This window comes from Vulpes vulpes, chromosome 10 (assembly GCF_048418805.1).
Source record: "Vulpes vulpes isolate BD-2025 chromosome 10, VulVul3, whole genome shotgun sequence".
NCBI lineage: Eukaryota > Metazoa > Chordata > Mammalia > Carnivora > Canidae > Vulpes > Vulpes vulpes.
In genome coordinates this window covers 40764380-40871769 of record NC_132789.1, presented here as the reverse complement: position 1 = coordinate 40871769, position 107390 = coordinate 40764380, and the positions used below count along the sequence as shown (strand labels likewise).

Below are 107390 nucleotides of genomic sequence, written 5' to 3'. Positions count from 1 at the left end.
GGAAGTCCTGGGACAGGATTGACTTCCAGGCCACCATTACTAGCTGTGTGACTTCAGGCAAGTTATATAACCTCCCTGAGCCTCTGTGTATTCATTTCAGAAAAATCAGAAAATGCAAACAATTGTTAACTAGAAAAAGAAAACCACACTCTTTGTCCCTTCTTTCTTTCACCAGACTCCTTTTTATGTAATGGGCACAAGCACAGACTGGAGAAGTCTAAGGGTTTAGTTTCAAAGCTTTGGCAGGGCCTTTGTGTTTTTGTGTAGAAAAGGGAGAAGCTATTAAGAGGTACCTGACTCTTCAATAGGCCTGCTCATTATTCCCAGCAGGCTTAAGAGAACACAGTTTGGAAGGCAAGGATCAAAGAAAGAAACAAAACTGTTCTGCATTGCAAATAGAAGTCCTCACTTCATTGTGAGAGAGGCAGTTTCACAAATTATGGGAGTAGAGGGAGTGAGGTAGTCAAGGCAGGAACGATTAGTGAAACCCAAGAGTGGAGAATTGTATAAACCCTCCAGGGGAAGGTAGGTGAGGAAATGTTATATAGGGCAGGTACAAGAAGGGTGGATTTCTCCTTCCTGTTCTGACACAGCTAGTGGCAGCAGGGTTGTCTCTATCCCACAGGGCCTCTTAGGGGAAGTTAAGAAATGGTGTGCCTCTCTGAGCTGATGTAGCCCTGCGCCAGTGTGCAGCGTTAGGTGGGTGGGTCATGGGCTGGGTCCCTTATGTCCTAAATGATCTCTAAGTCTACGTACGCTCAGTGGCCCTGAGTGCCAGCCCTCATTGTAGACCTGGCTGTGAGGAATAGCTACTGAGAGCAACAGACCCAAACAGAGACAGAACAAAGGTGAGTCACACCTGGTATAGGATGAGAGGAGGAAAGGCCAAGCACACAGGTTTTATATATAGCCCAGATCCCTACCTTCTGAAATTACTTAGAATTGCCTCTAACCTCCAATTCCAAACCCTCTGGACGAAATCCACAGACCCCTTGATTTACTCCTGTGAATTCCCAGGGATTATGTTCTCATGTTATCCCTCTGTGTTCCAAGCTTCACCAAAACTACTCATACCAAGCATTTGTTTGAGTAGTAGGTGTTACAGAAGATTAGGGTGCTGGGGAGCGAGGAGAAGATGAAGGAAGTGTTTACACTGAAGTGACGTACACTTAACTTTGCATAAGGAAAATTCCAATGTTGATTTTCTTTTCAGTCATTTCTTAGTGTTAAAAAGAAATCAATTTAATGACTAAAGAGGTTTCTTTCATTTACAGATTTATTTATTTATTTATTTATTTATTTATTTATTTATTTATGAAAGAGAGAGAGAGAGCAGGGGAGGGGCAGAGGGAGAAGGAGAGAGAATCTGAAGCTGACTCCTCTTTGAGTGAAGAGCCAGACTCAAGGCTCCATCTCAGGACCTTGAGTCTGAGATGAGATCATGAACTGAGCCAAAACCAAGAGACCTATGCTCACTAACTGAGCCACTCAGGCACCCCCAGCTTCCAAGTTTTTCATTGTTTCTGTTTAAGATATTATCTCACACAACGCTGGAATCTCTGAGACCCAATCCAGATTCCTGAGGGAGGGACCGTGTCCCAGTTCAGGTCAGATCTCCATCATTGGCTGCGGCCAGAAAAGTGAGACCACACGGTACCAACCATACCAGCCCTTCTGTAATCAGAAGGGGGGCCAAGGAAGGGTGCAGTTCTCAGACAAGGGAGAGTTAATTGAGCCACTCAGGTGCCCAGGACTAAGGAGTTTTAATTGTTTGTTTGTTTGCTTTGCTTTTAATCTTTGACCAAATATATGTTTGCAGCTACATTAAGAAATTAAAAATTAATTGGTCGATTAGTTAATTATACTACTGGATAAATATAAAGATTGCAAAGTGGAAAAAAATAAACTCATGAAAAAAATTCTTTTCAGTTAATCTGCCATTCTCACTGACATCTGTTTTTTTTTTTTTTAAGATTTTATTTATTTATTCATGAGAGACACAAGCACAGGGAGAAGCAGGCTCCATGCAGGGAGCCCAACGTGGGACTTGATCCTAGGTCTCCAGGGTCACAGCCTGGGCTGAAGGTAGTGCTAAACCGCTGAGCCACCCGGGCTGTCCGGAAGCATAGAATTTTAAGTAAACTTAGAAGGAAAGTGATTTTTTAGTCAGACTGAAAACTTGAGTTGTTACCTTGACAACCACATTGCTGGGAAGTGTGGAATATTCTCATATCTAATAGTCAGGAATATATTGATCTTAAATTAACTTGATCTTTATTTTTCTTAAGTTTTTTTTTTTTTTAATTTATTCATGAGAGACACAGAGACACAAAGAGACAGAGACACAAAGACACAAAGACACAGGCAGAGGGAGAAGCCAGCTCCTTGCAGGGAGCCCGATGTGGAACTCGATCCCTGGACTCCAGGATCACATCCTGGGCCAACAGAGGTGCTAAACCACTGAGCATCCCTAACTTGATCTTTAAATAGAAAGTAATGAGGGACGCCTGGAGGGCTCAGTCAGTTAAGTGTCTGCCTTCAGCTCAGGTCGTGATCCCAGGGCTCTGAGATCAAGCCCGGAGTGAAGGAGTTCCCTGCTCAGCAGGAGTCTGCCCCTCCCTCCCCCTTCATGCTCTCTCTCTCTCTCTCTCTCTCTCACACACACACACACACATTCTCTCTCTCTCAAATAAATAAATAAAATCTTTAGAAATAAATAAATAAATAGAAAGTAATGAAATTTTTTATTTGCCATTCCCTGAAGTATGGAAGAGAGACAGTTGGGATTTGTAGGGTCTGAGGATCATATAGTTCTATGGGGTGCTTTTTTATGGGGTGCTTTTTAAATGGTGGTTCTTAAACACTTAAAAATTATTATTATTAAAGATGTAACTCAGTAAGACTTCACTGTCCTGCTTTGGAGATGATGAAGCAGAAAAGTGCAACACATGAGAAGTACTAACACTCTTTTAGTTACTTTCTGCAATTTTGTCTCAAGATACAGCTACCTAAGTCAATGCACATCCAGAGTGTTTTGATCATCCATGACTTGCAGGCAGAGAGCAAAGCAAAGGGTCTCACTTTTAGTTCAGTTTATTTAGTAAGAGAGAGAGTCTCTCTCTTACTAGAGTCAGAGAGTGAGTCTCTCTCTGACTAGAGTCAGAGAGTGTACTATGTTCCAAGAAGTTCAAATACATCCTGCCAGTACTTTTGTGAATCTCAGTTCTTATGTTCTTACATTAGATGGTAAAGAGGCTGGCCAAGTAGAGCTAACTTCTACAAACTGGTCTGTTGCTGTTCTGTGGAGAAGAGATGATTAGGCTGATATATAATAGTTTCATAGTTAAGATATTTTAGGATTACCTTTTTGGGTGGGATCTCATGGAGGTCCACACAGATGGCAATTTCCAGGATTCTTCAGTAGGGCAAAAAGCAGTTAAAGCTAAGTTAAAGGTGTGGCTGTTGAGTGACTTAGAATGAGTAGGAGAAGGTTTCTCAGGGGGTAAGCAAAAGAGGTCCTAAGGACACAGCATTTATTGCTCTTTTCTCCCAGCTCCTCATGTTACATCTCCTACATCTCCTTTTTTGGGAGCTGTCACAAAGCTTGGGGAAAGGGGTCATAACCTTGTTTGCAAAAGGTGTGGTTCCTTTTAAGAAAAAGAGTATGTAAGTATGAATACAAAATTAGACCCTTGGAAGGGTCTCATGAAAGGAAGGGGGTCCTAAATCTTAAGCTTTATTAGCTTCATGGTAAGTGTGCCTCTCTACCTGAGATTTAGAAAATCTTTTTCTGCCCACTATTTCTAGCCATTGGTCTGTCTGAAAGGCATCATGGAAAAGGATCAAAATCCACCATATTCATTCCTGCTTCATGATGGTGTAGCATCAGGGCAGCAACCCTGGGTCATCACAGGTACCAGCCTTTCACTTGTAGCTCATCAAAGGTCAGGTTTGTAATGAGAGAAGCAAGTAGAACAGCAGGAATCTATCTGGAAAACATCAGGTTATTATGACTATTTTTCCAATATTATCATGCTGATTGTTCAGAGGTTGTTTTTACTGGCTGCTCAATGAAGTATGAGCAAGAGCCAAGATGATTAGGCCAAACTTTGCTATTTATAACTTCCTGTAGCAGCAACACCTCCCTCCTTTTTTTTTAATTTGTTAGGAATGGAACATCACATCATTTTTATGAAACGGGCCCTGGCTTTCTACAGTGTGGCCAGGGATGACACAAGAGGCTAAGTTTTCCAGATATCTTTTACATTAGCCCATAACTATATATCTAATGGGATCCAATCTATATTTTGGAAAATTTCCCTCTGGCTATTGAGTGGAGAACTGATAATGGGGGCAAGAGTGAAAACAGGCAGATGAGTTAGGGGGATATTACAGTAGGCTAGGTAACAGATGATGGGAAGTTTAGACTTGGTAGGTAGGGCTTCAGTGAAGAGGTTGGATTCTTGAAAAAAAAATTTTTTTTAAGTAGGCTCCACAGGCATGTGGCTCAACGAGGGGCTTGAACTCACAACCCTGAGATGAAGACCTGCAGTGAGATCAAGAGTTGGATACTTAACCGACTAAGCTACCAGGGCTCCCCTTGAAATGTTTTGAAAGTAGAGTCAACAAGACTGCTAATGAATTGGAGTGGGATGAGGGCTGGGGGAAGGGAAGAAAAAGAGGATTTACAGTTGTTTCTTAAGGTTTTGGCCTGAATACTAGATAAAATTTCAGAAAAGGGAAAGATGGGGTAAGTGCAGGTTTTGAAAAAAAAAAAAGAATCAAGAATTCTCTTTTGATCATGAAATTGACCAAATCAAACTCCATAGACCAGGGGATACATATTCTAAACAATGCAAATTTTCAATCACTGAAATATTCATCCATTAAAACACAACTCTACAAATACCAATGCAAAATTTATATTTATATAAATAATTGTTGTTTCTTTTAGCCTGACATGGAGAAGTCAGTATTATCGCCAGGTCAGCATAACCAAATTCCACTTCCTCTAGGGACTTTCAAGATTTAAAAAAAATAAATATAAGAAGTAAAACTCAAATGACAACCATGTTTGCAGGGCAAACACTGGTAATCTAAAAGGCAAGTCTCAAGGTCTAATTATCAGCAACAAATACTTCTGAAAGAGAATCTTGTTAAAGGAGGAAAGTCTTCTATGTGCCTTCTCATTAATTAATTAACTAGTTAATGAATGTAATAATCTCACGTGCAAATAAAAAATGCACACAACTTCTTCCAAAAGGAGAAACCCATGTCCAGTTATGGCATTCATTCCTTCCCTGCTTGCATTCATGCATTTAACAAACATATAATAAATGTCTATTATATACCAGGTACAGTGCTAGGTTGTGGGAACATAATTATGAACAAAAACATCCTCCTTGTCCCTATGGAGTTTGCAGTCTAGTGAAGAGATGGAAAAGTAAACACACAGGGACTCCCAACTTCAGCAATCTGAAACATTACAAAAACTGAAAGCATTCGTGTAATGAACACCTAGAAACCTGACTAAAATTTAAGGAAACTCATAACTGAATTGGTAAGATGAAAGAGAAATCTCCAGGGTCCAAAGTAGAAAGAGAGCTGAAAACCAGAGTGGTAAGCAGAAGAGCAGATGATGTAGCTACCCTAGGGGAGGAGTTAATCCCAGTAATCAAAAGTAGTCTAGGATTTATTCAGTGTGGCAGGGCACTATACAAGGGCATGAACACCTGGAGTTGAGAATCGCTGGGTGATACCTTGAAGGCTGCCTACCACAACACACCTAGCAAAGCACTAGATCAACTGACTGCTGTCCAATGACAAAAGAATGTGGACAGGTAGGGGAGGAGAGAAGTCATAAATGTCATAATCGGCTCCATAAGTGAGGACTGTTGTCTCTATTTGTATTTCCTTCCTTGCTGTGTCATGTATATTTTTTCTCTTTATTGAGGTATAACTTTGTGAGATAACAGAATATATGTATATATATTTATTCATATTTATATATATTCATATAACCCTGGTTCCTGGCACAGAGCTCTTAAAACCCTCCTAATTTCCTCAGTGATAAGAACACTAGGAACATCTTTTGTTCTAGCACTTTGTCTTTAACCCAAGTCCTGACACAAAGTTCCCAAATCCCCTGGAATTTCCTGGGTAATAGCAGTGTATTTTGTTCCAGTGAGGTAACTCTGATGGGCTCCTGGCTGGCAGCTGGTCATCAGAAAAACCAAGTCATGATTAGAAGCTTGGAATTTTCACCAGTAAGGAGAGAGGGACTAGGAATGGAGTTTCTAATTGATCATGCCTATGCCAGAAAGCCTCCATAAAAATCCCAATAGTTTAGGGTTCAGAGAGCTTCCAGGTTGGTGAACTTGTGGAGGTGTGGGAAGAATGGTGTGCCCAGAGAGGGCATGGAAGCTCCATACTCCTTCCCATATAACTTACCCCACACATCTCTTCCGTCTGGATGTTCATCTGTGTCCTTTACCATGCATTTTATAATAAACTATTGCACACTAAGAAATACTTTTCCCTGAGGCCTGTGAGCCGCTCTAGGAAAAAATTTTAAAGATTTTATTTGTATATTCTGAGAGACACAGAGAGAGAAAGAAGCAGAGACATAGAGGGAGAAGCAAGCTCCCTACAGGGAGCCTGATGGAGGACTCCATCCCAGGATCCCGGGATCATGACTCCAGCCAAAGGCAGACCCTCAACAGCTGAGCTCCACAGGTTCCTGAACTGCTCTAAAAAATTAATCGGACCTGAGGATAGGGTCATGGGAACCTTTGATTTACAGTGAGTTGATTAGAAGCACAAGTGACAGCCTGGGTTTTGCAACTGGCATCTGAAATAAGGGTGTGAGAGGTCGTGCTATAGGACTGAGCCCTTTATCTGTGGGACCTGACACTATTTTCAGGTAGAGAGCATCAAAATGGAGTTAAATTGTAGGATGCTCAGCTAGTGTTGCAAACAACAACAACAACAACAAAAACCAACAACAAAAACCCATCTGGTGTCAGAAGTGCTATGAGTGTGCTAATCATGTGAGAGTAAAGGGGAAACACAGGAGGAAGATGGGGTTTTTCCTTCTTTAACTTACATACAGTAATATACAGAACGTCGGATATATTTAAAAGTAGTTATCCTTCTCTTCCCTATTCCCTTCCTCCAGAATTATGTATGGTGTTGGTTGGCAATGTTTAAATCTGTCATTTTGTCCACAAGTTTCAAAGTACAGAGGGGGATCTTGATGGAACCAGGGAAGGAATGGATGCCATAACTGGACATGGGTTGTATCCTTTTGGAAGGAGTTGAGTGTGTTTTTTTTGCTTACATGTGAGATAATTATATTATGTTAGGCAGAAGCATTTAAAAAATTGTGTACGGTATGAAAAAAAGTGGGAGGACGTTGCTTGGCAACCCACGGTTGGAATGCAAGGACATCTGTTGTTTTTCTCTATCAGCATTCTAGCTCCTTCTTTTGGAGAGTGTCTCCTCCCCCACTACTTGCTGGCTTGGTGGGCTGTCAGTCATGGTTCTTTACCCTTCCCTAGTCAGAGGATGGCATCAAATCCCAACTAGGCCACTGGGAAGTCTTTCTCTGGAAGAATATTTTAGTGAGAGGCAGGAGGACAGAAAACTCTTAGAGCTGATTCCTTCTGGGGCAGCACCTTCAATAGGCTATTACCTACATATCCAGAACTGACCTGATTCCTGAATATCTTGATACTTGGTTCCCCAGATTGTCTTTTGATTTTGTGAATTTTCATATCTTCTTTCAATAAGTTCCTTTATGTTCCCCCTTAAGTTAACCAGAGTTAGTCTCTGTTGTTTGTAGACAAATAACTTTAATTAGAAGTTGATCCCTTAGCATTAAGTTCAATTAGGAGGGACCCATAGCAAAAGGACACTAAACTCTAAAAGAATCGTATAGATTGCAAAGAGAACCCCCAACTGAGATATTTAGTGATCTTTTTCAACACACACAAAGAGCAATTTTCTCCTCAGACTACCTCCATAATATCTGGATAGGAATGGCTCCAGGGAGGGTACCAGTAGTTACTGATACATTGTATTCAGAACCACTACCTAGGGAACAGCCTGATAGGTTTTGCACTACAAAAATCTGCAGGGAGTGCCATTCACATAGACTATGAAATGAATGGTGCCCTTGGTGCAGTGACCTGGTACTCCCCTCTCATGGTCCTTGTTGTTGGACTTGGCTTTTGTGCCAGCCTCATGCTGGCCCCTTCTCGAATTTTCCCTCAAGTGCACAACTGAGCTTCCTTGCAATCAGTCGGGCCCTACCAATCCATCGGATGGCATTCAGATGTGTCTGAATCAAATAGTGGACAGAAATCAACACTTTGTTTCTCAGAAGGTTCCTAAGAAATCAATGGATATACTGAATATTCGAGTCCCCTCCCCCTTACTCATATATTGAAGCCCTAACCCTCCTCACTCCACCCCGCCCCGCCCCCCCCATGGCTGTATTTGGACATAGAGCCTTTAAGAAAGTAATTAAGGTTAAATGAGGTCAGGAGGATGGGTTTCTGACCTGTTAGGATTAGTGTCCTTATCAGAAGAGACCCCGGAGTACTAGCATTCTCTCTCTCTCTTCCTCTCTAAGAGCGTGCACTGAGGAAAGGCCATGTGAGGACGTAGCAAAAAGGTGGCTGTCTGCAAGCCAAGAAGAGAGTCTCAACGGAAACCGAATCAGTTGGCACCTTCAACTTAGACATTTCAGCCTCCAGAACTGTGAGAAAATTAATTTGTTTTTCAAGCCACCCGATCTATGGTATTTTGTTAAGGCAGCCTGAGTTGACTAAGCTTTAAATAGATATGTGGAGGAGCACCTGGGTGGCTCAGTGGTTGAGTGTCTGCCTTAGGCACTGGTCATGGACCCAGAGTCCTGGGATCAAGTCCCACATCAGGCTCCCTGTGGGGAGCCTGCTTCTCCCTCTGCCTGTGTCTCTGCCTCTGTGTGTGTGTGTTGTCTCTCACGAATAAATAAATAAAATCTTTAAAAAAATAAATAAGTAGATATGTGGAGGTGGAGAGAAGAGCATTAATGAACTTCACTCATGAGAAGCACTGACTCACAAACTGTATCCCACCTAGCCACCTTGCTATATAAAGAAGTTAAAATAAATTGTCTTTTTTGTTGTTATGGGGGAGAACAGATGAATGAAAACCATGGGAGAGAATAAATAGAACTAACTCTTTCTACATTTTATGTTTTCTTCAACATATCCATAAATGCCTTATCACTTATAGAAAAGTAATTTCTCATCACCATCATCAACATACACACACGCACGTGTGCATTAAAATAGAAATAAATTAATGATTAGGGAAATACAAATTGAAACCACAATGAAATACCACTTCATACCTACTAGGATTGCCATAATAAAAAAAGACAGACAGTAACAAGCATTAGAGAGAATGTTGGAAATTGGAACCCTGATACATTGTTGGTAGGACTACAAAATGATACAGCTTCTGCTGAAAATAGTTTAGCAGTTGCTCAAAAAGTTAAATATAGAGTTGCCATATGACCCAGAAATTTTACTCACAGGTATATACCCAGAAAATTGAAAACGTACATTCATGCAAAAACTTGTACACAAATGTTCTTAGTAGCACTATTCATAGTAGTCAGAAAGTGGAAACAACTCAAATTTCCATCACCTGATGAATACATAAAACACGGTATATCCATAAATGAAATGGTATTCATGCATAAAATGAGTGAAGTAATGATATATGATGCAACATGGATAAATCTTAAAAACATTGTGCTTAGTGAAAGAAGCCAGACACAAAAGGCCATGTACTGTAGATTGTAGATTCCATTTATACGAAATGCACAGAACAGAAAAATCTATAGAGACAGAGAATAGATCAATGGCTGTCAGCTGCTGAGTGGGGGCCATGGGGAATAATAAATGCTAAAGGGTATGGAGCTTCTTTTTGAGGTGATGGAAATGTTCTGGAATTAATGGTGAAGGTTGCAAGACCTGATAAATATATTTAAAACTACTGAATTGTGTATATTTAGAAGAGTGAATTTTATAGCATGTGAATTATATCTTAATTAAGAAAATGAAAAAGAGGGGCACATGGGTGATACAGTCAGTTGAGCATCCAACTATTGGTTTCGGCTTGGGTTGTGATTTCAGGGATGTGGGATCCAGCCCTGACTGGAGCTGGGCTCCAGGCTCAGCATGGAGTCTGCTTGGGATTCTCTCTCCCTCGCTCTCTGCCCCTCCCCCTATGTGCTCACTTGCTCTCTCTCAAATAAATAAATAAGTCATTAAAAAAAAAGAATGAAAGAAAACCAAAAGGGATAGCAAGTTGACTTCTATGGTATACCTTAGACAATCAGCCATCTGGTAACACCATTCAACTTTGCATTTCCTACAAAAATGTTAAGAAGGAATTACTCAGGGAACAAGGAAAAAGAGTTGATTATAAATTATGAAACATTAATTTAAAAAATCTATATTGGATAGAAGGCTAATTGTAAATGCAATATATGAAGCTGCCTATGATTTTTACTGTAGCTTTCTTGTCCTGGATTGCAATTCTCTTCTATTCCCAAATAAATCCTCATTGATACTGGTTAAAAAAAAGAAAGAGAAAGAAAGAAAGAAAGAAAAGAAAAGAAAAGAAAAGAAAAGAAAAGAAAAAAAGAGAAAGCTTTACAAAATGCAAACCATACCTAAATGTATAATACAGAAAGTTAAAGATTCCTAAATCCTGCTGTATGAGTTAATGTATGCTAGCCTTTTTTTTTAGCCTTTTTAAAAAAATATTTTATTTATTTATTCATAGAGACAGAGAGAGGGGCAGAGACACAGGCAGAGGGAGAAGCAGGCATCATACAGAGAGCCCAACATAGGACCCGATGCCGGGTCTCCAGGATCATGCCCTGGGCTGTAGGCGGCGCTAAACCGCTGCACCACCGGGGCTGCCCTATGCTAGCCTTTTGACAAACCCTGACATCTCAGATGCCTAATAAAATAAGTTATTTTTTCCTTCTGATCACTAAACTGCTCTCTTCTAAACAATGATTCAGGGCCCCAAACTCTTATCATCTTGAGTCTCCATGTTGAACACAGACCTTTCAAAGTTGCCATAGAAGGAGAAAGAGCATGGAGAATTGCCAATTCTATTGGCCAGATCTTAGGCATATGGCCATTCCTTTCTGCAAGGGTGGCTGAATGATGTAAGCTAATGAATGCCCACGAGGAAGAGGAAAGATATTTGTTGAATTATGGACCAATCTCTGACACATGCCCCCATGGATACCTCTGTCAACAGTTTAGAGCAAAGTCCTCCAATTTCTTTTGTATGTATGTATATAGGTATTAAGATACAATAGTAGTTTTTTTAAAAAGATTTTATTCTTTTAAATAATCTCTACCCCCAATGCGGGGCTTGACTTGTAACCCTGAGATAAAGAGTCTCATGCTCTACTGACTGAGCCAACCAGATGCCCCTATAATGGTACTTCTAAATGAAAATGGAATCATACTATGCATATTGGATATTATGTATGGGTAGGTGCATTCAGATATAACTTACACTTACTTCACTGCCATCCATATACATTCAGAATTTGAATACACAGATTCAAATGTTGGTAACCTCAAGCAGACATCACACACTATTATTCAGATGTTTTTCAAGTTGGCTCAGATGCTACCTGGCATACTCTTTCAACATGCTAGCCTGTGTGGATGGCTAATCCCAAGTAAGACTTGAATGAGGGGTTCACAGTTTTTATTGAGGTTCATTTCCTATGCAATTGCCTTATTTACTGCTTTATAAGAAAACTAGCATGCTGGTTTTTTATATTATCTGTTATTTTTATTTTAACCTCAGATGCAGTTTATCATTTTCCTCATTTCATGACACATTATCATCATTGGTCCATGCAATGTTCCTCATATATATTAATATCCCCTTTCATTCCACAATCCACACTTCCTTTCCTACTCCATAGACAACCACTATAATATAATATGTTTGATACATATCTTCGTGTTTGTGTTCTCACAAAAAAGATACTGTTTTGTGCCCATATATTTTACATTTGAATAAGTGGTTTGTATTTATAACTTATTCTGACTTGCTAAAACCAAAACTGTATATCTGATCCATTGCTCCCAACTGCTATATAGTACTCTTTGGTGTACATTCACTACATTTTATGTATTTACTTTTCAGATGACAGAAATTCAGATTGTCTCCACTCCTCTGCACCACAAATAATGCTTCAATGAATATTCTAGTTCATGATCCCTTATGGACCTGTGTGGGAATCTCATTGAGATACAGACTTGGGAGCAGATTTGCTGGGTCAACATACACTATTGAACTATGTGCCACTATATTACACTCTAGAATAGTTGCATTTTTCTTTATTTTCATCATAAAGAGTCCCTATTTCGTCAACAAACCTCACCATTATGTCCCTAATTTTTGCTATCTGATTAAATGTAAAGCAATATCTCATTATTAATTTATATTTCTCTGATTATAATTTAGTGGGTTTTTTTTTAAAAGATTTTATCTATTTATTCACGAGAGAGAGAGAGAGAGAGAGAGAGAGAGAGAGGCAGAGACACAGGCAGAGGGAGAAGCAGGCTCCACGCAGGGACCTTGACGTGGGACCCGATCCCAGGTCTCCAGGAGCACGCCCTGAGCCGAAGGCAGGCACCAAACTATTGAGCCACCCAGGGATCCCCTATAATTTAGTTTAAATGTCTCTTCACATGCTTATTACCCTTTTTAATTTCTTCTTCTGTGTATTGCCTACTTACATATCCCTTTCTATTTTTAAAAGAAAAAGAAATAGATAAAAATATCTTATTGGCATTAGACGTTGATAGTACCTTTTCTCATTCTGTCGTCTGTCTTTTCACTTGCCCACATAGTCCTTCAGTAAACCAAAGGTTTTAATTTTAATATAATGTAATGCATTCAAGTTATACTTTTTGGAGTAAAATTTTTTCTCCCTGCCCTTAGGTTACAAAAATATCTTCCCACTTCTTTCCTATTAAATTCATAATTTTACCTTTTATGTTTAGGTCTTTTTAAAAAAGATTTTATTTATTTATTCATGAGAGACACAGAGAGAGAGAGGCAGAGACATAGACAGAGGGAGAAGTTGGCTCCCTATAGGGAGCCCAATGTGGGACTTGATCCTGGGACTCCAGGATCACACCCTAGGCCAAAGGCTGAGCTAAACCACTGAGCCACCCAGGTGTCCCTTACATTTAGGTCTTTAACCCATTGGGAGCTCACTGTTTTATGTAGTAGTATTTTCTCTGCATAAGGAGCCGATTTATCAAACACTATCTACTAAACAATCCAATTAGTCTTTGAGCCAATTTTGATGTATTGCCTCACGGTTCCAAGTATATCCTTTATTGCCTGCTCAACTAAAATTAAGATGATCCCTTTAAATATTTCTCCCTTGCCACCTGGCATGATGTTAAGCTTTGTCATTAGAGGATGCTGGAGGGACTTTGGAGGAAATGGAGGTTTTTCTTCTTTCTGATTCATCCTCTTGACAGGGTCCTGCAGTATGCAGTCTCTGTGGTGCTGGGCTTGCAGGACATGGTTCCTACAGTGTGCAGTGGTCTGCAGTATCCAATATCTAGCAGCTTCCCCTGGCAACCTCTTGGGTACATTTCTAGCAAATTTCACTTGTGTGGCACCTTAGCATCCAGTAAAGAGGCCACTCCCTCTTCAACCTATTCTGGGTCTCAGGCTGGAGGGTAAGGAAGACTTCTTTGGTCATCCTCTCTTGCCCTAGAGGTAATAGCTGCTCCTTGCATCTGAGATTCTTGTATTCTTTAGAGCTCTCTTTATTTCTTATTATTCAATGTCCTGTTACTTTCGTCCCCTGTTATAGTTAATAGTTCTTTACACTAAATTTTTCCTGTTTGTGCTCATTTCAGCAGCACATATACTAAACTTTTCCAGTTCAAATTATTATGTGGTTTCTGTCCCTTGGTTGGACTGATACAGTCATCTCATTGATTTGTGCTATATTTTTGTCATATATTCAATTTCTATATTTATACATGGGTCTATCTCTGAGATCTCTCTTTTTTTATTTTTTCTTCTCTTTTTCTTTTCTCTCTTTTGTTATATTGGCTTATTGGTCTAACTTAATCTTAAATGAGATAATAGTTGCAAAGTACCTGGCCATTACCTAGCACATAGTAGGTATTCATTAAATAGTAGCTTTATTGATCATGGTAGAGACTGTCCATCTTTGCTCTCAGAGAGTACCTGCTTAAGATCAATAATCTGCTGTTAGTTTAATTGTATGGGCTGGATAAGGGAGGCAATCCTAGTAGGGGAGAAGAGCCTGTTTCTTAGTTCAATCAATTTATGAATGAATAAAAATCCAGAAACCACTGAATTTTTCTAACTTTAAGCCACTGCTTTAGTCACCATCCATAGCTTACATTCACGCAAGCATGCATTCTTGGTTAGGTTTACCCTATAATTTAAAAAAAAATTTGGACATAATTGGGGCACCTGGCTGGCTCAGTCTGCAGAGCACATGACTCTTGATGTTTGGGTTATAAGTTCAAGTCCCATGTTGGGTGTAGAAATTAATTAAAAATAAAATCTTAGGGGCACCTGATGGTTCAGTCAGTTAAATATCTGCCTTTGGTTCAGGTCCTGGGATTGAGCCCTGAGTTGGACTCCTTGCTCAGTAGGGTATCTGCTTCTTCCTCTGCCTCTCCTGCTCATGCTCACTCACTCGCTCTCTCTCAAATAAATAAATAAAACTTTTAAAAAATTGTACATATATTAATATTACATATAAACTTATTTTTGAAAAAAAACCTTATTTTTGAAAAATAAAATCTTTGAATTTTTATGGACATAATTAATAAGCATAAATCTGTACAATGCAGCCTTATATAGGAATTCTAGTAAACGTTCCAAGTATACACATCACTTTTTTTTATTTTATTTTTTATTTTTAAATTAATTTTATTTATTTATGATAGGCACACAGTGAGAGAGAGAGAAAGGCAGAGACATAGGCAGAGGGAGAAGCAGGCTCCATGCACTGGGAGCCTGACGTGGGATTCGATCCCGACTCTCCAGGATCGCGCCCTGGGCCAAAGGCAGGCGCCAAACCGCTGCGCCACCCAGGGATCCCTCACTTTTTTTTTAAAACAGGCTCCGTGCCCAGTTGCAGCCCAGTGTGGGGCTTGAACTCAAAACCCTGATATTAAGACCTGAGCTGAGATCAAGAGTCAGATGTTTAACCAACTGAGCCGCTCAGGCACCCCAGTACTTTGTTTCTTTTATATTTTTGTTTCAAAAGGGATGGTTCTCTCACCAATTAAATATAACTGAGTTATAAAAAAATCTAGACAACAGAAAAACATCTCCTATTCTTGGAAGGGAATACTTAAAATGTCCAGTCTCCCAAAACAAATACATTTTTTTAAAGATTTTATTTATTTATTCGTGAGAGACACAGAGAGAGGCAGACATAGGCAAAGGGGGAAGCAGGCTCCCCACAAGAAGCCTGATATGGGACTTGATCCCAGACCCCGAGATCATACCCTGAGCCAAAGGCAGATGCTCAACGCTATGCCACCCAGGCATCCCAAGATAAATGCATTTAGTACAATTTTAATTATAAGCTTAATAACTTTTTAAAAAGATTTTATTCTTAAATAATCTTTACACTCAACATGGGGCTCAAACTTACAACCCTGAGATCAAGAGTCACCCACTCCACCAATTGAGCCAATCAGGAGCCCCAGTAACTTTTTTTAAATGCACAAATAATCTTTAAGTTGATTTTGTAGATAGTCTCTAGGGATGAACATGATTAATTCCTTCTCTCTCTAGTGTTATCCTTCCCCTTGAATCTAGAATGGATTTAATGACTCACTTAATCAACATAAAGCTGACTTGATTAATCAGTAGAATGCAGAGGAAATATTGTTCTGGGACTTCCTCCTATCATAAGAAACATTGTAGCTTTCATTTGGGATCTTAGAATGTTTTTTCCTAAGATAGTCCCTCTCAGAACCCCAGACATCATAGTGTGAGAATCCCAAGCCCTGTGTATGGGCTAACTGTAGGCACTCTGATTGACATTCTCAACTAAGCTCCCAGCAGAGAGCCAGCAATCATTTCCAGTTAAGGTGAATTAATCAGGTTGGATATTCAGCCCAGTCAAGACTTCATATGGCTCCGGTCTCAGCTACCATCTGATAGTAATCATATGAGACACCTCAAGTGAGGACTGCACAGCTAAGCCCAGTTAGCCCACCAAAGTATAAAAGATAATAAATTACTGTCTTAATTAATAAGTTTTGGTGTGGTTTCCTATTAATTAATAGATAACTAGAACAGAAACTGATACCAGAAGTATTAAGCTACTGTGACAAAAACCTAAGCCACGTGGCAGTGGTTTGGGACTAGAAGTGGAAGGACTTCAAGGAGGCTGTTAGTGACAATTGGAAGGAAAGAAAGGAAACTGTCACTGAAGGCTGGAGAAAGGCAACTCCCCTTATGCAGTAGTAAAGTATTCAGAAGAATGTCACTTGGGGGCTCCTGGGTGGCTCAGTAGGTTAAGCACCTGACTCAGTTTCAGCTCTAATTATATCAGGGTTGTGAGATCAAGGTCTACATACAGTTCTGCACTGAGCGTGGAGCCTGCCTGAGATTCTCTCTCTCCCTCTCCCCCTCTGCTCATCCCCCACCCTGCTCTCAGACGTGCTCACTCTCTCACTCTCAAAATAAATAAGTAGATAAATAAATAAGAATGTCACCTGTGATAAAACACAAAATAGAAAACACATTTAATGTGTGGGTGAATTTGGCTAAGGAGATCTCTAGGTAGAATGTTCTAAGTGCTAACTGCTTTCTTTTAGCTGTTTATGATAAGGTACAGGAAGAGAGAAGCTAAAAAGGGAACTGTTTATAGCTTTGAAGAATTCAGAGGGTATGTGAAAAGCTCAGGATAGCCTTTCTAGTCATCAAAAGTTTCTCAAAGGAAGAATATTTTTAAGATAAAGATGGAGTTGGGACGCCTGGGTGGCTCAGTGGTTGAGCACCTGCCTTTGGCCCAGGGTGTGATCCTGGAGTCCCAGGATCGAGTCCCACATTGGGCTCCCTGTGTGGAGCCTGCTTCTCTCTCTGCTTCTCTCTCTGTGTCTCTCATTAATAAATAAAGAAAATCTTTAAAAAAAAAGATAGAGTTGAGAGTGTAGTTTTAAGACTTTTTGTTAAGACTTTAGAAAGTTTTAAGATTCTCTCAAGAATCTCATAGATTCTCTCAAGTAAATGAAGTGGCTTCTAAGAATGGTAAAATACCTCTTACTGGGGCACGTGGCTGGCTCAGTCAGGAGCACACAATTCTTGGTCTTGAAGTTGTGAGTTTGAGTCTCACATTGGGCATAGAGATAACTTAAATAAATATTAAATTAAAAAAATCAATCAATCAATCAATGCCCCTTACTCTTTTTCTTACCAGACAAGAGAACTTTTAAGAATCTCAAGGTTGTTGAGGCACCTGGGTGGTTCAATTGGTTGAAAGTCTGACTCTTGATTTCAGCTCAGGTCATGATCTCCAGGTCATGGGATCTGGCCCCCAATGGTCTCTGAGCTCATTGCAGTCTGCTTGAGATCCTCTCCCTCTACCCCACCTACAGAGTGCACACGCACTCTCTCTAAAATAAATAAAATAAATCCTAAAAAAAAAATCTCAAGGGTGTTTTTCTTCTAGTATACTGAATCTCAGACCAAGGCAGAAAAGGGCCTTTCTTTCTTTCTTTCTTTTAAAAATTCTATTTATTTATTTGACAGAGAGAAAGAGAAAGAGAGAGAGAGCACAAGCAAGGGGAGCAGGAGAGGGAGACACAGGCTCCCCCCTGAGCAGGGAGCCCAATGCAGGTCTCCATCCCAGGCTACAGGATCATGACCGGAGCCAAAGGCAGACACCTAACTGACTGAGCCACCCAGAAGCCCCAGAAAGGGGCCTTTCTTGAAGAAATCTTAAGTGTGGCTTTTGAGAACCCAAATAAAATTCACAGAAAACATAAAAAATTAAGACAACTACACTGTAGAAGCACCATCAGCTTCAAGAGAAAAAGACAATTCAACTGAAAAGAGCCCGGGAAACTCCCAACTTTCTATGGGCAACAAGCAGTCTGTGAAGGCTACACAGCAGCAAATATGAGTCACTTCCTTTTTAAAATTTTGATTCCAGTATAGTTAGCATACAGTGTTATATTAATGTCAGGTATACAATATAGTGATTCAACAATTCCATATATCACCCAGTAGAATATGAGCCACTGCTTATGAGAAAGTAAGATGAGAGGTGCCTGGGTGGCTCAGTCAGTTAAGTATCTACCTTTGGTTCAGTTCATGATCCTAGGATCCTGGGATTGAGCCTTGAGTCAGCTCCCTGTTTAGCTGGGAGTCTGTTTCTCCCTCTTCCTCTGCCCTTTCCCACTGCTCACACTCCCTCTCTCTTTCAAATAGAAGAAGAAGAAGAAGAAGAAGAAGAAGAAGAAGAAGAAGAAGAAGAAGAAGAAGAAGGAGGAGGAGGAGGAGGAGGAGGAGGAGGAGGAGGAAGAGGAGGAGGAGGAGGAGGAGGAGGAGAAGGAGGAGGAGGGAGGAGGAGGAGGAGGAGGAGGAGGAGGAGGAGGAGGAGAAAAATAAGGAGGAGAAGGAGAAGAAAGAAGAAGGAGAAGAAAGAAGGAGAAGGAGAAGAAAGAAGAAGGAGAAGAAAGAAGAAGAGGAGAAGAGGAGGAGAAGGAGGAGGAGAAGGAGGAGGAGAAGGAGGAGGAGAAGGAGAAGAAAGAAGAAGAAAGAAGAAGAAGAAAGAAGAAAGAAGAAAGAAGAAAGAAGAAGAAGAAGAAGAAGAATAAGAAGAAGAAGAAGAAGAAGAAGAAGAAGAAGAAAGGAAGGATGACTCAAAGTAAAGAATCACGAGTCCACAAAGCAGAGCTCAGAGCCACAAAGAATCATTCCAGGGAGCAAGACTGGGTCACAATCAAGGACATAGAAACATGCTCATGGCTGGGGTTTTAGAATTGCTATGAAACACTGACTGTATACTATCCACCCCCCACCTCTTTTAACCAGGAATGTTTATTGCAATTATCCTAACCCCATAACACTAATGTATACTGTTTGTATTGCAGGCAACCAGATTATTCATTTCACAGGTCTCCAGATCAAAAGGAACCACATCCAAGGAGCCACATCTAAAGAGTCTCATCTATAACTAGACCTCATTTAGATGATGAAGTCCTGTACTTTAAACTGACACTCATAATGTGATGAGACTGTGGGAGTCCTGGCAAGAGGTTGGATATATTTTGCATACTCGATGGATGTGAATTATGTTGCTAGAGGAGGAGCTGTGGTAAATAGTCTTTACATATGTTATATCATCAGTCTCTGTTGTATCTGTAGTATGTCTTCTTTTTTCTTCAATATCATTTGTGCCTTTTCTTCATCATTTGACCAGAGTTTTTTCTATTTTATTACTTTTCTCAAAGAATCAACTTTTGGCTATGCCAATCTTTTTTTAATCACATGTATTTTTTTTCTGCTTTACATTTAGTTTCTCCTCTTATTTTTATATTCCATTATTTCTACTTCTTTGGATCAGTTCTGTCGTTCTTTGTCTAACTTCTTGAATTTAACACTTAGCTTTTTATTTATTTATTTAAAAAATTAGGGGGACACTTGGGTGGCTCAGCGGTTGAATGCGTCTGCCTTTGGCTCAGGTCATGATCCCGGGGCCCAGAGATCAAGTCCCGCATCGGGCTCCCCATAGGGAACCTGCTTCTTCCTCAGCCTGTCTCTGCTTTTCTCTGTCTCTCACGAATAAATAAATAAAACCTTAGAGCTCAGAGCTCAAACCTTAGAGTTTTATTTATTTATTCGTGAGAGACACAGAGAGGCAGAGACATAGGCAGAGGGAGAAGCAGGCTCCATGCAGGGAGCCTGACGTGGGACTTGATCCCGGGACTCCAGGGTCACGCCCTGAGCCAAAGGCAGATGCTCAATCGCTGAGCCACCCAGGTGTCCCTAAAAAAACTTTTTAAAGATATTTTATTTTTAAGCAATCTCTACACCCCGTATGGGGCTTGAGCTCACGACCCCAAGATCAAGAGTCAGTTGTGTGTTCTACAGACTGAGCCAGCCAAGCACCCCAACACTCTGTTTTTTAAATAATTGATTTATCTTCTAATATGAGCACTCAAGGTTATGCATTAAGCACATCTCACAAGTTTTAATATATCATATTTTTAAGTCAGTTCTAAGTATTTTCTGATTTCCTACATGCTGCCTTCTTTGACCAGTTTAGTAGTATGTTTTATATTTCCAAACATACAGAATATTTTAAGGTGTTGCTATTATCGTCCTCCAATTATGAGGTAGACACACAATATGGTAAGTAAAATACTGATTCTTTGGTATTTGAGATTTGTCTTCAACAAAGGTAGAGAGCATGGTCTAGGGTATGGACAATATTTATAAAAGCTCCATGGAAATGCTTGATGAGGGAACCCTGGGTGGCGCAGCGGTTTGGCGCCTGCCTTTGGCCCAGGGCACGATCCTGGAGACCCGGGATCGAATCCCACATCGGGCTCCTGGTGCATGGAGCCTGCTTCTCCCTCTGCCTATGTCTCTGCCTTTCTCCCTCTCTCTCTCTCTGTGACTATCATAAATAAATTAAAAAATTAAAAAAAAAAGAAATGCTTGATGAAAACATATACTCTCTAATATTGTGTAAATATTCCTAAATAAAAATGTACTAAATAAAACCTTAAAAAAACCCAAACTACTGTTTCTTAGTCTGGGATCCCTGTCATAATTATATGCCATTTGTGATGTCTCTTGCACAGTGTAATCTAGTTTTTTTTATTCTTTGTTAATAGGATTTGAAGTATTTGCAAATTTTATGGAATAGACAGTATGCTTGATTTTTAACTGTAAATCTACGGAGTTTTACACCTAATAGTTCATCAGTATTTTAAGATGCTGGCATTTGATATCCTCTTTTTTTTTTATATCCTCTTTATATGCACAAATTGGTTACAATTTTTTAAGCTAGAAAGTCATTGCAAAGTTGTTCAGAAAATTATTACAGCCATAAAATTATTATAGCCATGTAACTTTTAGAGATTTTCAAAACTTAGAATTATATACAAATTGTTCATAGTGTCTATGTTCTGATTATCAAAAAATAATAAAATTCTAATTATGAAAAAGTAAATGTTAGCATAAAAACAGACTGAGTTCAGACATGTGTACATGAAGATTTTGGGAATGACAAATTGGTATTTTATTTTATTTTTTAAAAGGTTTTATTTATTTATTCATGAGACACACACACACACACACACACACACACAGAGGCAGAGACACAGGCAGAGGGAGAAGCAGGCTCCATGCAGGGAGCCCAATGTGGGACTCGATCCCGGGTCTCCAGGATCAGGCCCTGGGCTGAAGGCAGCGCTAAACTGCTAAGCCACCTGGGCTGCCCACAAATTGGTATTTTAATTCAGTGGGGAAGGTGTGGTTTATTTAATAAATTTAATAAATGGGCAGAAGACATGAACAGACATTTCTCCAAAGAAGACATACACATGGCCAACAATCACATGAAAAAAATGCTCCACATCACTTGGCATTGGGGAAATACAAATCAAAACCACAATGAGATACCACCTCACACCAGTGAGAATGGCTAAAATGAACAAGACAGGAAACAACAAAATGTTAGAGAGGATGTAGAGAAAGGGGAACCCTCTTGCACTGTTGATAGGAATGCAAGCTGGTACAGCCACTCTGGAAAACAGTGTGGAAGTTCTTCAAGAAGTTAAAAATAGAGATACCCTATGACCCAGCAATTGCACTACTGGATATTTACCCCAAAGATACTCATGTACTGGGCAGCCCGGGTGGCTCAGCAGTTTAGTGCTGCCTTCAGCGCAGGGCGTGACCTGGAGACCCGGGATCGAGTCCCACGTCAGGCTCCCTGCATGGAGCCTGCTTCTCCCTCTGCCTGTGTCTCTGCCTCTGTCTCTCATGAATAAATAATAAAATTTAAAAAAAAGATACTGATGTACTGAAATGCTGGGACACCTGCACCCCTATGTTCATAGCAGCAATGTCCACAATAGCCCAACTATGGAAGAAGCTACAATGTCCTTTGACAGATGAATGAATAAAGATGTGGTGTGGGCAGCCCGGGTGGCTCAGTGGTTTAGCGCCGCCTTCAGCCTAGGGTCTGATCCTGGAGACCTGGATCAAGTCCCATGTCAGGTTCCCTGCATGGAGCCTGCTTCTGCCTGTGTCTCTGCCTCTCTGTGTCTCTCATGAATAAATAAATAAAATCTTAAAAAAAGAAAGATGTGATGTATATACACAATGAAATGTTACTCAGCCATCAGAAAAGATGAATACCCACCATTTGCTTTAATGTGGATGGACTGGAGGGTATTATGCTGAGTGAAATAAGTCAGTTGGAGAAGGACAATTGTCATATGGCTTAATGCATATGTGGAACATAAATAGTTTAAGGGATTATAAGGGAAAGGAGAGAAACTGAGTGGGAAAAATTAGAGATGGAGACAAACCATGAGATACTCCTAACTCTGGGAAACAAAGGGTTGCGGAAGGGGAGGTAGGTGAGGGGATGCAGTAATGGGTGATGGGCACTGAGGAGGGCACATGATGGGATGAGCACTGGGTGTTACACTATATGTCGGCAAATTGAATTTAAATTAAAAAAAAAGAGAAATTGACCTAGCTACCTCAAATACTTTGGAAAAAAATAAAAGGCAAATAAAAACCTTCACATTAAAAAAAGGAAAAAAATAAATTTAATAAATGGCACTAACACAATTAACTATCCACCAGAAAGTAAATAAGATGGGACTCCCAAACTCACTACCGTCAGAAATAAATTCTGGGTGCATTAAAGTTTAAAGGTTAAAAAGTTAAAATTTTAAAATAATATTTTGGAGTCTAAATATATAATTTAAGATTTAGAAAGACCTTTTAAATAAGAAAAAAGCTCAGAAGATCAAGGAAAAGTTAGGTTTATTTGACCTCATAAAAATCCATTTTTTATAAGGAAAAAGACAATGAACTCAAAGAATGAATTGGAAAAATGTTTGCAATGCATGGAATTGAAAAGGGATTAATACCTGTAATATACAACAAGAGTCTCTAACTTTTAAAAAAGACAATTCAACCATCTGCAGCAATGGGGGCTATAGTTCATCCCATTCACCTTTCTCTTCTAAGTTTTCCTTTAATAAGAGAGGCCTGGAAGAACCATAGAAGAGGAGCTGCTTTCCAAGATGTGTGGAAGATTGGGTCCTGAGCAGTCCAAGGGATGGACTGTGTGCATGATCTCTTAGATTTACCTTCAGAAAAGAATTGCTGTGAAGAGTATAGGTGCTGACATCTGCCAACTGTCATACCGTTGGGATTTGCTACAGCATTCATGCCAAGGCACACTCTCCCTGGATCAGTCCAGGCTGATGACTAAGCCCAGAGAGCATACTGAAGCTGGTCTATTTCTCCCTCATGTGGGGCTGTAATGGGAAATTAGCCTGACAAGTCTTTGTCAGAGCTGCCCTGCACTCTGAAGCATTTTCTTCCCAATTTTTCTGTTATACTTCTCAGTCCTCCATCATGGTCTGAAGATTCTCCCTATCTATTCCTGCTTCCTCTCATCTTTATCTTTCACAGGAATTGCCTCCTTGAACTTCTGATTCCATCCTTGGCTTGTGAGAGGACTCAAATTTATACTGCTCCTAAATTTGGGGGTGATTCACTATGTAGCAATAGATAATGAAACAGCTTGGTATGGGTGTTGCCATAACAAAAGCTTAAAACATTGGCATTAGCTTTGGAACTGCATGGCAGAGGGCTAGAAGGGCCTTGAGGCTACCCGGTTGCTAACTAAATTTTCTTATGAGAAAAGAAGGATGATTCAGAGGGTGGAACCAAGAGCCCAGATACTGGAGCCAAAAACCACAGTGAACAAGAATGTGTCTCAGGCAATTGGACTACTAAGCTTTAATCAACATATATCAACATATGCTTATTGGATGAAATCCATTTTCCCTCTTTTTTTTTTTTTTTTTTTTTGAGAGAGTGTGTGTGTGCTCACACATGAGCAAGGATGGGAAGAAGGAGAAGGAAAGAGAGAATCTTAAGCAGTTTCCACCCTCAGTGTGAAGCTGGACATGGAACTGAATCTCACAACCCTGAGATCATGACCAGAGCCAAAATTATGAGTTGGCTGCTTAACCAACTGAGCTATCCAGGCGCCCTCTGGCTTCTCTTCCAACTGACTAAGAATGTAGCTCCTCAGGAGCTCTGGCTAACTCTTTTCTTGTCTCATTCTATATTTCTTCAATCCTAACATTCCTAAATCTACACCTTCTGGCCAGAATTGGGTCTTCTAAACTCTAGTTCTGTGTGTCTAGTTGCATATTCAGGAAATCCAAGATCCCTCAAACTAAGCATGTCCAAAACAGAATTCATCACTTTTCCCCATCAAATTTACTCTTCACCAGTGTTCCCAGTCTCTATTGGGAAATACCATCTACTCAACTGCTCAAGCTTGAAAACCAACAGCAGCCTACTTGGCTACTCATTCTCTCTTACAGACACTCCCATAGACAATCAATCAGTAGCTTCTGTAATTTCTACCTTTTAGATCACTTACTTTCAAATATGCTCATTTCTTTCCTTTTTAAAGATTTTATTTGAGAGAGAGAGAGAGGGAGCATGAGCAGGGAGGAGAGGGAGAAGCAGTCTCCCTGCTGAGCAGGGAACCCAACGTGCAGCTCAATCCCAGGACTGTGATCATGACCAGAGCCAAAGGCAGACGCTTAACCGACTGAGCCACCCAGGTGCACCTGTCCGTTTCTTTTCATCTACTGCCGCCATTGTGGTCTAAGTCATCATTATCCCCTTGCCTGGATTTCTGTATCAGTCCCCCACCTCTATCTCACTAGCCTCCTTGCATCCGCTTTGGTTCTCCATGCTATGGCCAGCATGTTCCTGTTCAAAACCAAATAGGACCACACACTTCCGTAGTTTAAAGGCTTTCAATGATCTCCTGTGCTCTTGGAAGATATTACAAAACCCTTAATTTAGCTCGTATGACTTTGCATGATCTGGACCCTGCTATCTCTTTCACCTCAATCTCATATCACTTCCCTTTATTTTCTGTGGTCAGTCACACTGATCTTTTCTCCATTATTTGAACCTGCCAAGATTATCCCACCTTTGGGCCTTCACACTTTCTCTCTGCTCAAACAGGTCTTCTCTATTCTCTTTGTCTGGCTAACTCTTACTCATCCTTCAAGTCTCAGATTAAACATTTCCTCAGGGCAGCCTGCCCTAATACGCCCAGATTAGGTCAGCTCACAGTCTTGTACATTTCCTTAACCTTCTGAACTTCTCTTATGCAGCACTTTGCTTCTGATTCTTGTAATTATTTAGTAGATTGTTTCATGTCGGTCTTCCCTACTAGGCTCCATGATGACAGACTGTACCTGTTTTATTCACCATTGTGTCCACAGTGCTCAGTAGCACCTGGCACGTAGTTAGATGTGCACTAAATATCTCTGGACTGGCTGACAATCAAGGAAGGCCGAAGTAGCCCTGGCCTTTGGGGACAGGCTAATATTGCCTAAGGCTATGCTCCCTACCCCTTTCCTCTCTTAAAGGAAATTGTAAGGGCTAGGAGAAATGAAGTTCTAGGTGGCTTCATGCACTGTCTAGTACAAATATGAAATTGTGATACACATCACAATTTTACTTACTAGAGGGGAAAATTAGGAAAAATTCAACAGCCGTAAACATCCAACAATATGGGGCAGCCCAGGTGGCTCAGCGGTATAGCGCCACCTTCAGCCCACGGTGTGTGTGATCCTGGCTGGAGTCCAGGGATTGAATCCCAAATCAGGCTCCCTGCATGGAGCCTGCTTCTCCCTATACCTGTCTCTGAGCCTCTCTCTCTCTCTCTGTGTCTCTCATGCATAAATAAATAAAATCTTTAAAAAAATATATGGGAATGGCTTCGTACATTACACCAGTGTTTTCAAAGTATTGTCTAATATACCTAATCCTTATTTTTCAAATAGAACCTGACATGGGGGGGTCCCAATATGTAAAATGCATTAAAAAATGAGACTATTCTAGTTGAATGGGGAACAGGGCAGAGTTTAATTACTCTCTTAGGCCACCCTAGCTTTCCCTGTCTCTTCCCCTCCCCCATTTTTGTCCTTCCTCCCCTAAGTCTTGAAGGCTTTCCAATTCCTGGTTCTACTCTCTTTTAAAGCCAGGACATCTTTTCTTTTTAGGCTTCCATGAGGCACTCCCAAATGCTTTATTGTGTTGTTGTTAGGCTGGCTCAAGTTGGTTCTCAGTTACTTGTAATTAAAACAAAAACAAAAATAAAAACCCTTAAATAATACTGTTTCAGCTTGAGATTCACTTATGTAATGGAAAGAATTGGATTTGGAGTCATAAACGTTTCAAATCTAGGTCCTGACCTTGAGCAAGTTAGCCATATTCAATTCAGTTTTATCATCTGCAAAGGGGAGTATACTTAACTTTTGCAAACTGTTTTTAAAACCCAATACTAATATATTAAAAGATCATTCGTTGAGCAGACTTTCAACAAATGTTAAATAAATAAGATTAAAGTCTTTAGAAGTCGCTCCTACTCTGTCCAGCTTGAAGGAGTGGTAACTATTCAATGCAGCCTAAATTAGCAAGGCTGCCATCTTGTGGCGATTTGCTGACACACTGTCCGATGTTATTTAGCACACTTGAAGCAAAATGTTCAAGAACCTAAAGCTAAATAAAAGGATGGCAGACACACCAGAGAGACACTGAAATGAAGATAATAATTAAAGACATGAGACAAGGGTAATTTGTCAGTGGAAAGAGCAAGAAATAAAGAACCTAAGAATGGGGATCCCTGGGTGGCGCAGCGGTTTGGCGCCTGCCTTTGGCCCAGGGCGTGATCCTGGAGACCCGGGATCGAATCCCACATCAGGCTCCTGGTACATGGAGCCTGCTTCTCCCTCTGCCTATGTCTCTGCCTCTCTCTCTCTCTCTCTCTCTCTCTGTATGACTATCATAAATAAATTTAAAAAAAAATAAAGAACCTAAGAATGAACTTTAAGGAACTGTCACACGCAGCAGAGAAGTTACAGAAAGGGACAGAAAGAAATGATTGATGAAGGAAAAGAAGTAAGTTTAGTTCCGTGTAACACTCAAGCTAGGGTTGAAAGACATAGATATATATCTATAGATATGGATATTTATGTTGATATCTAACCTGTTATCTTTTTTCCCCCAAACTTCAAAAGCCATTAACCAAAGCCAGCTGACACCATAATTTTTTTTGACACCGTAATTTTTATAATACCATTACCGCAGGCCATACAAATGTTACCTCTGTCTCTTAAGTCAATGCTTCACATTTCTTATACACCTTATTACAGTATGCTACTAATAAAAGTTTTAAAAAATTTTTAGAAATTATGAGGCTATTGCATTGTTAGGGGTTATCACTACTGCACATATCACCAGGAATGTGGTGCTCTTTGAGCCCTGATCCAATTCCAGAATCCTATGCTGAGAATCTGCTTTCTAGGGTCACTTCTACTACCAAATCTTTTAGATTTAATTTCCCCCCAAAAAGCGAAGTCTGAGACAAGGGCTTGCAAACAGGTAGTTTATTTTCAGGGGTGATCCCAAGGAACAGGAGTCAGAAACTAGGAAGGGTAAAACAGGCAAAAGAGGAAAGCCAAGCCAAGGATGATTGATCCAGAAGGTTGTTGCTTGGTTCTACTAGAGATATTCTGAAGCACTATAGAACGTGTCTCATAATTGTCCAACCAGGGAGGGAAGAGGGAATATTTATTCACTAGCTCCTGTCCTTCATTGATCAAAGGTCTCCCAATTGCTGGTTAACTTCTTTGCACTCTCAAGTTGGCACTTTCAGGTTGATGCATGTATCTAAATAACTGTGCAAGTTCCCACGGACATCCCATGAGGTCAATTCCATGAAAGAAGCCCTGGGGCAGAAAGTGAGATACCTGGAGAAAGCAGTGGAAGCTGTGGATTGTCAGGTCACACCTGCAAGCACTTGGCAGCCACAGTAGTGGCTGGAGTAGAGATACAACATTGGGCACAAAAGGTGCCCAATACATGGCATGGCCATTAGTGAGAGACAATACCTTGTGAGATTGAAGCTCTATAGGAAGCACTGTAAATTGTAAACTGGTAAGCAAGCATGCAATAGCATTTTACTTAGAACCAAAATAGATGGAACCCAAGAAGAAAGGGTAAACATGGAGTGGTAATTCTGTTCTACCTAACTGACTATTAAATGTTGATCTTCATGTCTCTGTAATTTTGAGCATGGCTCTTCACAAGTTCTATTACCCAAGGGAGGAATGCTTCCACCAGAGGACATAAAAATAGTTCCACTGGATTGTAAACTAAGGCTGCCATTTGCCAATTTGGGCTTGGCTAGGTAAGAGATTACCCCCAAAATGTTAATTCAATAGTGTTCTAGAGCCAGTTCATACAGGTTTGCAGGAGTTGACCGTGTAGATGTGTTAGTTTCCTCCTATTGCTATAACAAATTACCACAAGTTTAGTGGCTTAACACAAATTTATCATAGTTCTGAAGATCAAAAATCTGAAGTGGGTCTTATAGGGCTAAAATCAAGGTATTAGCACAGATGTGTTCCTACCAGAAGCTCTGAGAAAAATTGATTGCACACCTTTTCCAGCTTCTAGAGGTTGCCTATATTCCTTGGTTGTATCACTAAGACTGCTTTCATTCATTTCATTCACATCTCTTTTTCTAATGCTGACATCCTACTTCCTTCTTTCCTTATAAGGTTCCATGTTGATTGTATTGGGCCTACCGGGATAATCTCCCTATCTGAATATCCTTAATTTCATCACATCTGCAAATCCCTTTGTCATATAAGATAGTATATTCACAGATTCAGAGATTAGGATGTGGTCATCTTTGGACAGCCATTATTCCATATACCACAGTGCCTTTTCCTCAACTCTACATTCAGTGACATTGTTAGTTTAAAATTGGCTACAGTGGGATTATTTACACTACAGAAATTGGCAAATGCTACAAATCAGGGCTCGGAGAGTCTATTGTTAAACTTTATCTGCAGATCTTGGATTATGATGGTTGGCTGGGGTGAATGAGCCTATTATCAAGGCAAAAGAGAACTGTCACTATGCAATAGGAAGACAGGATTATGGATATAACCCAAGGAGTACTTGGAGGTCCTCCTACTCCTGCCATGTTTAGCACAGAAAGTTATGGTAATATTTTACAAGCAGGGCAGGTAAGATCTCCCATCCCTCAAGGGAAAAGTTTTGGTCACTTACAGAAAACTCATAGTCCTAGTGCACCTGGGTGGCTCAGTTGGTTAAGCATGTGACTCTTGATTGCAGCTCAGGTCTTGATATCAGAGTAATGAATTCAACCCCTGTAGTGGGTTTAACTAAAAAAAAGAAAGAAAGGGACACCTGTGTGGCTCAGCAGTTGACCATCTACCTTTGGCTCAGGGCATGAACCTGGGATCTGGGATCGAGTCCCATATCTGGCTCCCTGCATGGAGCCTGCTTCTCCCTCTGCTTGTGTCTCTGTTTCTGTGTGTGTGTCACAAATAAATAAAATCTTTAAAAAAAAAAAAAAGAAAGAAAAATTCAGCCCCAACTACAAGCTATATAATTATATTCTAGTTCATGCAATGTAGTGGAAGTGATACATATCACTTCTTGATCAGATCCTTTTTTTTTTTTTTTTTATCATCATATCTGCATGTGGGCCGAAGGCAGTCACTCAACCACTGAGCTACCCAGGGATCCCTGATCAGATCCTTTTAAGACAGTAGCATGCTTCCTTCATGCCTTCTTTCTTTTCCAATCACTGTGACCCTGATGAACTGAGGTGCTGGTTGAAGACAGATAATATGTAATGGATATGTAGTCATGAAGTCAAAAGTATCAATTAAGGCCTTGTGATTAGTATAGGAAGATTCCTTGCCATGTCAGTTCAATAGTTACACATTGTTTTTTTGTTTTTTAAAGATTTTATTTATTTATTCATGAGAGACACACACACAGAGAGAGGCAGAGACACAGGCAGAGGGAGAAGCAGGATCCATGCAGGAAGCCCAATGTGGGACTCCATCCCGGGACTCGATCCTGAGACTCCAGCATCATGCCCTGGGCCAAAGGCAGGTGCTAAACCAATAGTTACATATTGTATCTAATTTTCTTCTCCTTCCCCCCGCAACATATACAGGATGTGGTATGTTGTGTTGGTTGGCTTTAAAGATCAGCCCAGGCTGAGGAATACTGAGGAAGCATCATTATGGAACTGGTAGAGACATTATTTGGAAATCTTGGACTTGGATGAAGTAGCTGATGAGAGTTTTGTCGATTCCTTTTTCTGGGTAGGGGGGTGAGTACAGTGATGACAATTTAGGTTATTAGAGGGGTTTTAGTTTTGTTTTAGTGAGGAGTTTTGTTTTGTTTCATTTTTTGAAGTGTAAGCATAGAAAGAAGGGTATAGGGATGCCTGGGTGGCTCTGCGGTTGAGGGCCTGCCTTTGGCTCAGAGCGTGATCCCAGAGTCCCTGGATTGAGTCCTGCATCAGGCTCCCTGCATGGAGCCTGCTTCTCCCTCTACCTGTGTCCCTGCCTCTCTCTGTGTCTCTCATGAATAAATGAAAAGAAAGAAAAGAAAGAAAAGAAAGAAAAGAAAGAAAGAAAGAAAGAAAGAAAGAAAAAAAGGAAGAAAGAAAGAAAGAAAGAAAGAAAGAAAGAAAGAAAGAAAGAAAGAAAGAAAGAAAGGTATATGTTGATATTGAGCCATTCCAGGGATTATTATGGATTATTATCTATCATTCCTATTGGACACTCAGAATCTGCAACCCCTTTACATATTTGGGTAACATCCTAAACAAAGAGAGAGTGCACCATACAGTAGATTACATCAAATCCGACAATGCTATCATTTTCCTAGGGTTGCAGATCCAGCCGATCCCACTCTCTTTAGTTTGGATTCCCTGAGATAGGTGACTTGGGGTAGGGAGAAAAGCCAGTAAAGCGTTCATTAATGAGTGGGTTACTGCTGTGTGCAACTGGGGTTTGGCCCTTCTGGGGACCCTCAGAAATACTGTGAAATGTGCACCTTGAAAATGTCCCTTTGAGGGACAAGGAGGCTGAAATACTTGTTGATCATTAGTTCTGGCTATGAAACAGAAAGCTGGGTATCCTCAGAAAACTAGCTTTCCAATTTCAGATGCAGTACCTCCTCTTCCTCTTTCCTTAAACATGACGTGATGGCTTGGACTACAACAGCCAACTTGCAACTCTAAAGATAAGTCTAATAACTGAATCACAGAGATATCAGCTGATTTTACTGAGCCAGGAAAACTGCCTACCTCCATTCCTCTTGGGAAAAATATGCTCTATCTAGTCTTACTTGCACCGAAGGGCACAGACCCAGACTTTGAATCAAAAGGTAGCAACGTAAAGAAGCAAACACTGCGGGCAGTAGCAGCAGTGGCTTGGTAGAACCATCCAATATGATGACACTTCAGACCTTATTTTGCTTTCTGGTAGCCTTCACCAGTAACAAAGACAATAGACTCTATGTATTGAATAATAATTGTTACTACTCAATTGTATGACCTGTTTTACAAATTCTCTCCTAATCTTCATATGGGATATGCATCTTCAAGATGGGTGTTAATATCCTTCTTTGAGGTTAACTGACTTGACTCCGATCACACAGTAAGTGGCAGAATGGGACTCAAGTTCAGGTCCAAGTGACATCAAAACCAGATGTGAAGCACTATGTTATACTGTCAATATTTCCTTTGCTGACTTGTAATTTTTGGACTGAGACCCTAGATCAGGCTGGAGCCTGCGGCCCTACTGTAGGAGAAGAAGAAATATGGGCTCACAGAGATTGTTGTGTCATCAGCCCCTTCTGGCAGGGGGATACAGGATCTGCTCAAATGCAGACAGGCTTTGAGCCAGGCTGCACAGATACAGGCGATCCTCTGAGCCAGCTGGGAAACGCTCCAGATGAATCGCCAGACTTCTGTGTCTGAAACTCAGAGAGATAAGGAAGAATTTTAGGTGGCACCCTCAGAGACAAAGCGATTCTGCAGGTTTAGAATGTGCTGAAATCCAGGCAAAATACAAAAGTGGCAAAATACAAGAAGGGAATTGTGTGAGAATCAATCAACTCTCTGTTGGTGATTCTGGTTGCAAAATGATTCACTGCACTCCTTTCTCTTCCCAGGCTGGATTCTGAAGTCCAAGGTGCAAAATCCCCAAACCCTGACCCCGTCTTCTTGTCACCTTCCACAGACCCATGCTCCAAGTCTCAGAGCCATCTTGGCCCCTCTTACTCTTTTCATTTAGTCACATTTTCCCATAAATATCTACTGAGGATAAATTTTGTGCCAGAGAGGCAAAGACTCTAACCTCAAGTTACTTACAGGGAAAGAAAACATTAAGACATGTGTACAGATGATTATTTAATTAGGACTGTGATACCTGCCACAAAGGGAAAAGTAGTATTCAGTGGGAGTGTATAATTGGGGAACTAGATCTAATCTGAAAGATCATATTCAGATCATCCCTCTGCCATTTGTCTTTCTCCTTGTCATCTTCCTCTTTATAACAATGGCATCTCTGCTGCATCCTCATGTTATAGACTTGATTCAGACCCTTGCTACCTCTGTACCCGTTTTCTAAGAGAGCCCCCTGCCTCTTTCCCCCCGACCCCACTCAAACCCATGCTCTACCCTGCAGTTAGAGTTATATTTCTAAAATGTAATCTGACCAGCTCCTCCTTGATTTCACATTAAGGTTTTACGTCTCTTGTCTGGCACTGCTTACTCAACCTCTTTCTCTTCAGCCTTATCTCCTATTCTTCTCCTATAGGATCCTCTCACCACAGTTAGTCACAGATTGTACCTCCACTACTGTTTACTCATGTTTGCCTTTCAAAGTTCTCCCTACCCATCACAGCCCAGGAAATGACTATTCTGAATTCAAGGTACTCATTGGGCATGTGTCTGATGAGAGCTCACCACGGATGAGAAACTGGGCAAGATCAGAGGAAAAGGGTGGGAGCCAAGAGTCAGAGTTCCAATGACTGCCCCAGATGGCAACACCTGTTTCCATGACAGATTGTAAGCTCCATGAGGACATTGACAGAGTTTGACTTGTCCACTCATATACTATTTGTACAAAGTAGAATGGGGCCTAGCACAGAGGAAGAACTCAGTATTTTTTTCTCAGTGTATAAATAAATGAATGAAAAATAAAAAGGAATAAGTAAAAGGCTCTTAAACTGCCTCCCACTGGAGTTAGATTCCTTAAGAGATCAGAAGTTCCTTAGGGGTGGGGACTGTGACTTACTCATATGTGCACTCTATAAAGAAGCACTTTAGGGGATCCCTGGGTGGCTCAGTGGTTTAGCGCCTGCCTTTGGCCCAGGGAGTGATCCTGGAGTCCCGGGATCGAGTCCCACGTCGGGCTCCTGGCATGGAGCCTGCTTCTCCCTCCTCCTGTGTCTCTGCCTCTCTTTCTATGTCTATCATAAATTAATTAATTAATTAATTAAAAAAAAAAGAAGCACTTTACAATGTGGCTTCATATAGGTTACTGCTTCTGTTTCTCAGTCCAACCCCACAAGTTTTTTTTTTTTTAAAGATTTTATTTATTTATTCATGAAAGACACAGAAAGAGACAGGCAGAGACACAGGCAGAGGGAGAAGCTCCCTGCAGGGAGCCTGATGTGGGACTCAATCCCAGGTCTCCAGGATCACGCCCTGGGCCAAAGGCAGGCATTAAACTGCTGAGCCACCCAGGGATCCCCTAGCCCCACAAGTCTTATCCCTATTTTCTTCCTTTCTTTCTTCTCTTTCCTATTTCCTCCTCTCTTTCCCCTTTCTCTGGGATACATGTCTAGGCACTTCCTGTCTCTAAATTCTTTTTTTTTAAAGATTTTATTTATATATTCATGAGACACACAGAGAGAGAGAGAAGCAGAGACACAGGCAGAAGAAGAAGCAGGCTCCATGCAGGGAGTCTGACGTGGGACTCGATCCCAGAACGCCAGGATCACACCCTGGGCTGAAGGCAGGTGCTCAACCGCTGAGCCACCCAGAGATTCCCCCTTGTCTCTAAATTCAAAAAGATACTTAGGACTAAATGTACAACTGATTACAGTGAGGGTCAAGAAGGACACCTTGCCATAGGCTTCACATACATGAAGCACTCAAATATAACCATTTGATGTTATGTGTGAACGAAGTTAAAGTTTTTGTGCTGCACATGTGTGTGAGAGACACAGAGTTTTTGTTAAATGTAAATATTTAAAATATACATTTTTTGTACCATATTTTATTGCGGTCATTTTTCTTTTAACACGAAAGCCATAACATTAAAAAGTGGCCCAGGTTCAGCCAAGTTAGGTAACCTGGCCAGTCTAACCCCCAGTAAAGTGCCCAAGGCAGGAATGGAACCCAGGATGTCTCCCCATCCAGAGGCATCACTGTGCACAAAGTGTAGCAAACGTTATTTTGGTATGGCCTACGGCAGGGGTTAAATTCATGGGGTTTCATCAGGCAGGTGTGTTCCCTTCAAAGTCCCAAGTTGCTCTGTAACTTTGGCAAGTAATTCAGCTTCCTCGTTTGAAAACTGGAGGCCCCACTGGTACCTACCACAGAGAGTTCCTATTAAGGATCACATGAACATGTTCTTGAAGCGTAAGCACAGGCCTGGCACGTTGTCAACACGCAGTAAATGGTAGCTGTCATTATAAGAACCGTATTTGTTGAACCAGTGACTTTGGCACATAACGCCTGCATTCAACGCGAAGCTTGGAGCTGTCACAGAAGCTCAGCTGAAGGAGTGGGAACACTGGCACCGCCAATTTTTTTCTGGAAATAAATCTTTGTGGGAGGATAATCGCCGGTTGGAAAGTGTGAGCCTTGAGGGAACAAAGCTCTGATCCGAGGCCCGGGCGGCACGGAAGCGAAGTCTCTCTCCCCCGCGGGCCGGACTGAGTGCCAGGCGGCAGGGCACCCCCCCTTCCCGCGCCCCCCCAGCCCTCCGCCTCCGCGAGGAGGCCCCACAAACTGGGTTTTAGCGGAGTGGAGGTGGAGCGGGATCTTCTCTAATTCCGCTCATCTTATTCTCGGGGACCACACCCAGGGCGCGGGGAGGAAGGGCTCCGAAACCGCGGGGCGGAGGCTTCCGAGCCGCCCCAGACCTGACCATCTATGGTCACAGCGCGCACGGAACAAACAGGAAGTGGGGCGAGCCTCCACCTTCCCGACCCGGGGGGCCCGGCGCGCGGCGCAAAGGCGGCCACGCCCGGAAACCCAGGGCTGGGCCCCCACGCCAGCCTCGGCAGGTACCGCCAGAACACGGTCCGGAACAATGGCCGCCCCAGGTCCCAACCGGGAAACCGAGGCACGCACGCCCAAAGAGGCGGAGCTGCGCCCCGATCTCCTCCCCGAGTAGACGACTGCCCGGGATCCCCGCCCCCCGGGAATCGGCCTCCTCGTCCCTCCAATACCCCTTCCAGTCGGCTGGGCGAAGGCACCCGCCCCGGCCACGGCCACCGCGACCACACCGATAGGAGCGCTAATTAGCCACTCACCTGTCCTCCCTCTGCGGAGGTGGAGCCTCGCCGGCGACTCCGGCCCTTCATTGGCCCGAGCGACTGGGCCCCCAGGCGGCGGAGAGGCGTGGCCTATCCTGGAGCGCGCTCCCCGGCCGCTCGCGCCCTGGGGGCGGGGCTCTCCGCCAAGGGCCCCCGAGCGGGCGAGGATTCTCCCTTCCGGGCGTGGAGAATAGGGGGCGGAGCCGCGAGCGGGGCGGCCAGACTTCCTCCCGGGTCTCTCCTCCACCTCAGCGACTCGGCGGCCGTCCGTTTCCGGTGGGGGCGCCGCGCCCAGTGAGGGCCCGGAAGTGGGTCGCGCGAAGATTGCTGGGCGGTTCTTGCCGGAAGTGGAGAGCGGCTCCTCGCAGTCGGGAGGTGAGGCGGAACTCTGAGGTGAGGGGACGCGGCCGGGTGGGGACTGGGGTCCGCTCCGCGGCCCATCGGCCCGTGGCTTTGTTGACGGCCCGTCCGGCCTGTGCGCGTGTGGTGGGCCCTACTGAAGGGGCCGGAGAGGAGGCCCTCGGGCCGACCCGGGATCCTGGGCGCGGTCTCTTGAGGTGGGGCCGGGGTGACCAACTGAGCCGGGCTCTTCTGGGGAGGCTCCTCTGCTGTGAAATCCTGTCAGCCTCGGCGGGGCCTGATTCCTAACGTGCCCAGACGTAGGCATTCCTGAGGAACCGGCGATACCTTAGAGTCTTCCCTGTACCCCCCCCCCCATCTCGTCCCCATTGCACGGAGGGGTAAATTGATCCCCCGGAGCGTAGAAGCTGGTCTGGGATCTTAACAGCGAGTGAGGGACACAGTTGGAATCCAGACCTCAATTCCTTAGATCATTAGTTCCAGATCCTCCCCACGACTATTTCCCAGGAACCTCTCTCCACCTCTGAGTGGTCTTCCGGTCGGTGTCGTCTCGCCGGCAGCTGCAGGTTAAAGACCTCCCTCTGCGTGGTTTGAGGGGGCTGGTGGTGGTGTTTGTTTTGTTTTTTGTTTACTGCAACCTGTTTGGGATCCCTGGGGAGTTTTTCAAAAGAGAGTGGGACAGGTCTTTGTATTTGCAGCCAGGTAGCCTCTCCTTCCTCCAGGTCTGTCGCTCCAGTTCGGAAAGGCTTAGTTAACTTTTTGGAAGGTGTTGCTGCGTGCTTCTGGACCTGAAATCCGCTGGCTCAGGTTTGGGCTGGCCCCACTGCTAAGTACCTGTAGCCCTAGATGCATTATTTAGCTTCCTTGAGCCTCATTTTTTTCCTCCTCTTTTAGGCGGAGATCTCTGCTTACCCCCCGCAGGATTAAATTCAGTGTAACAAATTCTGTTTATTCCGTCAGGCGCCGCCATACCCAGGGAATGCAGTTTTGAAACCAAAAAGGCCAGCCCCTGCCCCCATGGAGCTAACAGTTGTTGCAGGGCCGTTTAAGAAGTAATGATAAATGTGATGAGTGTTCGGAAGAACAGGGTACTATGGAAATATATGACGGGGGGCGGGGGTGGGGTGGGGCGGAAACCTCAGGAAAATCCCTTCTGCGGAGCAGAATTTAAGATGGATTTTGAAGGATAAATAACAATAAGCTTGATGAGAGGAGGAGAAGCTTTTAAGGCAGAGGTTAGTATCAGAACTTAGTAGGGAAGCTCTTTGTAGGGTTCCTTGTTCAAGTGAAAAACGGGACAGCTAAGCACATTCTTTCCTCATTCACCCACTCGTTCCCAGAGCCCTTCATATGTTTGAGGCACATATTGAATGAGGCACTTGGCCCTGGTGGCAAGGAATACAGTTGTTACCGTGGCAGGGGATGGGGGGTAGACAAGTGAATCAGGGACAGCTAACCCTGTCACAATGCCCTGTATGAGCCCCGGGCTGCGTGAGAAGAGAGGATAAGCACCTGAGACAGGTGTCTAAGCTTTGAGGAGGAAATGGAGGATAAGTCTTGCAGGACTGACTTAACCATACGGTGAATCTGGAAAAGGTATTTACAGGCAAAGAGTGCAAGGGCCTGGGGACCTGGTGGTGGGGAAGCCCATGGCTAGCTCAGTGTGTGACTGAAATTCCAGTAATGCGTGGAGAAGTGGAGGAAGTGGCAAGTGGTGGGTCAAATATGAAGGCCCTTGTAAATCATGCTGAGTAATGCGGCTCTTATGCGGAAGGCTATGAGGGTGCTTTGAAGGGTTTTATGTAGGAACATGATGTGGTCAGATGTATGTGTTAGAACGTTCAGTTTGTCGATTGAGAAGCGACGTGATGGTGAAGTGGACCAGGGTTGGGAAGCTTTTGCCGCAGTCGTGGCTTGAACTAAGACCATGATAGTGGGGAGGAGAGGATGGATCAGATTTGAACAGTATTTAAAAGATGGAATAAAAAAAAAATTCTATGGATGGAATCCATAGAATTGGGAGGCTAATTATTTGTGGAAATGAAGAAATAGGAGTAGTCTAGGATGAATGCCTGGTTTTCTGGCTTAGGGAACTGGGTGGTACCATTCACTAAGGTAGGTAATGTGAGAGGAGAGGGGTAAGTTGGAGAGGTGGCATGGAAAGAAAATGAATTTGGGGCATATTTAATATGAGGTGTTTGCAGCACACCCAGGCGAAGATGTCTGGTAAGGTATCCCAGCTAGAGGAAACAGCAAGAGCAAAGGTGTGGAGGCCGGAAAGGGCTTATATTCAGTGAAGTACCTGGAGTATTATTAGAGTTTGCCTGGAGTTTGCAGCAGAAGTTAAGACCAGAAAAAAAGATAGATGGCTGCCAACTTGGGAAGGGCTTTTGATACCTTGTTTGAATGTGTTTGGATTTTATTGTGTTTGGCAGTTTGCTTATTGTTTGAGTTGTGTTGGTCTAGCTCAAAGAAATTTCTGGGGATGCCTAGGTGGCTCAGCGGTTGAGCATCTGCCTTTGGCTCAGGGCGTGATCCCAGAGTCCCTGGATCGAGTCCCACCTCGGGCTCCCTGCATGGAGCCTGCTTCTCCCTCTGCCTATGTCTCTGCCTCTCTCTCTCTCTCTCTCTCTCTCTCTCTCTCTGTCTCTCTCATGAATAAATAAATAAAATCTTTAAAAAAAGAAAAAGAAATTTCTGTGGAACTTCCCACCTTTTTTCTTCTCAAGAGATACTTCATCAATCAGGTGGACATAATTTATGTCTGAGAATAGTTTTAATAAAACGGTAGCAGTGAAAGTACTTTGTCAAGTACAGCCTGTCATGCAAACCAAAACTGGTGGTACTGTTAAATTTCAGTGAGTGTATTTTTGCTCTGAGAAGGTTAGCTGTGTGTGTTTGTTTGTTTTTTTTAAGTATTTATTTATTCATGAGAGGGGTGGGGCAGAGGGAGAAGCAGGCTCCATGCAGGAAGCTCAATGTGGGACTTTATCCCGGGACTCCCGGGATCACGCCCTGAGCCACAGGCAGATGCCCAACTGCTGGCTGAGCCACCCAGGTGTCCGGAAGGTTAGCTGTTAATTTGTAAAGTGCTTTGTTTCCAATTTGAGGAGTGATTTTTTTTTCTCACCCCTTTTCTTCATTATACATACATATGTTTAGTTGCAATTATTTTTTTTAACCAGGGACTAAGCCTTCAAAAAGGGACTTTCTCCTTTCAGTTTTCTCTGAAGAATTGTGAGTCAAAGATGCATTTTACTTAAGTGAGCAAATGAAAAGTGTTATTGGAGGTTGAACCCTCAGGTTGGAAATTTAATCCTGAGATTTGAAATTGGAGGATCCTCAAGCCATATCTTACCCAGTCCTTTTTTTTTTTTTTTTTTTTCTATTAACCTGGCTTTCATACTTAAACTTCACTTTCTCTACCATAACCAGGCTAATCTTTTAAAGAGAACCATTTTTGTCTTCTTATCCTAATCTGGCTTCGTATTCCCAAAGAATCAAGTCTAAACTCCATTGTCCAGTTTACAAAACTCTCCACAATCGGACTCTTAACCTTAATTTTCATTAGATGATGCAGAGTGACATTCTAATTTAGACAGTCTTAAACTATTACATTAGCATTTTATTTATACCTCATGCACTTCCCTTTTGTTCCGTATTATACTAGAACACGGTTTCTTAACCTTGGCACAACTAACATTTAGGCTGGATGATTCTTCACTGTAGCGTTGTCCTACCTGTACATTGTAGGATTTTAGCAGTATCCCTGGCCTCTTACCCATCAGATGTCAGTAGTACTCGCTCAGTTGTACCTACCAAAAATGTCTGCAGACATTGCCCAGTGTGTCTCCTGGAGGACAAAATTGCCCCTGATTAAGAACCACTGCATTAGAAAGTATTGTAACTATGATTGTGCAGTGTCTTCTCTCTCCAATGAAATTTTTTAGGGGAGGCTTCATGGCCATGCTTAGCACACAGTATGCACATGATAAGCACTGGGGATCCTGTAGTGAGTGAATCATTTTTTATTGAGGCATCATGAATGATCGTTTATTCAAGGAACTTCTGGGTGGTACTTGAAGGACTTGCCTTTTTGGTTTTCCTCAGAGGATGTGATCTTGATAGAGAAATGCCTCTGATAGGCACTCACTACAAGAAAGCTTTGGGTTAGTTAACAGTGCAAGTCAGCAGATATATATCCCTTATACTGGGGATATAGAAATTCCTATTATGTTCATGTTGCCTGCATTTAGACAGCTTGGTTTAATGAATAGGAGTTACCATTTATTTCAAATTGCTTATAGTTTATGATGTTGGTACTCAGGGTTCATTTTTATTAAGTTGTTAGAGTTGAATCATCTTCAAATTAATGCAACTACAACATTCACCACAAAATTATTTTTTTTGATATACCATTATGTAAACTCAATAAAGAGAATCCGAACTCTCAAAATATTTCTTAGCTATAATAAAGCTTTGTTTGCCTGTATTACCAGACCTGTAGTGTTAAACTTTTCCATTTGACTGGAAAATATAGTTGAGAGGTTTCATGGAAGGAGTGAGCTTGTTTTTTTGTTTGTTTGTTCTTGGGGTTTTTTTTGGATTTTGTTTATTTTGTTTTGTTTTGTTTTTTGTTTTTTTCCTGCAGAGGTCATTTAAAATTCGTATACTTAAGTTTAATTATAGACCCACAGTCACATATCTTTTCATATCTCTAGCTGTAGCTGAATCATGGATAGGGACAACCAGCATCCTTGGATCTATCTTTATGCAGCTACCCAGCTGAAATCATCCAGTGCACTTTTTCCTTATACAATGTAAAAGGTGCCTGCTTTTATGCAGTTAATCTTCATAACATTCCTTAAATATGAGAGGAGAACTCATGGTCACGCAAAGTTGTTTACTTGCCCCGACCATTGAAACAGCTAGTTCCTGAGTCTGACTTCAGTTTACAAACCCTGACTAGCTTTACTCACTCCTGGAATTTCAGATAGGAGACAGAACCGGAGACAAGTGCTGATATTGGATTGGATTCTCTCTACAAGATAGGCCTTTCTCTTTTAATCTAAACCTCAGATGGCAGTGACTCAGACACTAAATGTCCTTGGTTCCCTCAGTGAAACCAAATGCTTGGGGAAGAACAGTGGCTCCTGATTTGGGTTAGATTTAGATGACATCTTTACTGAGGCAAAGTGGTATCTATTCTTTGGTTTCTGGGTTAAAACAGCCTATTCGTGTCTCCTGTTAGCATGCCTAGGTTTTGTTTTGTGGCATATTAGAGCCTTGTGATGAGAACTTGGCTCTAATTCTATATTGTTAGGAGTAGAACTAAGCAATGCCTTATAACTTAGTGGTACCTTAGGAGAGAGATCCAAGTCAAGCTGTTTTTTGTTTTGTTTTATTAGAAAGAAACTATCTATGTTAAAGAAAATTTGGAAAATGGGTCAATTGTCCAAAACCCCATGTGACAAATACTGTAAATTTTGTGTTCTCTTCGAGTCTTTTTCCATGGTGCATTTAGCTATTCCCCTATACGTAGATGTCTAAGTTTGTTTTGTTGTTTGTTAAGTAGGCCCCACTGGGCACCTGCGTGGCTCAGTCAGTTGGGCATCTATCTGACTCTTGATTTCAGCTCAGGTCATGATCTCTAGCTAATGAGAGGGAGCCCTATGTCGGGTTCCATGCTCAGCAGAGTCTGCTTAAGATTCTCTCTCCCTTTCCCTCTGCCCCTTGTCCAGTGTGTGTTCTCAAATAAGTAAATAAATAAAATATTTTAAAAAATAAAGTAGGCTCCACACCCACCATGGAGCCCAACAACAAAGGGCTTGAACTCAAGACCTCAGCTTAGGAGTCGGACGCTTAACTGAACCACCCAGGAGCCCCAGAAGAAGTCTAAGTTAACATTGCAGTGAACCTCTGCCTATCACTTTCCCCACATTTTATTATTTTCTTAGGATAACATCTCAGGAACTGAATTACAAAGTCAAGGCCAAATAAAGTATTCTGAAGCAGACCAGTTGGGCTATCATAGTTTCACTATCATAGTGTATGAGCTGACTTGTATAGCTGCTTTTCAGTTTTAGTTAAGTATATGACTTAGAGGAAAAACTACCAAAGTAGAAAACATTTTAAGCATAGCAACTTCCAACTCAAGTAGACACTCATACTCCTGGCTTCAGTGCCTGGTGAGATGAGACAAGAACTGCAGGAGTAACCTGGTTCCATTTACTTCTGAACAACTTCCTTGAATAAGCAGAAGGAATTGGATTGTATAAATTGTTAGAATGATGAGACTTTGATGCAACTTCGGCAGGAATCACTAGCCATTTCTTGATTTTTCTTGGTTTCAGACCACAAAAAAATTGCTGGGGAATCAACCTCATAGTTTTTTTTGCTCTGTGTGATATCCCTCCAAGAAGCCTCTCCATTCTTATGACTTGATATATTTCTTTGCCAGTAACTTGCAGACATTGAGCTCCAGCCTTGCTCTTTCCCCAAGCTTTATTTCTAAATACTTAGAAGTTTCATCTCCTCTTCAGACTCTGCTTATCCAAAACTGACCTCATCCTCTTGTCTTAATACGTGCCAGAAACCTGTTTCTGCCTATAGTGTCATCATTCTGTAACACCCCTGGGTTTGCATTTCGAGTCATCTTTGACTCCCTTCTCTGAGTGCCACAGTACTCAATAGTCAGTACCACACAGTTAGTACTTGTTCTGTGTTTAATGCACACTTGTTTTGTATGACCTCCAAGGGCAGTACCAGGATCAGTGGGTGGAAGTTGCAGGGAAGCAGATTTTGCCTCCATATAAGGAAGAACTTTTAAATACTTAGAGCTGTCTGAATGGAATGGGCTGCCTCCAGAAGTCTCTGGTTCTCTACACTGAAGGTGTTTGAACAGCGGTTACCTGACTAATTGCTGAGAATGTTGAAAAGATTGTTCTGGCATCAGATGGTGTTTTTACAAGGTGATTTCTAGAATCCTCTTAATCCTGAGAGCCAGTGATTCGATGAAAAGTAGCTTTGTTTTTCCTACTAGATTCCCCTGGGACAGGAAAATTATTTTACCATTCTTTTATATTCCTACTTAATTCAGGTGCTGGTCACTTAGTTACTTAAAACTGATTATTTGTAGGTTAATTGATTCTTTTCCTTTGGTTTCTTCATCTGGCTGAACACTAAATGTTGTGGATTTTTTTTCCTTTGAAATATAAAAGATATTTTTTCAGCAGCCCTCTTATTTTATAGCTGAACAGCAGCATTTCAGCCTTAGACCCTAATAGCTTCCTACTTCATGTTCTGTTTATCAGATAGTACCTGTAAAAATTTTGCTTTCATCATATTATTCATTTACTCAGAATGCTTAAACGGCTTCACATTTATCATAACATCAGATTCTAATACTGCCTGGCCTTCAGTGCCTTTAATAACCTAGTCTGGCTTGCTTATCCAACCTTATTTTCATGATACTCGATGCTCTCTGCAGATTAATTTACAGTTTATGTACGTAGCCTCCTTATTCTCTCCTCCTTGCTTCTGATTGCTCTGGAGTATCTTCCCTTTTTTCTTTACTTTCCCATCAAGATGCCCCACGTTCCTCCTAAAAACAGACTGTCTCAACTGATTTCTTCTCAACCCTCAGAGCATATAGTCATTTATATTGTATCATTCAGAACCATACAACATTCTGCAAAGAAAAGGCTCCAGGATATAGGCTGATACTATAACTTTTCCTAATCTAAGTGGAATTAGGAAAAGTTCTCTTCCGAATCTCTAACAGAACTTTTAAAAAATGTAGTCATTGGTGTTTTTACTCCATTGACATTTTCATTTGTTTTGGCCTTCCCAATAAGAATGAAAATTTCTGGAGGGCAGGAGCCATGTGTATCTATGTCTTCAGTAGCTGCTAAATATAATGGTAAGCACTTTGATTTTATGAGCATCTTCTGTGTGCCAGCTTGTTCTAGGTGCTGTGAATTGGTGGGGCTGGATGTGGGGAGAAGAATGGATAAATTCCCATCCTCTTGGAGCCTGTCTTCTAGCACATCACAGGCAGTGATAACATTTTACACTTGAACTGCATGTTAAGGCACCCAGAGTAACTCATCTCCTTTGATCCTTCCACCTCTGTGTGCTAGAAGGAGAGGCTTTTTAAAGGTCCTGAGTTAATAACAGTGAATACACGGCAGAGTTGAGACTCAAAGTGTGGCCTCCTAAATCCTTCTTTTTTCCTTAGACTTCTGTAGTTAGGACTGACTCTCTTTCTGAAAGGTTTATGATGAATGCTTAAATAGTTAGGAATCTGTACATACATTTATGAAGGCTTACCCTTGGTTCTTGGTTATTGTCAATCAGAAATGACAAAGAACAAGTTCAAGCAGAGTTACAGTTTTCTACTCCGGCATTCTAAATTCTTGTGGAAAAGCCTTACTTTAAACATTTGGCTTCCAAATATGTGTCATCTAGCCTATGAAAAAATATTGGCCTCCAAGGACGAAATTGAAAGCAGGGAAATTAAAAGCTGCTGAAAATGTAACTAAAGACACCATGAAGAGGCCTTGAACCCACAGCACTATGCTCAGCAAGTAGTCAGGGCTAGATGCTGTGATGAACCACATAGTCACTTAATTGCTTAAAACTAAGACATGTGGAGTGGTGGGAAGAGCCTCAGTCCAGGATTCAGAAAATTTGTGCCTGTAGCCTAGTTTCTCCACTCAGTGGTTGTTCCATATCTGGCAGGCTTTTTAACTTCTGTGAGTTTCTTCATTTTAAGATGGGGATCGGTATCTTCATAGATCCCATAGAATTATTATATAATCTAGTAAGCCAAGGCTATTTTCTTTATGGTACTTGGTTTGAAGATCTCTATATCAGTGTGTGTTGTGCCCAAAAAGGTAGCATTTATTTGACGGGGGGCGGGGGGGGGGGGGATATTTGTAAGATCCTGCGGACAGGCAAAGAGGAAAAAAAGAAAGAAAGGAAAAAAAATCTCCCCAGATTTGTCAGGGAGAGGAGACAGCCAGACTTGAGGAGAGAGAGGGCAATAGATCCTTACTAGCCTACTGTATTTATAGTACCTACTACATTTATAGTACTAGAAATTCAAAGACAAGAAAGAGTCTGTCCCCTTAGGACGTCTGGTTGCCTATTAACTATTAACTAAATTATTTTTTAAGCCGTTATATTAAATGTGTGGTAGAGATAAGTGCACAGTGTTGTGGGAGCACAAACCAGAAATGCTTCTTGGGGAGGTGGTACCCTAGCTGAGCCTTAAAAGGCAGTAAGAGTTCTAGAGAGGGAGCAGATTGGGAAGGAAACGCATACCAAACTGGACAAGCTTCCTATAGAAAGTAACACTTTAGCTGAGTCTTAAAAAGTAGGAGTTATGAGACAGAACAACCACCAAGCGGAATAGGTAGCATGAAGGCTCAGAAGTGAGAGAAAATGTGATTCTTTCTGGAAAATGCAGGTAGTCCTGGGTTGCTGTAGTGTGTTTAGGAAGGGTGTGGCAAGAGGTAAAACTGGAGCAGAGTGATAGGAGATAGCACAGCACCAGATTATAGAAACCTTCCTTTGGACTTTACCCTGAATACCCTGGGGTAGGGGAGTACTGAATGATATTTAATAAAAGACTATCATAATTACATTTGTATTTGAAAAAGACTGTGGTGGTAATAGGAGAATGAATAAACAAGGTATATTACTATAATTAGGGGAGACTAGCAAGGAAGTTATTGCAGTAATCTAGGCAAAGTCATGAAGACCTGATTTTTGACAATCAGGATGAAGCAAGGGGGCATCTATTCATGAGATAAGCAGGTAGAGCCTATATATTTTGATGACTGGCTAGATTTGGGGGAGTAAGGAAGAAGATAGTTTAGTTAACGCTTACGGAATCCTTGCTGTTTTTCACTACCAAGTCTGGTACTGCTACATGTATAGTTGACCTTTGAACAACATGGGGGTCAGGAGTGCTAAGCCCTCCAATGCAGTTGAAAATCTGCATTTTACTTTTGACTCCCCCCAAATTTACTAATAATGTACTGTTGACTGAAAACTTACTGATAACAAACAGTTGATTAACACATATTTTGTGTATGTATTATATACTGTATTCTTAAAATAAGCTAGAGAAAAGAAGATGTTATTAAGAAAATCAAAGGAAGGGACACCTGCATTGCTCAGTTGCTTAAGCGTCTGCCCTTGGCTTGGGTCATGATCTCAGGGTCCTGGGTTCAAGTCCCACTTCAGGCTCCTTGCTCAGTGGGGAGCCTGCTTCTCCCTCTGCCTGCCACTCCCCCTGCTTGTTCTCTCCGTCTCTCTGTCTCTCTCTCTCTCAAAGAAATGAATAAAATCTTTAAAAAAAATCAAAAGAGAAAATATATTTATAATACTGTATTGTACAAAATTCATATGTAAATGGATCTGCACAGTTCAAACTTGTGTTGTTCAAGGGTCGAATGTATTTCCCCTTTATTCTGACTTAGGCCCTTTGGATTTTGTACTGTTGTTTCCATTATACCGATAAGGAAGCTGAGGCTCAGAAAGTTCGATAACGCTCATAGTCACAGTGCCAATGAGTACTGTTATTCAAACCCCTAAACTCCCTGACTTCTCTTAAGACCATGCTCTTAACCACTATACTTTTTTTTAAAGATGTTATTATTTTATAAGCAGAAGGAGAGGCAGGCTCCCCCTGGAGAGCTCGATAGGAGACTCGATCCTGGGACCCCAGGATCATGCCCTGAGCCAAAGGCAGATGCTCAACCACTGAGCCACCCAGGTGGCCTTAATCACTATCCTTTGCTGCCTAATAGTTCCTGTGTTACTATCGTGGTCTATCAGGTGATTGATAGTGCTAGATTACTGAGACACCAAGGGAGGTGTGGGAAGAGGAGTTCTGTTTTGGACACTTTAGTTTGAGATGCTTTTGGAATATCCAGGTAGGGATGTCTAGGAGGAAGCTGGTTCTAAAATTATAAATTCCAGAAGCATGGCTTGAGTTGGATATGCTACTCTGGGAGTCATTAGTCTCTAGGTGATTGTGCCACTCCAGAAGCAAGCAGGATGGTACTGCGATAATGGTAGCTGAAGGCTTGGGAGTGGACACAACCACCTGGAGAATGGGAATATGTGTATAGGGATGGAGAATAAGACAAGGTGTGTCTTTTGGTCCCTTCAGTTCTGGATATTCTTTTCCAAAACATCTCAAGTGTCACCCTGCCTCTACTTAAAAACAAAAAAACTAAGTACTGTTCTCCTGTTTGGTTAATGGTAGATTGAGATTACTGTAAATGATAGCCATATTATCCTTTTATATTCTGTTTAAGTTAGACAGCAGAACTGTAGCTTGCTTAGCAATTTAAAGCTTACAAGTACAAGTGAAATACAGGGAGGAAGGATGCAAAATCTCATAACCTCTATTACTAAGCTTTTAAGATAGGTAAGTATTCACCAACCCTGGCAGCCATTAGAGACACTTGTACTCATATTTTCCATGTTAACACTGGCCAACCTATAGTATCCATTGCATATGAAGGAATGTGTTTTATAACAGAATGGGTGGTATCTTTTCTTTTTTTTTTTTTAATTTTTATTTATTTATGATAGTCACAGAGAGAGAGAGAGAGAGGCAGAGACATAGGCAGAGGGAGAAGCAGGCTCCATGCACCGGGAGCCCGACATGGGATTCGATCCCGGGTCTCCAGGATCGCGCCCTGGGCCAAAGGCAGGCGCTAAACCGCTGCGCCACCCAGGGATCCCTCTTTTCTTTTTTTTTTAAGATTTTATTTTTAACAGGGCACCTAGGTGCCTTAGTTGTTTAAATGTCTGACTCTTGATTTTGGCTCAGGGTCATGAGATCAAACCCTGTATCAGGCTCTACACTGAGCATGGAGCCTACCTGGGATTCTCTGTGTCCCTCTGCTTCCTGCTCCTACCCCATCCCCTGCTGCTTGGGAACATTCTCTCTCTCTCTCTCTCTCTCTCTCTCTCTTATTTTATTTTATTTTTTTAAAGATTTTATTTATTTATTCATAGAGACAGAGAGAGAGAGGCAGAGACACAGGCAGAGGGAGAAGCAGGCATCATAGAGAAAGCCTGACGTGGGACTCGATCCAGGGTCTCCAGGATCACACCCTGGGCTGCAGGCGGCGCTAAACTGCTGCGCCACCAGGGCTACCCTCTCTCTCTCTTTAAAGGAAGGGGGAAAAAAGATTTTATTTTTAAGTAATCTCTATACCCAGTGTGGAGCTTGAACTCACAATCCTGAATTAAGAGTTGTACACCCTGGAATGGGTGGTATCTATTAATGGAAGATAGTTTAGGAGTTTATTGCATTTCTTGTCTTTTCCCCTGGATTTATAGACTGTGGTGAATTATATATGAGTATCTTCCTGGGCAGTTTCCAGAATGGTCAGTAATTTGGGTACTTGGGTGATGATGGTATAATGTAAGGGAGAATATATTGGTTGCTTCTAGTCTGCTCCATTTGTGAGCAGAGCAGAGACTTGGAGGCTTCTGCTATTTCACCAGGCCAGACAATGAAAAGGTTTATTTGGTTCACATTTTCACCTTTTTCTCTGATTCTCTTTTAAATGACATTCTTGGGGTGCCTAGCTGACTCAGAAGAGTATCTGACTCTTGATCCTCAGGGTTGTGAGTCTGAGCCCCACATTAGGTGTAGAGATTACTTAAATAACTTTAAAAAGAACTCTCTTGTAAGTCACTGGGCCCAGAGAGACCAGAGCCTATACACAGAAAAGCATGAACAGGGAGGGCACCTGGGCGGCTCAGTCAGTTAAACAACTGCCTTAGGTTTGGGTCATTATCTCAAGGTCCTAGGATCAAGTTCCACATCGGTCTCCCTGCTGAGCAGGGAGTCTGCTTCTCCCTCTCCCTCTGCTACTCCCCCTGCTGTGCTCTCTCAAATAAATAATCTTAAAAATCTCCCTCTGCCCCTCCCCCATCCCCTCTCATGCTCTCTCTCTCTCAAATAAATAAATATTTTTTAAAATATATATTTTCAGGGACACCTGGGTGGCTCAGTGGTTAAGCGTCTGCCTTCAGCTCAGGGCATGATCCTTGGGTCCCAGACTCGATCCGGGATCATGCCCAGAGCCGAAGGCAGACACTCAACCACTGAGCCACCCAGACGTCCCTCATTGAGTGATTTTTTTTTTTTTTAATCACTTATGGTCTCAAATGTTTCATGTGGATGTATATTGAAAACATGATTATTTACGTGTATACTATAGACAACTTTCAGAACACTTTTTCTTTGGAGTTTTGGGATGCTGTGCTTCAGGTTCATTAACTTCATAAATATTTACTGAATACCTTCTTGCCAAGTAGTGGTCTAAATGGTAGAGTATAATAGGAAGCAAGCCAGAGAAGTTCTTTTCTCTGGTAGAGCTTGCTTTCTTTAGGATTTAGACAGTGAGTGAGACTAATTTGAGATAAATTAATACTTGTAAAAGATCTGAAAGAAAGCTCTTCTGGATGCATCTATCTTCCGTACTACAAGTCCAGATCATACCCATCCTCATTTGTGAAGCCTGGTTCGAATGGCAGCATGTCCATGCTATCCTTATCTGACTCTTTCAGCTGATACACTCTTCTTCCTGAAATTGTTACTCTGTCTGCAACTTTATTACCTTAACATTTTTTTTCTGTTTGTAGTTGTTGGTGTACATGTCCAGTACCCACTATTAGACTAAGTTTTTGAGGGCAGAATAAATATCCTAGGGACGCCTGGGTGGCTCAGAGGTTGAGGGTCTGCCTTCAGCCCAGGGCATGATCCCTTGGGTCCTGGGATCGAGTTTCACATTGGGCTCTCCCCGCAGGGAACCTGCTTCTCCCTCGGTCTGTGTCTCTGCCTCTCTCTCTGTCTCTTATGAATAAATAAATAAAATCTTAAAAAAAAAAAAGAATATCCTATTCATCTTGGTTTGGAGCATTCCATATGTAGGCAGCAGGATGTAGGAAAAAACACTGAACTTAGAGCCAGAAGATTGAACTTGAGTGCTGGCTTTCTTGTTAATTAATTAGCTGTGTGACTGTAGGCAAGTCATTTAACTTCACTGTAATTAAGTTTCCTCTCTGCAGACTGTAGTAATTAACCTTCCATTCCTGAATAGTTGTTGGGAGGCACAAATTGAGATCATATATATGACTGTACTTTGTAAATTCTAAATTCTGGCACAGATATTTGGTGATGTCATAGTAGATATCCAGTAAGAATTTGAATGAGTAAAAGTTTGCTTTCAGTGAACACTTTTTTCTGGGTAGCTCTCTTGTTTAATGAGGTCTTCATGATTTTGCAAATATGTTAGTCTGTTTTTCATCTTGTTTTATTTGTTAACTGATTCTGTTCTTCAAAATTAGCATCCTCCTCTCCCCATGAGTATTCTGTTATTTCTTAAGTGCTATGTACTATTAAAATAACAAGTGACATACGATCTCTTTCAGCAGGTGGTACATTATGGCCGACATGCAAAAGCTGGTGGAAAGATTGGAGAGGGCAGTGGGCCGCCTGGAGGCAGTATCCCATGCTTCTGACATGCACTGTGGGTATGGAGACAGCGCTCCAAAAGGTAAGCGGTATCTAGCACAGCAGAATACTCTGAAGACTCAGTGTCTTGGCCTGAAATCGTTCTACCACAGCGTATTCTCTCCTTTGGAGTTAACTTCCCAAAATGCTTAATCTGCTAAGTTCATCGCCTGTGAACAGATCAGGGAGGAAGTGACTTATGCAGGGAGGCCTGTGGTTATTTTAACATAAGAACTTCCTGCTTGTGTGATACTTCCTGTTCTTTAGCAAAACGACTCTAGCATAAGTTGAGTGACAAGTGATACTAAAATTTCCTCTGGCCAAATGATTGGCAAATTAGCCATTTTGCATACGCACTAAATGAACTGTAGGATGTTAGAGCTAAACTCAGGGGATTTTTTTTTTTTCCATTTTCATTTTATAGATTAAAGGAAATTAAGCTCAGAGAGGAAAAGGAACCTAGTCAGGGTCACACAACCAGTTAATGGTGGTACTGGAACTAGCACCCAGCTTTCTGGACTCATGTTCCAGTATTCTGTTTACTGTATTACCTTTCTTTTCTGCTTTCATGTGGAAGTGCTTTTTAACAGATCATCTTACTGCATGACTGATTCTCTGTGGTATGTCTTTCTTTAGCAGGAGCAGCTCCATATGTGCAAGCATTTGACTCACTCCTTGCTGGTCCTGTGGCAGAGTACCTGAAGATCAGTAAAGAGATTGGGGGAGATGTGCAAAAACATGTAAGGATGTTTTGGCCCTTTTTCCCCCTCTTTTAAGGACTGGTGGCTGTCTTCAAATCCTACTCCTTCTGATTTAAGAGCCCCTTGAGAGGCTTCTGGCTCCTTCTCTGTTACCTTAACTGAGGGGCTCACTCCAGGCACTGGAGCAGTTCCTCAAGTTTTTCCAGGCCCTCTGCTTTTTGTCATATTTTCTGTGTGGACTTTTATACTGATAACTGTTTGGTGCATAAACTATGGCTTGGAGGTCATCTAGATGGTTCGGTTAAGCATCCAACTCTTTTTTTTTTTTTTTTTTTAAAGATTTATTTATTTATTTATGATAGACATAGAGAGAAAGAGAGGCAGAGGGATCCCTGGGTGGCGCAGCGGTTTGGCGCCTGCCTTTGGCCCAGGGCGCGATCCTGGAGACCCGGGATCGAATCCCACGTCGGGCTCCCAGTGCATGGAGCCTGCTTCTCCCTCTGCCTATGTCTCTGCCTCTCTCTCTCTCTCTGTGTGACTATCATAAATAAATAAAAATTAAAAAAAAAAAAAAAAGAGAGAAAGAGAGGCAGAGACGCAGGAGGAGGGAGAAGCAGGCTCCATGCCGGGAGCCTGACGTGGGACTTGATCCCAGGACTCCAGGATCGTGCCCTGGGCCAAAGGCAGGTGCCAAACCACTGAGCCACCCAGGGATCCCCCTAAGCATCCAACTCTTGATTTCGGCTCAGGTCATGATCTCAGGGTCTCGTGATCAAGCCCTGCATCAGGCTCCATGTTCAGCAAGGAGTCTGTTGGAGAGTCTTCCTCTCCCCCGCCCCCTGTATGCACACTCTAAGTAAATAATCAACTTAAAAAAAATTATATATATATATATATATATATATATAAAATATGGCTTGGTTCATCTTTATAGTGAGAACATTCTACCATTCTGATTCCAACATGTTATATAACCAAGCCTAGGGTGGCTTATTCAAAGGAGTCATAGTCATGACTTAGCATTTATAAAACTAGGCATGATAGTTATTAGTTATGCTAATATGAGTTATTTTCACACTTAGCTCACAGCAAGAATGTGAAGTAGGCAGTGACAGGTGCCTCTCCACCCACCTCACTTCATGTGCTGCCACCTACATTGTCACCACCCCCACACTCAAATATATATTCTGAATCTCTCTTTAGGATCCAAAATCTTCCTGCTGGTTCTCTGAGTGGTCCTCTGTAAGCAGTAACCATGTTTAGGATCTTCTTGACCCTTCAGCAAGACTGGTTGCTTGATCTTTGGAAGATCTATTTTGAGCTTTCATATGCCATCTGTTGGCAGTGGTGTTAGCTCTAGTGAGTGGGACTGGGGCTTAGATACAAGAGTGAGGGCTTGCATTTTTACTTTATACAGGGTGTAACATTTGCAAAAATTTAAAAACATGTATCACTTTGTATGTTCTCAAAATGCAAATCTAGAAAAAAATAGGTTACCTTATTTGAATTTTTGTATTAGAGAGTACTTATAGCCTTATGTTTCTTAAACTCTGTTGACTATGACTGTCAGTAAGAAATATGTATTTGTAACTGTCATAAGTTTCACAAAGCAATGCTTAACCTACTTGCACTGCACTCTTTTTTTTTTTTTTTAATCTGTGAATGGGTTATGACCCAAACTTGGAGAAATAGCTTTAACCTAAAGGAGTAAATACCTTGAGAATTTAGGCATAAATTTGGCCTTTGCCTTTACTTCTGCCTCAGGTTTTTTTGGGAGGAAAAAAAGAGCTTTTTTGGTAATGAGAGATGGGGGGTTTTTTAGTGCACTTTGTATGATACTGCATGTACATTTACTAACTGATTTCATCTAAGGCTAACCCTGATTATCTTCATTTCCTGGATATATATCCCTGATTAGTTGCAACAGGAACAGTGGTATATGTCATTCTGCTGTCACTCCCTGGAATCTGGAGTACCTGAGGAAAGCAGCATGAAGTGCCTGGGTTGCTACCAGAGTACGTGGAAGTGGAGGTTTCAGGTTATTCTTATCAGGACCCTCTCTGACTGTAATGTGTTGCTGATAAGCGATTCTTCTCCTTTCTGGCAGGCGGAGATGGTCCACACAGGTCTGAAGTTGGAGCGAGCTCTCTTGGTTACAGCGTCTCAGTGTCAGCAGCCAGCAGGCGTAAGTTCACCACTAATCGGTTTCCTTGTGGTTTGAATTGAGAGGTTTCTGCTCAGGACAAGTTGAGAGGTTTATGCTAAGTATCACAACATACTAAAACAGACCTTCCAGGCTCATGTACGTTCACACCAAGTCCCAGAAATAGACATAAAGTGCATGAGAACGTGCCAGTGAGTATTTATTGGTTTGGGGTTTTTCGTTTGTTCTTCTTCTTTTTTTTTTTTTTTTTTTTTGCTTTTTTCTTTTGTCATTTTACTTAGGACCATGGTTACTCCTGGACTTGGTGCTTCTCTCAGTAGACAGCCTTTTTTAACCTCTTGGCTGAGGCCAAATTCATCATGGCCCTTTAGGTCATAAAGAATGGTTCTCTTGCTTCACTGTGACTGGGCTTTAGTAGTGCAGCTGTGGAGATCCTAAAACCCCTAAGGTATTGCTTCTCCCCTTGTCCTTCTGTGGTTGGGATCTCCCTTATGTTTACTTCTACTTAAAAATTTTATGCTGTATAGGTATGGAAATCAATTAGAGAAAACAGGTTTCTCCTGGAGATTTTAGTTTTGTTCTGTTTGTTCTTTCTGCATTTGGTTTTCCTAGGCAGAGTTAATAAAATGCTGTGAATGCTGTTTTAAAACCTCTGGACCCTCAGCATGCCTAAATAATGTAAAATATAATGTTAAATATATTAGACTCTAATTCTTAATCGGTCTTGAATGGTTAGAGCATTTTGTCTAAATCTTTTCTCCAAAACCACACTTTCCATAAAAATCAGGCAGCTGAGACAGTTAATATTTCCTGTGCTTTAGACTAAGGGTTGATAAACTACAGTCTCCAGGCCAGATCTGGTCTGCCATCTATTTTGTAAATGAAAGATTTTTGGAACACGGCCATGCCCATTCTTTCAAGTATTGTCTACTGCTGCTTCATGAACTATAATGGCAGAGTTGAGAAATTGCAGCAGACTGAAATATTTACTGCGTGGCTCTTTAGAGAAAGTTTGCCGACTCCTGCTTTAGACTGTTTTCATGCTAAGGTCTGAGAATTGAGATGTTCAGGAAACTGAGCCGGAAGGACAAAGCATGGAAACACAAGATTTGTCCATTTTGCTGAGCTGCCTGTTCAAATGCCAAGCCCCCTAATTGCATTTGATTCAGCAGATCTCTATTCAGCAGCTGCTACATACTAGCAATGTATTGAGGGCTGTAAGGATTATAAAAGAGGGCTGAGACAAAGCTCTTGTCTTTGAAAAATTAATGAGAAATTTAAAAAAACCTACTCACATGGGTCCATTAATAGTTTGTGCTAATGTGTGATAAGGTGCCAGAATTGGTTATGCAGACAGTAGACACTGTAAGAGGCCAGTGGGGCTGTAGCTGGAGGGCTGTTCCTCATGGGAAGAGAAGAGACCATCCTGAGTTAAGGCTCAGAAATGAGCTAGTATCTCTTATTAGTGGGACAGAAGACAAGTGGCTGAAATGGTAGAATTTTATGGTGTAGCTGGAGGGTGGGTCCTGATCATGAAGAGCCACTAAATCTACCCTCAGGAGAGTGAGATGATGAACAGTAGTTTAGCCATAGGAATCTGTGCAGGATTGAATACAGAGTTTATTTGGGTGTTCATTATAGCCCATAAAGAATTCTTGCCCATAGGATCAGAATTGATCAACACATAAAGTTTTTGGAGAAAGACCAACCTGAATCTTTTCCTGCATCTTTCCCTAGAATAAACTTTCTGACTTGTTGGCACCCATCTCAGAGCAGATCCAAGAAGTGATAACCTTCCGGGAGAAGAACCGAGGCAGCAAGTTGTTCAATCACCTGTCAGCTGTCAGCGAAAGTATCCAGGCCCTGGGTTGGGTAGCTATGGTGAGCAATGCAGCTTCTATGGAAGGGAAGGGATGGAATGAAAGAGGTCAGGAGATAAGGCAGGAGAGGCTCTGAGTCACTAAAGGTTTCTCTTTTCTCTAGGCTCCCAAGCCTGGTCCCTATGTGAAAGAAATGAATGATGCTGCCATGTTTTACACAAACCGAGTCCTCAAGGAGTACAAAGATGTGTAAGTCCAGCTTTTTCTCAAGGGGTAAAGGACAAGCCAGCTGGTTACTTGCTGGAGTAGCACTTTGGGGTTAAGGCTGTTGCGTTGGTTCTGTACCCTAGGGCTGCTTTCTGGAAAGTTTGATTGATACTGGTGCATAGAGGCTGCGTTTGTAAGCAGGAAGTGTTTCAGCTTTCACTTCTGCTTTTTCTCCAGGGTTTGTAGAGTCCCTTTTAGTCTTCTAATCCTTACCCTTGCTGGTTAAGGAGGTTTTACAAATGCCCTTTAATTTGCCTGTTTGAACACGGTGGATTTTGTTCCTTTGTTGAGAATTTCTAAGTGGCTCCTTGACAAAAGGTTCAGTAATATTTACTAGGAAATTACCCTGACTATTCATATAGTCAGGTAAAGTGAGAGGAAGGCTATGTTGGCAAAGCACAGGTATCAAGTAAGCAGGGGGACACGGGGGTGGTCATTGTATGTCTAACCACATATGTTGGCCAGTCCTAACTGACTTCTCCATTGTTAGTTTTGAGCTGGAATGACTGTAGGCAGCTATCACTCAGCTGCATAATTACCCACACCCTTCCTTTCTTCCATCAATCAGTAGTCAACCAACATTTGTTGAGTAACTACTTTGAAGGAATAGCCTTCATGTCTGTGATATATGTCTCAGAACACCAGGCATTTCCTTGATCCTTCCTGCAACCTAGAGTTAAGCATTGCAGTGTTTATATATATGTTAGAGGAGAGACTTGAACCATAGTGCAGTACTCTCTCTATAACCAAATAATGATTATTTATTCCACAGAAGTTTTAAATTTTTGGTGGGAGGGGCATATTTTGACATAAGGCATTGTGCTATAAGGCAGTTGTTTCTTAAAGTCCTGGAGTTCCACAGTGATGTCCGAGGGACCTTCTCCAGCATAGCTTCATGCACAGAATTTTATTAGTTTTAGTTTTATTAGTTTTAATTTTACTAGTTTTGTATATTATGTTCTGCCTAAGGTCTATGTAGAAAAAATGATTTTGCTATACTACAAAAAGTTTGAGGAATACTGCTATAAGAAATAGAAAGAGGAGTGCCTGGGTGGTTCAGTCATTTAAGCATCTGCCTTCGGCTCAGGTCCTGATCCCAAGGTCCTGGGATCGAGCCTCGCATTGGGCTCTCTGCTCAGTGGGGAGCCTGCTTCTCCCTCTTCGTCTGCCTACTTGTGTGTACTCTCTCTGTCAAATAAAGTCTTTTTTTAAGAAAGAGATATAATCTGCAGTCCTTGTCCTAATGTATTTTAGTCTAATTAGGTTAACAGAATAGGTTAAAAAGAATAGTAAAGCACAATTATGATAGGAAAGCTAGCATTGAGCAGAGCCATACCACAGCCAGGAGGGTACAAGCTCACAGATAGGAGGGGTTCTGAAATCCCTATTGTAATATACCCTGGCTGTCTGTGATGCGTTCTTCTTTAATTCTCCCAGCGATAAGAAGCATGTGGATTGGGTCAAAGCTTACTTGAGTATATGGACAGAGCTACAGGCTTACATTAAGGAGTTCCATACCACCGGACTGGCCTGGAGCAAAACGGTTAGTAAGTCTTCCCTCCCTCTTTCTATCCCTCCAAGACAGGGTCCACAAGTTTCTTAGACTTCATTGCTACCAAGGTCCAAGAAAGAATGCTTGTCTTTTCAGTGAAGAGTAGAAAGAGGAGAGAGTATAGAAAGCAAGGGTCAGAGAAATATTCAGTTTTAGTACACATGGGTCAAAGACCAAAGACTTCTGAGGGGAGTCAGAAGAATGAGTTACATTATCCCAACCCTCCGGAAGATTAAAAATAGGAATATAAGACCCCTGAGTACAAATCACCAAACTAAATGCTATGCTTAAGATATAGATTACAGAGTAAAAGGGAGAGTGAGTCTCACTGGAAGAGATTGTACTTTTAACAGGTGTACTCTGCTCTGAGACTTTTTTCAAGAATAGAACAGTGAGAAGTGAGAGAAATAGGGATGCTAGCAAACAGCAAAGCTTAAACAGAGTACGTGTAATGTGTAGAATAAATGTAGAGATTGGTCAGCTCTGGCTTCAGTAAGGAGAAAGATTTTTTGGAGAAAAGGCTGGAAGGGAAGGTTGATTGCAACTTTTAGACAATGATAAGTGATAAAAACCAGTCATAGGTATTTGAGCAAGAGTGATAATGATCAGACTTGTCTTTAAGAGAGTTCTCAGTTTATAGGTTAGGGATAAGGACTCATGGTCAGACAATGGAAGTGCTCTTGTGCTGGGGGCTGGTACAAAAGCATTTGCAGAAGCAAGGAGTTTGATGAAATTGAGGGGTTGGAAGACTTAAGATTGAACAGTCAAGCTGGGATGGCGACATCTTTTACTGAAATAGGAAGAAGGGGGTGATTGTACAGGTAGACAAGCAGGCAGGAGAGGACATCAGTCTTGGACTCGTTGAGGCTGAGGTACTAATGGCACACTAAGTCAATTTACAGAACTGTGGGTTAGAGCTGGAGTTGGGTAGACACCATAGGAATGATACAAAAGCCGAAAAATGGAACTGGGTAGGATCCTTGGGAAAGGATGAGAGGGAATAAAGCCAAGTTGGATGTGGATAGGGAGCATGAATCATAGCATCAAAGGCTACGATGGGTACCCCATGTCCCTGAATACATGTAGGGCTCTATTGGGAATGGTACAGAGGGGAGAAGAGGATGGCTGTTACCTGCGCTTTATTGTTCCAGGGGCCTGTGGCACAAGAATTGAGTGGATTGCCATCTGGACCCTCTGCTGGATCGGGTCCTCCTCCTCCCCCACCAGGCCCCCCTCCCCCACCAGTCCCCACCAGTTCAGGCTCAGATGAGTCTGCTTCCCGCTCAGCACTGTTTGCGCAGATTAATCAGGGGGAGAGCATCACACATGGTAAGTGAATACTTTGGCAAGAAGAGTTGGTACAAAAAGTTGTTTGGGCCAGATCTTATCAACTAGAGCCCTGACGGTCTGAACCAGAACCCTGGTATGTATATGGGAGAATTCATTTGGGGTGTCTCTGTCCTTCAGGTTTGCCCAAAGGGACATCAAAGCTGGCTTAAATGGAAATTGAAATGGGTGATTATAGTCGGGGGAAGCCCTCTGCCCCATAGGAAAGTTATTTAGTATTAAGTGGCATATGTAGAGTACCCTGTTGAACCAAGGCGTGATGCCGGCAGTTTACCCTAGAGCCTTTTCTGTTACCACACGGTCTCTTTGGGAAGTCTTTTTGGTGTGGAGGGTTGGGGGGGTGGGGACGGTTCACTACCTCAGAGGATGTCCGTTAGTCATGGACATTTTGCATAAGATTCACCAATGTTGGCTTATAGAAAGTAGACATCCTTGTACACAGCAAGTAGGACATTTAAGTGATACAGCTCTCTTCCAGGAATCTACCTGTAAACACATCTAAAATAAAGACCAAGTGTTACATAGTATTACTTGTGGTAGCTAAAAAATGGTATAACAACCTATATATATCCAGCAGCCTAGATAACCAGTAAGAGAAATGGCTAACTGTGGTATATCCTCCTAGTGAGATACACTATGCAGCCATGAAGTCTTTCTACAGTGAATCATGCGGTGTTTAAGAAGAAATCTAGTATTTATACTACAGCCACAAGGAGTGGTGGAGCTGAAAGGGCCAGTCAGTATTGGTTATACAGATTGGGCCATAATCAAAAGCAAGAAGTGTATCAGCCTGCAGCGGGTGATTATGGAATCTTTTCCTTAAAAAGGAAAAAAAAAAAAAAAACCTTTTTAGAAACTGTAGATTAACATGAGAAAATTTTAAAATATTAACTGGTTTAAACCAAACTTGTTAACAGTGTGTATGGTTAAACCAAATACAAAACTCTATCAGTAGGAAAACTCATGGAATGTGATTTCAAATGCAAACACTGTCTAGGGGGCATGGTAGGTCAGCTGTGGGTGAGGTTTCTTTCCTTTTATCAAATTTTCTTTACTATCACGTATTACTTTTTCTTCTGTTGCTTTAAAAACTGTACATATTTTGTGAATATATATTTGGTATGTGTTTTTCAATATCTTTTTCTGTGCATTCACATACCATTCCTTTCATACACACACATTCCATTTTTTTTTTTAATGGAACTGTTTAAATGAACCTTGAGTTGGAGGGAGTATTGAGTTGAGTATTACTTGTGGTAGCTAAAAAATGGTATAACAACCTATATATATCCAGCAGCCTAGATACCCAGTAAGAGAAATGGCTAACTGTGAGATACACTATGCAGCCATGAAGTCTTTCTACAGTGAATCATGCGGTGTTTAAGAAGAAATCTAGTATTTATACTACAGCCACAAGGAGTATTGAGTTTTGGAGAAAGTTAGACTTTCTCCAAAAACTGCTCATGAAAGAACACCTTAAAAGGCCTTAGCTTTTGGCTTGAAAGTTTTAAGGCAGTTTAACTTCTGAGAATAGAAGTTAGTTACTGCTTCAGCCTAAAGCCGTGGTATGAAGGAGAGGCACAAGGTAGCTGTTGTTCCTACAGCCCTGAAACATGTATCTGATGACATGAAGACTCACAAGAACCCCGCACTGAAGGCCCAGAGTGGTCCAGTACGAAGTGGCCCCAAACCGTTCTCTGCACCTAAACCAGGAGTCAGCCCATCCCCCAAGCCAACCGCAAAGAAGGAGCCAGCTGTACTTGAACTAGAGGGCAAGAAGTGGAGAGTGGTGAGTTAAAAATACCAGGACTGAGGGAACAAGAAGTGGGGACAGGGGCTTTAAACAGCACAGCCAAATGAGTGCAGGGTTCTGACTTAGATTATAGGAACGAAAGATTGGGACAATTTGTGTTGGGGGATAGTGTGTAGATTCCATGAGATTCCTTAAAAGGGGTATCTCTTTAACAGGAAAATCAGGAAAATGTTTCCAACCTCGTGATTGATGACACAGAGCTGAAGCAGGTGGCTTACATATACAAATGTGTCAACACAACATTGCAAATCAAGGGCAAAATAAACTCCATTACAGTAGGTGAGTTTTTATCACTGTCTTGGCAGGCTTTGTCCTAGAGTCTGAGAGGGCTGGAACTTACCTACCTATTCCTAAAGATTCTTAAATTTATTATAGTAGTTTCCTTTAAAGTTACACTGTTGATAGGGCGCCTGGGTGGCTCAGTTAAACATCTGACTCTTGATTTCAGCTAGGACCTGATCTCGAGAGTGGCAAGTTCAAGCTTCGTGAAAAAGTTATACTGTTGATCTGCTCCCTTTCTCTTAGATAACTGTAAGAAACTCGGTCTGGTGTTCGATGACGTGGTGGGCATTGTGGAGATAATCAATAGTAGGGATGTCAAAGTTCAGGTAACTTGATATCTTGGCTCCTTCCTTTGGTCCCTGAGGAATTAATTGAAAGACACGGCTGACCCACAGATGTTGCTGTGGTGGGAATCTGATTCTACTGAGTCTGTAAGCTGAGCTGCTTTGGTGGCAGGAAAGGAGTTGGCTCTTACATTGAGGCCTTTCCAGCACCCATCCCAGCTCACCTCTAGTATCTAGTATCTGCCGTATACCTGTGAGCTTTTCATGTAGTTGCTGAATCACAAACAGTGAATGCTTGTTCCTGAAGCTTACTGTTGCTTTCCTCTGCTGCTGGGACTCAGGTGCTTGTTTTCTCTGCAGGTAATGGGTAAAGTGCCAACCATTTCCATCAACAAAACAGATGGCTGCCATGTTTACCTGAGCAAGAATTCCCTGGATTGCGAGATAGTCAGTGCCAAATCTTCTGAGATGAATGTCCTCATTCCTACTGAAGGCGGTGACTATGTAAGTCCCTTGATCTCTTTGGTGGTGTGATCTAAAAACAGGAGGGACTAAGATTTCTCGTTATGGCCATTCTGCACTGAGTCAGTCCAGCCTCACATCTCACGCACCCATGAATGTGAGACAGCCTCATGAAGGAGCGCTCCAAAGGAAGCTTTTCCTTTCTTAGGTTGAGCAGATGCTCAGGGTAGTCAAAAAGACTGGGGTTGAGTCATAGCCCCCTGTTGGACTGGTGCGTGAAGCCATATCATTCTCATCTGTGCCTCACAGGTTTGTCCAAGATCACTGATCCTGGAACAATAGGAAACAGATTCAAACCTGTCCCTCTGGCTTTGGGGCCTTTGTTCTCATTCCTACACCACACTGCTCCTTTGTTAGGTCAGTGGCAGGGGAGGTGGGTAGTACGAGATGTTGGGTTTTGCTCTCACTACATCCTCCTTGCTCTAAGAGTTTAGTGGAAGCAGGCATTGGGAGGAAAGTGTAAGATTGAACCCCGACTTGTTTTTGTACCTTCGATTTAAATGTGTTTTTTTATTTGCAGAATGAATTCCCAGTCCCTGAGCAGTTCAAGACCCTATGGAATGGGCAGAAGTTGGTCACCACAGTGACAGAAATTGCTGGATAAGCGAAGTGCCACTGGGTTCTTTGCCCTCCCCCTCACACCATGGGATAAATCTGTATCAGGACGGTTCTTTTCTAGATTTCCTTTACCTTTCTGCTCTTAAACTGCTTCTCTGCTCTGAGAAGCCCAGCTACCTGCCTTCACTGAAATATACCTCAGGCTGAGATTTGGGGCGGGAGAGCAGGTCAGCTGATCTTCTGTAGGAAGGTACGGCTTTTCCCTATCACCCCAACCACACCGCCAGTCCATTCTTAGGGAACCGCACACCAGGACTGGTGTGTTTTAGCTTTCAGCCTTTGGAGTTATTTGACCAACAGTCTTTCCGGAAGAATAAAGCAGTCCCCAGGGATTAACAGATCAGAATGTTCACACAACTTCATCTTTTTCTAACACTGAGCATGAAGGTAGCAGAGGCTGGTGTGATTCTAGCCAGTTCTAACCAAACTGATTTTTCACTGCTGACCAGTGAGGCAGGGGTTGCACTGGACCAAAGGCTGAAGCTTGGCCATCTAGCATTCCAAGCAACATGGTTTCCTCTAAGCATTCCTTTTATTCTGCATTCCACCCTGGGTGGGCCTGAACCTGAGAGTGCAGGTTCTCCTGTATCAGCTGCTGGCAGTGCCCTGCACCCAGGCCAGTTAAAGGAGTCTTGGCCCCTTCCTTTCACTGGGGTCCCTGCCCAGCACCTTCCTATAGAGACAACTTAAAAAAAAAAAAAAGAGAGGAAAACCCACCATTCCGAGGAATCTGGAATTCCTTCCTCCTTCCGTGCTAGGTGCCTGTCCACCTTCATTGCCTCCTTTGCCCTGTCATGCTCAACTGCTTTTGGTTTCTGTCCGGGCACCTGATCAAAGGAGTAAAGTCTCCACTGCAGCCTGGTCTTAGGTCTTACGTAAGAATCTTGCACAGCACTGCTGATGTAAATTACAGTTTTTCTCTCTAGGACACTTACCAAAATATGCAACTCTTTTGGTGGGAAGAGAGATTGTCCTGTTGACTTCTACCCATTTCCTGAAGCCTGTGGAAATAAACCTTTATGTACTTAAAGTTATACAGAAAATAGAATAAAATTAATACCAAACTTGCTTAGTATTTACCTATGATGTTTACTGTATAGAGATGTTAAGAATTTTTTCTTTTTAAAGTAAACTCTACCTCTAACTTGGGGCTCAGAACTTACAGCCAACCCCGGGATCAAGAGTCGCATGCTCTACCGACCGAGCCGGCCCGGTGCCGAGAGGTGTATTGATTGAAAAGAAAAAGGCCACCAGGGATAAGAAACTATTCTTTATTTTAGACAACATCATAAAATTTTTTTCACATCCCCCCACTTATTAGCCTTAATCCTCATCTTTTCGTTGAGAAATAAAGCTTGAGGAGGTGAGGGAAAATCATAAAGGGTAAACTTAGCAGCACTAACAAGATGCTTCCCTCCAGCACAGCAGTGGGCCCACACTGGCATTCCGCAGAACAGTCTTCCAGAAAGTGCTGATAGGTTTTCTCAGGTGGGGGAGTAGAGGCTAAGATTTCCATGCTCTAATAGTGTCAGCAAACAGTAGATAAAGTTTGGTTAGTTTTCTTTATTGTAACTGGAATTCTCAATCTTTAGTATCCTAACGTGAACTGACCTCCAACAGGAGAAAAGGAATGTGCAATACTCCGAAGCTTTTTGAACAAATAATCTTTTTTTTTTTTCATTAAATACATCAGAAATAGTTTAGAGTGTACTATAAATACAGTCTTTGGAGATGGGAGTTAGAAAGCCTGATCTCTTCCCATCGTCTGCTAAAACCAGCAGCGGAGTGATTCTAGAATGCAGACCACTGGCCACACTGAGAAGGGGACAGGTTAATCAAGGATGGAGTGGAAGGGACCAGCTGCGTCCTCACTTTCCATTTCTGCTTGTACACTGTTTGCTCAACTGAAGTATAGCTGACATACAGTTGTATATTTTTCTTCACTCCCCTAAGTTAAGCAAGATATACCCCCCACCCCCCGTGCCCCTACTTTAAGTAATCCAATTGGGCACTACTTCCCCTCTTTTGTGACAGAGCAACTAAGTCATCACTACCTGAAGAGACCAAAAGAGTGCTGCTGAGACAAAGATGATGGCCCAGCAGGACGGGCCAAATGCTGCACACCACAGAAGACCACGTATTGTGCAAAGGGCAACGTCAAATACTGCAGAAACACTCTCTAAGCAATACTTTCACAAACACTGGTTCTATCTCTACCAGCAAAACCGAGAAAGCATTTATGGTCACAACCCTGGATACTGGCCGCCTCTTGGGTTTGAAATGTGGCAAGGCTTTCCTGGAAAAGGTGTCTTCCCCTAGACTCTAACTGCTTCAGTTTCAGCCTCATCTGGGCACAGTTCTGACACTGATCTGCAGCAGACTCGGTTTCCTAAGACAGCCTGACCACATCGAGGGGTTGTAAAAAAATCTCCATGCATGGTTATTAACTAATTAAACTTGCATTCAACACCATATGCTGATAGGATGAAGCAAAGGATAAGATTTGAATCTTAGATCTTTCTGAGCAGGGCATGTTAGGTGATAACTAGAGGGAAGGATTAGTTGCAAGCTGGATGGGAGCTCAGGCTTAGGCATGAGGGGAATGGTCTCCTACTGGTTTAGAAGCACTCGGGGCTCCCTGAGCTCTGGTGTAGACTACAAGGGTTTCACTCAAGGAAGGGTATGATGTGGGCATAAAACCATTCCTGAGACAGTTGAAGATGGTCCCCTTCTACAGCCAGGAACACTAGCTGTCCTGCATTATCCATTTCCTTTAGCCCCAGGCGGTCCTGCAGAGACAAAGACCATAATTAATCAAGAGCCTTAATGAAAAGTTTCATAGTTAAAAAAGTAAAGAAACAGGATGTTCATTTGGGATACGTGCTCAAAAGTGTAGTCTTTCCCTCAGTAGTAAAATTGAGGTGTATTGTTGAAAGTGCCAAAAAGGATGCCTCCCAGTTTGCTTCCTGAGCATTCAAAACATATATTTAATTGAGATTGTTGTCTACAGAGTTCTATATTCTGCTTTCTGGAAAGTTTCCTAAAGTTTCTGGAGAACCACTTATGTGGGTGGGCCAGCCACCAACAAAACTGGCTCAAAATGTCAGTCAAGTGAGACTGAGCCAAAGACAGGAAAGCGTTAGCTTAAAATGTACTCAGCCCTTCGGTAACTCAGACGCTTTTCGCATCCTGCAGTTGAAAAAGGCCTTCCGAGCAGTGCCACACGACAAATACAGCTGGGAGGACGTGCAGTGACGGCCCCGGAGCGCTGCTTCTGCTGCAGCTACTGATGGTTTGACTTTCACGATAGGGATGTTCTTAGTTGTAATTTCCCAAACTCAAAAGACCCCCCCCCCCCAGCTTCCCTATCCTTTGATCTCACCCAAGCTGGGGCACCAAGAGAGGAGACACTCGGCCTGCAAAGTTAATCGGAGGAATTCCAGTAGAAGGCAAGTGGTGCAGAGAGCACTCGCGCCCTTGGGGACCAGGGTCCACCTCCAGTATATATTCCTTAGCGTGTGGAAGGCCCCAGAACTAGAGGTAGGGGAATGGTGCACCCTCTGCGTGAGAAACAGAGCCTACTGTGCTTCCTCTTCAGGCTCCTGCAGGGGGAGCTCCCCTCCTCAGTGCTCTGATTTAAAAACAGGACCTCACGTCCACTCGTGTTTTAAAGTTAATACATCGGGCAGCCCCGGTGGCGCAGCGGTTTAGCACCACCTGCGGCCCGAGGTGTGATCCTGGAAACTTGGGATTGAGTCAGCGTCGGGCTCCCTGCATGGAGCCCGCTTCTCCCTCTGCCGTGTCTCTGCCTCTCTCTCTGTCTCTCATGGATAAATGAATAAAATAAATAATAATAATAATAATAAAGTTAACACCTCTCCCATGTTCTCACGATGCGCGGGGGCTGCTTGGACTTGCAGTCTGCACATCAGCAAAGGAAGCCAGTTCGAACCCTTTCTATCAGGAGGAGGAAACTGGAGATGATGCGACCTTTGTACATACTTGGAAACCATGAGGTACAGGTCCTGCGTCCTTCAGGGTGTACGTTTCTGTAAACCAGCGCTGGCCTAATAGCACCCTCACCAGCCTCACCCGTCGCAGGCACAAGCCAGACACCTCTGCGCCTACTGCTCGGGGGTGCACAGGACGGGCAGCTGCAGGAACCTGGAGCTGAGTAAGACAGCACCTCGCTCCCCTCCGGTTACCTGTGTGTACAGAGCGGTCTCCTGCAAGGGAATGGTTTCCTTGGCTTGGCCACTTCTGTAGAATCCGAACCACTGCAGGAGAGGAACAAGAAGGAAGATGATCACACATACCGTACGCACGCAGTGTTAAGCTAGGACCAGCCGGCACCTAAGACTACCACCAAAAGTATCACAAAGCTGCAGCAAAGAGTAAAAATAGAGTTAGGTCTTGAGTCATGTTTTTTGAAGGGTGGATCCTGATGGGATGAGTTAATCTTTCCAAAGAGCTTTCCAATTCCCCGGAATTCCGGTTTCCTACAATTATCGAGCACCTACGCTGTGAAAACCCTTGTGCTAAATTTGACATTTGAAGGTGAATATATATATGGGTCCCTGTTTTCTACAGCTCTGGTCTAGTGAGGCACGGAAACAACCGTTGGGCACAGGATCAGCCAACTTTTCTGTAAAGGCCAGATACAAAATATTTTAGCCTTTAAGGGCCACATGGGTGCCACCATTCCAAACAAAAGCAGCCATGGAACAAGATTTTAAAAATGGACATGGCTTAAAAAAAAAAAAAGTAAAAATGAATATGGCTGTTTTGCCAAGAAATTCTGTTTATGGACATTGAAATTTGGATGTATATAATTTTTATGTCAACAGATATTCTTCTGATTTTTTTTCCTAACCATGAAAAAAATGGTTCACAGGCTATGCAAAGGCAGATGGCAGGGTGGATCTGGCCGGCAGGCTGCAGTCCCTGCAGTCCCTTTGCTAGTCCCTGGTGGCCGGACATAAAAGAGGGAGCAAACTCCGCTTGGGACAGGGATGGCATCCTGGATGGAAGAAGTGACTGTGGTGCTTGGCCTTGCGAGATGAGCAGGAGCTTGTCAGGTGGAGCCAATGGAAGGGCACTCCAGAGGCTGAGAAGCATGAACAAAGACACGTAAGAAAAAATTTGTGCTAAGCCCAGGGCATTTCAACAAGTACAACATGGCTTTGAGTGCAGTGTATGGAGTCGGTAATGAAGGAAGCTTAGGTTGGAAAGACAGGTCAAGGCAGGCCTTGAATGCCAACCTCAGGGATTTCTAGACTTTGGGCTCCTGGTCTGGGTCCCAGGTCCCCTTGGAAAATGTGGTAAAAGTTACAGACCCTTCCTCAGAGAATCCAACTACATACTCTTGCAAATAATTTCGGGTGGTGGGGGAATAATACCCCCCAGTGTCTCATTTGTAGACCTCGGGTGAAGAAGCCCTACTCTACACAAAGGTGGTGGAAGGGACTGAAGGATTTTCCCCAGCAGGTGGCTCTATCTTAATGCCATCTACTCCTTGGGTCTCTGGGCGTGGCCCGCCGACGCAGCATCTCACCTCAGAGTCCACAGGATCCACAATGGAATCGTTGAGAAATTTCACCATCACAAACTTCTTCAAGGCCATCAGGTTTCTCTTGTAGGACTCATTGACGCCCTGGGGGAAAGGCCAGGTTCCAGCAGGGATGCTAAAGCCTGCCCAGCGCTCCGGCCTCCCCAGCCCTGGGCCACCGGATTTCCTCCCTGTGATCAAGGGCCGCTCTTCCAGCTTCCGGCCCAGAATATACCTTGTACAGGCCTTTCTCACCATCCTAGCTGACTGGCAATGCCCCCACCTACCACAGCACTCAGATGCCACCATAAGTCTGTCACCGCACTCCCTGGGCATCCATCACAAAGGTTAAAGGCCATCGAGAAAGCCAAGGCACGAGGAGAAACTATACATTCTCGGTGGTTCTGCGAGGCTGTTCTGTTTCTTCCCTGCTAGCCCTCAAATTTTGTTTTAAAGAACAAAAACCCGGGCAGCCCCGATGGCTTAACAGTTTAGTGCTGCCTTCAGCCCAGGGTGTGATACTGGAGACCCGGGATCGAGTCCCAAGTCAGGCTCCCTGCATGGAGCCTGATTCTCCCTCTGCCTCTCTCTCTCTCTGTCTCTAAAATAAATAATTTAAATAAATAATTTAAAATAAATTAATTAATTAAAAAAAATAAAAAACAAAAACCTCTAGGCAGGCACAGTACAAATTGAGCCACGGAGTTTACTAGAATCTCCCAAATCAAGTTCGTGCCTGGGCCATACTCAGTGCCCTCTGCAGTCTCTCTTCTAAGTAAATCTCACTTCTGAGAAAATCGGACGCCCAAGGGACCCACTAGGAAGGCCTCCCTCAGTGAGGACAGCAGCAGTGCTGGTCCACCGAGGCCAGCGGCACCCGACTGAGCTTCCCTGCTGCTTCACAAGGAAAGGAAAAGGACCCGAGGGGGGAGAGCCAGATGAATGGCAGCTTTCCTGAAAGAACTGCCGCTCAGAAGCACGGCCTCCCGAGAGCAGACCTTGTGCCTCCCAGGGTCTGTCCAAGGCGTTCTGGGCGAATGCTCACGGCCCACCTGTCTAATGCCCCCAAAGCGAACTGAATGCAGCGCCGAGGCGCCGGGGCTGGGTGCTTACCCGCTCCTGATTAATATCGGCCAGGAAGATGCTGTGGTTGCGGTACATGTCCTCCTTTATGGGGTCGTGCCAGTACTCTGCTTGCACCAGGCTGCGGGGAGGAGGAGGAACGAGTGAAGGCAGCCCAGCTTGCGGCAGGCAGAACACAGGGGTGGGGGGTGCATGGCCAACTGTGTACCCGGTGACTTCAGAAGGACGGAGAGCAGGGCGCTGGGGCGCAGGCCCTGCCCCGAAATATAGCAGAGGGGACTTCCACTCATGAAGTGGTTCAGTAACACACACCCGAGGTGTGGAAGTGCTACTTAGCTCCGGACCCGGGCCCACCGGTTTGGGAAAAGGACTGATTTTTTTAAAATGTGATGAACCCCCTTTTTTTTTTTTTTAAGATTTTATCTATTTATTTGAGAGAGAGAGAGAGAGAGGGCATGTGCACAGTGACAGGGGGAGGGGCAGAGGCAGAAGCACACACACCCCACACCCCACACCCCTGGGGCAGGGGCCCGATGTGGGGCTCGATCCCAGGACCCCAGGATCATGACCTGAGCCGAAGAACACGGGTGCTAACCGGCTGAGTCGGCCGGGCGCCCCTGAACTGCCCGTTTGTAAAATACTGACAGTGGCCCTGCTCTGGTCCTTGCGTCGTAGTGCTGCGGCTCCCCGGTCTCCCTCAGCAGCAACCCGCAGGACCTGCCCGCACATGGCAGATGAGCAGCGGGAGGCCTCCGCCGGGTGCCAGGGGCCAAGCCAGGGATGCCTGGCAAGCTGGGAAGTCGGCGGGCACTGAGGAAGGGGCGGGACTTCAGCTGTGAGCAGAAGGGAGGGCAGCACAGTTAGGCGACCACAGGAAGATGCTTTGGGAGTGGGTGGCCAACAGTGTCACCTGCTCAGAAGGGGGAGCTCGGGGCGCCCACGCACTCACACGGGAGGCCCATCGAAGTTCCTCCAAAAAATGTTAAGTGCGGGCAGCCTGGGTGGCTCAGTGGTTTAGCACCTGCCTTTGGCCCAGGGCGTGATCCTGGGGTCCTGGGATCGAGTCCTGCATTGGGCTCCCTGCGTGGAGCCTGCTTCTCCCTCTGCCTGTGTCTCTGCCTCTCTCTCTCTCTGTGTCTCTCATAAGTAAATAAAATACCTGGAGGAAAAAAAAATGTTAAGTGAATAAATACAAAGGTCTCTGGATATTGCCGGCCGGCCCGGGTTCCGGAGCCCGGGGGCTGACAAAAGCAGGCAGTCGTCACCGGTCACTCTTCTGCGTGAAAGGGAACCAGCTGAGAAGGGGCACTGGGCAGAAGCCCGGGGCGCAGGGCGGCCAAGGGACCTGGGGATGAGCAGTAGCCGCACGTGCTGCACAAGGCGGAGGAGCTGGGGAGACCCAGAGAGCAATCCTGGGCCTGGGCTGTTCTTCTCTCCTTGTCGCCCTGGGAAGGGCCAAGGTCAGAGGTCAAGTGACCCTCGCAAAACCACATAGGCGTATGAGGGGGGGGCCTAGGGGGCTCAGCTGGTTAAGCAGCAGGCTCTTGGCTTTGACTCAGGCGGTGATCTCAGGGTCGTGGGATCGAGCCCCGTGTCGGGCTCCAGGCTCAGCAGAGTCAGCCTGAGGATTCTCTCTTGGACCCCCCACCCTGCTCGCTCACGTGCGCATGCACTCTCTAAATAACTTTAAAAAATCTTTTTTAAAAAAACCTACATAGTCATAGACAAGGTGGGATGGGAGCCTAAATCTGCCCAAGTCCACATTCTTTCCAACGCAGTCACCCCCAAGACACGGAGCCATTGCCCGAGGCCTGCTCTAGACACTGTGGGGTGGAGAGGGGCACTTATCAGACCCTGGGCCTATCCTATGCACTGACATACAGTAGCCTATTTAATCCTGACAAGAATTCCATGGGGCGGCACTATTACCAGCCTCCTGTTTACAAACAAGGCAGCGATACCCAGAGGGCTTATGCAGCTTGCCCTGGGTCTACGGTGGGGAGGTAACAGAGCCAGAAGGGCCTGCATGCAGCCCACAAATACGCACAACACCACTTGGTACCGCACAGACCTGGCCTCCAATCACCGGTCTTCGCCTCTTGGAGCCGGACTCTTTACAGGGTTGTCATGAAAATTAATAACTGTAAAGCTTGGGTGCCTGGGCGGCTCAGCTGGTTAAGCGTCTGCCTTCAGCTCAGGTCATGGTCCCAGGGTCCTGGGATGGAGCCTCGTGTGGGGCTCCCTGCTCAGCGAGGAGTCCGCCTCTCCCTCTGCCTCCCCTGCTCGTGCTGTCAAATAAATAAAATCTTAAAAAAAAAAAAAAATCACAGAACTGTAAAGCTCACTAAGGTGTCCACTCATGGCACAAATTCCACAAAAGGTGGTGCTCTCAGACCTGCCACCTGCTCTATTCAGTGTCCCCCCACCTCCACCCCCGCTCTAAGTCCAGCAGCCAGGACCGTCTGCATGGGGAGATGCTGGTCCAAGTCCTGATGCCAGAGGAACAAGAGAGAAGCAGAGGAAAGGAAAGCAGAAGCAGAGGTGTTGAGGAGATGGCCAAGCCCTAAGGAATTCTAATCTAAATCACAAGACGATTTTTGGTAGAATCTGACAACCTGATTTTATTTTATTTGACAAACTAATTTTAAACTCCAGATGAAACAATAAAAGTCCAATACCAGCCAAGACTTAAAGAAGAGCTGGGTACAAGTTGCTATAGTAACTAAAGCAGTGTGCGTGCAGGGTGGAGATAGACAGATAAATGAGTGGAACAGAACAACAGCCCAGAAAGAGACTCAAGCATAGAAAACCCCAGGTAGATGAAAACATGAGAATCAAAACAAAACCTTAAAAAAAAAAAATCAGACGAAAATATGGGATAGGAATAGCTTTGTGCTTCAGTCCAAAGGATGATGAAGTGGCCTGAATCCAAATTAGAAGCTGCTGCATCTGATGCTGGTGGTAAGACACTGTGAATGTACTTAAGGCCCCTGAACTGCACACTTAAAACAAAATGGCAAATTTTGTTTTATATATAACATATATATGTTTTACCGCAACATAAAAAAATTAATAATGTAGAATGCCCAAACCAATGAATTATATGCTCTAAGTGACAGAACTATATGGCATATGAATTAGATCTCAATAGAACCATCTAAAAAAAAAAAAAAATCTGCTGTACCAAATGAAGACACCATAGGGCATCTTGGTGGCTCAGTGGTTGAGGGTCTGCCTTTGGCTCAGGGTGTGATCCCGGAATCCTGGGATCAAGTCCTGCATCGGGCTCCCCACAGGGAGCCTGCTTCTCCGTCTGCCTGTGTCTCTGCTTCTCTCTCTGTGTCTCATGAATAAATAAAATCTTCAGGAAAAAAAAAAAGACGACACCATAAATAAAACTAAAAGATAAGCTACAGGCTAAGAGAAGTGTAACAGATGTAACAAAGAAAAGGCTTAATAATAATATATATGCATGTGTGTGTATACAATACTTAAAATCAGTAAGAAAGGGGGAGACTCAGTGGCTCAGTGGTTGCTCAGTGGGTGGCTCAGTGGTTTAGCGCCTGCCTTTGGCCCAGGGTGTGATCCTGGAGTCCTGGGATCGAGTCCCACATCGGGCTCCCTGCATGGAGCCTGCTTCTCCCTCTGCCTGTGTCTCTGCCTCTCTCTCTATGTCTCCCGTGAATAAATAAATAAAATCTTAAAAAAAAAAAAATCAGTAAGAAAAAGACAGCATCCAGCAGAAAAACAGGCGAAGACTAGAATAGGCAATTCACAGAGAAGAGAGACCTGAGTAGCCAACAAACAGGAACAGATGTTCAAGCTGCCTAAGAGGACGCGCGGGTTGGAATGTGGAACCTTCCCACATGCATCTCTGACTGGCAGACGTGCAACAGGCACAGGATTAAAAGACTGGGGAAAACAGGAACGCTCGCACTCTGTTGGTGGGAACAGAAACCAGCACATCCACCTTGGCAATCCGGAGTCAAGTCTAAAGTGCACACGCTCATCACTGTAATCACAGCAGTTAACACGCACCGTCTCCGAAGTACTGTTCTCAGCGCTCTACACTTATTGACTCATTTAACCTTCTCTACAAGCCAGGGCATAGAATTTGTCCTATTTTACAGATGATGAAACTAAGGCACTGAGGTTAAGGAGCATTCCCCAAATTACCCCATAAATAACTGCGAGTCCACAGTCGTGAATTCCACTAGTAGATAAATTCTTGTTTCTTGGGATTGTTAGGTAATAGAAAATACGTATTATGAGGGGTGCCTGGGGGTCTCAGCAGTTGAGTGTCTGCCTTTGGCTCAGGGCGTGATCCCGGGGTCCCGAAACCGAGTCCTGCATCAGGCTCCTTGCAGGGAGCCTGCTTCTCCCTCTGCCTGTATCTCTGCTTCTGTGTCTCATGAATAAATATTTTAAAGAGAAAAGAAAATACATATAATGAATGGTCTCCAGCCCTGGTTCCTGGCACAGAGCTCCTAAAACCCTTGTAATTTCCTAAGTGATAAGAATATGAGGAACAGGGCAGCCCAGGTGGCTCAGCGGTTTAGTACCGCCTCCAGCCCAGGGCCTGATCCTGGAGACCCTGGATTGAGTCCCACGTCGGGCTCCCTGCGTGGAGCCTGCTCCTCCCTCTGCCTGTGTCTCTCTTTCTGTGTCTCTAATACATAAATAAAATCTTTAAAAAATAAAAAAAAAGAATATGAGGAACATCTTTTGTTCTGTGGAGGTGGCCGCGGGTGGGCTCCTGGGTGGCTCCTGAATGGAGCTGCTCACCAGAAAGATCAAGCCTCCACCTGAAGCTCGGAATTTTCTGCCCTGCTTCCTATGCTCCAGAGAGTGGTGGGGGGCTAGAAGTGGAGTTAGTGACTGATCATGGTTACGTGAAGAAGCCTCCATAAAATCCCAATAGTAGGGGTTCAGAGAGCTTCCAGGTTGGCAGACATACTCACATCAGAAGGGTGTGCACCCCACCTCCTGCACTCGGGACCCTCCCAGACCTCACCAATGTATCTCTTCAATCTGGCTGTTCGTCTATGTCTTTAAAAAAAAAAAAATTATTTATTTACTTGAGAGAAACAGCAACAGTGAGAGGGGGAGGAGCAGAGGGAGAGGGAGAAACAGGTTCCCCACTGAGCAGAGCCTGATGGGGGGGCTCCATCCCAGGACTCTGAGATCATAACCTGAGCCGATGCTTAATGGGCTGAACCACGGAGGAGGCGCCCTTCATTTGTGCCCTTTATCACACCCTTCAACAAACTGGTAAACATGTTTCCTTGAGTTCGGTGAGCCGCTGCAGCAAATCAGTCATCAGAGGTTGTGGGGTAACGTGGACACACACCACTGGCGACGGGCATGTGGGGAGATGGCAGGCTTGCAGGACTGAGCACTTAATCTGTGGGATCTGACGCCCTCTCCAGGTACGCAGTGTCAGACTGAGAAATTGCAGGACACCCAGCTGGTGTCACAGAGAATTCCTTGGTGTGGGGAAAACCTCCACACATTTGGAGTGTCCTCTGTGAGTACGGTAGCAGCGTAAGAGTAAAGCTGACATGCGGGAACACAGACTGGGCTTTCCAACACAAGGATGCTCCCTCGGGGCACCTGGGGGGCTCAGTCAGTTAGGCATCCACCTTCGGCTTAGGTCATGATCCCAGGGTCCTGGGCTGGAGCCCCACATCGAGCTCCCTGCCTGGCAGGGAGCCGGCTTCTCCCTCTGCTCCTCCCCCCTGCTCATGCACTTGCACGCTCTCTAATAAATAAATAAAATCTTAAAAAGAAAAGGATGTTCCCTCAAAGTTGTTTGTTACAATGAGAAACTAGAAATGCCAAAATGTTTGCAATACGAAAATCAATACACTGTGATGAAGTCAGAATACAGAATGCCACATAGCAGTCAAGAGGAATGAACTAGATGTATATATAACGTTATTAAACAAATATTATTGAGTGAAAAACTCATGTGTAGAATGAAGTGCCCACGATATCTGTTACATAACATTTAAAAAAAGATTTTATTTATTTATTCATGAGAGACACACAGAGAGAGGCAGAGACACAGGCAGAGGGAAAAGCAGGCTCCCTGCGGGGACCCTGATGGGGGACTCGACCCTAGAGCCCCGGGGTCACGTGGTCAACCACTGAGCCACCCAGGTGCCCCTATTATATAATATTTTAAATATACAAAATAAGGCTATGTATGAAGAATATATATGTATTTATAATTTTTTTTCTTAATGGGCAGAAAGGATCTAATACTCCAATTTCTTGACAGTGGGTGTCACTATGGAGGGAGGGCAGGGAATGGAACCTGGCAGAGATATGTAGAATTCAGTATTATCTGAAATGTTTCTGTTCTTAAAATATTGGAGGCAAATATGGCAAAATATTAATTTCAGGTCTTAGATGATGTCACTCTCTAGACTTTTCTGAACCGCTGAAACGTGCCTAAGTGGATGCCTCAGTATTTCCAGAAAGGGAAGTGGCAAGTTGAGGGCGGAGGTGTGATGAGAGTGGGACACCTGTGGATAAGCACACGGTGGGAGCCCCGGGGCCGCAGGGCTGAGGGCCACCTGGGAGGGCAGGGCTGGCACAGGGGAAGAGGAGAGGCCAAGGCCAGGGCGACACTGCAGCACCCACCGCAGCCCGCAAGGGTGCCATGGGCAGGGTTATGAAGGAGGAAACCGAAGGGAGGAGAAACCCAGGAAGGGCCACCAGCAGCTCAAAGCGGAACCAGAGGGCAGATTTCACATCCACAAAGCGAGAGATAACGGTCCCACTCACCATCCTCATTGCTGCCCCCACCGAGCCAGGGGCGGGGGCTCAAGGAGACCCTCTTCACAGGCTTCCCATGGACTAGATCAAACTTGCTTTGTTAAGGTTGAATGATCTGAACAGGGCAGAAGACTTTGGGCGTCTCTGCTGAAATCAAAATTAACTCTCCCCTGGCTGGAAACCACACCCTTCCGGGGCCCCCCTTGTGGTGACAGGGGCGGGCACAGTTGTACCATGTGGTCTCACTTTTATGGCCGCAGCCAGTGATGGAGATCTGACCTGAGCTGGGACACGGTCCCTCCCCCAGGAATCTGGATCAAGCCTTAGAGATTCCAGCACCCCACCCCCCAGATAATATTCTAAGCAGAGATCATGAAAAACTTGGAAGCTGGGGGTACCTGAGTGGCTCAGTTGGTTGAGTGTCAGACTCTAGGTTTCGGTTCAGGTCATGATCTCGGGGGTCATGGGACGGACCCCAAGGTGGGCTCTATGCTCAGCAGGGAGTCTGCTTGAGGAGTCTCTCTCCCTCTGCCCCTCCTCTGCTCCTGCAGGTACGTGCACTCTCTCTTCAAAATAAATAAATAAATCTTTAAAAACAGAACAACAACAACAACAAAAAAAAAACAAATTTGGAAGCTGCGCAAGGCCACCTTTCACCACATGGGTGGCCAGAGAGGCTGGTGTGCACAGACACAGAGGCAGCAGCAGAGCCAGCAGGAGAGACGGACCCAGCTCTCGGTGGCTCCCATTTCTTGATTCCCTCTGAAACCTTGGGCACCAAAAGACTATGAATTTCTTTAAAATTTTACTCAGGGGACAGCCCCAGTGGCTCAGCAGTTTAACACCGCCTTCAGTCCAGGGCATGATCCTGGAGACCCAGGATTGAGTCCCACGTCGGGCTCCCTGCATGGAGCCTGCTTCTCCCTCTGCCTGTGTCTCTGCCTCTCTTTCTATGTATATCTCTCTGTGTCTCTCATGAATAAATAAATAAAATCTTTAGAAAAATAAAATAAAATAAAATTTTACTTTGGTTTGCTTTGGTTATTGTCCTGCAGCCAGAACCCTCCCTGGTACAAAGGACAGCCGAGGACCATCCTGCCGGAACGCGGTCTCCTTCTGTCCCTTTCTGCCCTCACCACCCCCTTCCCGCCTCTGCTGGGGCCACCCACCTCTTTAAGTCTCATGTTGGCCATCTGCTAAAAAGAGATATACATAGAAATACAAAGAAATTGCAAAAAAGAAAAAGGAACTCCATGAAATTAGAAAAGTATCAATCTGTAATTGAGCCACTGGGAACTCAGACAGCATTTCCCAGGGAAACCGTGGTATAAATGCTGAGCTGTATCCTGGCTCGTTCAGCTACGATGTTTTGAAAAGTATCTCAGGGCGCCAAACGTCTGCCTTCGGCTCAGGTCATGATCCCAAGGTCCTGGGATCGAGCCCTGCATCGGGCCCCCTGCTCTGTGGGGAGCCTGCCTCTCCCTCTCCCTCTTCCCTGCTCAGGTTCTATCTCTGTCTCTCAAATAAATAAAATCTTTAAAAAGGGGGGAAAAAAGTATCTCAGCTCTTCCAGTTCTTTCCACCTCACTGTGGCCGCCCCGGTGTCCACGCCATCATCACCTCTTACCAAGACACTGCAGCAGCCTGTGCTTTTCCTCGACCCGCTTTCCAATCCCCCTCCACAAGGCAGTGGAGACCTTCCAAACACAGAAATCAGGCCATATTATTCCCTGGCTTCAAACCTCCCGAACTACCGATGTGACCTGCTCGTTCTTGCGGGTGGAGCCCCTGTCAACTCCCATCTATCACTCAACCTGTCATCAGAGCCTAGAACAAGCCAAACGTGTCTGAGGATCAGGCCTTGGGGCCTACTGTTCCCTCGGCTTGATGGCTCTCTCCTTAGTCCTCCTACCTCTTCATCCTTCAGACCCCTGCGTGAAGACCACTTCTCCGAAGGCCATTCTGTCCAGAAGAGGCACCTCCTCCTCTCCTCAGCGTGCTGCTCACTCCCACCACGGTCTAGCACCATGAGGTGACCCAGGGCCTCTGTTTACTTGGCAACCTCTTTCCCCACTGCTACGTTCCTTCAGGAGCGCAGGGAGCCGTCTTCTTCTCCGCTGCATCCGTAACACATGATGAAATTATGAATGAAGGGGTGCCTGGGTGGCTCAGTGGTTAAGTGCCTGCCTTGGGCTCAGGGAGTGATCCTGGGGTCCCGGGATCGAGTCCCACGTCAGGCTCCCCACAGGGAGCCTGCCTCTCTGTGTGTCTCTCGTGAATAAATAAATAAAATCTTTTAAAAAATTATGAATGAAATACTTTAGAGCTGCAACTAAAAATAGCAAACAAGGGGATCCCTGGGTGGCTCAGCGGTTTAGCGCCTGCTTTTGGCCCAGAGCGCGATCCTGGAGTCCCGGGATCGAGTCCCACGTCGGGCTCCCGGGATGGAGCCTGCTTCTCCCTCCTCCTGTGTCTCTGCCTCTCTCTCTCTCTTTATCATAAATAAATAAATAAATCTTAAAAAAAAAAAAATAGCAAACAAAACCCCTGCAATGCTTATAAACAAAGGAAATAGGAAGCTCAAGTTGAATAAATATTTTAAACACAGCACCACTAGTGGCTGACAGCCCGACCTGCCTACTTAGTAAGAACTGAGGATGCTGGGGGTGAGGACGAGGCTCAAAGCCACATCGGGCCACACGGTGGGCCCACAGCCCACACCCGTCCAGAAAGAGGGTCATTCTCTTTGTGTGTGTGTGTGTGTGTGTGTGTGTCCACGCGCCTGAAGAGGCCTTTATTTTGCCTTCACGTGTGGCTGCTACTTATAGGTTTGGCGCAGAACTCTAGGATGGAAATCACATTCCCTCCTTCCGTGGCTGTTAGGAACAGACCTGTGGGCGGCCTCCCTGGGGTCTACTCTCTAGGGTGCTGCTCCAAAGGCTCCCAGGAGTGTGCCCCAGGGTGAGGCTTTTCTCATTCCCTGCCCTGACCACTCAGTGAGCCCTTTCAATCTGGAAACACGTCCTGTCCTGTCGTTCTGAGAAACTTCCTTGCGTTGGCTTCTCAGCCAACTCCAATCCAGCCTTCTCCTCTGGGCTCTTTTCGGAGCTCCTCTCCGGCAGATCTGGGGCTTCCAAAGGGGCTCCTTTAATTTTATCAGTTCTCTCCCCTTTTATAAACCTCTTTGAGTTTTTGTTCTAATTTCTAGTAGGAGATTTCCTCAAGTTTATATTCCCATATCGCTCACCTGTTTTTTACTTTGGTCATCTTATTTTTAATTGCCAGGAGCTCTCTTACTCTCCGATTGTTGGTTTTATTCACATTCTTTTCTGGTGTGACAGATGCAATTGCTCATCTCTAAAGATAATTTAAATGTAGGCTTTTTCTTTTTTTCTTTTTTTAAGGTTTTCTTTGGCTCCTTGAATTGCCGTCCTTTCCTTCCAAGTGGCTTTTGACTTTTTATTGGTTTCAGTCTGTTTTTCATGCTAGAAGCTTCCCTCAGACGTCTGGCTGGGCATGCCTGTCCCATAGTTCATATGGAAGCGAGGTGCTACAAAGCTGACGGGAGGCTCCTCATGCGACAACAGAGCTTACCTCCTGGGGGCGTCACCTCACAGTGGTCCACAGGAATCCTGATTTCTTGGAGGACTCTGAAACATCAACCTGTAGATCTTTTCTCTGGGGCCAGTCAGGTTTTCCAGAGACGGCTCCACCAAATATCAGCCTAGCAGGTACTAGGCCTCATTGCTCTCATTCTGGGAGCTGAGTGGGAGGAAAGTAGAGTGGGAGGGAACGGGGTTTCAAAGTGGTGTCTCACCACAATCCTGTGCTTGGTATCTCAGAGTCTGCTACTTCTCTAGTTAAATTGCTCCGGAGAATAAATTTTGTTTCTCTTGTCACAGTGAGGAGCAGTCATTTGGATGTGCACTTAAGGGAACTGGGAGTTTGATCATTCCTTATATAGAAATGATTCTTTTTTTTTTCCAACAAAAAGTCCTCTTTTTAGCTCCATGCACTTATTTCTACCTTCCAAAGGATCTTATGCATCTAATTCCTGACCCTCTCTGGAGCTATAAAAAGTGAATCTGCTTCCTTCTTGTCAGTGCATCCTTCTACAGACATAAAGGTTTCAGCTTTTTCTGCTCTGCTGAAAGTTATCACTTATTCATCCACTTTCTATCTTTCAAAGACATGTTGACGTCTTTTATTGTCTCCTCTCTCTACTGTTCTCTTGGCCCTTATGGGTTTATCACTTCTTATTCTTTTGCTACCAGGTTATTGCTACAGTTTAAGGAGGAAGTGAAGATAAACACGTCAACCTACCACTTTTAATCAGTACTTAGATGTTACCGTCTCCCTCCCACCCACAACTGCTCATTTATAGTCACTAATAATTCTGAGGGCCAGGGGCTGTGTTTGGTTCACAAAAGAAACACAAAGAAAGAAAAGGATGAATTTTTCTGAAGCATCTGGAAAGATAAGAATACTGAGTAAAGAATAAAGAAAAATGGAGGTGCCTGGGTGTCTCAGTCAGTAGAGCATGCAAATTTTGATCTTGGGGTCCTAAGTTCAAACCCCACACTAGGTATAGAGCTTACTTAAAAAAATAAAATTCTTAGTTTCCTTCACTGACCATCAAGTGGCTCTACTGACCTAACACAGCTTTGTGGCCCTGCGCATGGCCAATGGGTAAGAAAGGAAGAAAGTTCCAGCTGCAGGTTGCTTCCATGTATGAGTCACTGGCAAGACTGAACCTAGGAAGATGGCTTCAAGGAAGTGCTGTGATGAAGAACTGTTATTAGACAGGAACGATATGCTTGGAAAACCCATAGGCTAGCTGCTGTAGCCATACTAGTGGATCCCAAATCTCAGTAATCATCTACTCCAGACCCACGGAATCCAAATCAAATCTCTGAGCCCAGGGATAGAGCACCAGGATCCATTTCCAATGAATTTCCCAGAGGTTCTGATATAGAATTTAAGTTTGGAAACAACTAAAAAGAACACACGCCAAAAGTAATACTGTACGTGTTTGGATATTTTTAGAGGAAGGTCAAGAGGGGCAAAGGGAGAGAGAGAATCTTAAACCCAGAGATTCCAATGAGGGGCTCAATCTCACGACCTGAGCCAAAATCAAAAGTCGGATGCTTTAACCAACTGAGCCACCAAAGCGCCCTGTGATTCTGTATATTTTTAAATATCTGAACACATCTGAATGTTGGGACTAATGATGTAGGAGGGTAACCTCTCGCTGGTAACAACCCAAAGAATCTGGCCTCCATATATGCACAGTAATTCCTTAGGCTTGGTACTTTCTAAAGGCTCTTTTGTTTTTTTTTTTTTTTTAAAGATGGAAATTTATTCTGTTGTAATTATATTCTGTATTTTTTTTACAGTACCCTCAAAACCAAAACAAAACCTTCTAGGGGCACCTGGGTGGCTTAGTCAGTTACGCATCTGCCTTTGGCTCAGGTCATAATCTCATGGTCCTGGGACAGCGGAGCCCCACATCAGGTTCTCAGATCAGCGGGGAGCCTGCTTCTCCTTCTCCCTCAGCAGCCCCCACGCCCCGCTCATGCTTTCTCTCTCTCTCTCTCTTTCACATTCTCTCTCTCATAAATAAATAAAATCTTAAAAAAAAAAAAAAACCCTCCCTGTCTTTTTAAAATTAGTATTACAACAGTTCTAGGCTTCTCTAGACAGCACAGAGGTATTTACAAAAAGCCTCTCATGTGAGTAACCGTGGCCACTACTCCTGGAATCACTGCTGGAGAGAAAGTCAGCATATTTTCACACAGTGACAGTTCTGCATCCTTTTCAGCCAACCATACGTACCGTTCTTGAATAGCTTTGTTGTAAGCCCCAGCATTCAGTGTTTTTCTGATCAAGTCACAGATGTGAGAGCTCTCCCCTGGGCACCGAGGGAGTCCATAAACACCTAGAGCAGCAGAAGACAAAATCCATTCATCCCTTCAATAGTTGTGCATCAAATACCTACTATGTACAAGGCACTGTGAGGAACAAAACACACCAGAGCTGCCTCTGGTCTTATTCATTTATTCTTCAAGAAAATAATGGGCTGAGAAGCCACATCATGCCCGGTTTCCCCCTGGTGCTCCTACACTCTTTTCTGCCCAAGGCCTTGGCACCAGCTCTTCCCTGGGAGATGTGCTTCTCTCACTGCTTCAGTGGTTGCACTCATTTCAGCTCTCAGGTCTTAGCCTAGGGAGGTCACATCTGACAACCCTAATTCAAGTGGTATCCACCCCCTTTCCCTCCCCTCCCTCAGTTACACCTTCCATCCTATCCTCATCATCCTCAGCAATATTTTCAGGGGTACCAGGCATAGTTCAAAGCATATATTGGCAGTAATTCATTTAATCCTCACAGCCACCAAGTGGAGTAGAAATCAGTATTTGCTCCATATTGCAGATAAGAAATTTCAAAACAGAGAGGTTAAATACTTTGTCCAAGATTCAACAGTAAGTATAGAGCCATGATATGAACATAGGTTGTTTGGCTCCAGAGCACACATCTTTCTTTTTCTTTTTTTTAAAGTAGGCTCCACTCCCAGTGTGGAGCCCAACAGGGGACTTGAACTCACAACCCTAAGATCAAGACCCTGAGAGAGAACAAGAGTCAGATGCTCAACCAACTGAGCCACTAAGGCACCCCCAGAGTCCATATCTATTCTGTCCTTCAAGTATTATCCTGTTTTTTTCTTTAAATATGCTCCAGGCCCAGCGTGGAGCCCAATGCAGGGCTTAAACTCACCACCCTGAGTTCATCTTGAGCTGAGATCAAGAGTCGGATGCTTAGCCAACTGAGCCCCCCAGGTGCCTCATACCCTATTTTTTTCTTGATCATAGTTCCCACTATCTGTATTTATTAACTTGCTTCATCGTCTATTTCCTAAATCCCCTCACTAGAATGGAAGTTTCCTGAAGACAGGGATCTTGTCTGTCTTATTTACAGATTTTCAGTAAATATTTGTTGATTGAATGAGTGAATGATAAAGTTCTTTTTATCAACTTGCATTTGAATAATACTTGTGTTTTTAAAAAAGTATTTTTCTACTTATTATCTCACTTCATCCTCTGAAAAATTCCCACAAGATGGGCAGGGGCTTCTATCACTTTCCCTTAGCTGCAAAAGGGACCTAAGGGGGACACCTGGGTGGCTCAGTGGTTGAGCGTCTGCCTTCGGCTCAGGTCGTGATCCCGGGGTCTGGAATGGAGTCCCACATCGGGCTCCCCATGGGGAGCCTGCTTCTCCCTCTGCCTATGTCTCTGCCTCCCTCTCTGTGTGTCTCTCATGAATAAATAAAATCTTTTTACAAAAAGAAAAATAAAATAAAAAGGACCTAAGGTACTAAATTACTTGCCCATCAGCAACAGTTAGCTGAGTGGATCAATTTCTTGATTATCAGGAGAACCCTTCTGCCCCTACCCCATGCCAGCTGATAGCTATATCCATGAAAACAGAGATAAAGTTCTATCCCAAGACACATCCTTCCCCAAAAGTGTATTATTCTGCCTAAAGAGAAGACCTACTATTTCAAAGGATTTAATTTCCACTTTTACTTTACAAACAAAAAAGCTTACATGCTATCATTTGCCTGAGTATAGATTCAATAGGACATCACCAATGTCAGAAAACAGGAAAGGTGGGATCCCTGGGTGGCGCAGCGGTTTGGCGCCTGCCTTTGGCCCAGGGCGCGATCCTGGAAACCCGGGATCGATTCCCACGTCGGGCTCCCAGTGCATGGAGCCTGCTTCTCCCTCTGCCTGTGTCTCTGCCTCTCTCTCTCTCTCTCTGTGTGACTATCATAAATAATAAATAAAAATTAAAGAAAGAAAGAAAGAAAGAAAGAAAGAAAGAAAGAAAGAAAGAAAGAAAGAAAGAAAGAAAGAAAGAAAACAGGAAAAAAACAGGAAAGGCAGGGCACCTGGGTGGCTCACTCAGTTAAGCATCTGCCTTCAGCTCAGGTCATGATCCCAGAGTCCTGGGATCAAGCCCTGTGTGGGGCTCCCTGCTGAGCGGGGACTATGCCTCTCCTTCTCCCTCTGCCCCGCCCCCACTCATGCAAGCTTTCTTTCTCTCTCTTTCAAATAAATAAATAAAAATCTTAAAAGAAAAAAGAAAAGAAAGAGAATAGGAAAGGCTGTTGGGGGATCCCTGGGTGGCGCAGCGGTTTGGCGCCTGCCTTTGGCCCAGGGCGCGATCCTGGAGACCCGGGATGGAATCCCACATCAGGCTCCTGGTGCATGGAGCCTGCTTCTCCCTCCGCCTGTGTCTCTGCCTCTCTCTCTCTCTCTGTGACTATCATAAATAAATAAAAAATTTAAAAAAAAAAAAAAAAAGGAAAGGCTGTTGGCCTTCCCTGACTCAACCCCTACCTGCCACGAAGCTGCAACCATCTCACCTCACCTCCACATCAAGCTGGAGAGAAGCAGATAGCAACCTACTGATTTCACCTGTGTTCTTGGCAGCAGCCAAGAACTAGATAGTCTTCTAGTCCAGAGACTCTAGAATCTGGAGTCTCTTCCTATTTCTTTAATTCTGGCTACTTTGTTATAAGCTGGGAAAACAGGATTTTCCAAGGATCACTGGCTTTTTGTACAAACAGAGCTACTGGAATGTTTTTAAATCAAGTTATGTGGATTAGAACAGAGAAAAAAGGAGGCAAGGAGGCCAAAGTTACCTTGATGTTGTCCCCCAATCGAGATCAGATTGATCATGGGAGGTGATGGGCATCTCTGAGCCACTGCCCTCCTGTGGGAAAAAAATTATCAGCTGACTGTCAGATAAAAATGTATCATCAACAACCAACTTCCCAGATTAAGCTACTTCATCCTCTGTGATTCCCCAAAGCCATGGGATGTCAGGATTTCCCCCAATATGGCCAAACACAAATCCTTCTTCTTTCATAGAAAATAAATTAAGTTCTGGGCAGCCGAGGTGGCTCAGTGGTTTAGCGCCGCCTTCAGTCCAGGGCCTGATCCTGGAGATCCAGGATCGAGTCCCACATTGGGCTCCCTGCATGGAGCCTGCTTCTCCCTCTGCCTGTGTCTCTGCCTCTCTCCCTCTCTCTCTCTCTCTCTCTCTCTGTGTATCTCTTATGAATAAATAAAATCTTAAAAAAAAAGAAAGAAATTAAGTTCCATAAAGCTTTTCACACGGAGACATTTTAGAATAGTTTTCCTTCCAAGATATATGAAGAGCTCAAAAGAATTCGAGTGGATCTATCTGAATAAAAGAAAAAAATGAATTCCATGTAAGTGATACAACAAGAAAGGGACTTACAGAAATTGGCCTCCCTGAGAGAATCCCATAGCATTGTAGCCTTGCTGCAATTTAGGATCCTTAGCAAGAATCTGACACACAGTTGTTACTTGGGAATTGACATTCAAGAAGAAGCTGTTCTCCACATCCTAAAAGAGAAGCCACAGAGAAAGGACGGGATGAAAACCATGCATCTTCTCTAAGAGGCCAAACCTGGTTAGGTTGGAATTCCCACATGAACTACTCAAGAGCTAAAGTATCATTGTATGATCCGCTGCTAAAAATGCAAGGCAAAGCATTTGAATAGTACATTCTATGGGGCGCCTGGGTGGTTAAGTGTCTGCCTTCAGCTCAGGCCATGATCTCAGGTGCTGGGCTCCCTGCTCAGCAGGCAGTCTGCTTCTTCTTCTCCCTCTGCCCCTCCCACTATTTATGCACGCACACGCTCTCTGTCTCTCTCTTAAATAAATATAAAATCTTTTTAAAAAATAGTACATTGTATGAAATCAGTCAGCAAACCTTCAAAGGGTCAAAACTGTGAAAGGCCTTACCTCCATCAGGGTCTTCCCAATCTCTAAAGATAAGACGTAAATTCCAGGTATTTTCTCCTCAACCATTTTTTTAATAGCTCCCATGCTTAAGGGATTACAACAGCTGTCTCCTAGACAACAAAGACAACAGTGGATACTCGTGAACCAAAATATTACACATTTTTTTAAAGTTCTATACTTCAGGGGCACCTGGGTGGCTCAATGGTTGAGCATCTGCCTTTGGCTCAGGTCGTGATCCCGGAGCCCTGGGATCAAGTCCTGCACCAGACTCCACACAGAGAACCTGCTTCTCCCTCTGCCTATGTTTCTGCCTCTCTCTCTCCCTGTGTCTCTCATGAATAAATAAATAAAATCTTTAAAAATAAAGTGAAAGTTCTATGTTCCAAAGGCCATTAAGAACATGAAACATACATAATGGGAAAAAATATTTGCAAAATACATATCCAATATGGGTAAACCCATATTAATACCGAGGATATACAAAGAACTCTTACAACACGACAAGAAGTTAATCTAATTAAAAAATGGAAAAAGAATTTCAACAGACCTCTCTCCAGAAAAGATATACAGATGGCCAACAAGCACATGAAAACATGCCCAACATCGCTGGTCATTAAGAAAATGAAAATCAAAACTTAAATGAGAGACTATTTCATACTTACTAGGATGGCTTTAATAAAATTTTTTTTTAATTAAAAAATGGAAAGTAACATGTATTAGTAGGGATGTAGAGAAACAGGAACCCTTGTACATTGCTGGTGGGAGTGTAATATGATGCAACCACTGTGAAAAGTTTGGTGGTTCCTCAAAAAAAGGTAAACCTAACAATTACCATATGACATAGCAATTTCACCTCTAGATACCTACCCCACATAAATTAAAACATGCCCAACAAAAACTTGTACATTAATGTTTATGGCAGCATTATTCATAAGAGCTAAAGGGTGGAAATGACCCAAATGTCCATCAAGGAGTAAGTGGATAAACTGTGGTATATACATAGTGGAATATTATTCAGCCATAAAAAAGGAATGAAACACTCAGGTGCTACAGTATGGATGAAATTAAGAAACATTATTGTAAGTGAAATATGCCAAACACACAAAAAAAATCACATAATGTATGATTACCTTCATCCAGAATAGGCAAACCTATAGAGGCAGAAAGCAGATTGGACATTTCTACAGGGTATTGGGAGTGTGGAATAGAGTGATTACTTAAGGAGTATCCCAGGGATCCCTGGGTGGCACAGCGGTTTGGCGCCTGCGCTTTGGCCCAGGGCGGGATCCTGGAGATCCAGGATCGAGTCCCACGTTGGGCTCCCGGTGCATGGAGCCTGCTTCTCCCTCTGCCTGTGTGTGTGTGTCTCTCTCTCTCTCTCTCTCTGACTATCATAAATAAATAAAAAATTAAAAAAAAAAAGGAGTATCCCAGGTGTTTCCTGGGGTAATGAAAAAGTTCTGAAATTGGAGAGAATTGGTGGTTGTACAACACTGTGAATACACTAAATCCCACTAATTATATATTTTAATATGGCTAACCAATCATATGTTGAGTTCCACCCCAATTTAAAAAAAGAACATCTTTTGCTTGGCTCATGTTTATCAAGTAATAACAAACTTCAAAAGCCCACACAATATAATTGGGACACCAGATTCACAATTGAAAAATGAGCAGAGGTGCACATTATGCTCCCTTATCATCTGGAGCACTTGGGGTTAACAGACTCAAAAGCACTTAAGAGTCAGACTCAAAAAAAAAAAAAAAAAAAAAAAGTCAGACTCAAGGCTAGGACCAGAGAAAGGCAAGTGAAGCACCCGGGACACCAAAATTGAGGTCCGTGCAAGCGCTGACCCTAAACTTCTACAAACTGGAGAGTGAATGCCGTCTTAAATTTTGTGCCATGGGCATGGGGGCCTCCTTGCCTCATCCCACTCCCAGCCCTGCTTCCTGTTCCATGGAACCAAACTTAAAAACAGGAAGCAAAGAGAAATAGGCTGAGGTCATTTCCCATTCTGAGCTTAATCATCACATTTCGAACCCAAGGGGAACCTGAAGAATTCATTTTTGAAATAAAAGCTAAGGCTTAGAGCATCTTCTTATTTCTCCTGTAGTGACTTAACTCTGCTGCAATAGCCCCAGGGCCCAGCACAGAGCTCTGTCTAGATTTGTGGACTCAAGTTTCTCTCTCTTTTTTTTTTCTAATTTCTCTTTGAACAGTGTTCTTTAACAAAACTGTCATCCTCTTCATGGTCCACAAACTGCCTTTAATAGGGTCATTAGTGGTCTTCACATTGCTAAACCCAATGACCCGTTCTCAGCTGACCCGCTGATAAAACTCTATATAACTGATTACTCCTTCTGCATGGACTGGCCTTCCGTTACACTCTCCAGATGTCCCTCCACCATCACTGTCTCCTCAGCTAGCTCCCCTCATCTCCTCAACCTCCACATGTTGGAGGGCTCAATCTTCAGATCTCTTCCCTCCTGTGTACACTCAAGCCCATGATCCTGCTCAGTCTTGGGGCTTTAAACGCCAGCCATATGCTGAAGGCCCCCAACCTAAATCTCCAACCTGTATATCTGTCCTGGACTCTGAACTCCAAACGCCCCTCCAATGTCTCCTGGATGTCTTAACAGGCATCTCACATCTACAGAGTTCCAAAGCAGACTCTTGATCTCCCCACCCCAAATTTGCTGACCCTGCAGGCTTCCCCATTTGGGTATAATGACAACTTCAACCTTCTACTTGTCCAGCCCTAAACCCATGGGAATCATCCTTGGCTTTCTCTCTCTCTCATCCTGAATCTAATGCATTAACAAATTCCGTTCGTTCTGCCTTCAGAAGATACTCACACTTTGGCCACTTCTCAGCATCTCCTCTGTTACTATACTATTTCATGCCACCACCATCTCTTCTTTAAATTGCTAGAATAGCTTCCTAACCTGTCTTCCTGCAAATGTCTGTAACCCACTATAGTCTTTTTTTTTTTTTTAAAGTAGGCTCCACACTGGGCTTGGAGCCCAATGTGGGGCTTGATCTCACTACCCTGAGATGAAGACCAGAGCTGATATCAAGAGTCAGATGCTTAAGGGACTGAGCCACCCAGGTTTCCCCAATCCATTCTTAATGTAGCAACCAGACGGGGATTCCCTGGGTGGCTCAGTGGTTTGGGACTGCCTTTGGTCCAGGGCATGATCCTGGAGTCCCCGGATCTAGTCCCACATCGGGCTCCCAGCATGGAGCCTGCTTCTCCCTCTGCCTCTCTTTCTCTCTGTGTCTATCATGAATAAATAAATAAAATCTTTTAAAATATATATATAGCAACCAGACTGGTGCTTTTAAAATGTAAGTTATATCAGGTCACTCATGTGCTCAAAACACCTCAAGGACTACCCACCCATCTCTTTGTAGCCAACTCCCTTGGCAGGGCCAACGTTGGCACCCCCCTAACCTAAACCCTTATTTTCTTCTCCTTGCTCATTCAGTTCCAGCCCCACGGACCTAAATGTTGTTCCTTCAACTTATCAGACATATTTCCACCTCCCGGCCTTTGCATTTACTGTTACTTCTACCAACTATCCACATGGCATCTTCCCTCACCCACTTCACATCTCCGCACAGATGTCACTTTCTCAATGAATCCTTTCCTGACCTTGCTTATAAAACTGCAAGCCCCCACCTCCCATATGTAGCCCCCTCCCTGCTTTATTTTTCTCCATTGCACTTATCACCATTTTACTTTAAGACCTGTCATTTTGGGGATCCCTGGGTGGCTCAGCGGTTGAGCGCCGCCTTCAGCCCAGGGCGTGATCCTGGAGTCCCGGGATCGAGTCCCACATCAGGCTCCCTGCATGGAGCCTGCTTCTCCCTCTGTGTCTTTCAAGAATAAATAAATAAAGTCTTAAAAAAAAAAAAAAAAAAAAACAGAGACCCGCCATTTTTTTAATAGTCTGTCTCCACCCCTCCCCCCTCTACCCCCACCCCGGCCTCCACCCCCCGGGGGGAGTAAGTTCCGAAAGAGCAAAAAATTTGCTCTGTTGGTTGTCGTACCATCTCGTAGGTCCTCAATAACGACGCGTTAAATGTAAAAAAAAAAAAAAAAAGGAAATGAACCCTAGGTGCCTAACAAATCTCCGTTCAAGGTGTGAATGAATAGGAGGATGTCCGTCCGGGTCCCGCAGCCTCCGCCGCCGCCGCACCCGGACGCCCCCGCCCTGAGGATTCCCCGCGAACAGCCCGAACCCCCCAGCGCGACGCACGGCTCCCGGCGAGCCCTCCCCGAAAGCCAGTCCCCGCTCCCGTCTCCCCCTTCCACCAGAGCAGCCCCCCCAAATCCTGCAGACGTCGGGCCAGCCGGGGGCCGCGCGACCACGGCCCTCGCCCGGCACGCCCGCACCCTGCAGACGCGAACCCAGGTCGGGGCGAGCGGGACAGGCGCCAGGCCCCTCCGACCCCGCCGCTCTCGCTCACCCATCCCATGCCAGATCACCAGCGGCAGCGGCGCGGCCGGGTCCAGACGCCAGGGCGCCCGGGCAGCGCCGGACCCCGGCAGGAGGGCGACGGCCAGAAGCCACAGGCAACTGGGCGACGCCATCTTGGCCCGATCACGTGACCGCCCGCCCGCCCCCGGCCTGGCCTGGCCTCGGCTCCCGCGGGGGCGGCCGGTCCGCGCCTCGCCTCCCGCCGCACTCCCGTCCCACGGAAAAGCGGGTTGCGTCGGCGCATCCTCCGCCGCGGGCCTCCGGCCTCCTGACAGCGCTGGACGCCCTTCTCCCCACTTTACAGGTCTGGACACTGAGGCAGCCGAGAATGTGAGACAGGTGCAAAGTTGGCAGGGCTAGCAAGTTGCTGACAGGTGTTGCTCAGCCCCTGCGCTGTAGCGCGTTGGAGAGAAACATACTCCGTGCAAGGAAGGTAGGAAGGGGGCATCCGGCCCCCTATTAGAAAATGAAGGGGGCAGCCTGAGTGGGGCAGCGGGTTAGCGCCTGCTTCCGGCCCAGGGCGTGATCCTGGGGACCCGGGGTCGAGTCCCCCCATCGGGCTCCCTGCATGGAGCCTGCTTCTCCCTCTGCCTGTGTCTCTGCCTCTCTCTGTGTGTGTCTCATGAATAAATAAAATCTTTAAAAAGACAAAAAATAAATAAATGCCTAGACACACGTGGGGCACCTGAGTGGCTCAGTAAGTGAGGATCTGTCTTTGGCTCAGGGCGTTTTTTTTTTTTTTTTTTTTGGGTACCAAATTACTTTATTTGAAGGAATGATACAAACGAAAGAAGTAGATGTTTTGGTACAACTTATAGAAAAGGTAAAGGTAACCCCAACATGCATGCACTGCCTCGGTGACCAGGGAAGTCACCCTGTGGCTATGGGAAGACAACCTAAGGCTTAGCTCTCACTATCACTGTTTCCCAGGGTGTGCTTGTCAAAGAGATACTCTGCCATGCCAGATTCGGGAGCCCCCATCTTGCGCAGGTTGGTTACATGGTCACCCAATTCTTTGATGGATTTCACCTGCTCGTTCAGGTAATGAGTCTCAATGAAGTCACACAAGTGGGGGTCATTTTTATCAGTGGCCAGTTTGTGCAGTTCCAGTAGTGACTGATTCACGCTCTTTTCCAAGTGTAATGCACACTCCATTGCATTCAGCCCATTCTCCCAATTGTCACGGTCTGGTTTCTTAATATCCTGAAGGAAGATTCGACCACCGCGTTGGTTCTGCAGCTTCATCAGTTTCTCAGCATGTTCCCTCTCCTCATGAGATTGGTGGAGAAAATATTTGGCAAAGTTCTTCAAAGCCACATCATCACGATCAAAGTAGTAAGACATGGACAAGTAGACGTAAGACGCATAGAGCTCCAGGTTGATCTGGCGGTTGATGGCGGCCTCGGAGTCCTGGTGTTTTTTTTTTTTTTTTTTTTTTTTTTTTTTTTTTTTTTTTTGGTATAGAATTACCACATTTTAAGAATAAAAACATAGACTGGGTAGAAATTATTGGGTGACAAAGTGTTAAATGGAAAGAGCATCCAGCTGGTCCCAGGTGCAGACCCACCACCAAACAGTTGCATGACAGAGTGAGTCACATTTTCCAGAATAAAATGTGGAAATTAGATCAGATAATGGTTCTGGTACCTATACCAACTGTATCAACAAGTCTGTTTTTAAAATTAATCAGCCCTGTGTGGTTTTCTTTTCTTTTTTTTTCTTTTTTTCTTTAAGCAAAGAAATCTATGCACCTACGCAGTTACTTTACTGCGAAGGGATTTCCGCTCCGATTCCCGACCTCTCTATGGCTCTGCTCCTGCCGCTTCTTTCCGTCATTAATATTGTCCTTTCACGTGAAATGTACGAACCCCTGCGACCGCCGTGGGGGGAACCGCACAAAACGCTGTTATGATGCAAATCACTGGGTTTGGATGCAGAGAGGCTGGGGAACCGGAGTGCACTTTTCCTCAGATCCTCCCTCTTGCAGGAGGAGGAGGGGGCCCTAAAAAAAAAAAAAAAAAAAAAAAAAAGTAGAAGGTCCTGGGATCGAGTTCCACTTTGGGCTCCCTGCTTGGAGCCGCTTCTCCCTCTGCCTGTGTCTCTGCCCCGCCCCCCCGTGTCTATCATGAATAAATAAATAAAATCTTTAAAAAGAAAAGAAAATGGAAGGAGAGAGGTCATTTCCAGCCAGCGCTACGAATGACCTGGTGTGGGGTATTTGTCTTGGATCGTGAAGGAAATGTGGGATTTCAACAGGCAGAGATGAAATGCAGGAGGAATGGAATGAGCCAAGACGGAGAGGTGGAAAGGAATGGGGTGTTTTGCAAGAAAGGGCAGGGCTTTTAGACTGACACGAATATCTGTTGGATTTTTATTATTTTTTTAAGTTTTTATTTATTTATTCATGAGACACAGAAAAAGATATATAAAGGATAAGATAGACTTTTATATAGCTACATGAAAAAGTCCTCTGTATAGGGTAAAGGAAAAAGTGGTTGTACACCCACCTGAAGCCCTTTTTATCTGATGCTGTTGGGCCTGGTGGTTGGTTGTTACTTGAAAAAAATCAATAGAAATGCAGAATTGTAAAGCATTATACAGTATACAGTTGTGTTTATTTTTTTTTAAAGTAAGTTTTAAAAAAAGTAACTTTATAAGCCACTCTGTTTTCCTTAAATTTAAGACTTGTGGGGGGGAAAAAAAAGACTTGTGAATGTAAATTGCTTCATCAATCTTTTGAAATAACCGCAGGCTTTTTCTGTGATTATGGGGCCACTGGCTGAAGTGTTTCTTAGATGATTTGTACTTCTTGCCTTTAACAAATCACCCATCATTTTTTTCAATGTTTCTTTAAAGTGGGGCATTAAGTGGAGGGCACTGGTAAAGCAATCTGAATGCAAAGTTTTTCTAGATGTGTGTAGTTCTTACAATCACAGAATTCTCATCAATACCTAACTTAGAAGTTTTCACCACTTTGCTTTCTTTTTTTTTTTAAAGATTTTATTTATTCATGAGAGACACAAACACACACACACAGAGGCAGAGACACAGGCAGAGGGAGAAGCAGGCTCCATGCAGGGAGCCCGACATGGGATTTGATCCCTGGACTCCAGGATCACGCCGTGGGCCAAAAGCAGGTGCTAAACCTCTGAGCCACCCAGGAGTCCCTCATCATTTTGCTTTTAACTAGTCTTTCCAAAGCATTCAACTTAGTTTTCATAGAAACATCTTTTTATGCTTACATTTTCAAAAATTTAATTAAATTACAATAGCAAATTTCACTGATATAAGAAAGTGGAATAAACCCAGCCGAAATTTGGAAGTCAGGTAGCTCAACTGGCAAGAACAGATCTACCCCAAAGCTCTCAACAATAGCCTCCCTGAGCACCTGTGTGGCTCATTCAGTTAAGCATATGCCTTCAGCTCAGGTCATGATCCCAGGGTTCTGGGATCAAAGCCCTGCATTGGGCTCTCACCCTGGTTAAGCAAAAAGTCTGCTTCTCCCTCTGCCTGCACCTCCCCCTGCTTGTGTTTTCTCTCTCTCTCTGTCAAATAAATAAATAAAATCTACAAATTGAAAAAGTAGCCTCCTAAAAAAAATAAATAAAAAATAAAAACATAAAAAAGTAGCTTCCTAACCCTGTTTAGCATCCTGGGGGCATTGGTAAGTACGTTTTAAAGTTTTTTGTTTTTGTTTTTGTTTTTTTTCCTTAAGTAATCTACACCCAATGTGGGGCTTGAACTCATGACCCTGAGATCAAGAGTCAAATGCTTCACCAGCTGAGCCAACCAGGTGCCCCTTTATTAGATTGGGAGAATAGATTAGGAACAAAGAAAGTTACTATTTATTTTTGCAAAAAGTATATATGTTACAGTGATGGTTGCATTTGTACCACTCTATGTTTATTAAAAATCATTGGATCAGTGACGCCTGAGTGGCTCAGCGGTTGCGTGTCTACCTTCCACTCAGGTCCTGATCCCAGGTCTGAGGATTGAGTCCCACATTGGGCTCCCTTCAAGGTGCCTGCTTCTTCCTCTGCCTATGTCTCTGCTTCTCTCTATGTCTCTCATGAATAAATAAATAAAATCTTTTTAAAAATCATTGGATCATACACATGAAATGGGTGAATTTTATTGTATGTAAAACCTACCATAATAAAGCTGTTCTTAAAACATCTACTCACGTATTTCTAGATTTTTCACTGAATTTCTAATTTTCACTGAATTGCTAAAGCGCTGGCAAGGCAACAGAGTTTTCACTATTCACTTTTGGGAGGGGAGGAACGCTTCACCAATTCGTAAGTCATTGTGCAGGGGCCATGCTAATCTCCGTATTGTTCCAATTTTAGCATATGTGCTACAGAAGTAAGCACCACATTTTACCTTTTTTTTTTAATGTGTATTTATTTATTTATTTATTTGAGAGAGAGGGAGAGAACACACGTGCATGCTAGCAGGGGAAGAGGAAGGAGAGAAGCAGACTCTGTGCTGAGCATGGAACCTGACTCGGGACTTGATCTCACAATTGAGATCATGACCTGAGCTGAAACCAAGAGTCAGCCGCTTCACTGAGCAATCCAGGTGCCCCACCACTTTTTACTTTTTATACGTAAGTATGGCTTGAATTTTTACAACAAAAGATACATAACTTTTATTTTCTCCCCCCCCCCACCCCGGTTTTATTGATATAATTGACATATGACACAGTATTAGCTTAAGGTGTACATCATAATGGTTTGATAGAGATACCTTAACTTTTATAGTCAGAAAAAAATTAAGATGTACATACATCAAATATATAATGAAAAAGTGTATAATGTATATATACATCAAAAATTATTATACTGTTTGGGACGCCTGGGTGGCTCAGCGGTTGAGTGTCTGCCTTTGGGTCAGGACATGGTCCCAGGATCGAGTCCCACATTGAGCTCCCTGCATGGAGCCTGCTTCTCCCTCTATGTCTCTGCCTCTCTCCCTGTGTCTCTCATGAATAAATAAATAAATAAAATCTCTTTAAAAATTATTATACTTTTTGATTAAGATAACGAAATAAAACTTTCTCATAGGCTCTGTTTCCGCCAATACCTAAGAAAGTTAAAATTTCATCCACAGGGAACAAAGGGCCACAACTCAGTATCTTAAATGTCAACAGTGAAAGAAAGAAATAGAATATTCTGGTCTGGAGTAAATTAAGGCTTCCAGTCCTGCCTCCATTCCATCAAAATCCGTATTGCTAGGTTCACAAAATCTTCGGAATCAATGCATACATATGCACGTCTATTCCAAGAGAGAAGAGAATTAAGTAGTGTCTTTATCTTCAACCTCTTCTCTCCAGAGAAGTGAAAATGACTATCCGGGAGAAGGTGCAATGAGAAGTGGAGAGCAGGCTAGGTGTTTTAGGTGGCTGTGATGAGTCCAGGAGAGCTAATACTTAATTGAAAGAGAGGGTTCCAAGGACTGAGGCCCTTTCAGGTTGGAATGAGATACAACAACCCCTAGTAGAGTGAACTCTGAAACAGACTCCTAAAATTTCAGAAAACATGGAAGACATAGAGGAATGTAGGTATTCTAATAAAGGGTGCCTACCGTTGCCCCTGAGTTCTGCCCTCCTCTCTTTCAGACAAGCTTATAAATCATAGAAAAAGTGCAGGGCAGCCCCGGTGGCGCAGCGGTTTAGTGCCGCCTGCAGCCCAGGGCGTGATCCTGAAGCCCCGGGATTGAGTCCCACATCAGGCTCTCTGCATGGAGCCTGCTTCTCCCTCTGCCTGTGTCTCTGCCTCCTCTCTCTCTCTCTGCATCTCTATGAATAAATAAATAAAAAAAGAAAGAAAGAAAAAGTGCATACGGCATAAAATTACAGCCCTCAAGCTGCAGTTCATTAGGAAAACCAAGTTGGTTTCAGATAAAGTGGCAAGGAATTTAGGAGGCAAGGAGAGAAATCAAAGGCGTTCACCCCAAGTGCTTTGAATTCTAGGATAACCTACAAAGAAAATGAGCTCGATTAAGAACTCAAAAATTAAAATAATAATAATAATAAATAAATTTTAAAAACTCAAAAATGAGATAATTAAACAACTGAAAGAGATGAATAGAGAAATTGCACATCCAACAAAGCCAGACCGAAACAATATCATTATAGAGCTAATAAATACATCAAAAAAGCAAGGAGCAGAGTAGACATGGCTGGAAATGGAATTATTAATGTGGAAAGATGTCTTGAAATAATCATAATAAAGGCAAATGAAAACCACAAAGAGATTAAAACAATCATCCCCGACCCAAACACTTTTTAATCAAATAGTTCAAAGTATCCGTGTAGAAAGGCACCAATAGAGTTCTTACTTCCTCTGGATTTGGTTTTAGGAGGAACCATTCAGTAAGAGACAAGTAGAGTTCTTCCAATTTAAGTCAACACCAAATTGTTATTTTAATAAACAGCCTCTGAAGCTTATTAATATTGTAACAGTAAGTGAGAACTTACAGAGCCTGAAATTCAGTGTGACCTCAAAGAGTACTGAAAGTTAGTAAGATACATATCCATTCCCTGAACAGACAAGGAACAGTGGGAACATGGAATAGAATCTGAATTGCTCATAGGTTTCAGTTGTGTGTTGTTATTATTATTATTGCATACAAGAAATGAAACTGCTTTATGTAAATGAAAATTTTTTAATTAGGTTTCTTGCTATTATCTTAAAGATTTTACTTATTTACCTGACAGAGAAAGAGAAAGAGCACAAGAAGGGGGAGCGGCAGGCAGAGGGAGAAGGAGAAGCAGGCTCCCCACAGATCAGGGAGCCCGATGCAGGGCTCGATCCCAGGCCCCTGGGGTCATGACTTGAGCCAAAGGACTCAAAGCATTTAGCTGAATGAGCCACTCAGGCACCCCAAGTTGCCTGCTATTAAAAACACATCATACGTATTAATAATCCAGATTTAGAACGTACTGGCTTTTCAATAAAATGAACAGAGAATTTACCAAGTGGCCACTTACAGTGAATTCTCTCAGACTGAGAAATAACCTATTTCCATTATCTGAGCCATGAAAAAAGATCACGATACCATTACCTGATGGCAGCAATGGATAAAAGTAATACCGAGATTTCTTGGTTTGGGGACACCTGCCTGGCTCAGCCCATAAAGCATGCAACTCTTGAGGGATCTTGGGGTTGTGAGTTCAAGCCCCATGTCGGGTGAAGAGATTACTAAAAAAAAAAAAAAAAAAAAAAAAAAAAAGAAGGGCACCTGGGTGGCTCAGTTGGGCATCTGCCTTTGGCTCAGGCTCCCTGGTCAGTGGGGAGTCTGGCTCTCCCTTGCCCTTTGCCCCTCCTCACCCCTTGTGTTTGTTCTCTCAGATGAATAAATGAAATCTTAAAAAAAATTTATTGGTCTATTAACTATTGGGAGCTACAAAAATGATTCATAAAAATGAAAAAGTTTTATTAGACATGCTGTCTACGTTAGAAAACTTTTGAGAAAAATGCTTTCTTCTTGCCCAATGGAAAGGAATATCATCCCTTTCTTTTTTCTTTGTAACATTGAGACAACTTTTAAAGCTTTTGATATTTCTTATCAGATACAGACACACACACAATGTTGAATTTCTAAGAAAGGCATGAAAAAGAAAATAAGGCCTTTCTTCCTCCCCATTTATTAGATTTTACTCCCTAGAGGCAATTCTGTTAGCATTTTCTGCTGTTTCATTTTCCTGATATTTATCATGATTTCTTCAGTTTAATTTATTGGTTTGTTGATTTTAAACTGTATCTCTCCACAGTAAAAGATAAAGAAATTAACAAATTTCCCCTTCTTTTACTTCTCTCCACCTCTAAATTTTTATTACTTATTGTAAATATAACATTTATATTATTTTTGTTACTAAATTAAATACTAAATTAATTTGTATATAGATTGACTAAAAATAAAACACCAAAACCCAACACTTACCATATTATAATTCTACAAATATTAACAGGAGAACCAAGTAGTGTGATTAGACCTTTAGTGATGAAAATATATTCCCAGGTCATTAAAATTTTGCAACTCACAAGGGAGCCTTCCATGTATCAGGACCTTATGGATCTTTTATTTTTTCTCCAAGTTTTTTTTTCCTCCCAAACTTTTTAAATTAGCCTGGTCTTACACTTCTACTACTTAAATCCTACGTGGTCCTCTTTGTTAGATGGTATCTAACAAAGGGGTATATCTATTGATGTGAAGTGTTGGTGGGTTCAGGAGTAAACAGTTAAGAAAAAATTCTTGAGACATCTTCAGTGCAAAAAAGGTGGTTTTATTGAAGCATGGGGACAGGACCTCTGGGCAGAAGAGAGTTGCACTGGGATTTATGAAGAGTGACTGATTATGTCCTTTTAAGTTGGGAGTGCCTTAGGGATAGCCTAAGTCTCTAAGGAATTTGTTGTTTTAAGATTTTATTTATTTATTCATTAGAGACACAGAGATAGGCAGAGACACAGGCAGATGGAGAAGCAGGTTCCCTGTGGGGAACCCGATGCGGGACTCAATCTCAGGGCCCTGGGATTATGACCTGAGCCAAAGGCAGACACTCAACCACTGAGCCACCCAGGAGTCCCCTATCTGTAATTTTTAAGGGGTTTCTGACATCCTACTGAGTTCTGAATGGCCATTTTTGTCACTGTTTTTGAACATGACAGTCCCACCTAGGACGAGTACTAGGGCCCAAATGCATGTGTTTTAACACAACTTTGGAAATACAACCTATGCAATTATTTGCCTCATTCTTAGGATCTGTCCTCAGCCTGTACAGTCCAGTTTTAGCAAGAATCCTGATAAATCAGTTTGGCAAGAATTCCATTGATATCTTTAAAAAAAATTCCATTGATATCTGATCACCATTGATACTTAATCAAGCTCCTCATTCCACACCCTTGATGTCTAAGTTCTTGGCCTACTTTTAGCTAGAATCCTGTTAGACAAGTTTATAAAGGAGTCCCAGGTGCCATGGCTGGCTCAGTCAGAGACTCTTGATCTCAGGATAAAGTTTGAGCCTCATGTTGGATATAGAGATTACTCAAAAATAAAAATTTTTAAAAGATTTTATTTACTTATTCATGAGAGACAGAGAGAGAGGCAGAGATACAGGCAGAAGGAGAAGCAGGTTCCATGCAGGAAACCCAACGTGGGACTCGATCCTAGGACCCCGGGTTCACACCCTGAGCCAAAAGCAGGTGCTCAACTGCTGAGCTACTTAGGCATCCCTCAAAAATAAAATCTTAAGAAAATAAAAAGAATAAAGAATCTCCTTATTCCTGAGTTCTCTTAATAATTTTCACTCCATTGACTCTGTTCCCACTTTCCCCCACCCCCACTTTGCTCATTGCTTTTAAATCACCAGCTGTCTTTCTTGTATTTGGAGTTCAGCTCAGTTTTACTGAAGCCTTTCCGCTCTATTGCAATAGTACTGAATGAAATCTGCCTTTACTGATTTTAACTAATGTCTGGCTCTATTGCTCCTTAACAATTCTGGGTTAGGGATCCCTGGGTGGCGCAGCGGTTTAGCGCTTGCCTTTGGCCCAGGGCACGATCCTGGAGACCCGGGATTGAATCCCGCATCAGGCTCCCAGTGCATGGAGCCTGCTTCTCCCTCTGCCTATGTCTCTGCCCCTCTCTCTCTGTGTGTGTGACCATCATAAATAATAAATTAAAAAATTAAAAAAAAAACCAATTCTGGGTTAAATAATTATTCCCTCAAAACTTTGAAGACATTCATTACTTATGATGACAAGCCTCATTCCTTTATGGAGAAATTGCTTTGTTTGCTTGCTTTTTTTATTTTGTGGATGCCTGGTTGCCCACTCATATTCCTATAGGGAGAGCTAGCCCGAGTTTCCTCTGCCTGTGTGTTTTTTCAATAGACCTATCCCTTAACCTTGAATTCTATGTGAACAGGAGGTATGCATCATTATCATCAGGCAGGCTTCCTTAGAAGTTTCCTGGGGAGTAGGCAGGCCGTCCAAGGACCTCTATAACTAACTCCATCATGAAGGTGGAGTACACAACATGAATCATCCGAGAATAAAGCTGTTGTTCCCCACCCACACTACCTTTTATGCAGGTCTGATCTGCTTTTTTTTTTGAGGCTAAACATCCCCTCCAGGAGCCTGCTCCAGGCAAATCCTCAATGTCTTCAGAAAACATCTAGGCTGTGATTAGCAGATAGACCTTTAAAAGGAAGCAGTTAGGTTCCTCCTTTTGTGGATTGTCTTCTTTTGCCAGATTGTCTATTGGAAATTCACCCTCCTCTGTGCTATCCCATATCACAAGGACTGGAAATTTGGGATCTATATTTTCCAAAATCCCTTCCCAGTGAAGTTCAGGTTAGTGCCAGCCAATCATTCAGAAGATATGGATAGAAGCAAAACAAAAAACAAAAAACAAAAAACAAAAAACAAACAAACAAAAAAAAACCAAGAAGCAGCAGCCATACATTATTGTTGCTCAGGCAGCAACAAGAAGGTAAGAGGTTTTGCAGTGGCTTCCAGGTATTTTCCCACAAACTGCCCACTTCTGACTCTGGAATCTAGTGGGGAATCTGAGAGCAAAGGATGACTTTTCCTGACTTTCAATCCTCCAGCTCTTCTAATGGTTTGGTAAAACAGCTATTTTCCTGAAATAAACTCCTTCCTGCTTAAAATATCTAGAGTAGTTTCTGTTACTCTGATTGATCCCCAACTGACACAGTGACAAAAACAAGGAAAACTGGGAAGATAAGCCTACTTTGAGACAAAATTGGCTGGAAAAAGTCCCATGCGGTGAAGGCGGGAGGTGGTAGCTGTAGGAAGAGAGAAGAGCTGATCACTAGAGCTCACACTAAGAACTAAGGGCCAAAGCTCTTCAAGGAAAAGGTAGCTGGGAGGGTTAGGGTTTTCAGACTGTGAGGACACAATTTTCTTTGTTTACTACTGTATCCCTAGTGCATGGCACACAAAATTGTAATATGAACATGTTTGTGCTTGCTTCAGCAGCACATATACTAAAACTGAACATGTTTAATAAGTGAATAACCCAGTAAGGAACTGTGCCTTTCTTTGTGCTTCAGTTGGAATGCTTTTGGTTGCAAGTAATGAAAAATCCAACTTGAATTGGCTTAAGCAATAAAGGAAATTTATTATTCCACGTATCTAGATTTTTAGAGCTATGCTGACAGCTTTTTGCAACAACTCAACGAGGATCTAATTTCATTTAATCCCTTAGTCCCTGCCTTCTAAAATGCCGACTTCATTAAAACTACCTTCTTTTGGGGGCGCCTGGCTGGCTCCCTCAGCAGAGCATGCAATTCTTGATCTCAGGGTCATGAGTTCATGCCCCATGTTGGGTGTAGAGATTACTTTAAAAAAAAAAAAAAGAAGAAGAAGAAGGAGGAGGAGAAGGAGAAAGGAGAAAGGAGAAAGAAAGGAGAAAGAGAAGGAGAAGGAGAATAATTTTGGGCAGCCCGGGTGGCTCAGTGGTTTAGTGCCACCTTCAGCCCAAGGCGTGATCCTGGACACCCGGGATCGAATCCCATATCAGGCTCCCTACATGGAGCCTGCTTTTCCCTCTGCCTGTGTCTGTCCTCTCTCTCTCTCTCTCTCTCTCTCTCTCTGTCTCTCATGAATAAATAAAATCTTAAAAAAAAAAAGAATCTTTAAAAACAACAACAAAACCCACAATTTCTTTTGTTACCCCAAGATTGATGTCCATACTTTCAGGGTTACACACTTTATCTTTCACGTCTTACAGAAAACAGGGAGTCTTTGATCCCAGCATTCCTAAAAATCATTCCCAGCATGGTTGTATTAGATTGCATGCCCACCCCTGGACTATCACTGTGGCCAAATAACCTGTGATTTACAGTCAGCTTCCTTGGACAAAATGAATGCTATAAAGGGAGACAAAAATACTTTCTATTCTTAATATGTGATCTGTATTGCCAATTCTTGGGGAGACCTTCATCTCTGGCTAGCTGAGGCTGGGCACAGGAACTATTTACACAAGGAGTCACTAGATAGATGTAGATTCTACAATGGATAAGACATAGCCAAATGACTCCATTTAGTGGGAGAAGATCCTGTCTATCTCAACAATAAGCCCCAGACATTTTCTGGGTGAAGATGTTCTTTCCTCAGAACCAGTGTTGATAAGAAAGAAGGTATGCCTCTGTCTCGGACCCGGCCACAAGAGTCAAGGCCTGGGGTCTTTAGAATTTCCTTTCGCTATTGAATTGAGTGGTCTAAAACCCTAGATCCCACTTCTCTTATCTACTCTATGACTTAGCTCATTAATTTATTCCCTCTCACTTGCTTATCATCAGAATGTCCCTCCCTACTTGAGTGTTTCCATGAGCATATAAATAATGCTGTAATTTCCCCTATCATAAAAACATACCTCCTTGGCACTTTGTACCTTCCTCTGGTGATTGCCCTATTTCCCAGCTCCTCTTTGCAGAAAAAAGATCCCTTGTAAAGTTGTATTTACTTCAAGTCTCTGTTGCCTCTCCTCTCATTTGCTCTTGAACACATTTTAATCAAGCTCATATTCCTAGAACTCCCTAGAGTGCTCTCCTCAAGGTCACTGATAATTGCCACTTTGCTGAAATCCAAGGGTTACCTCTCAGTCCTCATGTCTCTCGGCTTTTCAACAGCATTTGGCACAATTAATCAGACCCTTCTTCTTAAAACCCATTTTTCACTAGGCTTCTAAGACCTCACACTCCTAACACTTTCCCTGCACCTCACCTGCTGCTACTCAGTTCCCTTAGCTTGTTCTTTCTAACTTCTAAAGGCAGAGTGTCATGAGTTGGTCTTCATAACTCTTTTCTATGCATGTTCCCTGGGTAATATCATCTGGCCCCATGACTTCAAAAATGGTCTATTACCTACTGAAGTATTTACGGGAAGAACAGTAAATATCCAGAATTTGCTTTAAAATATTCCAGGCTTGGGGGCACCTGGCTGGCTTGTTAGGAGGGTGTGTGTGACTCTTGATCTCAGGGTCATGAATTAGATAGAGCCCAACACTGGGGTTAGAGATTACTTAAATAAATAAAAATAAAATAAAATAAAATAAAATAAAATAAAATAAAATAAAATAAATAAAATAAAATAAAATAAAATAAAATAAAATAAAATAAAATAATAAAATACTCCAGCCTAGGGAGGAATGAGGAAAGATGGGACACGACTAATAAAATATTAATCATTGATAAAGCTAAGTGATGGTACACAGATATCCATATTATTCTCTCTACTTTTGTATATGCTTAAAAATTTTCCATAATATAATAAATAAAATCTGTATACTGAACACTTCTATATTTATATAATATATATATATTATTAAAAAGGCTTTCAAGCCTTTTTTTCCTAAACTCCAAACATGTATTTGCAACTGCCTCCTCAACATTTCTACTCGATTGTTCAACAGTCATTGCAAATTTAACATGTCTAAAATGAACCACCTACCAAACCCTCCTTGCCCCACAAAAAAACAAAAAACAAAACAGAAAAAAAAAACTGCATCTCCCAGGGTTTCCTGTCTCTGTAAATGACATTACATTTACCCAATTGTTCAGACCAAAAACTTTGGAGTCATCGTTCCCTCCTCTCTTTCACTTATAATCCACATCCAATCCCATTGCCAAAACACACTCAGTTTCTGACAATTCACTACCTTCTGCGTTACCATCTTTTCTGTTTGTTGGTATACCCAGCCTCCAGCCTCCAGCCTCACTCACGTCCAGGGTTGAGGCTCTCCTGCTCTCTCTGTCTTTACTACAGTCTAGTGAACTGGCCTCCTGCTGTTTCATGAGCACAAAAAGCAGACTCTCACCTCCAGAGACCTGCTGTTCCTTCTGCCTGGAATGCTTTTCCCCCAAGCATTTGCCTGGCTTAAACTCTCTCTTCATTCCAAGCTCCAATCAGTCATTAACTTAGGTAGAGCTTTCCTCAAACAATTTATGTAAAACCAATGCTGCTTTCACTGTCTATCTCCCTTCCTGTTTGATTTTCCTATTATTTTATATATCCATTAGTTACTTGCTTTGTAAGCTAGGTAAGAACAAGAACTTTGTCTTGTTTACTGCTATAACCCTAATACCCAAAATAATTCATAGCACAAGTAGTGTAAGTAATTTGTTGAGATAATAGATGATTGGATGAACGGGTCTCAGATAAGGGTAGAAGATAGCCCTGCATTTGGATGCTCCAGGTTGAGGGGATATGACTCTCCCCTTCCCCACTCCCAGCTTCTGTGCTCACCTGAACCATGCTCAGACCCTTTAACATCCAAAAGGTTTTTTCCGTGAGGTGGAAATAAGCAGGTATAACACCAGAAATTAGAACAGTTAAATAGTCCTGAGTAAGATATTCCTTAGAAAATGAATTCTTTTTATTTTTTATTTTCTTTTTAAATATGGAATACTTCACGGATTTGCGTGTCATTCTTGTGCGGGGGCATGCTAATCTTCTCTGTATCGTTTCAATTTTAGTATATGTGCTACCAAAGCGAGCATTGAATTCTTAAAAAAAAAAAAAAAAAGATTTGGGGATCCCTGGGTGGCTTAGCGGTTTAGCGCCTGCCTTTGGCCCAGGACGTGGTCCTGGAGTCCCAGGATTGAGTCCCACATTGGAGCCTGCTTCTCCCTCTGCCTGTGTCTCCGCCTCTCTCTCTCTCTAATGAAGTAATAAATAAATAAATAATCTTTAAAAAACAATAAATAATAAAAAGATTTTATTTATTTATCCATGAGAAACACAGAGGCAGAGGGAGAAGCAGGCTCCCCGCAGGGAGCCCGATGTGGGACTTGAATCTGGACCCCGGGATCATGCCCTGAGCTGAAGGTAGACGCTCAAACCAAGCGTCCCTGATTGGATTTTTGTCTTAAGAACATCAAGACGAAGGTCAAGATCCCCTTTCTTAAAAACAAAATGTTGCTGAAAAGTCAGTATAACAATATGGAAAAAAAATTTTTTTAAACAAGTAACTATAATTCTCCCAACAAACATTGCAACTATTTATATTTTTGCATCCCATCTGCCAAGTTTTGTCTACATGCAGGTGTCTTTTCAATCTTTTGCATACACAGAAGACGCCATCAAAATTTTGTGGGGACCAACTCCACGGCCAAGGCTCCCGGCTCAGATGGAGCCTGATTCCAGAGTCACTTGCCTATGGCTCACCCAGGGAGGAGGAGCCTTCACTTCCCACAGGCATTGGGCAAGCCCTGTGAGTGGAGACATGGGGCGTGGCCCTGGGTATACAACAACTGATGATCATTTGGGGCCAGAAATGGACTACGGCAGGGGCTGGTTTATTCATTCATCCAATAGCCACTACAAGAATCTCCTATTTTCTTTGATTCTACGGGCTCTACTTTTTTTCCTTATTGTGGCTGGCTAGTGGACCTACCACAATTTATTAAACTTATTATGTATTCCTTTTTGGACCTTACAGAACTTTGCAGTTGATTCTTCCTACATGGAGCTTTTTTACATTAATTGTACCATTGCCTTATAGTGTTGTAGTTAAAAGTGCAGGTTCTGGAAAGAGAATGTCATTTTTTAACACTAGTTTTATGACTGTCTGTGGTACGTTGGGCAAATTTCTTCTCTGTCTCAATATTTCCTTTATAAAATAAGGTCACTAATACTACCTTCCTCATAGGATTGTTAAGAGAATTGTGAGATACTTCACTTGAAAAATGCTTGGTCCAGGGCACCTGAGTGTCTGCCTTCGGCTCAGGTGATGATCCTGGGATCCTGGAATCCAGCCCAACATCAGGTTCCCTGCTGAGCAGGAAGTCCGCTTTTCTCCCTTTCTCTCTGCTGCTCTCCCTGCTTGTGCACTGTCTCTCTCTCTCTCTCTGTCGAATGAATGAATAAATAAAATCTTTAAAAAAAGAAAAATGCTTGGTCCTGAGTTAGAACTCAAGAGTTGGGATCCCTGGGTGGCGCAGCGGTTTGGTGACTGCCTTTGGCCCAGGGCGCGATCCTGGAGACCCAGGATCGAATCCCACGTCGGGCTCCCGGTGCGTGGAGCCTGCTTCTCCCTCTGCCTGTGTCTCTGCCTCTCTCTCTCTCTCTGTGTGACTATCATAAATAAATAAAATTTAAAAAAAAACATTTGAATTAAAAAAAAAAAGAACTCAAGAGTTATAACTACTAGTACTATTACTTATTGACACAGGAATAACTTCAAGGATATTAATATCTTCCAGACTTTCAAGATTGTTGCAATGGTTATACAAAATAAATATGTTAAATACACAGTGAATATATTAAAAGCCATTGAATTGTATACTAAAGGAAAGATTATGGCTAGTTATGACCATTCTGCTTTTCCAAATGGTATTTTTTTTTAAAGATTTATTTATTTTGAGGGGAGAGTGAGAGGAGAGGGGCAGAGGGAGAGCAAGAGAGAAAATCCCAAGCAGGCTTCAAGCTCAGCACAGAACCCAATGTGGAGCTCAATCCCACGACCCAGAGATCATGGCCTGAACTGAAATCAAGAGTCAGACACTCAACCAACTAAACTACCCAGGTGTCCTTCCAAATGGTATTCTTGTTTTCATCTGTATTCTCACCTCAATTTTATCACAATCACATCAGTAATAGAGGATATTATTTTTTGCTTGCTTTTTTTGAGAAGGGTCAAACAGAATCCTGAAGGCACTTTCTTTGGAATTTTTTCCCCCTGATTACTAGCAAGGAGGAATATTGTCATACATATTTGTTCTTCTTCAAACTCTTTGCCCATGTAATTACTGCAACTGAATCCTTTTTTTAAACAATCTATTCCTTAATACCTCTAATTCAGTCCCAGGAGTGGGTTGGTCTCTAACAAGGGGCGCTTCAAAGAGGCCCATTGTTCCTCTGCAGAGGACGCCTCAGTGCTCCCCTGGACCCATTTTCCTCATTAACCAAGGATCTTCCTATTAACTAGAGCTTCTCCCAGCATAGTCCTACTATCATGAATGGCCCACAGCATTTTATCTGGGGCATGTACTCTAAAGACAGAACAAGAAAATTCTTTGAATACATCCTTTCTTCTTGATTTTTGCAACTGCTGATTGGGCCTGGGAATTCTGTATGTAAAAGCAAACATCTCCTCCTTTCAGGGAAGAGCAAGGTTTTTTTGTTTTTGTTTTTGTTTGTTTGTTTGTTTGTTTGTTTTTAAGAGCAAGGTTCTTAACCATCTTTGAGAGGCCTACTCCAGGTAACAGCTCCAACAGCATGCTCCCCGGAGAGCTTCGGGTTGACATGACCCCCACTTTAGAGACAATAAAGCTCCAACTGGAAAGAAACCATTACCACCTCTTCCTAGCAGGACGGTGTTTATTAAAATATATGGAATGTTGTTGTAATTGTCATGGTTGCATCTAAATAAACTGAGGGTGACATGCAGAGGAGTTGGTTACATGCCCCAACAGGGGCCTCCTAGTCCAGAGTCTGAGCTTGGTCGGTGTACCCAAGAGGATCAGGATCAGAGAGTTGACTCAAAATAACCAAATTCACAAGAGTCTAAGTCTTCATAA

General features: G+C 43.2%; 2 protein-coding genes, 1 non-coding gene and 2 pseudogenes across 10 annotated transcripts; 1 reads left to right on the top strand and 4 right to left on the bottom strand.

The window, feature by feature from the left end:
* Positions 1-35900: 35900 nt before the first annotated feature.
* On the top strand, positions 35901-63175 carry CAP1 (cyclase associated actin cytoskeleton regulatory protein 1). 8 transcript variants are annotated; one of them, XM_025983703.2, is made up of 13 exons: positions 35901-36198; positions 50656-50780; positions 51374-51477; positions 53546-53623; positions 55340-55483; positions 55586-55671; positions 57127-57232; positions 58393-58570; positions 60193-60377; positions 60557-60680; positions 60927-61009; positions 61328-61471; positions 62010-63175. In XM_025983703.2, the coding sequence occupies exons 2-13, from the start codon at positions 50669-50671 to the stop codon at positions 62091-62093; spliced, it is 1428 nt and encodes a 475-aa protein (XP_025839488.1). In that variant the 5' UTR covers positions 35901-36198; positions 50656-50668; the 3' UTR covers positions 62094-63175. The 8 variants fall into 8 exon arrangements, with proteins under 8 accessions (XP_025839488.1, XP_025839487.1, XP_025839490.1 ...); XM_025983702.2 differs by having other exon boundaries at positions 35952-36216; XM_025983705.2 differs by having other exon boundaries at positions 36008-36216; positions 50659-50780.
* Positions 63176-63364: 189 nt separating this feature from the next.
* On the bottom strand, positions 63365-90014 carry PPT1 (palmitoyl-protein thioesterase 1). Its single transcript, XM_025983712.2, has 9 exons — positions 89832-90014; positions 85358-85467; positions 84828-84955; positions 84226-84296; positions 81357-81459; positions 68769-68859; positions 67662-67760; positions 66313-66384; positions 63365-64896 (listed from the first exon to the last, which is right to left on the bottom strand). Exons 1-9 carry the CDS (start codon positions 89953-89955, stop codon positions 64774-64776), a joined length of 921 nt encoding a protein of 306 aa, XP_025839497.1. The 5' UTR covers positions 89956-90014; the 3' UTR covers positions 63365-64773.
* A 556-nt stretch (positions 90015-90570) lies between these two features.
* Positions 90571-91273, bottom strand: LOC140594181 (ferritin heavy chain pseudogene; annotated as a pseudogene).
* Positions 91274-94114: 2841 nt separating this feature from the next.
* On the bottom strand, positions 94115-94215 carry LOC112908280 (U6 spliceosomal RNA; annotated as a pseudogene).
* A 10048-nt stretch (positions 94216-104263) lies between these two features.
* LOC112908279 (U6 spliceosomal RNA) lies at positions 104264-104369 on the bottom strand. The gene has a single exon (XR_003232889.1). It is a non-coding gene; the product is annotated as a U6 spliceosomal RNA (small nuclear RNA).
* Between the last annotated feature and the right edge of the window lie 3021 nt (positions 104370-107390).

What these genes read in the sequence shown, in the direction of transcription:
- CAP1 (XM_025983703.2), top strand. Translation starts at nt 50,669, where the DNA reads ATGGCCGACATGCAAAAGCTGGTGGAAAGATTGGAGAGGGCAGTGGGC. An exon ending in GACTGGCCTGGAGCAAAACG is followed by an intron (nt 57,233 to 58,392) that starts GTTAGTAAGTCT and finishes TTATTGTTCCAG; the next exon opens with GGGCCTGTGGCACAAGAATT. An exon ending in GTAGGGATGTCAAAGTTCAG is followed by an intron (nt 61,010 to 61,327) that starts GTAACTTGATAT and finishes TTTTCTCTGCAG; the next exon opens with GTAATGGGTAAAGTGCCAAC.
- PPT1 (XM_025983712.2), bottom strand. Translation starts at nt 89,955, where the DNA reads ATGGCGTCGCCCAGTTGCCTGTGGCTTCTGGCCGTCGCCCTCCTGCCG. An exon ending in AACAAAGCTATTCAAGAACG is followed by an intron (nt 68,860 to 81,356) that starts GTACGTATGGTT and finishes TCCTCCCCGCAG; the next exon opens with CCTGGTGCAAGCAGAGTACT. An exon ending in AGACCGCTCTGTACACACAG is followed by an intron (nt 64,897 to 66,312) that starts GTAACCGGAGGG and finishes TTGTCTCTGCAG; the next exon opens with GACCGCCTGGGGCTAAAGGA.